General features: G+C 39.5%; 2 protein-coding genes across 5 annotated transcripts; one reads left to right on the top strand and one right to left on the bottom strand.

The window, feature by feature from the left end:
• Window positions 1-44,686: 44,686 nt before the first annotated feature.
• ENO4 (enolase 4) lies at window positions 44,687-66,001 on the top strand. Its single transcript, XM_050899094.1, has 14 exons — window positions 44,687-44,854; window positions 47,283-47,411; window positions 48,627-48,817; window positions 50,337-50,473; window positions 52,365-52,534; window positions 52,764-52,895; window positions 54,371-54,436; window positions 55,154-55,216; window positions 57,331-57,498; window positions 59,310-59,435; window positions 61,753-61,948; window positions 62,925-62,992; window positions 63,557-63,674; window positions 65,785-66,001. The coding sequence occupies exons 1-14, from the start codon at window positions 44,687-44,689 to the stop codon at window positions 65,955-65,957; spliced, it is 1,905 nt and encodes a 634-aa protein (XP_050755051.1). The 3' UTR covers window positions 65,958-66,001.
• Window positions 66,002-66,914: 913 nt separating this feature from the next.
• Window positions 66,915-134,367, bottom strand: SHTN1 (shootin 1). 4 transcript variants are annotated; one of them, XM_050899388.1, is made up of 17 exons: window positions 134,301-134,367; window positions 124,344-124,396; window positions 116,863-116,923; window positions 112,211-112,305; window positions 109,879-110,047; window positions 106,422-106,519; window positions 105,380-105,461; window positions 103,158-103,252; window positions 91,351-91,497; window positions 89,899-90,052; window positions 87,529-87,634; window positions 85,719-85,801; window positions 81,837-81,946; window positions 81,125-81,178; window positions 78,083-78,203; window positions 76,972-77,155; window positions 66,915-68,486 (listed from the first exon to the last, which is right to left on the bottom strand). In XM_050899388.1, the coding sequence occupies exons 1-17, from the start codon at window positions 134,356-134,358 to the stop codon at window positions 68,276-68,278; spliced, it is 1,881 nt and encodes a 626-aa protein (XP_050755345.1). In that variant the 5' UTR covers window positions 134,359-134,367; the 3' UTR covers window positions 66,915-68,275. The 4 variants fall into 4 exon arrangements, with proteins under 4 accessions (XP_050755345.1, XP_050755346.1, XP_050755349.1 ...); XM_050899389.1 differs by having other exon boundaries at window positions 76,972-77,104; XM_050899390.1 differs by lacking the exon at window positions 66,915-68,486 and adding an exon at window positions 76,813-76,877.
• Window positions 134,368-144,179: the final 9,812 nt, after the last annotated feature.

Here is a 144,179-nt window from a genome sequence, read left to right as displayed (position 1 = left end):
AAGATTCAATTTTAGTGTGGGTCTGGAAAGAATTTTTTTCCTTCTCACTGAACTAACATCAGCTGGCTTAGTACATTGCAGGGGAGTAGTAGCAGAAAGGAAGAACCTTTTTTTGACTCTGAAACATCAAAGTGTTATTCTGTCAGACAACCAAGGCACCCATCAGTGTTAAATTCAAGCACCAAACCCAGTACTTGTTATGGCATTACCCTGACTACGGGGAGAAGCATGATTTCTGCAGTAGCTTGGGGCAGATGTCTACTTTAAGTTCCCTCTCCAGCATCTCCTTGGAACTGAACACCTCTCAAGCACAATCATCAAGAACAGTGATTTAATATACTGTATTTTGCATCTGCAGAGCACTTCTTATCCTAGGTGATCCCCAGAAAGCTGCAGCCTCAAATCATTCAATTCATCACACAAGAGGTTCAGATACACTGGCATAAACTGACAGTACAAGAATAATAGCTGTCTAACCTAGCTCTGATTTTAGCAGAGCTACTACATATACGTTATCCATTAGCATCAATCAAAATTTCATGAGAAAACTGAAGATCACCACAGTGCCCTTTCAGGGCCACATTCACACGTTGTGAGAGCTACACAAAACTGTGGCTAGTCAGTGAAAAGAGCTATGTGCTTCTCACACATAATTACGAGGCACTGACATCTAAGTGAGGCACTGATGGGGTAGCACTGAGAATCAGTGAGCTGTAAACACTAGGCACAGAGATCTGGAAGGAATATAGGCATTTGAATATTGCTTTCAATGCACCTGACAGCAAGATGTACAGACATTATTACAGACACAGAGATCAATGTGCCACTGAAGCCCAAGAACCAGCCCACTACTGGTACCAGGGACAGCTGTACCTTTAAAAACCACAACACATTTAAAACAAAAGAAGAGAAAGCAGGTAAGCATGCCTTGTATCTTGGCAGCTCAGGAATCCCTCATCAAGCACTATGGCCATCTGCTCAATTAAAATTCCTAGGGTAATGGTTTTATACTTCAAAGTTCCCTTTTATGTACTTTCTGGAGCATCATTAAACATAAAATACCTGATTTTTGTTTGTCACCTGCATAATTGTTATTGCAGTCTCCTCCTTCATTCCAGCTGTATAGTTTTCTGGCTTATAGCACTTTAACCTCTCCAGTTCTGCTTATTGGTTCATGTACTAAAAACTTAGAAATTATTTTTAATACAGAGTCAACTGGCAATCTGTTTCCCTAGATGCAGTTGCTATCTTCCCCTTTCCTAAAAACAGCCTTTTATATTAATACTCAAGAAATCTCTGTAAAGACAAGAAGAACGAAAAACTATTCATCGCTGTCACAGCCTCTCAATAAAGCAGGTTACTGAGCACATAAGAATATAAAGGGTTTCTTCAAAAGGAACAGATTATACAGTTTTCACCTGTCTTTTAGACATTTCTCATTCCCAGTATCCCGGCATCTGTTGGAAGTGTATCACTCTGGGAACAGAGCCTGCATAGAATTCTCCATCATTCCACAGCAGGATGTTTTTTCAGCAAACTGCTAGGCTGTGGACACTGAAAGTGTGGTTCTGGTGCTCACAAATCTCTGGCAACACACTTACTCATTTGGAGAGTACTTTCAAGTGGAGAAGTGGCAGCCCAGTGCTCACCACTGCTTATACCATTTGGGTTTTTTCACTTCTTTTACAAACTATACTATGTAGATGTGTTGAACACTGAACAGTGTGTCCAACGGTCCCATCATAGGAATGCTCAAGAGTATTCTCGTGGATCCCAATGGACTGTGCTAGGTGCTGTGTGCACAAAACCAAAAGATGGGTTCAGTCCCAAAAAGTTTCCACTTGTACTGTATGTCCTGAACTCTTTTTTTCCTTAAATTCACTGCCCTTCCTCTACCCTGGATGTATTCAAAACAAAACAAAACAAAACCAAAAAAACCCTCAAACCCAAAACAAACAAAAAAACCCCCAGAAGACACAGATTTATTATATAACTTAATGTGATCATACCGTCATCTGAGTATTACTCTCGAAATATGCACCCATCTATATAGAGTAAAAAAAGCTATTCTCTCAAGGCATTTTTAAAATATCAACCAGATTGTGCATCCATAGTGGCTTGTTTTACCACACATTTCTTAGCGCACCAAAAGAAACAAAGCTGCATATGCACCAAACAATAAACTTAGTTTTGCTACATGGTTCCTGTGAACGTATACACTGCTTAAGTAAGTGATGAGCATGTTGGCTCCCACTGAAGTCAATACAAGTGGCAGATGGCTCAGCCACCTCTAAAACCAAGGAACTACAGTTGGGCAGGACAAAATTCTGCCTACCTTATTTCTCATGGCCTCTGTTGCAGAGAATACATTGTACCCTGCAGGTGGCATGTTTAGGTATTATTGTACATACCCTTGCTTTGCAGACTGCTTCACTGAATTAAATAGCATTACCTAAATTGTCAAGTTATATGCAGTGCAAGTAATAATTCTGTCCCTTAAAAATATCCTGTACCAGCCTGCATATACTGAATTTGACAATGTAAAGGGGAAAGGACTCAGAAAATTATCAGATTCAACAAGTGACATAGGAGTACATTCTCTCATTGTGCATACATAGAACATATGACAGTTACCAGGTGCCTACCTAACTTCTTTCTGAAGCTTCCTGTGGTCCGATTAAATACTAGAAAGAAAAGGCAGCATGCTGAAAGATAAGCAAGACATGATTGACGTGATACTCAAAACAAATTGCATCCAAGGGGAAAATCTGAAACTAGAATTATATGCAGTTTCCACAGATTGATTACTCATAGGAAACAGACATTTAGGTTCCATGTAGGTACATGTCAGCTTAAGGATTTGGGTTTTTTTCCTAAGACATTTGAGAAACTGTGCGGAGAATATACACATATAATAAAAATGTCAATCCAGATCAGTACGGAATGAATTGGAAGAGTGTGCACTATAATGCACATTAGATTTCATCCGCCTCACTCTGTATTTAGGAGGTAGAAGAGGCCACACTGAGACACACACATGTACAGAGGTAAAAAAGAAGCTTAAAGGCCAACTGAAGAAATGCAGGCTAGCAAAGTCATAGAGTAAACGAGAAATAACATGATCAGTTTTACAAGAAACTACTTGCAGTATACAGAGGAATCTATACCTCCACCTAAGGCTGAACAAACTGATTACGTACTGGAGTAAATCTTAATGAATTCCACTGACCTCCAACTTCCATCCGACATTTAACAATGCAGCACAACTGGGACATTTTAGATTTTGAAGGGAAATGAAAAATAACCAAAAGCCTTCTAACACTCTGAAGAAGTGCCTGGTGAATATTGAAAATGTTTTTAACATTATAAACATATTTTGATAGGTTTTACAACCTTTAACATTTCATGTATATGAACATTATATGGTTTGATTTTTACTTCTAAGAATATTACCCAAAAAGAAAAGGCTAAACTGTTGTAAAAGATTTTTTACAAAGATATGCCTTAGAAATGCTCTTGAAACATAATCTGCAAATATAAGTGATGTTGGATTTTTTTTCAGAGCATCTTTTTTAAAAAAGAATATTTGATAGAAAATTATATTTAGAACATCAAATGGTACCATTTATTCAATCATGGGTAGATAAAGCATAGTAAATCACACAGATGAAGAAAAAAATAGAAATACTCCTAGACATAGTGGAAGTGGATATTTTAGCATGAATCCACTGGTTGAAATATGTTCTTATGAAACATTTAAGAAAATTCCAATAACTAACACTTTTGTAAAAATTAAAAGGCCAAATCATCAGTCAATCACTACGGGTCATTTATTTACTTTTGGTTAAAATGTCTGAAATGAATGGTGTCTTGAGCATCACCAACATTTTCTCAAAATCTTGATGTGCCTCTCCTCTCTGTACGTTCTTTGTTAACTACCACATACTTCTATTTTTGGAATCTTTAATGAGGGCACACACATATAAATTAAAGTACATAATATCCCAAATGAATGGAGTGAGGTTTTCCACTCAATATCTAATTTATCTCACCACAGGCTACATGAGACCTCTGATCAGTTTTTTCTCCCTAATCACTAAAGGGATGCCAATTCCATAAGATTATACCACTCTATCACTTGCTGTAAAACCTTTCTGAAGAAAGACATCAATACCAGTTTTTGACGATTTCTAAACATGGAGTCTAGTATGCTAAAATAAGGACTATGAATCAGTAAATCATACCATTCCTGCAAAGGTGAGGAATTACCACGAGCAATAGCAAGTAATTAAAAAGTCAAACTATATAATAAGTAACAATCCAACAGTCATCTAACAAAGACATGACTATTTTTAAGAAAAGTAGTTCACCTTATACAAGATTATCATCACTGAAATATGTAATATATTTAGCTTCTATAAATGAAAACTGAATTAATTACAACAGCTACATAAAAAATAGAAGCAAAAATAAGCTATTTCCTGTATTTACACAAATGTAAATGAGAATACAGTTTGTCCCTGACTTCAGATTTCAATAATAGATAAAGAAAAAAAATAAAAACCAGATTGCAGAGCTCTACTGACTTAAAATGTAATTGAAATCAGACACCATAATTCAAATCTTGGAGAAGTCCGTTATTTGTCCATTCTCATTTAAATACAACAAACTGCACCAAAATCTTTAAACTGGCACATACAATGCAAGAAACATCCTTCCTCTTATTAAATCTGTTGGTTTTGCCTGTGGTATTTTCAATAATGATTTATTTTTTTAGTCGTCTTTGCCAGCAAAAAAGAATGTTGTTGACATTCCTTTAAGTGTTTAGCCTAAATTATTACTAAACTGCTGAAGTCTGGTAATTCAATAAACCAAGAATTTGTTCAGGAGAAAAACTAATACTCCTTTAAATGTTGCCACTTTCTTAAACTTAACTGTGATAAAGATGATGCTTTAATCCCTTGAAGAAACATAATGAAATCGTATTAATTTGCTTTTCATTGACAAAAGAAGAATCACACAACGTTGACCGCATTAGTTGCAATAAAAGATCTGGTTTTTATTTCTTGGTGAGATTACCATTTAGAAAAAGATACAGCTGATTATTTTAGTATACTATGTATGCATGTGTATCTTATAAAACCAGGATTTTCACTGACCACAAAAATATTCCATGCCTTTTTGTACTTAAGACATGATGACAAACTCTGGTTGCAGATTCTTTCAGCTGGATTCAAAGTCTATTCAAACCAATGGAAAATCTCCCATTGCTTTCAATAATTTTAAATCAGGCCCTGAAACGCTGAGATTAGGTGATAGCTGCCTTGGTATCTGGGAACTGTATAATAGAGGATGTATCGTATGCCAGTGTTTCTACTACAGATACTCTTTAGCTAGCACTTCATTAATCTGTGCTGTTACACAGAAACTGTGAATGTCTACATCACCAGAATGACTGTCACAGAATTTGGATTCAGATGTTTGAAGAAGGCTGCTACACAATAGGAGTTTGAGGGTTGTGTTGGCGTTTTTTTTTAAAAGGAGGACAGAACAAGCTGAAAAGGAGACTGGATTGCTTTCAGGATCTTGCACCACCAGCAGATCTCAGCAAGGACGTTTGGAAACCCAAATAGAGCAAATACACTGAGATTAATGTGCCACACTTCAGATGATCTTTGTTCATCCAAGGTCTCCTGGCTTTGAAACATAAGGCAGTGAAAGTAAATGTAGGTGCTTCTTTAAAATCAGTTCTGCAGAAAACAGGTGTGATATGGGCAGGGTGTAAGCGCAATAAAAAAAGCCATCACCACAGGAAACTGCATTTGGTTTGTTTAGAATGGCAGCATAACATTTCATATGAAAAGAAGTGCTTGACACCGTTTATAAATAGTGAAATATGTGTAAAAATACTGTTCAAATCCATTTGACATCTCTCTTCCAAAGGACTGTATTTTTGGCTGAGTCTGTATTTTCAATCCTTTGCCTTAAGCTTGCATATGACTGCTCTGTTATTTAGAAAGTAGTGACCTTCTTTTACTAATATAAAGAATGGGCAATTTTAAATTTGAATGTACAAAACCACTGCCATTAAAGTGTAATTTAATATAGTGCTCAATGCAGGAGCAGTCCTCCTCCTGGAAAAGCCTTCTTCCAAAGAAATGGAAAAGAAACAGTCAGAGACAACAAGCCCATATCAAATCAAATGGTTCACTAACATAATTCTGGTGCTAGCATAAAGTAGGTCTTCAGATTGCATGACTTAAATAAAAATGGGTAGTAAACAAAAAATAAATATGAAGGTACTACTCAAGAAACAGAAGGAGCACACGGTGAGGAATGTACAGCAAGGAGTGACTGCTGAGAGAAGAATAAGCACGAGGAGATAAGAATAGTATTTTCTAAAACAAGGTCATTGCAGAAAAGGTTTCAGATTCCAGTCTATGTTTATAGCCTTTGGTGTCAAGCTGTCCAAGAACAGACCCAGAAAGATTGACTTTGTAAAAGCAAATTTTGTCTGTCATCCTTTTTCTCACCCGAGGTGCTATCTGTCAAGGCCTATAAACTTCACTGTAGATAGATTATGTTAATAAGACATGAAATACTGTATATAGCTACAGGGAAAAAAGGGTGCTTGTATCAAATACATCTTCCTGTTCAACAATGCAAGATCTGAGGGGCACTTTCTGCAGATAAATGGGTTTGGAATGACATTAATTTAAAATTGTATTCCCAGTCATAAACGGACCATGCAGACAATGGACATGTAAGCAATCCAAATGTTGCCATGAATAACTATTTATAGTCAGCCTTCCTTCTTCAAACTTTTCAATGCTGGATATTTAATCAATACAAAAGCAGCACACTTAACTCTCATCATCTCGATTTTGCACTTGAGGTAACTCAAACTAGAGGTTTTAAGTCAGTTTTTCACAGGCATCCATAACTCATTTTCCATAGCACTCCATGGGTATTCTGAGGACTCAGCATCTCTCAAGACTTAAGGCAGGGAAAACAGTAGTTCAGAAGCGCTCACTGATTCTGAATGGTTAATTTTAGATTTTCAGAGTCTAACTTACTGCTGCTTTCTCTGAGATGCAGCTGCTCAACATCAGAAAGAGCAAATGTCCAGCATTTAGAGCACTCAGAGATAGCTAGATGCCTATCTTGATTTTCAAATTCACAGAGGCACCTAATCCTCAGTGAAAATCACAGGAGATAATTGTAAAATTGCTTTTCAAAGCCAGCTGGAAAGCTATCTTCATTTCTAGGTCCTTTGACAACCTCACTGGCACAAGTATTTTCCCCTGTAATAGATGTTTCTGTGTATCCATGTGTTTGCAAGATTTCATACTGTTTGCAATTACGAGGATTTTTGCTGGAAAGAAAATTAAGTTTGCCTTGGGGTAGTTCTCTTAAAACTGTGTGTTCCTACAGATATTTGAAATTTCAAGGACTTTGAATGACTGGATACATACAGTTATCACAGACAAAGAAGGGAAGCAGTTGTACTTGTATGTGAAATCTTCTTGTGTGTTATGTATGAACAAGTTTTATGTGGATACATACCATAATTTCCTCTTGATGTGGTACAGTTTATAGACAAAACCACAATTTTAGATGAGTAATTACAATCATAATTCCTTTCAATTCACTGCTAAATCTCCTTGTTATAGGCTCTTCTGTTTGTAATGCTTCTGTATTTGCCTGGCCCTTCTCAACGGGTACAGCTGAGCAGGGGCACTAGAGAAGAGTTATGGACTGGCCTCTTTCCAGGCCCTTGTTCACCAGTTAGGGACCACTGCTTTCTCAAAGTCCTACTGTAGCGTATTTCTAAGCCTGTAGGTACCTGAATTACTGCCAACTGGCAGATGCAGATATTCTTTCACAGCTAGTAAGCTGCCTGCAGCTTCAGCTCCAGCTGATGCCTTGGGATCTGAAGCAGGATTTTTAAAGTATGACTTTCCGTGTTTTCACTGCTAGTGCTTTCTGATCCTTCCAGATGCTTTGAGCATACCTAAGCCAAAAGGTGACTAACTGTCCAGATGTATATAGTGGAAAAGAGAGGTGCCTGTCCTTCCCTGCTTTCAAACAAACAGGTGTTCTGGTGTTCTAACAAGGAGACTTGAACTTTCTCTTGCAATCAAGATATGGAGGTTCAGGATCTTTCCAAATCATACTCAGGAGATATCAGCATTCTGCAGGCTTATCTACCACTTTCTTCATGTCTCGTGTTCACACAGTCATGGTCATGATTTAGACATGCCTCCAACTCCAGAAGAAATTTCATGTTTAGGAATCCCAAAGGAAGTGCCTGCTTACTCAAGACCATCTTAGTCCCATCACAGTTCTTGACATTCCTGTCTTGGCTGGTAAGATTTTCTCTCCACACAGCTGACATCTGTGGGGCCGCTCTGGGTTACCCAGCTCTTCCCTATAAATTGCTTGAGGGAATCCTGGAGCTGAGGACTCCATGTAGCTACAAGGTTCATTGGAGACCCGCAGTGCCAGGCACTGAAGTGTTCAAATACCTTCAAAGGTCTAGGCTTTAGCCAGCTGGATTTCTTTTTATCAATCACAGCAAGAGGTCTTTTAAATACCTTAATGTGAGTAATATGTCATTTGTCACAAAAGAGCAAAACCATACGCCTGGAAAGCATTTAAAATTTTAAATCTTTAAGGGAAAGATCTCCTAAACTCTCTCTAAAATGCAAAATCTATTGAGAAGTCAGAAAAGTTTGTTAGTGGCCATGTGAGACACCCACCTTGAATCTGGAAAGAGAGGGATGTAATAGTATGAAGCCATTGAGGGATGCATATCTGCCTACTCTTTTTGTTTTGAGGTAAACTGTTAGCCAGGCAGTCTTCACTGCTTGGTTCTGCAGTGTAACATAATCTGAAATATACACCACAGTACTGCACAGATGTTAGATTTAATTTATATGCCTAAATTAAATAGACTTACGATGCAAAGCTGAAGCCCAATGTGGATTTATGTTTAAAAGTAACCAAGGGGGACCTAAGGCATGTACTTTTGCAGTACAAGACAAAAAGGTTGACCACAACTTTATGCTTGTTTGCCTGACAGCCATCCCCACAAACCAGCAGGCACGCCACCCCCACAAACCTACAAACCCACAAAACCCTGCTGAAAAGGCCCAAATTAAATTCTTTGCAAAATTTCCCCAGTAGAGGTTCCTTGCTTCTTCCTACTGAAATCAATCATTTCTGCAGGAAAATCTATGAGAACAGAAAAATATTACTCTCTAATCAAAAGCTCAAAAGATGCAAAAGATGCAAATTAAACACATGTCCATTGGGTCAAGGTTCCCTAACTCCTTGTATCCAACTCCCTCAAGGTTTAAAGTAGGGAAGGGAGGAACGTGAGGCTATTAGCCTATACTCTTGCTGTTACATCAACTTCTGCAGTTAGAAGTCATCCAGACAGATGATTTCAAAATCGTGCTGGATCCAAACAGTTCAGGACTTTGAACACTTGAATCATTCCCTTTAAATAAGGCAGCAGCCACTTTCCACAGCAGCCAAAGTTTCCAGTGATTGCAGTGTATTACTCAAGATACCATGTACCACACTAATCTACTCAAGAGGTGACGGAGGCACAGTAAACTGTGTAAGGCCAGCATCTGAAAGGAAAGGTTGCAGACTCTTGGGCAAACACAGATGATAAAAGCATTCCTGGCGGCTGTTGCTATCTAAGCATTCTGGAACAGCCAAGGACACCTTCAGAATGGCACAATATCATCTTCTGAAACTCCACTCTCATTATCTATTTTGTTTGTGCAGTGCTTGTTTTGTCCCTCAACAACCTTGCATGACCCTCTTTAAAGCCAACGGAAGTTAAATATACTCAGGCAAGAACAAAATGGAAATCAACTCCTTACAAAACAACCATACATAGGCTTCAAGTTGACAGACAAACCCAAACCCAGTAACATTTTTAGATAAAGACCACTTTGATTTGCCCCTTCAGGCCCAAACACGTAACATAGATCCAATTAGGAACCAAAACCACAATCGCCAACATGTTGGTGATGAACTGAACTCATCTTAAAAACAGAAACAAAACCACACACAAAATCCAAATGCAAGAACAATCAACAAAAACCTAAAATAAAAGCTAAACCTATCCGAGAAAACGTAAGTCTGTGATCATGCCCCTACATTTCACAAAAGCAACAAGAGATGCCGCTCTGCTCAGATCAAACCCTGTTTGTTCCAAGGCCTGAATTTTACAACAAATTTGTATCTTTAGCTTACCTTTTCTTCTTAGGCATAAATGAAGGAGCCTGGAGGCTTCATTCGGTGCTCCCTACAAAACCTATAAGCACTCAATCACTGACAAAATATTCATACCTTTTCAGTGTTATTCTCACTGTACCTGCTTTTTGAGCATCCCCATGCATGGCATACAACGTACAAAAAAAATGTTATGACAGGATCTCCAGAAACACACAGCCAGTGCTTACTGCATAGCTAATGACACTGTCCCAGCTGATTAATTTGTGCCCTTCGATGTGACCTTTTTCTTCAGCCAAGTTAATATGCAAGCTTAACTTTGCGGAGGAAATCAATCAATTTCTGCTTACAATTCCAATAGTGTAAATCTGAAGCAAGCTTATTGTTCTATTCCCAATATTACAGAAACACAAAGACAGTATTTGAGACCAACAGCACCGTGAAATGTGATGCATATCTAAAATCAGACACTAGTAGTGCAGAAAGATCACATTTTAGATTAGCAACAATATCCCAACATCACACAAGGAAAACAAATGCAAGGCAGCTTCAGGAGGAATAATCTGAATATCCTGTAAACACCACTAAATTCTAAATTAATCCCAACAAAAAAGCTTGCTGTCATTGGTGAATACACCATTCAGCAGCTATCAAGAAGTGAGCAAAAGTTCAAGAAGTACAGAGGAATAGAATTGAAAAATTATATCTCAGATACAAAGCTATGTTAAACATGATGCTCTTACCTGGAATACTGTATTCGGTTCATACTGTCATGTAAGGTGTATAAGAACCAAGTAGGGTTCAAAGTGCATTATAAGAGTAATTTAGAGATGTTTTTCCATATAAAAAGAAATTGTTAAGATTGGGATTGGACACAGAGGACTGACAACTGTAGAACAAAGCTCTGTTGACACACAAGTTGACACACTGCCTGATTAGATTCACCAAGTAGTGTTCAAAGGCAGAAGAGAGAACCTTAATTTCAACATGTACCAAACGTCTTTAATCAGAAAGAATCCTGAATAGTTATGAACATGCTATGTAAGCCAAGAAACGAGAAGAAAAGATATGCTGCAAGAATATCAAACGGTGAGACAGAACATTCCCAAAGAGAAGATGGCTAGTAAACTGCTAAAATAATCATCTGCCCTACAATGCTAGCATACATACCAGAATCACACTTTGCAGCCACTAACAAGTTAGCATGAGAAGAGGCTCAGGTGTGTAAACAAAATCAGGGATGATACTAGTAATGTCCTTGTTTCTTGAGGATGTCCTAGGTATTTCTGGAAGTACTTTTGTGCAGGCAGGAGATACCTTTACTTAGGCCCAAGCAAACAACAGTGAGTTCCCACACTCCAACTAACAGGCCCATTGCAGCAGCTGAACAACTCTTGCAGAAAGCTTTGCGAACAAAAAGCAGCCTGGCATGTGAACCAAAAATGTCTGGGATTCAAGGGTAGCAATCTCACAGACAGGTATCTGCCCTGACATCTTCATTTCTGTATTTTATTGACTAGCTTAAAGTTTTCATTTTAAATTATATAGCTTTTACTATAATTTTTCTTATTTTCAACATTGGGATGTACAACAGCTATGTGTGGCAACTGTATCAGGAGACTGGAATTAGGGTTAGCAGTACAAACATGTCAAAGAAGACAGACATGGAAGATGTGTCATAGAAGGCATAATATGGTTGAAACTTAAGTTGAAGTGCTACCACAAAATACAGAATTGCTACCTTGTGACATACTTTTATTACAGTTTATATTTAATCTTGTATATTCTTTTTTGTGCTAAATCTTGATTGTTTCCTTTGCTTCTGATAATAATCCAAATCTGATGTCCTAATTACACGCTCCAGTAGTTTCTAGGACCTTGGGGAGTAAAAAAAAGGACACAGCTGCATCATGTCACTGACACTATTCACCTTCCCACTCAAAACACTAGTGTCAGCTCAGAAATGCACCAGAAAGGTGTCCACAGCTTTTGCCACCTGCAAACTCTTGCCAGTCAGAGACAGTGAACGGAGCGTTCTCAAATAACGGTAGTGAATGAATAGTCTCCAGCTGCATGTCAGTGGGAAAAATCTGACCTTTCCTAAACTGACCCAGAAGATCCCCTGTGTCTAATATATAAATATGTGGATAAACAAACATCAGTTAAAACCTACATCACCAGCTCCTTTTTGCCTTTTCATATAAAAAAGATTTTCAGAAGCATAGGGACAGATAAGCCCCAAATTCTCACCTTCTTTTGGAAAATCTCTGTTGAAATATCATCGCTGGAATCCACAGTTAAATATACCTTGTCCTTACTTTTATCACATATATGTTTTGCATTTCTTATTAACTATCCCATAGATTTAGTTTGTTGAAAACTCTTAATGTCATTTTTCTGCTATGAAACACATTAGCACTGTTTTTTACTCTGTATGGCTCTTTTAATGGTTTCTTAGCTGCCCTTCTGGTTTATTTTTTTTTAAAATTTACAGCTTATTCAGAATCATGCTACTCTTTTAATCTCTTGCTGGACCTGCTGTTCTCTTTGTGTTACTATGTTATGTCTTGAGCTACATTAAGATAACTTGGAAGTTGAGCAACAGGATTAAATCCTTGTTATTAATCCTTATGACTGTAACAAAGCCTAATGGGAAATTGGAGGGAATTCAGAGAAGAGTGAAAATGATTAAGGTGCTTGAGTAGTACATATTTAATTACTTTCAGAAGGCAGTGGCTAACTAACATGGGTGTAACCAGTGTTACCTAACCTTTGACAAGAATCTGAGGAATATGGGGTCAGACTCACAGTAGTGGGAGATAATTTTTTACTGTTAAAAAAACTGTAACGGGATGAAAGGATGAAAAGGAATGTTTATACTAAATACGAGAAAGTATTTTAAAATTGTAAATCTGAAATTCTGAACACATCAGATGGGAAAATTTAGGGCAAAAGAGAATGTTGGCAGAGGGAAGGAAATTACCTCATGAACTATTGCTTTTGTGTGTTTTTCTAGAATTTTATCAGACTGTTCTCTTTTTTTGTGTCAGTGTAAGCCAATTCTCATGAATCTGTGAGTCATTCTTACAAAAAGGAGAAAGTGGTCAAGAAGTCAGGAGCTGTTTACATATAGTCCTAAATCTATTTATCTATAAGGTTCTAAATGAAATCCTGTTTTTCAGAACACAAAAGGATCATACTTTGATTTTTATGGAAGTTACCTAGTCATGTCCCATGTCCTAAGCTAGTTTTTGCTGAGAAAATAGGAAACAGTGTCCAGAGGGTTCTACAGCTGGAACGTTAATCTTTTTACAAAATTTGGTCAGCTGTTGTGGTGCGCAGACAGGGAACTGAGTCCTTTGGAGAAGACGACCTTATGGGCATCAGACATGCTGGAAACATGAAAAAAAGTCCTTTGGGAGTGATATCAGGGAAGCCAGGAATTTAGTATTTTTATTACTAGATGAAAGAAGGGGCCCCAGCCTCATTGCTACTGAATGCAATCACATTACAGATTTTTGATGCTTAACTCCACCAACCAAAACCACTTCTTGGCAGATAACTCCTAAAGGTTGAGGCCAAATGACAATGTTTGGAAAACCAAAGGAAATTTACCGTTAAATTTTAAGGATAAATCTCTGCTTGATATAATATGTTTATAAAAGGTCCTAAAATAATGGGCAAGCATCAAGAGACATAACACATAGGCAGGAAATAACCTTCTGGGCTTAGAGAAGAGCTTCATGACAACCTCTTCTGATGGCTTCAAGTGTCCAGTCTTTCCAGCTGAATAGACCACATACCTTCTGCCTGTATCACAAGGCAGGAGAATGCCATGTGCCGTGACCTTTCTCCTGGCACATTGTAGCTAATCATAAAGCATGTCCATGCTTCTAGGAAGTTCTGGTTTCGTTGCACCTGCATAGATCTATAATTGTCCATGGGAACTGAGCCTGCCTGAAGCTGCTCTATGTCTGTATTGCAGAGTTTGGGACAGACGGCAGCAGGGCACTGGTGATATTCCCTGAGCACTTCACACAACCTATTTCTGGCTGTTAGGTTTCTTAAATATCCCTCAGGCTCCAGCACAGAATTGTGGCACACATGAATCATTCCAGTGTGGCAGCTTGCTCCTGAAACCATTTTTTCTGGAAGACCCTGAGCTTGCCTGTCATGCATCTTATGAAATAGTGGGGTGTCACCTAGGAAATAACAGCAGATAGAAGGGGGCTGCTGCTGTCAACTATTCAGCCAGCCTGCAGCCTGTCCCTAAGGTACTCTCAGGAAAAGGCACGGCTCAAGCAGCTCACCAACTGTATGAACTGCTCTGCTGCACAGCTGGTATCCCACTGGCTGGAAATCAGCAGTCGGTGTTCACCGTAAGATACTGCACACACAGCTAATATTAACTGCACCTATGCAAGTTCTTCGATTAATGTCTCTGTGTACATAATTGTCTGTAAAACCACAAAGCTACGATTTTTCTACAGCTCCTAAAGAAAGCTAGGCTCCAAAACCCAACAGGGTATAAAGCTCAAACATTTTACCCACCTTTGAAAATCTCAGCCAAAATGACCAGTTTGGTTTCCTCAGAAACAGCCCCTCTCACCTAGCTGTGTAACAGCTAAGACTCAGCAGGCCTTAAGCTAACAGCTCTCCATTCAGAAGGGGGAAGGGAAGGAGTCCTAATTCTGGACTTTGTTTTGCCCCTAATCTACCAGAACTCAACCGACTGTCAAACCACCCTGTGACACTCCTCTCTTACACATTGGAAGAAAGTCAAATTTCAACAAATGTGAGCTGGGAGGGATGGGCTGTCTCCCATTTAAAACCCTGTTACACTCTTTGCTCCCTTCATTTTGCAATTGTTTTAAAACTATGCTGTGGATTATGGATAGGAATATTTTACAACAAATAAATAAATAAATAGGACAGAGCAATTTTGTGGCATCGTTCTCCCCCCCCTCCCCCCCCTTTCTTTCGCTTTATAGGAACAGCCAGGACCAATGCAGAGGGTGCTTGACTTGCCAGTTAATGACCAAGGCAAAAGGTCATGTACAAAAACTTAGCTTCCAAGAAACACTCAGTTTAGCAGTTATCACTAATTGACACTGAGGAAAAATCAGACTCCAAGCACTCAGACACTCCATTTCTCCTTATCTGTCAGTGAGTTAATTGCTGCCTCTTTCTCCACCTCAAGAGAGGCACTGGCCACTGATGAAACCAGAGTGCCCAACTTTTGAAAGAGTCACACACATTGACCCAGACTTTTCCAAGTGACCTTTCAAAGGCCATTCTGTGGTGCTTCTTACAAAACACATTAGAATTGTGATCTTTCTTTGCTGTCCCTAATTATAAGACTAATGCAATTCTCACTAAATACAAAAATGGTTTTAATATTGGCTTCAGCAGGAGCAGAAACATGGAGTTATATTTGGCATCCAAAGATGATCTACTGTTCACAAGGTCATGGAGTCTGGAATCGAGAAGATGCTGTAACATTCTCATGCTCTAGGGTTTATTGGAAAGAAGCTTGTTTTGTTTTTCAAAGAGCTTCTTTGTAGATATATTTAACCAGATCCTGGAGAAAATCCTACTTGTGCTAAAACTAGGATTCGATGACCCTAAAAGACAAAAGTTTCTGTAACGCTAAGTAAAAGTATAATCTGTGAAGTTGGTTTTCAGACTAGTTTAGCAGACTCCTTGTCTTTATCCAAGAATACACTGCCATCGTGTGGTTCAGTATATCAACGACAATATTTAAGACGCACTGATGCAATACTCCTAGAATGTTTTCACAGATATTTCATAACTTTAATTTATATTATGCTAATAATGTACCAACTTTATGCTTTCAGGGTATGTATTGAAGGTTTCAAAAAAAAGGAAACAATGTGATTCCCTCTTCAAATTAGAGGAGTCAAAAAATGTTCAATAATGTTATTCGAATTGAACTGTATTTTGTTTGCTTTACTTTAATAGTGGACTGTTTCTAATGCAGACCACTGCCATCCTTCCATTTTCTTTAATTTATCCAACAGGGGTGAGTTCTTGGAATAACTCTATTATTTTATATATGTGTGTGTGTGTGTGTGCTTATGCAGATAACTTTGTTGATCTCATGTTCAGTTGCTTCTCTGACTTCAGAAAGAGCAAATGGCTTTCTAGTCATTCCCTCAATTCTTTATCTTCTAATAATAACTTGCTGTCTTAACCCTAAGTATTCAGCTATGGATCCCAATGGGCCAACCCACTAAAAGCCTCTCATGAACTTTAGTTGCTTTGCTCAGAGCTCTGGTCTTAGACAGAGCTGCACCAGAAAATGTAAGCTCTTCAGAATCTTAAATTTAGGGGAAAGTAGTGCAAAGGAAACACCTCTTAGTGCGCCTACTGATTGATCTTCCAACATACAGAACAATGAGACCATGCCTCGTCTTCTCTACTCTACTACAGAAAAAAAAAAGCATTATGATTGCCATGAGCGTAACATTCACATGGGGCCAGTCATTTCCTCTCTTTGAAACACAAGGGAGGTGCTTCACATTAGCAAGGTCCTGGCTAATCCAATGATAAGCAGTTGGCAGAAGAAACTATTTCTTTTTCTTCCCTGGAATCTTGTTTTTTTATAGCTAATCCTACTTTCAAAAAAATCCATCTGGCTTCATAGTGCTAGGAAGTCAGTGCTGTCCAGGAAAGTCAAGAGTTGTAGGTAGCACTTTATCTAGGATGGTAGAATAGAACAGAATAGACTATTTCAGTTGGAAGGAACCTACAATGATCATCTAGTCCAACTGCCTGACCAATTCAGGGCTGACCAAAAGTTAAAGCATGTTATTAAGGGCATTGTCTAAATGCCTCTTAAACACTGACAGGCTTGGGGCATCAACCACCTCTCTGGGAAGCCTGTTCCAGTGTTTGACCACTCTCTCTGTAAATAAATGCTTCCTAATGTCCAGTCTAAACCTCCCCTGGTGCAGCTTTGAACCATTCCCATGTGTCCTATCGCTGGATACCAGTGAGAAGAGATCAGCACCCACCTCTCCACTTCCCCTCCTCAGGAAGCTGTAAAGAGCAATGAGGTTGCCCTTCAGCCTCCCTTTCTCCAAACTAGACAAGCCCAAAGTTCTTAGCCACTCCTCAGGACATTCCTTCCAGCCCTTTCAGCAGCTTTGTTGCCGTCCTCCGGATGCATTCAAGGACCTTAACATCCTTCTTAAATTGCGAGGCCCAGAATGGCACACAGTATTCAAGGTAAGGCCACACCAGTGCTGAATACAGCGGGATAATCACCTCTTTTGACTGGCTGGTTACGCTGTGTTTGATGCACCCCAGGATGCAGTTTGCCCTCTTGGCTGCCAGGGCACACTGCTGACTCATATTGAGCCTGCTGTCGACCAGTACCCCCAGATCCCTTTCTGCAGGGCTGCTCTCCAGCCGCTCTTCTCCCAATTTATACTTGTGCCCAGTGTTACTCTGTCCTAGGTGCACAATTCAGCATTTGGACCTCTTAAATTTCATCCCATTAATCATTGCCCAATGCTCCAATCTATCTAGATCCCTTTGCAAGGCATCTTGTCCCTCAAGAGAGTCAACAGCACCTCCCAGTTTGGTATCATCAGCAAACTTGCTAATGGTGCATTCCACTCCTGCATCCAGATCGTTGACAAATATATTGAAAAGAACTGGCCCTAGAACTGAGCCTCGCGGAACACCGCTGGTGTTCTGTATCATGCTGGTGTGGTACTTTTTAAGAATCTGACTCTGACACAGTAGGCTGTCACAGGTACAGACTCATAGCTGTTACTGCACAGTGAACAAGCAACAGCTTGCTTTAAAAGGCTGTCTTTATTTTTATTCACAAGGATTGCAGCAGCATCTCTAAGGGACACTCAGTTGTTATTTTCAAATAAGCAACCTGCCTGGAGAAGACAGCATTCAAAGCTCATACCAGGTATTTGTTATCACACGTCCATGGAAAAAGGTCTTTCTGACTCAATCATTAGTGCAATTACATTATGTCCTGGAATGTAGTAATAAATATTTTTCTGATCTAAAGTTAACAAAAAATCAAATCTGCTTTCCTTCTGGCACATACATATACCTATATATAAACTTGTTAAACTCATATATGTGCATAAATTTATATATACACAAACATATAAATTTACATTACCTTTATATATTCAGTTCCCTTTTTTTATAGTGTAGCCCTTAGCTGTCATACTGGGAGGATAGATACACTGGAATACCCCACAGGTTGTTCAATACGTTATGCCATATACTGTATTACATCACTTTCTATTATGTTCCATAAAATACAAATTACAAAGAAGTCTTTCAAAGAAGACCCTCATCCTTCCCATCTCCCTTATTTTGATGTTTCTCTTTCTGTATCACTTTTGGTATGCAGTATGTGCAGCTGGACACAGCAATCCAGAGGAGGGCGTCCTATTGCTTTGTATAATGACTCCTGGAGCCGAGTCCAGACAGCCGTGGGGAGGGGATGGCAAAGAACCAGGGCACTGTACAACAGCGTAAAATCAGCAGCGGATGCACTACATACATGTAACAGGAGACAGGTGAGTACACTAAGCTAAGACACCCTGCATCCACCACCTCCTGGGTAAATCTGAGTGCTCACTGTATACCTTAAGTCTGGGAGGTGGCTGTCCGCCTGGGCCCTTGCACTCCCTGGAATCTGGGTGCTCTCTAACCCTGCCTGCAGCCTGCTCCTAAGCCCTCCAGCACACTGCAGCCTGCTCCTACGCCCTGCCTCCCAGCACACCACAGACTGCACTCGGCAGTCTTTCACTCGGTCTTCCCCTGAATTCTCCAAGAAAATCATCCCACAGCTCTTCTAAGATTTCGGGAGTTTTTTGCAGCATGAAAAGTCTGGAGTGAAAGGTGCAGATTTTGACCCTAGTCAATTGTCTGAGCTGCTAAACACCAATAGCTTCCGAGAATTTTAGGCCGAACTCACTGCAAACCTGTATTTAATATTGAACCTGAGCCAGACATTTTCCTACCAGAAAAGAGCTCCCATATCCCTTATGAAAAAAGTTGTTCAAAATTGGACACCCAGCAGGTCATGCCATCATTAAAAATAGCTGTTTTGTAAACAGATACCAAAATGAGCAAGAAGAGGCATCCTAAAATATTATGAAACTTTTGGGGCAGCAACCAACATAAAAAGCTTACCAGAGAATTTGGATCTCTGAGTTCCAAAGGAAACGCCTGCAAACTCTGCCCCTTCTCAACAATTTATGAGACATACTTTACCGATCCTGTGCCTCGGGAAACCCTTAATAAATCGTGAATGAAAGAAATCCTGCCTCTGAATAAAAGTTCTTTTTTAATCAGTACCTTTATAACAAGAAATTGTTCTATTAAGTTTAACATCTTTCCTACAGTCAAAGAATATTTTTAAAGGGGAAAAGCTAGACTTGAAAAAAATGCTAACTGCTGGGAGGAGCATGTTTGCTCAAAACGGAGCAAAAATATTTCAAATCACTCAGTGATGAAAATAAAAAAATACTATAGGAATGGTATATTTAAAGAAAATTATAATGTATATGAATGTCACACTATTTTAAGTATAAACTATTTATAATATTATTAATGCCATATAACCATATTACACAGAAATAACTACTAGAGGTATTTTTAACATTTAAATTCTATTACATTTCAATGACTTCATTTGGTAAGGAATTTTATTGAGTGAAAGCTGGGATAGCTTTCATGTCTTCTACTGCATTCTGCTGCTGTAGTACTGAAGTCAAAGGGAGCTTTTTCATTGACTTGAGTAAGAATTGAACTTTACAGCTGTAGTCAAAGGGAGGGATCTTAGATCATTTTGATGAACGGTAGGCATTTTGAATTGCTAAACACAGTTTTTGACAACTTCTGGTCAAATGAATATCTCGAGGCAGTTATCAAAGAGTAGACAATATCATACTCTGCTGCCCTGAAAATACACAATTCTACATTTTCAAGGTTTTTTAAAGCTGCATTTCCTGTCTTGATCTGTGAACTGTTACTATACATAGTTAAACAGTTATGACGTTTCATTCCTGTGACGTTCCATTCCAGAAGACCTGCATTTCAACACCAGAGATGCTGGTGCTGTATCTGCAACATAGCTTGCAAAGTGCTTTGAGTTCCTTTCAAATGAAATATAGCATAGATTTAAGATTATCAAGTTGACCAATGTAACAGATGATAGAGCCGGCATAGTCAGTTATATTTGGCCAATGAAAAATCCTCATTCTTTCCACAATATTCAGCAGGTTCTGCAATTTTTCTCTCAACGGGAGACAAAATGTTAGGTTACAGAACCCTTAAAATTCCCTGCTGGATCTCACAGAATCTGCAAGTCCCACCCCGCGGGGAATGCCACTTTCCAGCAGTCTCTACACATTCCCTGAAAGAGTTCAAATTCTTTACACCAATTGAACGCATTTCTCGTCTCGTTTGAATGGCAGACTGAATGGAGACACTTGAGAGTTCTTGGTCGCAGACATTCTAATTGATCTCTTGGCTGCAGTATACTGTAATTTGTATGGAAATATGCATTGCTCTGTGTAGGCTGTCCTGCAGTGGACTAAGCATAGTCATGTCACCTAACAAGAGCACTTTATGAACCATAATTTTCTCTGTTCAATTTATATCTCTCAACTTAGGAGGTACATGAAGAACCTTTCCATATACACACACACAGGAGAGAACCTGTCAAAACACGTAGCTTTGATAACATTGACTCAAACCCTGAACGCTTAACAAGAGCTCTCTATGAAATAAATGGGGAAGAGGCTAAAAATCATGTTTTCTGAGGCTAAAGTGCTTTCCACACTATCTGTAAGACAAATTCAGCTGTGGCGTTTGCAGTGCAAATCTCATTAGGTAGGCTGGTAAGTTATGCGTGCAGAAACAGACTTCTAAGGATTTTTCTGCAAAGAAGGGGAATTGGCAGCACACAGAGCACTTCCCTTCCCACTCCCTATGCTGTGGGATCTGGTGAATCCCCAGCTGTGCTCTAAAGCAGACCTGTCAAGTCTCATGCACTGACTCATTCTTTTGTATCATACTCTGTCACTGCCGGCATTGCACATTTTTATACGGCAGTACCATGGCTTCTCTCCCACTTTTGGATCCCACCCATCAGATGCAGGTGGTCAGTCTGCTCTGTGATTATCTGACCAGCTGCATCTGATGTGTGGGTCAAGGAGCAAAAGAAAGGTCATGGTACTGGCATTGCAGCTGGGGAACGTGCTGTTTAGCAGGACCCAGTGCTGACAGGAGCCCTGCTAGAAGGCATGCTCCCCTCTTAAGGCTATGTGCTGCAGGATTCAGCTCTTTAATGACTGGACATATGCTTATCACCTAACCTTGCACAGAAATATGTGCCCCAGCATATGGAATCTCACATGTCTGAAGACCAGAGACTTAAGACATCTGTATTTATAGGCTTAGCTTTCTCATGAAATTTCTGCAAGAGAGAGAGAGATACGATGAGAACTCAGAGATCTGGCTGATATTTCCTCAAGAAACCTTTTGTTGACCCTACCTTTTCCCTTATGCTATTATTGGTCAGCTCTTGAAGACATAGAAACAACAACATGAATTCTAATTTTTTTTTTCTCTTTGATTTACAGAATATAAAGGCAATAAGGAAGTACTTATGGTGAAGGTAACACTTGTGAACTGATTTATGCCTACTTATGAGTCTCTTTGTGGCAATCAAAAATTACATTTCATAAATACATGTTTGTATGCAGTTACTTAAAATGAAAAAGGCAAGTATTTCATTGCTGAGGTTTTAAATGTCATCCATCCAAAAAAGCACTGTAAACATTTTAGCTGCTCTCAGTAGAGAAGGCCAATGACTGACATATTAAAAGCCTCAAGGCTGCAGTTATTTACAAACTCTGATTTTCTAGATTCTTCCACATGTTTAATTCCCTTCCTCATTGTCAACCTTCCCGCTGTATTTCATTGACAGGGCTGTTAACAACAATTTTGGTTATTCCTAACATTTCTTTCTCTGGCCTGATTTTTCATCACCTTTAGAACTATACCAAGGCAGATCAAGAACTGAGAAATACCTCTATGCAGAGAGCTTCCATATGGTCTTGTGTACCATTTATTCCACACTGACGGACACAGCAGGCTTCAACCGATGCAAATGATCCTCTGTGAGATTCCCATAAAACCAGGAATAGCACTGCATAAACAGAGGCATAATAAATTAGCACATTTTAACAATTTTCCTCACAAATATAGCCAAAAAAATCCAGTAAAATAAGGCTGAGGAAAAAATTAGATAGGCTGTGTCTTTACAATAATTAGGATCTTATGGTTTATTTGACAGAACAACTCCCTTTGGCAGAATCTCCATTGACAACCATAATTTGTTTAGAGTATCATATTTGTTGGAGCACAGACATCTGTTCTTCAAGGCATTAAATCTTTCACTACACATGAAAACCACAGCCCTTACACGTACGGAGGACTTCTGATCTTAAAGATCGGTCATTCCTATTACATTGCTTAGCTCTCTATTAGTAATGTGCAATTGCATTTATTCTTTATGTACTGAACCCTAAACATCTGCTAGGCTGGAAAATCTTCTTCGTGCATTTTTTTTTGTTTCATTACATCTAGAGGTGCAAACACAAAAAACGTAAGAAGCAATATACAGTCCACCCTATCCCAAGTAATCAAATACAATTAAAATAATAATGTTATTTTTTATGTGACAGTGGATAAATCCCAAGCAGACATTCTGTTTAAAATTTAAAGTACTAATTCATGCTGAAACCTTTTAAATGGAATGTGTAAGTTTTGCTACCCATCGTATAAGGTAGTAAGCAGTGGCAATGTGTCGTAGAAAAGATATGAAAATTAAGAGAGTTAAATACTTCAAGAATTCAAAATATGTTTCAAAGACAGGTAGGTGTATCAATAACCCCCCCTCCCCCCAGTGTGTGAGAAAACTGTATCAGTATTCAGAGAAGTCATGAATTAACCCCATGCTTAACCTTCTATAGCAGTCTATTGGCAATACATTTCCACAGAACATAACACGTATCTGCTTTCTCTAAGTATTTTCCTCTCCAGTTACAGCATTTTCAGCTACAGTTGTTGACTGCTATTTCTGATTGAAGTGAAATAAAAATTATCCCCTGCAGATATTGTTCACCCTTTCTTTTTTCCCATGGTCAAATGGACCCAGGCATTCATGAGTAAAAACAGCTGTCAAAATTCCACACGAGGTCTGAATCCCTAGTTACCAGTTTCCACCCGAGAACTTGAGCTTTCCTGTTCCCATAACTCCTTGATTTTATTTGCCACATTTCACCCATAATATTCCATTCACTGCCTTTGGAACAATGCAAACACTTTCACGTGCTACCATCAGCTACAAGCGGCTTTTGCTACAGTTACTTCACTAACCCTAAAGGAACTGAACTTGGTCTTCAAAGTGATTGTACTAGTGGAGTCTTAGGCTGTACCTACCTCCCACAACGTGGCTTCACCAAAACAAAACAAATGGGAACTAGCTTGGCATTTTGGCTGTATGTAAAGTTGTACCCTGCATACAAGAAGGGCTTAGGAAACCTTAAGGAGTTCTCCAGAACAAAACTCCCCTCCTAAAAACATTCCTACCAGTTCACTTCTCCTTTCTTAGGTTTTGCTGACAGCTCTACCAATAGTTGATCTTACACATCTACTTTAACATCAGTGGAAGAAGGAATGGGGTCTACATTTCCAGTCCACCTTTGAGCAATGCATCCTCATGCTTCCACTTAGAAGGGAAAATGTTATTGGAAACATTTGGCAGATAAGCCATCTTGTGCAAAAACCAATGTTTTATATATCAGGTTGCCTTTGTGTCCCCTGCTCTGCATACATTGGAACTATGACAAAGGAACACCCTCAATTCCCAGTCCTCAACAATATTCTCTCCTCTTCCTCCCCTCTCCCCCCAGTATTTCTAGTAGATTAAGCAGTCTCCCACACCAGCACAGAAGGCAGCCCTAAGAAAATCTCATTATTACACTGGGCAGTACATTACAATGGTGATAAAAGGGGTAACTTTATTTAGCCTTACCTGGCTTCTAGATTTGCTGTCAAAAACCAGCTTAATTTTAAGGATCAGATTATGATTCTTATTACCTTCCCATCATAACAAAGGATTCAGATATTACATTTCTGTCTTTATTAGCTGATAATCTATGTTATTTTGGATGTCCAGTACTTTATTTACTTAGTTTCTCCGAGAAAGAATGAAAAATTTCATTCTTGAAAGCTTTCTGATTTTTTTCCTCTCCAAAATTTATTTGGTTTCATTTTGCTATTGAAGGTAAAACAGCTGGATAAGAGGAAAAAAAGGAGGGAGAGGGTGCTCTAATGGCCAGGATTAATTAATCAAAGAAAGAGGATATCCATGCCTCCTACTGGCAGGTTTGCAACTCTGTATTTTGCTTCAATGGATCCTTAGCAAAATCTAGAAATAGACCCAAGACAGGGAAATTAAAAACAAGAATGCAGAGGCTGCTCTTTGTTTGGGTTTGATTCTAGCTTCCTCCTATTCTTTTCCTCCACTCTTTCAAAATAAGGAAAGAAAAGATACATACCACATGACCAAAATTTATACTTATTTCCATTTTAAAAGAAGATTCACTACTATTTTTTTCTGAATACTGTAAAGGCTGAACACTCAACTAACCCACTGCGTTTAGGTTTCCCTAAGTGCTTCACAGAGATTTGTTAAAGATATAAAATAGCATACCAAACAATGAAAGAGCTTGTTTCCCCAACCATTTTTGTTGAAAGCTACTTTGTATATGTTCCTATGCAACAAAAATTAAGTTTATGTGTAGGTGTTCCATGTTTTTACAAACTCTACACTCCTTAGTTGTTATAAGATTAAAACAATTTTCTCCCTCAGTAAATGCTTCCCTTGAAAACCACTGGAAGCACATAATTCATCTGTCCATTTATAGCTTCTATTTTCTTCTAGGCACTGAGAAACTGCTGATTGTGATTGTTGTTTTCCCTTTTAAGAAGCCAATGTTGAACAAGTGACAGATAAGACAATTTAATGTTTCAGTGACCATACAGATCAATTTTTCATTTATTCTGAAGTTTAAAAGAAAAAAAAGATAGGCAACCAAGGTACGATTGCAGGGATTTTGTTTAGCAAATTATTCTTCTATACCCAGAAAATTTAACAGGCACTCTCATTAAACCTGCAGGGAGTTTTAAGGTAGCTTTAGTCCTAATATTTTTCAAAAAAATGCATTCAAAGATTTTTCCCCTGAATCATTTTCTTCTCTATGGAATCTATCAGAAAGGTTTGGAGATACAGTACAAGTCTTTAACTGTGAATAATAGAAAAAGAAGAAAGAAAAGAAATGTATTACCACAAGCTGCAGAAGATCTCAATAAAAAGACAGATAAGTGAAAAGGGAACATTGTGCAGTTTCTGTATTGGACAGAGAAATGGAAAAATCACACATATTTGGGAAAGTGTTTGTACGGAAAAGGTACAGGATTGGTATCACCTATTAACACTTACCCATTCCATACAAGCCATTGTAGGGTGACGGACACCTGATTTGCTCTTTCCACCCACTTCATTTCTTCCTGTTTTTTCTCCCTGTAGACCTCTGCCTTCTGTCCCTGCAGGACCCAAGTGTGCCATCTGATGTGCAACCCTATTAAGCAAGCTAGCATTATAGCATCATACGTGGGCTGGCAAAGAGTGTGTACTCAGCCCATTCACGATTGGGTCCTAGCAACATGATGGCTGCACACTTCATACAGGCTCCAACACGAAGACACTAAACACTGGTGCAATCTCTTGTTCTACGTGCAAGACACCCTTCTGGAGAGAGGAGGGGGCCTTAGGGATCTGACCTGGCTGTCCTCAGGAAGATTAAGGATGAAGAATACCTAAGTCAGAATCTCCCTCTTTCCATTTATTCATAAGGAGAACTTAGATGCCAGGAGTGTTTACCTGTACCCAATCCTGCTGTCAAAAAAGATGGCACTCGCAGGAAGTTACGCAGTCCTCATGCTATCATCCCACAAAAATAAAAACTGAAAGACAGCTAATCAACAGTGAACAGTCAACGGTGACATCTAAATTGCTATATGTAATATTCAGTGTTCTCAGCTTACTGAAATACATGCAAGAAATTTAAAACTTATGTCAAGGATTTTACACTGATATCCCAAGCAATCCTACAAAAGTCCTGGAGATACTATGTTGGTTTATATTCACAAGTCTTATTGCCTTTGCAATTTTAAACATTAGGGACTCACTAAAAAAACCCAGAATTTTAGATTCAGAAATGTAAGAAGCAATCCTAGAGAGAAGCCTGTTCACTTGTTTTTATTATTATTCTCATGTATATGATGAAAGCTACTAAAAATACCAGAAAATTCTCATCTTTGTTCCTTATGAGGCAAAAGTTTTTCTGCCTCTGGGCTAAGTCCTGCTCATTTTACCAATGGGAAGTAGAATTTTAAATCCCAAGGATAGATATCTGTGAGAGTAACTCAGAACATGGGTCTATAGAGAGTAATTTTGCCCAAGTATTCACTACAAGATTTTTCCATGGGCTTAACTGTTATTCTCATGTTTAAAAACGTTACAAATCTTAAACGTATTAATGAACATGTTTCTATGCAAGTTTTGCAGTATAATAGAATTACATCACTATCAGAACTCTATAAATAACCTTTGGCTCTGCTAAATGCTAGAAGCAGACTTTATTGCCTCATATACTACTCTTAACTACTTAATTAACTACCACAAAAGCTAATTAATTAGACATCACAGTCTTTAATCATTCTGGAATTTGCTCTATTATGTTCAGCTGGAATATCCTCTTTCCTCAACAGACCCCCTAAAGTTTAGATGAAGACAACAAAGCATTCTCATCTTTCCAGATACTCAAGATCATGGTAGGAATATTTAGACTGATTTTATTACAGATTTTCCCTATTTAACTGTGTCTTTACTACAATAAATGTTTTTGTGATCTTGGAAGGCTTCAGCCTGTTTCAGTGTTAGTGTGCTAACATTTTAACCTAATGTTGCCAAAAAATCATTCTTAAGAAGTCAAGAAGAATTCCAGTAGCTTAACTCAGTGACTGCCTACTGCTGATGTATCACAACATGCATGTCACATGCATAGGTATTTTATGAAGCAACTTATCAATTAAACTCAAAAGCTGTACCTCCAAAATTTTAAACTGTTTTGTCAACAAGATGCAGCCAGTCTGTAAAGTCAACCTATGTATCGTGGTGGAATGAAAGTACCAATGAGAAACAAGCTGATAAATTGGTTTGACTAATCATTAAAACCCATCTAGTATAATCATTTTAGCTGATCTTGTTTAAGTCATTCCGTGAAGCTGTCAAGAGAGTTCAGGGACAGGTCGATCTTCTATTCGCATCATGCAAGGATCAGGCAGATAAAATCCGATCAGTTACCTGAGCATTCTTGCATTTATATGTAATTATTGCCTGTTGTTTTAAAGCTTCCATCTGGAGGAAAGAAATCTGTTCTGCTCCTGACCTTTTCAGACCTCATGTCACTGTATTTAGCTTTAACAGATGGATTCTACTGATCTGATATGAAGATAGAAATAAAAGATTGAAAACATGAAAAGAGTGGAAAAATATAGAATCATTAAAGCCTTGAATCATCGCTAACTGCAGGTCAGTGGGTGAATCTTCACTGGATTCATGGGTCATTGATCAGGCCTCACAGTTTGTTCCTGCTCTAAGCTGCAAAAGAATTAAAAAGACTTTATTAAGAAGGTGACTGGCACTACCTTCCTCTAAAGTGCAAGTCGGTGAGAGCAGGAAGGACTCCTAACACACACTCTATCTCCAAGGTCATGACTACTCCTAACAGACAGCTATAGTCTAGAATAAGTACCAGTTCTGAGCAACACTCAGATCTACCTTGTGGGAGCAAGAGCAATTGCTCTGAGCAGTGCAGATTTCTACAGAAGAGCAGAATTATTCCTATCTGTGCATGTCTTTTCTTCCTGTTGTTGGTCAGACTGAGTAAATCAACCATAACTTTCTTGCAGATTCATATACAAAACACTTCAATAAAGGGGTTAATTCTTCCTCCATCAAAAAAAACCCCAAAACCTGGAAAAATTGCAACAATCAATAAGAAATAATGAAAGAACTTCTCAGAACAATACACAAGTGAACTAGCTAGTCACAAAGAAAGGAAGCGACTAAACTTTTGCAACGGGAATATTCAGCTTGGGCATGCATTTTATGCTTAAGGAGTAAACTGGTGAAGAAACATTTCTGAATCTTAGAAATGGAGAGGAAATTCAGAGCAAAACCTGATTCTCTGTCCTTGGTTCAATTCACTTTGTCTACTTCATGAAGATAAACTGCAAGGCAGGATGCTTGGACTGATGTATGCTGCAGGTTAATATAACCCTACATAGTTTGGAGTAGGCTACAGCAGCATGAGTTTCTGGGCATATTCCCAGAACAGTACAGAGCAGAGAAAATGTGCTTGTAGAGCAGCCTTGTCCTCCCCACGTACCTATCCTAGGATTCATGAATTATACATTTCAGGCTATTTGATGTGTTGCAATATGTGGATACAATAAAATAGGGAGACAAAGACAGATTTCAGTAACTGTCTTTAAAAAAAAAACAGCATTACCTTCACGGTGTTCTGCATTTTATTACTGTTTTCATCATTTGAATAACTTCTCATCGCAGCTTCACCTTTCCAGAAACTGCACTTTAAGATGTTAAAAATGTATGTTTCATGTGTACATTTTTTCAATAACTGATTTGTATGTTATCACATGAACAGCAAATAAAATTTTTCAGCATGCAACAGAAACCAATTACCTACTCTTTCAGACATACACGTATTTCTGAAACCTGCTGAGGATCTGCATATTTTATGACAGTAGACACCAAGTCAAACTACATAAGAAGACAGAGGACAGAATGCAGAAAGTTATGATTTGATGTTATAAAATTGGTAATTGGTATTTTTGGTATTACCAGTGCATATTTGCATAATCACAACGCTCCCACTGGACCTACCTGGCAAAAAGTCCGTGTACTGTCATTGTCACCAACTTCCCAAAAACAGTCAACGTTACTAAAAGAAGGCTAAAATTCTTTTAGACTGCAGGAAATTAGTAATACAGAAACAGCAAGCATTCTGCTTCATGCTCTTTGACTCCAAGTATCAAGAAAATAGCTCTACATTTAAAATACAAGGAAAACTACTTTTTCAAAAAAATCATATCAAAAGAAAAAAACATCCCCTTTTGAAATTACCCTGTGGGCTTGCCACCTGGCCAGCAACTGTCCTGCATGCCAAGTTCTTTTCATGGTAATATAATGAAAATCAGATGTACACTACAGAGCCAGAAATGAGATCAGGCAAGATATTGACTAATGTGATTCATTGTATTTTCTATAAATTTTCTCCTGAAAGAAATGCATGTCCCACCATTACCTTCTTATTTCAACATTAATCTCTTTTGAAAGATAGGAATATTGTCTTAATAAACTATGTAACACAACTTTTAGGTCTCCCTATTTGGAATGTCTTGCTGTTATAATAGTTGTCCTCACTGAAAATTAATTTTTATTAAAATATTGGAATGGAATTACACTTCAATTGTTCTTGCTCTCATAAAGTATAACTGCTTATCAGCTGTCAGTTCCAATTTTCTACTGTTTCATAGCTACAATTTTGCTGAATACAACAGAAGGTATTTGTTTTCTCCAGAGCTGAATTCTTTTGAGTTGTCCTGGTTTTGGCTGGGATAGAGTAAATTTTCTTCTTAGTAGCTGGTACAGTGCTGTGTTTTGGATTTAGTGTGAGAATACTGTTGATAACATGCTGATGTTCTAGTTGTTGCTAAGTAGCGCTTATCCTAAGTTAAGGACTTTTCAGTTTCCCATGCTCTGCCAGCAAGCAGGTGTGCAAGGAGCTGGGAGGGAGCACAGCCGGGATAGCTGAGCCGAACTAGCCAAAGGGGTATTCCATACCATAGAACGTCATGCTCAGTATATAAACTGGGGGGAGTTTGCCAGGAGGGGTGGATCACTGCTCGGGCATCGGTCAGCGGGTGTGTACTTTCTTGGGGTTTATTTCTCTCTTTTTGTTATATTCCTTTTCATTACTATTATTATTATTACTATATTTTTATTATTATTAGTTACTATTATATTTTATTTTACTTTAGTTATTAAACTGCTCTTATCTCAACCCACGAGTTTTACTTTTTTTTCCCGATCCTCCTCCCCACCCCACTGGGAGGGGGGAGGGGGGAGCGGCTGTGTGGTGCTGAGTTGCTGGCTGGGGTTAAACCATGCCGGTTGCCTTTTGGATCAGAGATAAGGGCAAATTAAAAAAAAAAAAAAGTGTTTAGCATTATTAATAAGAAAGGATGCAACTGTTTCCTATTATAGTCTTCCTGTTTAAAAAAAAAAACCAACACACCCTATCATTACATTATGACTACAGCTATCAAGTGATATAATTTCCTTTATTGTTTCCTGTCCTTAATATTATTGAGCATTATTAACCTGTTGTCTGTTATTACCCAGCTGCTACCTTTTACTTCAGCAGTGGTTTCATTCCATAGAGGCCAAAGCAATTCCTGCATGTAGTGACTTTTATGTAAATAGGGAACAGTTAAATTCATCAGCTTAAACTGAGAAGTCTGAAATCTACTTGTAAGATCTGAAAACCAGAACATCTCCTGAAAATTAGATTCACCTCAGATGATTAAAGAAATCTAGTAAATTATTTCAACCTCGATCAGTCTAATGCTTTGTGCCATTTCTTGGTAAAGCATTTTGAAATCCTGAGTTATTTATACAATGGTCAGCAATGTGTTTATGTTTTAAGGGCTGTTTTCTCAGTTAACATAAACTAGCATAACTCAGCTGAAGTCAAAGTGCTATTAATCATCCAAGTGAAGACACCCATTTAAAAAAGCCAGTTCCCCAATGAGTTGATGATCCGATTTTACAGTCATCAGCTGTCAAGACACCTAAAACTGGCCAGCTATCAAAAGCATGTGGCCACATATGAATATGGTCAGTGTGCTACCAAGAAACAGGTGAGGACAAAGGAAAACTTTATTTATTCTGTTTTTCTTGTTGTTTTTAACAAAATACTTTTACTACAGTAGTGATGAAATAAAATTTTAAACATGTTCTAGGCTTTTTTTTGTGATTGTGGAAGCATTTTATGTTTTTGAGGGTTACTCAGGGTGTTTTGATGGAGATGTTTAATATACAATAATAATAAGGAACAGGTTTGCAACAGAGCAGTAGAAAAGATTTTATTTATGGAAGGATCTGCATTTATTCCTTCTCCTTTTCATATCTGGACTGCCCAGTGCCTGGTTTCTGGAACCAGTGCTGTTTCTGCACCAGTGCCTAAGGTTTATTTGGGGAGGGAGGGAGAAGGACTGCTAATGATCTCCCAGAGATAAATGAAATTGCTGATTTAGTCAAGCTCATTCTTGACCTTGACACAAGACAGGACAGGCAAAGGGAAGAGCTCAAAATAGAGCAAGTGAAAGAAAGGAAGATCAAACGAATGCTCAGGTCTGGCCAAGACCCCCCCTACATTCAGCTAACACCTGGCTGAGTTAGAAAACATGACCAGCCCAACCTTCCTGTTGGAGCCGATTGAAGCTGTCAGCTCCCGGCTTGTCACCCACTGCATCAGGAGGCCCCTGGGCTGCCACAAGAGCCCTAATTAGGCAGAAATGGCACTTCGGCAACTGACCCGCCAGGACCTTTGGCAAAGCATTTAACATCATTAGTTAACATTTTTATTAAAAAAAGTGTGAATGTAAATGAACAGCCAATGCATTTCAATAGGGTTTGTCGGTGGCATTGCACGCCCCCCCACTCTCCCAACCACACACGCACTTTTTTGCATGAATAGTTCACTTGTTTTCTCTAAAGGGGGATGGGGATGTAGAGAATGTTTTTCCAAGGGAACTAGACATGTTCAAAGCAGAAGCAAGGTCTTAAACAATCAGACACAAACTCTTGCCTTTTGGGGAGTGTGTTGGGGAGTGAACAAACAACTAAATGCAATCTTACCTGCAACATACCTAAGGGGACATCTGAAAGGGAAAGCATGCATAACCCGCAGTGGAACAGAGAGATACACAATCACATATTCATCTGATTGTTCTAAGTGTATTCATTGTATTTTTGTTCTTTTCTGCTATATCCAAGAATAGGTACCTAATCCAGTAAGCCTGCAACCCTTTGCCGGAGCTATCAAATGCTACAGCAATGTAAAAGGATGAATGTCTAAGAAGATACTGTCCTCCTCTTTCTTTATAATTTCTTGAATCATTGCACATTACCTTTGACAGAAGATTATCAAAAAATACCACTCAGGCATACTAACAACCTACCCTAATTAAGTCTCCACTGGCAGCAATTTATATGTGAAAAGTTATTTATTCATACAGAAGAGTATGCAGCCTTGAGACAGTTTATTAGTACTCAATTTTTTCTGCAGGTTCTTTAACTGAAGAGTTTCCATAATTTATCAATACTTGACCAAATCCTGGCACAGCTTTTTGGAGATAAGAGACACAAGAAAATGAAATAATTACAAACATACTTTTTAATAAAGAACTGGACAGGACTTGGAAGGGTGTCCAGTCCTCAGATATTTTATGTCTACTTCCCATGAACATGCCCCAATCCATGCTCCTTTTATTTCCTTTGAACCCATTAGCTCCTTCTTCCTCCAATGGAAGCTACAAAATATAGCACTGGGGCTGTTTCCTTAGGCCAGATAAAGACTATATTACCTACATTCTATAAAGACTATATTACAGATATTTACTATATTATTGTTTTGGAATTTGCTCCCCCAGTCTACAACAGCCATATGTTACCAGCAATACTTCTGGTCCACCAAAGAAAAGCTTTTTTCATTTGTTAGGAAATCATTCCATTACATTGTAGCTGCACGGACTATCACTTATGCCTTCTAAAATAAAGTACAAAAGGAATAAGAGATTAAAATAGATCTTCCACAAAAGGTACTTGGGATGAAGGTGCTGAAGATGTTGGTTCAAAATCCAACTCATCAGACTTGCTCTGCAGCCAATGGAAGGTTATCTTCTTTCTCAGATCCACATATTAGAAACTGAAATAACAGTATTGTAATTTTCTCACACATTGGCATACCCAGAGGTTCTGGTCCCTGCCTGTTTCCAAGTCACGTAAACACCATATCAGGGGAAAAAAAAACAACTGGCTACACACCTTATCCCTGTTTGTTCAGTTTGTTAAATAAGCCAACCTTCCCGCTCAACCCTGACCTCAGTACAAAAGGAGAAGCACTGCACTTCTATATGTCACCTGACAGGGAAAACCAGAAGACCATACCTTCAGACTACATCAGATGCCTCACAAATGTCCCGTTCTGTGACTGAGATGCAGCAAATTTTGTATTCAAAAAGCCAGAATAAGGCTACACCAGGACACACCTATACCCCACAGTGCAGATGCAATCACTGTTAACCTGTTTAGTTTCTTTCCAGGAAACTTCTCTCTTGTGTTTGTGCTATGCCTAGTATAATAAGGTCTGATTGGGACTCCAGGACCTCTGCACTAATAATAATATGCATACACAATAGCAAGATTTGTACACGCAGAGAAAACAAAAAGAATGTTACACACGTACATGATACACATGAATATGCTCACACACACAAGGACTGTCTGTTCACAGGATAGGTAAAACCCTCTCCTTTGTAAATGCTTTGGGATCTATAGACTACTAAGTCATTTAAGTTCTTACTCTCTTCGTGTGTGTGTGTGTGTATGTATACACAAACAAGTGCTTTCATTCTCTTTTTAAACAAGTATGTGTAGCATTCGAGGACACTCCAGAAACGTTAAAACAACATGGACTTCTAAATATAGATTTTTAAAGCACAGTACGCAGCCTAGATCCATGTAGGAAGCCTGGCTTGATCTTTTGACTCACCTGTGAGAGCAAGTGAGCAGCTAATTTTGGCAGTATTCAAATCATTGTTTACCAGTGAATTAACGAAAATAAAATCCATATCTTTCTTTCTAGAGCAGGAACAGGAAGAGATAAATATTAAAAAAATGTATTTGCTGACAATAATCATATGGTGACTTGCATATCCCAATGATGCAGTTTTTTAGAGTTCATTAGCTTAAAAGCAGTATTAGCAAAAAGAGTAAATGCTCTTTAGGAATTGCCCAAAAAGCTGAATCATACACGGCTCAGAAAGTTGGTAACAGTAAGGTGTCTATATCTGACCCCTTTTCCCATCACATGACTATTTTCCAGTCTAGTTCTTCAGTATGGCTTCTCTTCTCCTGCTGGGAACTAGAGGGGTGGGTGAAGGGAGAGAGAGGCGACAGCTTATTGAAAAGCTTGTGCTCCCTGCCTAGTTTTGGCACATTTTCTGCAGGTGCCTCACACTATAGCCACAATAGGCTCTGGAAGAGAGGATTCAGACCTGTCAACAGCTACAGGAGGCAACTCCACAGCTTTGTCTTACAGGCTAACTTCATTGTCTGCTGTTCTGAACCCTGCAGCACAGGCACCCGTTAATGAGATGAGCCTCTTTTTCCTCTATTTATTCCTCCCTCTGTTTCTCTTGCCTTTCTGTAATGATTTAACTTGATCGTATTGGTTCCTTTCTAGTGGGGATTGCTCCAACGATCAGATAAGATAACTGCCTGTAGAATACTGCTCAGCAACAACTATTACTTCCTTGGCTGAAAATGTCAGAGCAATTGAAAGCTCTTAGTGACGTTCAAGAACAAGGAGGAAAAAAGAAGCAGCTCCTATATATAGATGTATCTGTGTATATATAGCAAGTTTGCAGTGGCCAGCTCTCCTGGATGATCTTGCTTTATAAGCACTACATTCAGCATATTTTATATTTTCATGACTTTTTTAAGAAGCTAAACAACATAAACATACACACACCAATTCACATAAGGAAGTATTTCTCTCATTTACTTTGGATTTGTATATCATTCACTTCAGATTTGGAAAACAATATTATATAATTGCCTGTTTTGCATTTTCCCCACTTCTTATTCCATTTCTTAGAAACCAAACTAATGCAATTTCTTTTTAATCTTAAAATATTGTCCATATACAGAAGATGCTGAGTGAAAGCCTGGAATGGCTTGAAGAAGTGGGTGGAGTTATTGAATAGTGCTGTGAGTTTAATGCTCTTCTGATTTAGTCACTTGCTAGCAACAGTGACTTGCCAAATATTCAAACAAGACCATGTTTTGTTTAGCTCTGCTCTGTAGCTTTATGAAGTGACAGCTGACAGAAAAATGCTATACCAAGAAAAGGTCATGTAAATATCACACTCTGAATCTTAAGTACAACTAAAATAACAGAAATAGTTCGGGCCAGTATTTAATTAATTTGTTCATCTGAAACACATGCTGTCACTTCTAACAAACACATGATGTTACGCACTGATGAACAATTCAAGAGTGCACCCAAAGACATCGTGCTTTTTATCACTAAAGTACGTAGACTCTAGAGATTTTGTATGAAATCAAGATCTCCATTTATTTGACAGTACAAATAAGCAAGAAAAATTCCACACTTGTAAAAATTTACTCAGAGCAAAATCAGAAAAACTGCACAAAACCTCATCCTTTATCATTTTCCAAATCACATTTTTGCTATACTACATAAGCATTGCCACCAATAATACACCATCACAAAGTCATAACCATCAAATCTTTTTACCATAAATTCCATAAAGAATAAATAGCTTTTGGAAGCTTCTTAGAATTTTGCGACAAGTATGGAGAGCTGGATCACTACAGGCTATTCATATGCTGAGTTGCTGAGGAACCACCATAGGGAACCTCCTTACTCTTTGGTAAGGAACTCCAACATAGACAACTACATGATGGTTGTTTTATGTAGTATCACAAGATTACAAGCACCCAAATCAGTGTGACTGATATCTGGAGAGATCCAGGCTCCCATCTTGCAATATAATTGAACGAGACTTACACTAGTTTAACTACATGAAGCAGAGAACCAGATGCAAAACTCGTTTACACATTGAATATTTCAGAAACTGAACTACTATTTTAGAACTAATTTCATGGTTATGTTTTGTTATATAGAGCTACATGCAATAGGGCTTGCTCCCTGATAATCTGAATGAATTATAGCATAGCTATCAAATTAAACTAAGCAGTGATTTCTAAAGTCCATTACATAACTTACTCAGAGTTACTTTAAAGCTTTTGCTGAATGATATCATGTTGTACAGCCGTGAAGTAAAAGGATTCAGCAGACGTGAAATATTGTTTCCTCTTACTCTTTTCACAAGTATAGTTTGAAAACTCGATAATTGCAATAGGCTCAATTTTTTCAAATAGACTTGTTTGTCACAACTTGTTTGTCAAAAAAAGAGTGGAAATTCTATCTAAAACTTCAACATCAGGAACTGTGACACAGGAAACTGAGAACAACTGATCTCTCTTTGTGTCTGAAGCTTAGGCTAGCAGTCTGACTCTGGAGCCCTTGACACAAACTCACACTTCTAGAGAAAAGCTGGAAGTGGTAATTGCTACTGATGCTTGTCCTGAAACAACATGGCCTTTGAATGAACTCCCGTTACAGGGCAGACTAGTGCAGTAGCTTCACAAACACTTCATGTCAGTCCTGAAAAAATGACCATTTATAAGTAGGAAATACAAAAGAAAAGCTCTACTATCTTCTGACAAGTAGCCAGGGAATTTAAAATGTTCCTGTTCTCTTCTTCTTGTTACAGACAATGCTCACAAAATATGGGTAGAATTAAAACACAAAATTGCTAATTAAGAACTATGCTGTTTATTAAGATATTTTGCTGCAAGCAGGCAGCAATTCATCTCAAATTAAAGCCTAAAATCCTTTCAACTTGTAGTTCATATGTAAAAAACAATGCAGTGCTTGGTATACACAGGAAGTCAAGAGTAGATGATCCGATAGTCCTTTGTGGATTTAAGCTTCTAAGTGCTAGGATACCATTTAACTTTAAAATAGAGCAATAGTAAGCACTTCTCAAAATAATTTCATTGTGTTATTGCATCCAGAGGGACCTTGACAGGCTTGAGAGGCAGGCCCGTGCGAACCTCATAAAGTTCAACAAGGCCAAGTGCAAGGTCCTGCACATGGGTCGGGGCAATCCCAAGCACAAATACAGGCTGGGCACAGAATGGATTGAGAGCAGCCCTGAGGAGAAGGACCTGGGGGCGTTGGTTGACAAGAAGCTCAACATGACCCAGCAATGTGCACTTGTAGCCCAGAAAGCCAACCGTATCCTGGGCTGCATCAAAAGAAGCATGGCCAGCAGGTCGAGGGAGGTGATTCTCCCCCTCTACTCTGCTTTCATGAGACCCCACCTGGAGTACTGCGTTCAGCTCTGAGGGCCCCAACATAAGGACATGGACCTGTTGGAGCAAGTCCAGAGGAGGGCCACAAAGACGATCAGAGGGCTGGAGCACCTCCGCTATGAGGACAAGCTGAGAGAGTTGGGGTTGTTCAGCCTGGAGAAGAGAAGACTCTGGGGAGACCTTCTAGCAGCCTTCCAGTACCTAAAGGGGGCCTACAGGAAAGATGGGGAGGGACTTTTCACAAGGGCATGTAGTGATAGGAGAAGGGGTAATGGCTTTAAACTGAAAGAGGGTAGATTTAGATTAGATGTAAGGAAGAAGTTCTTCCCTGTGAGGGTGGTGAGGCACTGGAACAGGTTGCCCAGAGAAACTGTGGATGCCCCATCCCTGGAAGTGTTCAAGGTCAGGCTGGATGGGGCTTTGAGCAACCTGATCTAGTGGAAGGTGTCCCTGCCCATGGCAGGGGGGTTGGAACAAGATGATCTTTAAGGTCCCTTCCAACTCAAACCATTCTATGATTCTATGATTACTAGAGTGAGTCCTGCAAAGGGCACAGAGATGATTGAGGGACTGGAGTGTCTTTCATAATAGGAGAAGCTGAGACAGCTGGAACTCTTCAGCCTGGAGAAGAGAAGGCTCAGGGGGCTGTCATCAATGTGTATAAATACCTGATGGGAGGGAATGAGGAGGAGGAAGCCAGACTCCTCTCAGTAGTGCCCACTGGCAAAACAAGAGGCAATGGGCACAAATTAAAAAAAAGCATATTCAGTGTAAGACAAGAATATAATTTTTGCTGTGAATGTGGTCAAACACTGGAGCAGGTGGCCCAGAGAGATTATGGAGTCTCCCTCTGGGGAGATATTCAAAACCTGACTGGACATGATCCTGGGCAACCTGCTCAAGCTGACCCTGCCTGAGCAGGGGAGATGGAGTAGATATCTCAGGAGGTCCCTTCCAACCTAAATGATTGTGATTCTGTAATTTACATCATAGTATAGCTTCAAGAAAGAAAGAACAAGTTTTGTGAAAACTCGTTTGAGAGCTGTACCCTTGTGCTCCAGGAATCTGAAATATTGGGTTAATATCAAACAGCATTTTCTTCTAAACGTCATCATGTTAATTACCTTACCTATTTGGTATAGTTCTCAATCATTCTGTAGAACCAAAAATATTTTCCAAAAACACGTCACATTCAGAAGTAGAATATTTCTACATTTGCCCATAAGTATTTGATTCTTGAAACATATTTATCAATGTTTAAAGAAGAAAATGAAGGGAGGTTTTGTATTAGAAACAGCCACTATCTCTATGTCTGTATCAGCCACTGCTTAATTTTAGAAAATAGGGATATTTGAAATCTGAACTAATCCCCTCTGTGCAAATGCATCATGCCTGACTATTTCTCCAATAGTCACATCTTTTGCAAAACACTGCAAATCCACCAGACTGACCTCATGTTCATAGAGCTCTTTAATTTCAAGCCATTCTGTAAGAAATGCTATGGATTTACAAGTCTCATCAACTTTCAATGGAAGTCAAAGATGTTCAAGCTCACTCAAAATCTGCTGCTTTGAGACAAGCCACACAACTAGCTTTTAATAAAATTCTATCAGTATACAGAATTTATAAAAACAGTATTTTGTGGATGAATACACCCCCAAGCAGTAATGCCAGTCGATAGATTCTTTTCCTTCAAAATAAGGTATATTTCATTGCATCATCTGGATGTTATTCAAATGTATGGCTGAGTATCTTATACGGAACTGTGAATATTATGTATTCTTCAGAAGTCATACTCTGAAAAGCTTTTCAGTTTACAATCACATCTATCTTCATTTCCTTTTCCTTTTTTTTTTTTGAACAATGGAAATAGGGGAAAACAGAGAATTTTATCTTCACAATTCACGCAGCATTTCCCTAGCCTCAGGGGAACTATCTAAATCTTGTTTATAGCAAAAAGTAGGATCAAAATGGTTATAAATGTAATACAACTTTCATAAAGATCTGAAAATTTTGGGGGGTTGTGCAAAAAATACCGGCAACAGGAGGCAAGTTTTTTGAAAAAAATAACATATTTTTGAATTAAAGAAACCTGAATTAGTGCAATGGAAAAAAATTAAGTCAGTTATAAATTCATATGATCTTATGGGCTAATCCCGAAATGATAGTCAAGCTTTTGCTCCAGATGGTGCAATAGTGTTTGTGACATCCACTTTGAACTGCAATCTAGTTATGTGTCAAGCAGGAGAGTCCATTATTCACAGCATCAGTGCTGGAGAAAGAAGGTTAAAAGTTCAAGACATGCCCCAAGTGATTAAGGTTGTAAAAATCAGGAGATATACCATGGGGGGGGGGGGAAAGCCATTCTTCCTTTTCTTCCATACTCAGTTTGCCCTAAAAAATGTGTTTAAGCAAAAAAATCACAGTATGCAGGAAAGTCCCAGTTCTCAATAGTAATGCAAAAATTACCTTTGTATTTGAACTCCTTAAACCCCTCTGCTACCAGCTTTACTTTTCCTGGAAAGAAACAGAAAGGCTTCTCTTAAAATCTGTCAGCAAGTTACAGGAGTTGAGAACTCAGTTAACACTATTTCTCACTCGTTGAGATATTCACTTCAACTATTACATACTGGTAACTCTGATTTCAAACTTTATTTTTCATGTATCCCACAGATCACCAGTTCATCTACACTAGTTAAGTTTCACTTCTCAGTCATGTAAGCCTTCGATCTGCTAACCAGTAACAGATAACCTACAGATTGCTTCCAACCACCCCAAAAGTTTCTGTATTTGGAACTGCAAGTACTGCTTCTCAAATAGTTGAGCAAATTTAGGGGGCTTCTAATCCAATATAAACGAAAAGAGGAAGATGCAAAGCCTGGAGGGTGAACCTAAAAAAATTTAGATTAAAAAAAAAATCTTCTGCAAAATTCTTTATAGTGAGAGTAATGAATGGAAAGATTTACCAAAAAAAAAAGAAGGTGCTTTAGTGCTCAGAGCCATTAAAAAGATATCAAATCATTCTTTTCAGAAAGGTATCTCATTTCAACAAACAGGTCAGAAAAGCAGAAAAAAGTAATTCCCTTCTAACTAATACATTACTTTTTCTGTCTGCTGTTTAAACTGCAGGTTCAAACTAGAACATCAAGAAAACCATTCTGACCATAAAAAAAGAGATGATGAACAAGAATACATTCCGCTGATTTATGTAAAAGTAAGTTTTTCTTTAGCAGTAATTACCCAGCCTCAGAACTAGAAAACTTAAGTACATGTTCCCGCTTTTCTAACTCTCTGTTCATCTCTTAGTTTGATTGCTGGTTTGTATAAATTGCAAATGTATTATGGCCACATTGCCACATCATCTTTGAAATTATATCAATACCTCATATACAGTAACTGATGTATGAGCACACATTTTTACTTTCATGTCATAGAAAATATTTAATATGAATTTCACAAAGCCTGATAGCATTCAGACTCTGTATATATTTGTAAGTGTATTAATATTTCAGAGTAAGATATTGGCAATATACTGACAAAAATCCCTCTAATCCATCGTGTCAGGGTCCCTGAACTAGGTAGGCTTCAATAATGCCTTAAAGCTCGTAACAGTTACTTCAAAACGGACGCACAAAGAAATCATGCAGTAAACTCCTGAGATCCGAGATTAAACCTAGCATTCATCAATAACCTGTGCATTACATTAAAAAACTCTACACACTACAAAAACCAGTTATATGACAGAAATTTGAGGACAATCTTCTGTAAACTCAAAAATCAGCTCAAAAACTTGTCTTTAAATACTGTGTGTTCCAAATCACCTTTAGAGTTAGAATGATAAATCAAAGCCTATCAGCTCTCACATTTTAGTTCAGCAGGCTCTTTTGGAGAAGGCTAGGCTCACCCTCGCACAGCAGGAGCTGAACAGACCCACAGGAAGAATCCTCAAACTTTAGAAAGAAATTAGTACTAAAACCCACTCAACTTGAAGTAACCGTTGGAGCGAAGAATGATTACTCAAGGCAAATGAACTCTTATATGAGTACTCTGGAAATTAAAATAATAATGCTAGAGGGAAAAAAAAAAAGACCTAATTAATTATTAGAAATTTCCAAATATCCAGTATATATACTACTCAAGTTCTTGGAAGTTTTTTATCTAGACTCAAAGCCCAATCTAAATGTTATGTTTGGCCACGTCCTAGGACCAAAGCTTTTGTTTACTCTTGTACATAAAGTTATATTTAGCTTTGTTATTGGAGTTTATCCTTTATAGAATACAGAATAATAAGAATTAAAAGAAACACTACGGAAGCATTTTAGGTGTAAAAAGAAAAAAATTTAAAAGCCTTTTTTATTTAAGAAATTAAAATGCCTCAAAAACAGTAACGTAGTTGTACAAGAGTATTGTATCACCAAGCTAGCTAAAAAGGCAATCTTGATTTTATTGGAAATGTCATGCAGTTTTTATGTACTCAGACTTGACTTCAAAGAAGACTCTGTCAGTGGAATGAGCACACATTACTCTTCTGTGAAATCCTACAAGAACACAGATGGCAGTGAGACCATGATCTTAATTGATTTAAGGGGCAAGTTTATATCTTTAAAGCAACATTTTAGAACAGCAAAAAGCAAATCCTTTATGCAACACTGAAGTATGCCGTATTATATTTGGTTTTAGAGTGCCCCAGATTAGCACCACATATAAATACTCAAGTGAGATACAAAGCATCTTGCAGAAAAAGGAATGCACACAATACAATATCATAAATGAGGAATAGCTGATCATAGTTTATTTCCCGGCACAAGAGTTATAGTAAAGGCAAGAGGTGATAAAAAATTATGTACAGCTGCTCTCGAAAGAAACACTTCTCTATCCACCCAAAATACTACAAGATCTAAAAGATTTTGGGAGAAAATCTGTTGAGAAGACATCAAAATATGGTGCTACTGGACACCCCTAGGAAAGTGATGATTGCAAGCTTATACATGCATTTTGCACGTTTTAAATGTACACATTGATATAACTGAAGCATCTTCATTGTTTAAAAACAAAAAAGAACTGCTATAGGGTGTCATTTGTACCTGGTCATTTCTCAAAGGCCAGAGTCACACCTATCACAGGCTTCTCACTGGGTTTGTTCCTTGGGGCTTGCTACATATACTTTGATTAGAGAGTTTTTAATTACACTTTAGCCTGTTAGCACCATGGGGCCAATAAAACTAAGAGAAATAGAACTAAATTCTTTTCATTCAACACAACTGTTAACTAAACACCAATTAATTACACCCACACAAGCCTAATGAAGATAATGGGGTTGCAGAGAGTTCACTGATGGTATGAAGTGGCTTGCAGTATCCTAACCTTAATCAGTTAACTACTTCATAATAGGCAGGATCATAGGATAAGCCATCCTCTTTCTACATGCTTACAATTACTATTACTGTTAATGGAAATTACATGGCCATACAGATAATTCATGTAACATTCACTTGATCGTGAACCAAAAATGATCAATACTTGAGGGGAATCCTTACTAGTATTTCAAACAGTTTATCAAGAAAAGAGTGCAAGGTTATTAAATAAACTGAGTATCAATCTGCTTCAGCTCATCGCTTTCCTAAAGGCAAAGCTGACAAGTTTCTTTTCCCAGACGGTTGATCAATACCCACAGAGCAATACACAAAGCTGTTTCTCCACGATGCATTTTATTTAGAGCCCTTTAAAAGGCAGAAGGTGGGAAACTGATCTAGAGGCACTTGAAATGTATCAGAAGGTACAGCTCTCGCATTGGGTTCTATTATCTAGTGTATGATGGTGCTCTCAGGGCACCACACCAGCACTGTTCCAGAAGTCTATTCTTCCAGGAATATTTAATTAAACCAGCGCTTTCTGGGCCAAGCATGTGCATGCCACACAGATCGGGGACTACTCCACTACTGCCACCCAGCCCACAGACTGCACAAGCCCCTCCTGAGCAGTAACGTACCCAAAGGAGCAGCTGCCCATCACGCTAACCTGCTCAGAACGAGGAAAATCTAACGAGGTATTCACTGCCTGCTCTCCTCAAGGAATGGGTAGTGTCAGTTTAGAAACTTCTTCCGAAGAAACAGCTTAAAAAAAGAGGGTTTAACTCTCTGGAGAGGCACCATACTATTTCTGAAGGATGTGAAAGGAAAAGAAAATGATTCAGTAGGGATTTTTCTTCATTATCACCCAACCTGGAGAAGTGAACACACAATGAGCAAAGGTCTACACATATCGATTTTAGAGCTGAGGAAGTGTGCAGCTAACAGCTTTTTAAGTATCTCCATTTTCAGTTACTTCAACAAAATTACCAATGAACAGTGTAACAAAGTGAAAGTTTTTGTAGGAAATTGCAGACTAAAAATGATCATTTAGGTTGTGAAACGTTTCTTTTCATTGAAAGTAAAGGGCTTTTAAACGCAGAAGTGGAGTTACTGGGGCATTTTGCAGCGTTATCCTCACTAGACATTTCACAAACCATAATCTGTCTCTCTTTCAGGACGATAATCTTACACAATTTTGTTGTTCAGAGACTTTTAAAACTAAAGAGCACCTGCTCGAGGCATTCTGACTTGGAAGACCGTAACCAGCCTCTGAGGGAAGCGCGAACACCGCACGGCGTTAAGAAAACCAAACCAAACCATCCCCCGGCTCTCCAACCACGCCCGGCCCAGCAACGCAGCAGGGGCAGGATGTTCATTAGCGGCTCCGTGGGAGCAAAGCCCCGTTTACCGAGGGGCCCACACACCGGGCCGAGGCGGCGGCACCCTGAGGGGACAGCTCTCCCGCCCAGGGGTACCGGCGGGGCGGGGAGGGGGGGAGAGCGCCGCGCCCCGGCGGGAGCGCGGCTCTCGCGAGAGCGCGCGCGGCCGCCGCCGTCGCCTAGCAGCCAGCCCGGCCTGCAGCCTCCACAGCCCCGCGATGGAGCCCGGCGGGCGGCGGTGGCAGCAGCAGCAGCAGCAGCGGAGGCTCCAGGGGCCGCGGCAGGAGGCGGCGGAGTACTACCGAGGCCACCGAGTGCCGCAGCGGATGGAGGAAGCGCTCAACACCCTCTTCCCCCTGCGCCCCGCGGATCTCTACGGGGAGCTGGTAGCGCGGGGAGGGGAAGCAGCGTGCAGGCGTCTGCCCCGGCTCCTCCTGAGGGAGACCCCGCAGCACAGTGCCGCGCCTCGGGTGGCAGGGCGGGCCGGGCGGCCGCGCCGGGCTGAGGGGTTTTCCTCGGCGAGCGGGGTCCGTCCTGGCCGTGTGGCGCTCCCCGAGGTACCCGTGGATGCCCGCCGTACTGGGCCTTCCCGTAGCTCCCTCCCAGCTATCCGGCGTAGGCGCCGGGTTTCGTAGTTGCCCTCAGGCAAGGGGGGTGCTGTCCGCCCTTGTGCTGGCTGCCTGCCTGCCCCAAGGGCTTAATAAACCACCAGGTTGATGCGAGGAGCTCGACGTCTCTGTGATTACAATTAAGCTTAAAGAATTTCCTGCTGACTCGGGCAAGGTCTGTGAAGGTTTTGTGTTTGTGACCAGTGGCACATTGACACTGGGCCAAATACATTTTTGCAGCAGTGGGGCTTTTTGTCCTGTGCTGGTTGCTCATCTCAACACAAAAATAAAGTGTGTTGCCTTGGGAGGGCACAGATGGATGTCCCTAATAAAACTGCTGCTCAGCATGGTGATGTCTCAGGCCAGTGGCAACAAGAGACTGGGTGATATTCACACTGCAGCTGTTCCTGAAAAGCAAATGGGCCTCTGGAAGTGTCAAGAATCAGACCAATTTTATCTTCCCAGTTGGTAAAATATTGTAGACAGTAGTCCTAATGAAACATGTATTAGTGGTGATACTGGAATTGCCAACACTACAATAGTGATCAACTCTTGAAAAAAAAAATTTCTAGTATGTTCTTTGATGTGAAACTGTCTGTGGAAATGAAATGTTTCATTACATCTTATACCGTTTCCCATCTCCAAGTGTTTCGCTATCACCGGTGGAAGGGATTAGAACTGCTAACACCAGTTCTTGCTTTGCTTGGTGTTTGGTGTATTCCTCTTCTGTGTAGCTATAAGTGTTTCCTAGTTTTCCCATTTGGTAAGTCATGGTTTGGTGACCGTCTCTGATACCAGACTAAAGAATGAAACTAGTAAGGAAGTATGTAATAAACCTCAGGTAGCAACTTAATCCTTTTTTTTAAAGCAACATCGGTTCTCATAGTTGGATGATGACAGTTCAACAGGCCCAGTAAAGACCATGTTGGAAGAAGTAAGAGAACTCTGCCTGCCAGAGGTCTAGGTTTTCACCTTTCTCACAGGGCTTAAAGCTTGCTAACCTAAAATCCCAGATTTCACATGGAGTAGTGACCCCTAGTAACAGGACACAGTTGTCTTGTGTCCTGTTACTAGGTGCGGCATACCTGCAACTCCTTAAAATTGCGCTAGCCTTGTTAGCTCAAGTTCTCTCCAACCAAAACACCACTTCTAATTAGGAGAGTTTGGTCATTGTGTTAAATAACCATACACCAGGTATGTTCCGTGAGAGAGGAGTCTACAAAAGGAGTGGTTATCATTGTTATTGAGGAGCTTGCTGACAAGCTTCTCTTGCTTCCAGATTAAATTTTACACTATGAAGATCTTTAATATTGCATCAGTTGAGTGTTGAGACATATGAGCCACTGTACATGTGTCTTTGATGAAGCAACCTTGAAACATTATTAGTTATCTAGGACATTAAGTACTTTCTATGAGCAAGAAGTATATTCTGAAAATACTTCTCGTTTTTCCCTGTCTGCAGCACATACAAAATTTTATGTGTAGCATTTCACATGAGAACTTTTTCTGAGCAGGAGGATTTTGGTTAAAGATTGTTTCTAGTATTTTTGTTAGGGAAAAAAAATTGCAATATTATTTTAAAGCTTAATAACTACTTGTTAATAGATAAATAAATGAAAGCATGCTACAGGAATTTTAATACAACCTTAGGATCTAGTAGAGTACTGTATGGATTTCTAAGAGTTTCTCTTGTCCGGGATCTTTCTTCACTCCTTATGAGGGAGAAGAGATGTATTCTTTCAAGATCTTACCCACAGACAAAATCATTATTTTATAGCAGCTCACCACACAGGCGAGGTGGAGGCTATGTGAATTCTGATAGAAATGAGTTTCATGAGTAGCATGAGTAGCACAATGACTATTTTTGTTATTCAGTGTAAAGCCTAGTAAGCTTTGGACAAATGCCTATTTTCTAGGAGGGTTAAGGAGATTTTGATACCCATCACTAGCTTTGCCAAATAAAACACATGTTCATCTAACCTGGATGTGGCTTCCATGCTTAGATATGAGTTCGATCTGTTGCCTGGAATCTCATTCTTAAGCAGATAATATAGAAGTAAATGTGCAGTGTAAAACAGAAGTATTTTGAATACTGGAACATGTAAATGGATTTGCTCAATGGTGGATTTGATTGAAATGTATTTAATGGAATAAAAACCTCTTTGCATAGAAATTGACTTTTAATGAAGTTTCTCTTTCGTTTAAGGCTAACTACATTTGTAAATTTTCAAAAGCTCCAGTAATATGCAAATTAGTTGGAAGAAAAGTTCTTGATGGAGTTGGTCAGCCAACATTGGAAGTGGAAATATACTGTACAGTTAAAAACTATGAGAAGGTATGAGCTGCTTCTTCCTCTTTTATTTATTTTAATAAGACAGTGTCAGGGAAAGGTACCATTCTACTCACATCCTAAGGAACATTTTATTTTCCATCTTTAATGAAAGGATAGGAATCCCTGTGACTCAACAGTTGAGTGTTGTAACTTATAAAAAAAACTGTCATGAAAAGTTAGACAGTGGCAGCAACTGTAAAACCTTCATTTTCCATGAATTAGACAATACTTTATTTTATGAGTGGGATGTGACAGTGCATCTTTGTATATTAAATTTTTGACTGTCTTAATGATCATGTAGCTTTTCCTTACATTCCATATCTAGCCCTGTAAGTTCGTTTTCCTTTTACATTTTTCTTTTTTTTATTTTCAGATCCTTATATTTCAATTTGTATGACTGTTTCAGAAAAATATAGTACAGGTGAAAAACACAGTATAGGTGAAGGCACTTTTTTACACTGAGCTAACAGGCTGATGTGGGTGATAGTTAAGTCAAACATATCCATCTAGCACCTGCAATGCAAAATTGATGGTGCATTTCCATCTCTCTCCCAACCTGAAATATTCAAGATCCTGCCTTTGCAACTCTAGCTATTGTGGAGTAATTACTTCTACTTTTCCCCAGTTAAACTATGGCTCACTTCATTCTTGAATTAAATATAATTTCATAGATATTCACAGTATGTGAAGTTAATACCATTAATGCAGGCAACTCTGTGATATTTGTAAATGATGTCTTCATTAAGTGAATTTTCTTAAGTATTGTATTCTTCAGCCGTACAGAAAGATAAGTTTAAATTACCTAAGACAAAATGTAACTGATCATGAGGGACGGCATTAAGCATGAATGCTGGTGAGTCATGGTACCACAGGCTACCAACAGCTGCAATAAAAGATGTCCTAATGACTGTACGGTCTTTAAAATAACTCCATTCTATTCTCATAACAAAATATATGTGTAAAGCAGATCTGTCAGGAGGTTTTTGCCTAAGTACTTATAATTTAGGTCAAGAAACTTGAATAACGTCTGTGATTACCAAAGTATAAGAGACTAGGAAGAAGGTGCTGGATGAAAAAAGATGAGTAAAAGTAGAGCAAACAGTAGATTTGGAGATAGGTAGTTGTAGAGTTGGTAAGGACATATACTTAGTCTTTCAAATGACATTTCCAAGTTAGAAATTAAATCATGTTTTAAGGTTTTTTTACATTTTTTTGCAGAGGATTTGTTCCACTGTAATGTCTTCTCATTCTCAAATACCTGAAAATGCTTCACCTGACACAACTGAAGCTGACGAGAAAGAAAGAAATGACTCTGTTAACACTGCTGTGGAATGGGTCAATGAATCACTGAACACAATGTTAAGAGACTTGGAGCCTACTGACCAGTGTAAAGTTGATGAGATGCTTGGGTAGGTCTTGCATATTATGCAAATTATTGCATTTGAAATAGACACCGTTAATTTATATTGTAAATGAAAAACACATAGAATATTCAGTGTTTTCTACTGTTATTTTTTTTATCTTTTTAGGATGTGATATATTGCACTATATTATTTCCTGCTTTTTTCATAATTATGATATGAAAATCATGCTGTTTTTTACAAGGTTTTTACCTGCGATACAAAAATAAGGGTCTCTCAGAAAAAAAGTGCCTGAACACATTCATGAGTCAAAGGCTCCATTTAAGAAACTCGTTCAGTGCCAGTTTAATTCAGTGAGGATGTTTTTTCAGACTGTGACTCCACTTCTGTTCATTGCACTGCAGAACGAAAGTGGTACAAAAGGCCTGCGTATGTGTGTGTCTTCTGCATTGAGCTAATCCACAGAAAACACGTATAGATACAGTTTTCAGGTTCTGGTGGAGCCTTCTTTCTGAGCAAGCTACTCCAAAAGGCTTCTTACTTGGGGCAATTAGTTTCTTTGGAAACATAGTTTCTTTAGTAAACATCCATGTTTATTTTTTCATACAAATATTTCTTCTTGGGAGCATCGCAAAGTAAAATAGAATGGCCATATTTTTCCATTCAAAGAAATATGTCTGGTTTTTATAAGAAAAAAAGACATAAGGTAAAGTATCACAGATGTATCTGAATGTATTTTTACGGTAACATTAGAGGAGCTACCTGGCAATGTTATGGCTTTCTTCACCCTGGAAGCAGTAATATGGCCTGTCATCCTCTTCTGTAGTTGGAAGTGTTTCTTCCAGCTACATCACTGAGGGGAATGACACTTCGCTGTAGGGGTAGCGGTTGGGCTGCCACACTTAACACAGACTGTAGCAAACAGACCTAATTGTCTTCCACGTGGATTAGCTTTGGGGAGACCTTGATGAAGGGAATAAGGACTCAATTGGAAAGAAATTCTTCCCACTGAAGTGAGTCTAAATAAGATTTTAATGCAGTTTACACTACTTTATCTATCTTACATACTCAGTTTGCCTGAATTGGGTGACTGTGACGCATGTATGCAGTTTCCACTTTGTGCATGTAATTGAAATTCAGCTGCTTCTGAGCTTGCAGCCACTTAGATAACCAGTGTACAATTGACCTATTGGATTAGCAACCTAGGCCAAGCTGTTGTATGTCATGAAGTTATGACAGAACCCGTTACTACCCATGCAAAGCAAATACATCCTTCACGCTAAGATTGTCTGCACAGAGCTGACTTTCAAACCAGTGTGATTTGAAAAGCATGTGTTAAGGTTTATAATACTTGCTTGTGGTTCTTTCTGTTTAACCAACGCTGCAGATGACTACCAAAAAATGTCATTTATTGACTTCTCCAGCTTCACACAATGAGTCTATGGCAGAAGCTCAAATAGATGCCCTTAATCCACCTCTTAGCATGTTCTTTAGCCTGTATCCTGTGTCTGCTTGTCACATGTCTAACAATATTTTGAGCCAGTAATCTTTATGCCTCTTCCCTCAGTGAATACTTTACAAAAAAGGTAGAAGAAAAAAAAGAAGTTCAAAAGCAAGAAGAAGAAGCAGAAGCCACTCTTGCCCTTACTTCATGCACTCCATCAGCAACAGAACTAACTGGGAAAAAAAAAGCAGCAAAACCAGGTTTTAGTTTATTTGATTTTAATATTTTCTGCAATACAGATATTGATAAAGGTGCTAAAATACTTTCTGCAGTATTCCGGGGACACAGAATACTTCAGAACACATGACACAGTGTCTCATGTTCAAAGGGTTTGGTTACTCTCTCCTAAATCTTTCTGATCACAGCAGTTTCTACTGCAGAAATGAGAGAGGGGAAAATACAGAGTTTTCTCATAATTCACATGCATTGGTTGAACAGAGTTTCTGCCTTTGTTTTACAGTTGGCTTAGACAGGAGGTTATTACTCTTCAGAGTGAGGAATAAGAATGGAGGAGGATGCAAATGAAGAATAAAAATGAAGATGATAAGGAAAGAAAAGGGAATCGCAAAACTGAACAGGAAAATGGAAATAGAATTAAGATAGAAGTTGAAAAGAATGGAAAGAGGGAGGAAGGGAATTTTCTTGCTAACACTGAGAAAAGGAGGAAATAAGGTGAAAAGCAAACGAGAAAGAAGGAAGGGGACGAGATGGGAATGACAGGCAGTACAGAGTAAAAAGAAGTAAGCAAACAATCCTACTAAAGGAAAAAATGGTGTGAGAGTAGAGTCACCTTTGACCTGAAAAGTAACATCTGCAGTTGTCAGGTCCATCCAGATATCATCATGTTGTATATTATACTTTTAGTCAAGCTTCTGCTGATACATATATTACTTGTTTTCACCAATTGTGTTTTCTTTATACCTGATTGTGACATTGACTGTAATATTATTGTTAGAATCAATATCTGACTATTAGGAGCCAATGATTATAAAGCTACTTCTTATTACAGGACACCACTAACAGATGGTGACTTCCAGTAGCAGGTGCTTTCAGAGATAGCATTTATGTTGTAATTTATGCAGGTTACAAAGTAATGTAGTGTAAAGGATCTCTGCAAAACACTGCAGTTTGTCAGAGTTGCCCAGTACTTGATTACTAGTGTCTATGTGTGTAGCTCTTCATCCTCAATGTAAGAGGTGTAGAATCTGTGTATGGTATGCAAACGATGTATAGCCTAATCTGCATATCCAATGAAGCTCCTATTAAGAACATTTTATCATAAAATATCAGTTGTATCCTGTAGTATTTATATTTTATTGAAATCAAAACTTGTACGGCACTCCTATTAGGAACCAAAGTAGTCAGTCAGATTTACAAGGAAGTCCCCAATGCATATGATTCTTGAGAATCAGACTGCTTATTTCAGTTTCACATAGGTGCTTACTGTACGTGTTCATGTAAGCACTGTAGGCAATAAATACGATAGTGGGAACTGATGGGTTTCAAGCATTTTGGCAAAAGTTTACTGTATCTGAAAGGGAAATAAGTTCTTTTGAAAATTTAACAAGACTATGCCTGTGGAATATTTAAAAGACCTGTTTTCTCATTGGAAAATCCAACTGTAATAGGCCTAAATTTTTTTGACAGTCATTATTAGAAGAAATCAAGTATGGGTACTCCCAATCAGGTTATAATGTAATCTGTCAAGTTGTTTATGCAAAAGCTGAGCATATAAGGAGGACGATAAAGAATACTGAAATCATGCTTACGAAAGGAACCTGAAAAATGATATAACATTACTTGATATAAACATAGATAAATAATAATACAGATTTCAGTGGCTGAAAGATCTCCAAAAGAAAGGGATTTGAAATACATTTGAACCAGAGTGAGGACAGATACTTTGATTACTTGTAAGGTCATTTCATATAAAACAACTGACAAGATTAAGTTTAAAAAAAAGAACTGATTCTTTTGTAATACATGGAGTACATACTGAAATGACAATATCATATTTACTCATATAACTGTGATACATGAGCACATGTTTTACACCAAGAAAATATTTAGCTACTACTCTCTGTCTTGTAGGAAAGAAGGTGGCAGTTGCAGAGAGAACGATCCCACCTGCAGAACCTGTTGAATCAGTGCTTTGTGGCAGCTTAGCCATTGGGGGAACATCACTTGCCGTAGCTAAGGCTGGTGCCAGCGTTAGCCGTATCCCGTTGTACTTACATATTGCACTGCTGAAACATGATCAGGTACATGTGACTTCTGTAATTTTGTTTATTTTATCCCAGTTATCACAATTATTCTAGAATTCTGAAGCCAGTAGTCCCTCATGACAGTGGCATTAAATATACCTCATAGAATACAACCTTAAGACCATTGTCTGTAGCTGTCTTTGAACCCTGTGCCATAATTAAAATATGTAAGAAATTATTCTGATTTTTAACAATTTTTTTTATAAAAATATACTCCCAATTACAGGATTCACCTGAAGAAATGACTCTACCACTCCCAATGGTTACTCTGTTGAGCTGTGAAAAAATGTCACCTGCAAAACTGAAATTAGTGAAAGAAGTTATGCTTATACCACCAGTTCAGTTATCACTCAAACAGGTACTGTTTCATTTTTGGTTTTATAAATGTATTCTATAGACTTCATATAAACCATATATATACGTAAGTATATACATCTTTTCAATATAGTCCTTACAAACTGTATTTTTCATTTTTTGTTTGCTTGCAAGGCCAAAGTTTTAACAAATGTTAGCGCAGAATTCTAACACAAGGAACATTAGAAGAAGTAAACAGATGAAGATTTAAAAGAAGATACATGAAGATTTTGAGTTAAAAATGTATGTGTTTGTTAGTATAGAGGAAAAAATCAGTGCATTGAAGAAGATGTAGGGGAATTGCGTTACACAACAATAAGATTTTAATTTTGTTTAGAGTGTGATTTTACATTAGTAGATTATAAATAGTATCAGTTGATTGATAGAGCATACAAAATAACAAAACTCGTAACAAATTCACATGAAAGCGTAAAATCTTTGGGAATAAATTGCTTTAAAAATGAAATTGTGAAGATAGAAGGGAATACAAAGCAGAACAAAATCTATTCAAGGGGCAAGGATGGATGAGACAGACTGGATCAGCCCTCTCTTTTTGTTTAGCCATGTGTTGCATTAAAGAATGTATCTGCACAAGATGCCTACATTAGGGCTGTGATTTCTACTTTGTATGCTGGTGACCTGAACAAATAGCTGAGCTCGATTCTCTTTCTTTTTCCTTTTCCTTAAACTTTTTAGAATTGTCACCAAGAGCTCTTAATAAGGTTGCTAATTCTGTACCTTTCAAAGACATAATGCCTCCTAGTGCTCATGGGAGAGTAGCAAGCTGTTTGCTGCAGTGCAAAAAACGTAGCCATTCATCCTGTGTTGATGTGTTGTCAGCTGTGACTGACTTCTGCTCCCATCAGTATTCCTTTACTGGCACAGTTTAAGAAAATCTGAAATGTGATTTACAAAGTTAGCATTAAACTTTCACTAACTCAGCTGAAAAGGAAAGAGAGTCTTGCGTTAAAAGCAATGGATTCATTTAATTGGAGTGTTTCTCCATTCCCCAATGTTTAAAATGAAGACAGTGATTTCTTCCCTGCGTCCTGGAAATGTTCTAAAACTAAATACATTAAATTTTGTCAGAGTTTCCAGTTGGGAAGTCGTAGATAGAGTCACAGTTGTGAACAGTGATTATCATCTTCCCACTTCTCAGATATTACACAGACCCAGATATTGCTTACTTGTTAGATTTGGGAAGGGTTCCTTTTGGGGAAGAAGAGACCACTTTTCTTGCCATCCAGCAGCATAATGAAATATTCCTGTTCATTCCACTGCTACTAACCCTTTATCATTGGACACTTGACTGCATTTTGTGGGTGGGGGGATTGTGTTTAGGAAATCTATAGTAGTTTTTCTTAAAAAGACTTTATATTAAGATCTGCATTTAGAATAAGTGTTCTCTCTCTTCTGATTTAAGCTACTAAACTGAAATAATTTCTATTTCTTTTTAAGATTACTGTTGTTTAATTTCAGGGCATAGAAAGAGTTCTGGATATTCAGAAAGAAATGATGAGACTGTTGGAGCCTCCAGGCAAAGTGGTACAATAAAAATGTGTAATAATTATGTTATGATGTACTTAATTTGGTCTTTCTACTACTATTGTCTTTTTAAGCTTAAACATGGAACATTTAGCCTATTATCAGGCTTAGTCTTATGGCACAGAATAGAAGATGTGTTTCTCTGACAGATGAATAAAACATTGGCCATTTGGTGATATTAAATTAACAAAGATAGAATAGAACATTGTTCTAAGCATAGTAAGACTTCCTGTTTACCTGAAGAAGTATACTGGGGGTGAATGGTATCACAGTGAATATACAATACGTGGTTCTGATCTTGCTAAGTCTCACGCACATGCAACGTGTTATTCAAGGTACTGTTACTAGTAGTATGTCAATCTCAATATGTGCATATGCTTTTTGCAAAGCGAGGTCATTGGGTTTCTCCAAGTACAGATTCTCATTTCTGAGATCCCCTGTATTTTTGGTGGGCTAGGTAAGAATCTTTTGAAAAACAAATGATGGTTGGGGCGATGCCCACATCGAAATAAACATTTGAAATGAGTTACCACCACAAAATAAAACTGGATAGTTGCTGACAATGTTCAAGACAAAACAGAAGCTATTTCCTAACTTAAATATTTGCAATCTCTTTAGACCAAAATTGAGTCAACTTCCCCCCCCCCCCCCGAGGTGTTTCTGTCATTTTTTTACTTTTCCATGGAATTGATTTCTTTCTTCTTTCACTCCCAACAGCCCAGTCCTCAACTAGCAGACAGTAAGAAAGGCAGAGCACATAATACAGGGAAGAAAGCTCCGGTAAGAAAAGAGATTTTCATTTTAAGCCTTCAGCAAGGTATTAACAACAGCAGGGAAGCAAAATGTTCTTAAGAAATGAAACATTAATCTACATTACCATTTTGGAAGGGTCAAGGCAAGACTTTTAAATATTGCAAATGCTTATATTTTCAATAATAATTTGGATTCTTCTGACTATACCTTCCCTTCCTGTGGAACAATAACAGAAACGGGGAATTCTTCTGGAATCTGGTCATTTTTCTCATATAGAAATCCTGGTAAATTATCCAAATGAGCATTTTGCAGGCCTGTAGCACCAGCAGAGAACATGCCCTTTTGATCATGTAGGCCATAAAACCATTACCTGTCAGACTTGCATATTGTGCTGTGTCCTAACTCTGGGACCATAACTCCCCTCTTAATCATGCTGCATTAAGTTCTCAGTTCCTGTTTGAGGTTATAGATAATGGCAGATATGAACCAGTAGCTAAAGGGCAGCACTCACAATAGTGCACAGGACATTATTTGATATGACTCAAATGATTTATTTTATCACTTCAAAACCTGTAGTTTATAGATGAGTTTTCCATATAGTGGGATGGAAATGCCATGCCGTTTTTGCTCTCCGTTCTGAGATGATTAAAATATTATCAGGTGAGAATTGTTGCTCTTGTGGAGTATGCAAAAGAGAGGATGAACAAAAGTTCTCCTATTTTTTTGTTGCTTAAACAACACAAAATTCATCATCGTTAAGCAGCTGGCCAATGTTTTTCTGGTGCGTAATTTCCATATTCTTATCACAATATGTACTGCAGTCACAAGTTAAAATAATTCCTTAAAATATGCACAAGGAAACAATGCATTAGATTCTCTGAAAAAAATTCCATTTATTTCAATAGGAGGAAACTAAAGGAGATAGTAGTGAGACTGAATTTTAAACTGATAAAAGCACCATGTTAGTTTGAACTTTTTTTTGGGGGGGGGGGAAGGAAAAATGACAAAGCAGGCAGTGAAGAAGAACTTGTTCAGGTTATAGAAGTAAAGACTAGACAGAAAAAAATGCTTTTATAAAGATAAACAATACTTTTAATAGAATGTAACAAGACACAACATATGAGTGCCTTGAAAATCACATGCAAATGCAGACTTAACCTCTGTCTCACGTTAAATGCAGGAAGACTGCAGCATTTCTTGCTGTCTATTACTGCAGCTTAGTGCTCCAAAAGCAACAAGTCAAATAGGTTGTCTCTCCTTGCAGATTGCTACCAAATAACCTCATAACAATTTGACCTGCATTTTCTTCCTAATTTTTTATGTGAAGGAACATTCATATATCCTCTGTAGCTAGGCCTCTGTTCCGTCTGCTGTAGTTAGTTCTCTAACGCTTGTCAAAACCAATGCCTTCCAATTGACTTCTCCAGTCTAACTCAGGATTATATCCTGCTGCTTTCTGGGCAACTTAGTGTCATTCTTTATAATCCAAAATTCACAGACTTTAAAGTTAAAAACCAGTGTTTGAAAAACCTGCAAAAAACCTGACAACAGAAGGACACGTGAAGTACTTGCTCAATGCAGCTCTGCTTGAGGCTCGTGTCCAGGAACACTGTTCCTGAGGCAGACAACTCCATGCAGCTGTGCTAGAGGTATTTCCCCTCTATGAAATTTATTCCTTCTAGAAGTCATGGAAGATTCTAGTGTTTCTTGAACACTCCATAGAGGCAATATCAAAGTTGTAGTTGAGGATAAATGAGTAAGAGCTGTTTAAAAGTGGAGAATATGTTTTTGTGGCAAAGGGATGGTCCACAGCACCGGAAACTTTTACATAGCATCCATGACAACTCAGTGGTTGTTAACAGTGCCTTTAAAATCTTTTTGTAAACCAGTACGGGCCATATAAGAGCGAGAACTACATGACTAGACATATTTCCAAGGACTATTAGCCCTCTACTCATTAGCACTTGATTACCCCTCATTCATAGAGAATTGTCCTTAAAGTTGCCAATGCGATTTCTGAGAACAGATTTATATTTTGATGACTGAATGCAGACAGAAATGACAGTGAAAATATATATATAAGTATTTTATATATATATGCATGTGTGTAAATAAAGTGGTTGTTTTTGTTTTACTTTCAGCTACAAGCCTTAAAAAGAATATCACACTTAGGTTGCCTAATAACAGGATGTGATAATCTAGAACAACCGCTACTCCTAATGCAAACAGCTTGCAACAATATAGGTCTGGAGCTAGGAACAGACGTGTACTTAGCAATAAATTGTGCTGCTCATGAATTAATGGATTACGTAAGTTATTTTCAATATCTATTTTGTTGGTTTTTAAAAGGAATGTAGCTATTTGTTAACATCATTTATTATTGCATTGCAAACTCACCTAGCTTCTAACTCCATTTTTTAAGGTAGCAATCAAGCAAACCAAAAGAATTGTCTCTGCATTTATAGTTGAATCAATCCTACGAGTGTAGCAGATATATATTATTGGATTGTGAGTGCAAGGGGACGAGACATGCAGACATCCTTCTGGTAACTTGATGCAGTGGGAGTGGTGAGAATGCATGTATTCCTCTTCCCCAGCTGTACCAGCATACTGGTGGTGCACCTGGCATGCGATAAGGCTGACTGGACCAAGGCAGACCCCCATTACAGCTTGTGTCCTGCCTACAGGAATCTCTGTTACTTTCATGATTTAACTTTAATCATTGAAATGGTATAAGCCTGCCTGCATCAGCCAGGTTTATTCCTTTTCTCTGTTTGTTTATTTATTTAATAAGATTTTTCAGATCAGTCTGTGTCAAATATAGCAAACTCTTTTAATGGGCAAACACCTACTACATGCTCTATTTAACAAACCAGCTTCATTTCACATTACATCTCAGACAATTTTGAATTAAAGTATTAAGCAGCAAATACTGTTTTGTTTTTTTTTCATTTCACCACAAGGTATAAATGAAATAATTATCTTCTATCCACCTTGCTTTCAAGGATGAAGAACAAGAAATTATTTACACAAGTATACTTCTGTAATTCCTTCACACCACTAGATGCTTATTTCTCCATTATATTACACTACATCTGTTGTTTTCTTCAAAATACCTTGACCTTTCTGTGTATTTTTGCTATGGTATGTTTATATACCCACTAACATTCATCTCATTGTGTATCAACATTCATTTTTAAATTCTTATTTTTCAATATTTTTATTTGACAAAGTTTATTTATCTCCAGCTGAAGTCTTAAAGTTCTTGCCTCTTGTTCCAAGAGCAATCAGGTTTCTCTCTAAGCAGAAAAAGAAACTTCCTATTCCGTTTAATGTCTCATGAGATTCTGTGTATTTGGGTGTACTATAGTGACAAACCTTCCATTACTAATATCTTGTGTGAAAGCAGTTGCTTTCCTGACAATCTGTGATACCTGTATCCTATACCAGAATGAGCAAAATCTTAACCAATGGATTATCAGTAATTCTGTAACTTTCTGTTATTGAACTGTTAAAGTCACTAAAGCAGTGGGTATTCTGGCACAGTTTGACAGTGTGCCCTTAATAATCCTAGTAACTGCGGTTTGTGCTTCCCATCATGATGAGACTAGTTTTAAACTAGTCTTTTTTTTGAAAGGCAAAAGAGGCAAGCAAAGGCAGTATCTTGTTTTTGAGCACTGAGGATGCACTCCTTTCCCCTAGCAATATTTTCTTTATGAAAATGAGGACAAAAAATTAACTTCTTTTGGAAGTGAAAAGGGAGATTTTTTCATGCAACATTCAATAAAAATGTCAAATATTGCTAACTTTAGTAGTGTAAAACTGGCAGTGTTACCTAGAAAATGCTGAAATAGATCTCCTTTGTTTTGGGAGTGGCATCTTTCAGAGACTTTGGCATGAGCCCACCAGAACGCACTGTTACTTTAGGCAGAGTTTTCTATAACAATGTGCTGACCACTTAGACATAGAGTAAAGTAGACAAGTGAATGTGTGCTTATTGAAGAACATACAATCCACTGCCTTAATAGAGATACTAGTGTCCCAAGATCTGTGTGCTTATGTTAGTACTCTGGTTTTTAAAGTATTACCTTCCTTTGATGCTTTTTACTTTACTTTCTAGGTTAAAGGAAAATATGAAATACTCTCTGGGACATTCAAAAGTCCTGATGAAATGGTTGACATGTATGTGGAACTGATTAATAAATTTCCTTTTATTATTGCATTAATAGATCCCTTAAGAAAAGAGGTAAGATACCACAGTGTAGTCCTTGAAAAAATGATAATACTGTTAAGTGGCACATCACTGAACTTTTCACATTTTTACAAAACATATAAAATACAAAACTTCTGTTTTCGGAGTCTTTAAGCACAAAAATATCACTATAAAAACGTATTTAACAATTCATTTGCAAATCTGTAATTGACAATAACTCTACATTTTTCTATACTTTTGACATAATTCCTGACAGAAAATAATCTTGGCATGAACAGAATATGGTCAGGACGAATATTTTAAAGAATTACAAGAAAATGCTTTTTTTTCTGATTCTGCTTGCTAAACCACTGTCATTTTTATTAGATTTTCCTTCTTATGTAAACAAGTAAATTCAAATTAGAAAATCAAATTATAAAATTCAAGTGATATATAAATGATATTATATTATGTTATGTTATATGGGAGAAGCTAAAATTTGGACATAGTTGCATATTCCTTAGAATCACTCAAAAAAAATTATTGCTGCTATTCTTTATAATTGAGATGATTACCCAAAGCCAGAACAAACCTGTCACTGGCAGCATTGCTCGGCAGAATTTTTAAAGTGGTAATAAAATACCATGTATTTACCACTGTGATCAAAGTTAGAGGAGTTAATTTAGTGTGGCAATAGATTACAACAATAAAGTAGAATACTATTAAGCGTGTTATCAAGTTATAGATGGATGAAAGAAACAGATTGCATAACCTTAAATATTACCATTTATACATAAGATTAAGTTTCCATGTATTACAGAAAAGAGAAAAACTTAATTGTAGCAGAACCTACAGTTGTAGACCTAGATTCTGCAGTTGCACAACTTAATACAAATTTGCTCTTGCTGTCGAATTGCACACTTTATCTTCTTTAAAATAAATATATGGGGTTTGTTTTTATGAACAAAACATGAAGACCGTGATTGAAGGGGGAAGCAAAGTGATGTTGTCTTTGTGAATCTGCCCAGTGCCTGAATCAATAATTCTAAAACAGATAACTGCAAAATCCATCTGATTTTGTTCTTAACTGGAACTTTAGAAGTTCATTTTTCAAATATCTGTGTTTACTGTTACCTCACTCCAGTTAGCCGTGCCTCCCTGCACTGTTTCATTCTGACTGTCTGAATTACCCATGTTCCAAAACACCAGATTATTCTCCACTCCTGCCAGGGCTGCAAACTTCCTTGAGAATTCTTACAAAGAAACATATTTGCAATACGAAAATCTGCAGAGGAATTACAACAGATAGTGAATTACAGTTTGAAATAGAATACCGTTAAGAGAAATGCCTCTCCTCCTCCTCCCTCCTCGCAAATCTACAAAGTTTACCCATGCCACATCTTTGCCACAGATAATTAGGTCCTTGAGGATTAGCCCTGGTACCAATTCAACAATTCATTGCCAGACAGCAGACCACTTCAGTGCTTAAGTTTACACATTTGTTCAGGTGTCAAAAACTTTATTTTCACTTATATGTGGGCTTGAAATCCTTATAGGAATGGACCCTTATACAGATTGCAACTATATAGGTACAAAAGTCTGTCTGATCCGCAGACCAAGAATTATTACTGGCAGAATTATTAACTAGAAAAGTAATGTTTTTAATGTGAGAACTTTGCATTGTGTGGACACAAAGCAAACTAATTAGTAAATTTCTTCTTTCAAATTATTTACATATCCTTGTCCTTTATTTATCCTTAAATCTCAGTACCATGTGGACAGTGCATTAAAATCAAGAAACAAAGGCCCTAAAAAAATGGAGCTTTGCTGGAAAGAGAGCGTTGTATTCTGCTGTTCCCTATGGGTCAGTCTTACAGCTCTGATCATCCTGTCTTGATATGTGTCATTGAGTCTATGACAGCCTCCTGTTTCATTATTTTATATTCAAATAAATATTATGACACTTAAAATATTAACACAAGAAGGAGTCCTCTGAATAAAACAATAGAAAATTATTTTATATTCCATTAAAATTAAATAAATTTCAGGAAGGAAATCAAAATAGCAAACTCCTACACTTAATTTGAAATATTTTAAACTATACTTGTATGCAACTAGCTTTGATTAATTCCAGATTAGAATTTATGTTTTCTAGCAAAATCTTAAAATCCAAGCGAAATTCCGGTGGTATGTTTTTCTTAGATAGACAGATTTTAAATATAGTATAAAATATAATATGTTTATATGACGGGTATCTTTAGGATTAAATCCAAATTTTTTTTTTTTTTTTTTTTTTTTTAACCTCCTCAGTTAGGGTTTTCATTCAGTTTAGCTTTTTAAACTCCAGTTATTTGCTTGATTGTTTATGCAGGACAGACAACAATGGAGTAACATATGTCGTGCTCTTGGTTCCAAATGTTACCTGATTGCTGAAGATGCTGCCACATATATTTCCAAACTTAAAATTGACCAAAACATAAACATACCAATGTGCAGTGGTGTTGTCCTAAAATATATTAACCAAACCAAGGTATCAGACCTCATAGAACTTACTGGACTTCTAGACGGTGAGTAGAGGGGGGAAAAGGCTGACTTCCAAACCCTACAAGTCAATAAATAGTGTTGCTACACCTGTAAATATTACATCTTTTTATTTAATTATTGCCACTTCTAATTTAGAAAGTGCTTGTCAGAAGAAACTAAAATTTATGTTTTGATTCACAAATCTCTGTTCAGGAGCTTAAAACAGCATTCAGGGCTTCAACTATAGTAAATTAATACACTGTGGATGTTTTGAATGTGGGTGTCCTTTGACACTGCAGCTGAGTGTCATACAGTTAGATATCAGCAGTAAACAAAATAAAAAAGATGTAGTTGAGTAATTTGAATTTTGACTAATACTAGTATTAATAATTAAGAAATCCAAACAAGTCCAAAATGTTTAAAATTGCAGTTTATGTAGATTATTGACTACATATTATTGAGCCTTTGTGGTAACAGTACTAGAACTTGTGCAGTTTCCTATGTAAGATTTCTCTTTGTATCAATTCTTCTTTATTCATTTTTATATCCAAGGAATAGATGGACAAATTTAATATATCTAAGTTCCTTCCTTATTGCTTCAAAAAGCCCAGAATCACTGTATCAAAGCGGGTAAATAGTAACCTAAAGATTTCATTCAGTCAGGATGGTAAACTCTTTTTTTATAGTGAAGAAAAATCATCACTATAGTGAGGAGCACATTTAAAATAAATAAAACAGCCTCCTAGCCTGGAGAATACATTACCAGACAGATCAGCGAGAGACAGAAATTAGGATAGGATGTTAGATATTCCCTTATCCATGCTGAAAATAAAACATAACGTTAATGTAGCAAACAAATATAGTTTAGATTTTTATAAGATGGGTTTCATTGGTTTTATTCCTGTTTGTACTTAAGGTTAGATAGCCCAAGGGTAAAAAAGAATGAAAAGTCCAAACAATTTCTGTGTCGAATATATAAAATATACACTAATGAAGGTTTTACACTGCCGTTATATATAGGTCAAAGACATATTACCATATTAGGAAGTCCAGATGGAGAATCTTCTGATGATAGCCTTGTGGATCTGGTAAGTATTGAAAGCTGTTCAATTGCAGAATTGCCAAAACACTGCTTTTAAAATGAACTATTTTTTAAGGAGAAAGCTTGCTTCTGCTTGAGAAAGAAACAACGTTTTACAAAATGGGCTTTTTCTAGAGAGCTGCTTTTTTTCCCCACAGAGAGTTAATCTTTGAGTTTAAAGAGAACACACAGGAAATTTGCCAAAGCAGGGAGTATATTCAAAAGTGTGTATGATCTATTTGGTTGCATTAGTTTATAAAAAAATGTGGGTTACTTAAAACATTTCTGAGTCATAATAATATTTTAGGCAAAAATTCTTAACGCTAATATATTTAGTCTTTTTGTATTAAAGCTACATTTGCAAATAAAATTTCATTTCATACGCCAGCGAAAATTATTGTTTGCATCCCACAAATCTTTCATTAAGAGATTTTATTTCTACTTAGAGGAGGGTTTTTATCTGTAGAAAGATAAGAGTGTTAAATTAGAAGTAGGATACCATGTTTAATAATTGAGAATGACTTCACTTCCCAAACCGTGTAGTTTTAAAATACACACTTTCTCGTTTAAGGCTGTTGGACTGGGTGCCAGGTTTATCAAGTTGGGAGGTCTTTCCCGTGGAGAAAGGGTGACCAAATACAACCGCCTTCTTGCTATAGAGGAAGAACTGGCCAAGAATAGAACGCTACGTATGAGCTTCTTTTTTACTTTGTTTTCAGCTTGCAATGAATACGAGAACAAAGATTGGAGGGAGAATGATTGAAACTGCACCACAGGAGGGAAGCGAAATCAAAAGACTATAAATAAGCGCTGACAAAAAAAACCTAGGACAGCACTTGCCACAATGTATATTGTTGTCCTAATGGATTATCTGTTTACTGAATGTTAAAATAGACCCCTTCTTGAGGAGTAGCCTACATTAAGCTTTTTTCCAGAATTAATTGGTTGGAGTCTTGAAGCCCACAGTGCAAAGGGAACAAAACAAAACCCATGCATATAACACGCCGAAAAGCTGCCAAAACGGAATTTTAGGCCAAATACCCCACCTCCCTCGAGCCCCTAAACATATATTGCTAACAAAACTTCATTTCACAACCCTCTTTTGTGCATTACGTTTCCAGCAAAATGTGTTTGGAAAGCTACAGTTGCATGGGTAAGCACTAAATAAAACCCAAGAAAAACCAAAGTTGACGATGCACATTCAGCCTTAGCCACTTGTATGCATCTGCCTGCATTTCAGGATCTGCATCTTCTTTTTACACTATACGCTACGCTGCTACGCTGCTACACTGTTAAACGCTTACGAGTTCATTAGAGCCACTTCTCACTTGCTCAGGTATCAATCAAGACAGAATAAAGGCATACAGTCTGAAGGGGAGGCAGAGAGACAAGGAGAGCAAGAAAGGAAGGAAAGGGTTTGCAAGAATTTATTATGCCTAAGAAAAAGAAGCATGAAGGAGAATTAAGTCATTTTACCTTCTTGTTTCTAATCATTTTCAATGTTCTATACCTAGGATAGCAGCACTTGACAAGCACACTATAGAACAAAGTTTTTATTTAAAAAAAATTTTTATATTCTGAGTTTTCGAAATCTCCCCTTTGCTCATATATTATCATCGTAAAAAATAGAAACATAGAAATTCTTTTTTCCTAAGAAAGTAGTTTCACAGAACACTTTTCAAAAACAAGACAGATAATTATAGAACTATGAATTTTAACTGCCTCAGCAGTATTAATATATTCCCTGTTCAAATGGTATAGTCTAAACAAAAGAGCTCGAGTTTGACAAATATTTAGACCTGTATCTCATGAAATGAAATAGCAACAATTCCCGAAGCCATTAATCGTTTGGCAGAAATAAAATCCAATAACTAAATCAACAGCAGGGAAATACTGAGATAGGATGTCTGAGCTGCATACCAAACTCTTCATTTGGCTGGGCTGCGAGCTATGGAATACACTGGAGAGCTGAGAAGTAGAGGACTCTGCGAGTGGCTGGTAGATCGGAGGTGACGCTGACCCGTCAGGAGCCTCCCCGGGGGTGACCGAGCGGGGCGCGCAGCTGGGCCCAGGAGCGCCGTAACCACCGGCGCCCTCGGCTCGCCTGCCGCCTTGCCCCCTCTCCCTACGAGTCATTTGGACGGCGCAGAAGTCTCGGCCTAAGTGCAGCCCCAGGGCCGATGCCGTGTTTCAGTCACCGGCTTCACCTGGACGGTGCCTGGGAACTGCTTGCAAGCTGAATCCCAGACTGGCCACCCCTTCACTGAAAAGTAACGTAGAGCTGAGACGTACTCAGCGATGGGGTGGGCATTGTGTATGTGGCAAAACAGGGAGCTAGGCGGTGAGGTCAGGGAGGAAGGGGTGTCACAGGATTGGGAAAAAGAGCAGAAGAGAGGTGAAGCGTTAGTTACAGGAGCAACATCTGGCGTGGGCTTACGTAAAGTTGTCAAAGGCTGGGGTAGAGGAGAGGCGCAGTCAGCTGATGGGAACTTTTGCAAGAGCACCAGTGCAGAGGAAGATGGGCGTTCAAAAACAGGGGCAGCAAGGTGAGATGATGAGTGAAGAAGGGAATGCAATAAATATCCCGGCTCAGGCTGCTGTGCCCCATGCCCTAATCCTGTAATCAAAGTGCAGGACTGTCGCTCCTTTGTTTCTAAGGAGCAGACTTTTAAAGGTGTTTAGAGACTCTTGTAAGCATCATGCGGCATTTTAAAAAAATCTGAGTGCACCAGAGAACATTATGAGAAACCGGATTACAGCAACCGTAAGAATGAGGTTCTTTTTTCTGTTCTATTTCAGGTGAAGGAAATCTTGAATTTATTGCTTTTACTGAAGAATCACAGCCAGAAAAACAACTTTCTGACGTACTTCCTCCCTCAAAGCAGGATTCGTTGCCTCCACAGCTCTCCCAGCCAGCCCTGCAGGTTCCCAGCCTGCCTGCTCAGCTCCCAGAGAACAGCACACTGACCTAGGTTGTCAACATAAACTTTTGGGTAAATTTCTAAAAAAAAAAAAATTCTACTAAGAAACTCATATATTAACTATTCCTTAGTCCATTTATTTTCGAGCACTTTAGCCAAACATTTTAAAAAGCATTCAAATAGCAGCTTCTCTTTTCCCAGGAGACCGTTGCTTTCAGCTGAAACCAAGTTAACTGAGCAGCGGCTGTAGTTTGAAAATACCACAAAATTCTGTGCTGTATTTACAAATTGACAAAACAAATACCTCTGTGTTAAGTCCAAAACTAAATGTTTGTTTTGGGAAAGTCAAAATCTCTCTCCACACAAAGAGCAAGCTATTGACAAACAGTAAAAAAACCATTTTACAAAAAACAAAGGCCTTGACTGTTATGCTGCTCCATCCCCCCACACACCCTCAATGCTGCTCTTAGATCTAGCCTACGAGGGAAATTTTGCTCCAGTTCTAGCTAGCTATCAGTGCAAGAGCATCGGTGCAAACCCCAAATGTAGGGCACAAAGCTGTAATTGGCATCGCTAGGAAGCTGGCTTCAGTCGGAGGCAGGGAATAACAAGTCAATTTCACAAGGTCTGGGAAACTTGTCAGGAGTCTTTTTAATAAGCAACAGTGAAAAGATAAATAAATAATTTATGTCCTCGGTAACAAACAGTTGAAGTAAAAGAAATACTTCTTAAAAAACTTCCGGGTTTTGTATAATTTGAAAATTTGAACATATAATACAGCAGCAATAATTTGACGAAAAATACATATATAAAATGTTGGATTTTAAATTCAGTGTAACAGATACCTAAGTGAAAAATTAACCACCAGAACCAGCCGCCCCCCAGAAATGAAGATACCAATGAGAGACAAATTTCCCCAAGTTTAGGAATTATATGTAGTTCAGTAATTAGATCAAGTCCAAGATTTTCTTAGCAAACATGCAAAAAACACCAAAAGAGATGTGAAACTACCACACTCGTTACTATCGTTTTATTTTTAGGAAAAGCACCAGACAGTTGCATGCAGAGCCAAACCAACAAACTCAGAACATTCATCCTTCAGTACTATCACTGTTTCAAATCATTAAATAAAAAATAATCCAAGTGCACTCAAGTACTTGACCACCCAATTTCAGTTGCACCGATCTTTAGGTAAATCCCTGATTACATTTGTTCGTTCATTATAGAAAATGAGATACTGTGTTGAATTTAGAGAGAGACTACAATGGAATGTGCATTGGCAGTGAAGCAAATCAATTACGTACCTATCTCACTGTCTTCGTAGGAAATAAGGGCTGAGGGAAGCTGGGATTTGTGTCATCAAATACAGACACCTAAAGTGTTACCTAATAAAGAAATTAATGCCACCAGTGTGTACCAGGTTCAAAGCAAAGGCTTATTTGTTAGTGCTGCGAGCCTTCAGCCGGGAGTTCTCAAAACGTTGATTCCAAGTAACTTGCAATCCTAGAATGACCGAATCCCCGATGTAGTCCATACTCACAGGGGCCTAGGATAAGGTATTTTTTTTGCAGCAGTAAAGGCAGACAAAAGCAGTTCCAAACTTTGCTATGTAACATTAAAACAAAAACCAGGAGATAAGTCCTCCTTTGAAAAGCTGTTCATCCAAATGAGAGCACCAATCTCAACCCACAAACTTCTGACTTCGGCTGTCGTTACCAAAAATCTTGGTACCAAAATGACATGCTGCACTGCCTCTGCTTTTCAGTCTTTGGGCTACCTGTCCACTGGGGAATCGGAAACAGAAGTGTGATGCTTGTGCTTTTAATTTCCTCACAAAGGCGTGTGTGGAGACAGCAGTAAGGAGACCTACAAGATCTTGGCTTAAGTAGATATCAAAATATTTTTAAAACCATGTGTCTAAACAGTGATTTTTTAATCATTAGTAATACCCCCCATCCTAAAGCTGATGTGTGTGTAATCACCTTCACAGGGTCTAACCCAAACCTGTCCGATTCAAGAGGGATGCAAGGGGCTTCTGGCAAGCTTTAGAACGGACCTTTAACAAGGCATCTTCTCAATAGAAGAATAAGTAAAAAAGCCTTTTCAAATACAGTTTTAAAGTAAAGGTAACTGACATTATCTAAGAAAATAATAACCATACCTGCAAAATTAAAATGGGAAGGGGATTTTGAGTGATACATAGTTATTTAACACTTTAATGCATGTAACAAAACTGCATACAAAAGACCGTTTCAATCTATATTATTGAAAACTGTTTGGAGTACAGACCGTAGCCCCTAGTAACACACCTAAGCAATTTACATGTCCAGATAATGACTCCCCAAAGTTACAGCCTTTCAGAATAACAATTAACAGTTAGAACTGTCTGTTTCTTTTATTTTCTCAACATTAGTTTCTTTATGCAGCGGCTTGCTTTTTTCTTCTTTCATTTTCTTCTGATTCAGCGTGTTTTCAGACATCTGATCCCCACTGGTGGAAACAGGATCTAAAACTACAACGGATTCTGTCTCTTTTTCACTGCTAGAAGCTTTTCTTGTAAATTCTGTATGACTAGTTGATCTAAAGGAAAAAGAATAAATATATGAATACAGACAACATCTTATATGTTTAGGAGAAAGAATATAAGTATACAGAAAAGCATTTCTATTATTAGTAGCACATACGACCAGGACAGGTCTACTAAACTAGTAAACAGATTGATAGATTTAACAGCTGTTACATACAGATAGTAGCGCACAAAACGCAACAGTCACATTAGCCCTCCTGAATCATTTGTTAAGCTAGCCATGGAAGATACTTAACAGGAAAAAATGAACTCACAAAGCACTGAAAAAATCCTTAGACTATGACAGAATCATAGTCTTAAGTCTAAAGATAGTCTTAAGAATTTATTTTCTCTCTCCTCATCTCCGAGCTGGATTTAGGTTCCCCCATGTCCAACAGAGCAGTTACACTCGGAGAAAACGCTACCAGTTCCTGTTGTCTGTAGGCTAACAGTCCTGCAGCCTGAAAGGAGAACACGGCTGCTTCTCCACACCTCCAACCCGGAGCAGCTTGCGCGGGGCTTTCACTGTACTACGCTCTGCCCCATGGCAGGGAGGCAGAGGCAGTGCAACCAGATTTTCCGCTGTGGCTCGGCCCCACCAGGCTGCTCGTGGTCTCACTGGCAGCAAGTGCAAGTGATTTCTGAAAATTCACCTGCTGGATTTGCTGAAATACAGAGGGCGTTAGCCCTACATTCTGTACTGCGGAATTGGGGTTACGGCTTGATTGCTTGCGGTGCCGAGATTCTTGCAGATAAAAAGCCCTCTGAGCGGGGAGAGAGGAAGGAAAGGTCAGAGACACCAGGGTTATTTGTCAAGGCTGGCATCATGCTATAAACACTAAAAGCACTTGTCTATATTCAAAAGCTTTGTACTAGTGTTGAAAACGTGCAGGCAAATCCTTCGATTAGCTAGAAGGCACCAGCAGAGAACAAGGCAAACACTGGGAAAGCACCACCTGAACAAGTCGCAGATCGGGGTACTTCCTATGCCACCTGAACGCTGCTGTACGGGCAGACAGGCAGCCTGTGCAAGCGTGGGCTTATACCTCCTCCACCGTGCTTTCCAGAGCCTGCTGGCCCCGCGCGCTTGAGGGTGCGTAACCAGGCATGCTTAGAGAGGGCAGTCACACAGGCGTACTCGGCCCGTCGTTAGGCCGGGCCTTACACAACGGTATGAACGCCACAGAGGTGTCCACGCTGATACAGCCCCAACCACCAAACTGGGCAGGTGCAAAAATCCTTAGTGCAGGAAGGTCCTACACGCACCCGTGGGTGGGCGGGCGGGCGGCTCCGCTCTCCCGGGAAGCCTAACTGTACAGCTGCCGAATGCAACTGCGTTTGCTAGTCCAGAGCCTTTTTTTTTTCCCCCTTTTTCTTTTTTTTCTTTTTCTTCTTTTTCTTTTTTTCTCAATTTTTTGTGCTTACTCATAAGGAACGGCCTTCCATACTGCTAAGATAACACCCTTGAAAGGAAAAAGTAGAATCAACTGGAGGCCAGGGAAAGAAATTCAGCTACTGGATCCATCTGCTATGAACTGCCCTTTATTGTGACAGTCTTTGTCCTAGAGAAAATGACAAAGAAAAAAAGAGGTCACCCCACTCAACAATTAGAGCACGGGGCGGAGAATGTACTGGCTCCCACCTGACCGGGAGAGAGTAAATGTACAGGTTAAAACCAAATAAATAATCCCAGAAACAACAGTTGTTGCACTTTCCATTTCAGAAAGAATTTACTCAGCTTGCCACTGAAGCACTGGATATAGCAAATGAAATTCCATGCTCAAGCTTTAATTACAAGAATTGTCTCTAACATTAGAACTTTGCTATAAGTTAATTAATGCAGAAATTGGTGCTAATAGATACAGTTTCAGACTCATTTGATTATCATCAGAAGCTAGTGATTTCAGAAGGAAAATAATGCTTATTTTATGCAAAAGTTGCCAATCATTCCAGAAAATACAAGGTGGGGTATTTTGAATGTTACAGCAAATTAAACTTTTTAAAGCAGTGTAACCAGAAGAGGGTTATTTTAAAAAGTGCTACCTCTGAAAAGCTGATTGCCCAACACTATAAAAATGGTCAAAGCCATAAATGCCAAGTTCATTTTTATTTCACTTTGGAGGTAACTATCTTTCAAATCCCAACAGCTGGACTATTTAATACAATCTGGTGAATCAAAGTATAATTCTTCACTGGGCTCACAGTGGGGAGTCTGCATTAGTGTATGGCAGCATTCCAACAACTGATGCACAGCCAAACGCTCTGAATTCTGTTTCATTTATAACAAAAATGGATAAAATGGCAATCATATTTACCACCTTCAAAGGACAGAAAAATGAAAGATGTCGATATAAAGTAGTTTAATGGAGAAAACCAGTGATTAAATCAGCGTTTCAAGCATAAAAATAAGAATTACTATTCAGACTTCGTTGTACTAGCATTCCCTTCTTCAAATCCTTTACACTGTTGCAGCACCAGCCTGACAGTGCTGCTGTTACAGCTGAGGTATTGTTAAAAATTATTAACCCTATTTATCAGGTATTCGTAGCTCGTTGTCAATAGTTTGTCAAGAGCAGAATGCAGGCATAATAAAGTTTCTGTGCAAGAATGAACATAATTTTGGTGCTCCCCTTCAAAAAACAGTTTTTCCTGCTACAAATAAAGCTGGGAAAAGCAATTAGTGCAGATACAGTTAGCCACAGTTTTGAACAATTACAAATTTGTCCAGCCAAGGTATTTGCATTTAGTTCTATGCAAAGCTCTTCCCTCATTAAGACTGTTAATGTTGTTATCAGTATTCTTGTTATTTGTCCAACTATATATTTAAGCTAGGAATTGAGAACCTAGTTCTATTGTACTCATTCACACAATTGTTCGGAAGTCTGCATATATTTTTATGACTAAACACATAAAATCTGTACTGTGAAATCCAGATTTAGATGATAAATGCATTTTAGATTAATTGTACGGGATATGCAAAGTCCCATGCAGTACTGAGGACCGCTTGTGATATAAGAGTATCAAAAGCAATATATTCTATTTATATAGTTACAGAAGCTACAGAAGGTGTAAAAATAAAGGGTTACGTCTGACGAGCCGTCTGTGAACTAGTACTGCTGTGCCCTTTGTAAATAATTTACAGTAGGAGTACAAAAGGACAAACTAAGGATCAGATTGTCAACTGAGACTTGGATTTTCTTTGTTTCCTCTGGTTAATATTACAATCTTGGTATTATTTAACCTTGCTCCGTGCTCTATTCATGAAATCATTGTAATATGTTTCCATTAGAAACCAGAATTTTATGTAAATATCATGGAAAATTTTATTGGATGAAGTCCCATCCACTTTTCTAACTATATGTAAAAGCAGAAGGCTAAAGGAAACCATTCAAGGAAAACACTGGAGGAAACTCCATGGTTTTACAGCATATTTAGAAAATACTGGCAAGAATCTATGCCAACAGAGACTGGGTTTGTAAGTACATAGTATAAGCGTGGGAGGCTCCATGTAGATACTCTGCCTGGAATCTGAGATGGTATGAATGAAGTCATTTCTGCTACAAAAGCCGACACTAACGTGGCATCAAATGAGTATACTTTGTCTTTCAGTGAGCCCCTCATCTCGGATGCTGAAATAGCTGTCATCCGTCTTCAAAGCAAAATTGCTTTCAAAACCAAAATAAAACTCGACCGGTGCTATTCCTTCCTCCCCAAAAGATGAGATCTGAAGCATTAAGCTAATTTGACAGTTGTTCACCACCAGTTGCTTCTTTAAAACCATGCCTGCATGTCAATTCTAGCTTGCTACTTGCCTAACTCCTGCCCACCCTGACCCCAGCGTTCCCATTTTCCTACATGACGCCCATAACTAAGGACAAACGTCACTCGCGCAATGACGCTCATACTCCGATCTCTGAGTCCTTTCCAAACTACCGTGCTAGGAGGGTTTGCCAAAGAGCAGCAGCTCAGCCGGCCTGCGTCTGACCCGGACTAACCAGCCCATGTACAGCGTCAGGCCGTACAGGAGAGCGGGTCGCAGCTCGGCAGAGTGCCACCGTGGTCTGCCCGTTGCGTGCCAGACCACGAGAGGCGAGTCAATTTTATCCTCAGTCAAAAACTTTTATTGAGAATAAAAGCAAAACTGCAGCTGTGTTTATTAAATATTTCAGAATTCTTAACAAGGCAGGGGAATACAACAGACAGGACCAAAGGCTAATATCGAGCAATAGTAAAAAAACCCACCAATTCGAAGTCTTGAAAGTCTTCAATGAACAAAAAAATTCCATCACACTATAGTATAGGTCAAAAGGAAATTATAGGGAATACAAACAGTGACACTAGTGAATTAGTCTGTTGGCTCCCTCCTCTGACAGTACCAGTACTATCTGTAACACCAGACATCTGTGAAGAAAGTGCAAGAAACCTTCTCCGTTTCAGGAATGCCCCTGCTAAATCTAGCCGAGCAGAAAGGCGGTCAACATAGCAGCGAGCAGAACGGAACTGCAGACAATCTTTAGTATGGAAATTGTCCCCATTTTTAGGTGCTTTTTTGAAAATGCTCAAAAAGATTGGCAAATTCATTTAAATGAATCTTGGAGAGCTTCTATCTGCACTGAGAGAGCACACACAAAAAGTACACTCCAAGAAAAATGTGTGACCGTAGCTTTTAAAACAGTTAAAACTGAGGAGACCTCAAACTTCCAGAACATCCCATTGTTTTCTTCAGTTGTTGTTCAAACTAAATTGCCCGTGTTCAAGCTGCACTGGAAAACCTTTGCGGTTCTGTCTAGCTGAGGCTGAGCTGCTTCCCGCAGAGCCGGTAGATGATTCAGGGGTACTAAGATTACAGCCAGGAGAAGGAGGACAAATCCTTTAATTGTATAAAATCATCAGATTAAGACTAACCCTCTCTGTGGTTCGCTCCGTTAGCGGAGAACTCTGCTGCCCAGAAACAAAATGTTTACAAAGTGCTGGGGGAAAAAAAAAATCCCCAAAAAACCCGGGGGCAGAGCCAGACACACCTTTCCCTTCTGTGTCTACACACCGCAGGGAGCCCCGGGAACTCTCTTTGCTCCCAAGGGAACTAAATTGTCACCTATTCTCTTCTAAGCAATTGTCACAGAATTACACTCATGCTGGGTTAAACATTTGGGAAGAGATTTGCAGAGGAAGTTACCTGAATACTGAGGTAAGGCCTCAATCTCTCTAGAGGACACACATTATTGATGTCTCTCCCCTCAGCACCACCTCAGCGAAACTTCACACATTCCAAATCATCTGCTTAACGGCTTCAGACCCTTCTTCTAACAATCTCCTGTACCGAAATAACACCTCACCTAGTGGTTCAAAACCCAATTTTTTCTTCTGAATTAATTTCTCGGAGCTATCATCACTTAGTTTGATTACAAGAAAATTTCAGAATCAACCTGTATTTGTTGATGTCACTGCCCTTTTCCACAATCCCTCCTTTGGCAACTCACACGAGTGGCCCAGCTGATTCAGCTGGAAGCCAGTGCTTTGGCAACGCTTAACCACAGGAGTAACCATATTACGCGTGGAGTCCTACTTCAACCAAAGACTGAAATTCCTCACCCCACGCATATTTAGGTTAGCTTGTCACTGACTTGGGGGCGGGAGGATGCAGGATTTTACTCCGTGAGCTGACTTCTGTCTATGTATTGTTCACAGATACATTTTCAAGACTGGGTCTTTTTCAAAGGCATGACCTTCTTTCTCCATGAGAACGGGTGTGCTCAACTGTTACTCAACGTGAATAAAGAATGAGGAATAGGGCTGTTCGCATTTAAATGTCTGTAAGTATTACCTCCTCCTTCAGATTACAAGCCTTAGTAAGTGGATGGTGCAGCAAAGAGAAATACCTCATGCACAACTATTCCTAAGGTTTTCTACAGGAAGCTGTACATTAAAATCTAGGTGAAGAAAACAGAATAAACACTGCACTGCAAGAGACACCTGGTAATTATGAGACATGCAATCCTCTACTGTGCTATAAAAGGTTTGCTTGGCTGCTGCAAACAGTTGAAGCGGGTCACACCTTTGTCAGTTTTCAAGGAATTGCAAACGATGAGACAGCTGCAGCCTTTTACCTCAGGTATGAATAAGGAGAAGAGCGACAATAAACCTTTTGTATGCCTTTGTCATTTACGGTATCTAGTCAAAGCAGCGTACTGTTTGTTTAGTTAACACGGTCTACTTTAGGAAATAGCGTGGTGCAACAGGAGCAGACGTGTAGAGGGAAACGGCCTGTGCTTCAGACCGATGGCCTTGTAACACACGTCTCGGGGGGGGGGTTATTCACTGAACTAGCTCTCGTGTGGCCCCCGGGGCCGGCCATTAAAGGCTGGATCGCGTCTTCTGGTTTGGTTTCTCTCACCCCATGAATCCAGCGATCCAGTTTATGCACTAAGAACACTCCAGGATACAAATCAAAGCATAGCAAATGGGGACAATAGGGAGATTTGCTTCCGAAGTGCTCTGCTGATCCAAACTAAACTGCTAGTATAGACGTACCCAGGGAAGCCCAGAAAACTGCCTAATGACAGAGCCAAGTTGTCAGACATGTTAGACAAATGAACTTCCTTCTGATATCCGCTTCAAATGAGCCCTGTTTCAAAACAGCGCTTACACACCTTGGAGCCTGGAGGCTGCTTCCACTAACCTTTGCTGCAAACAGTACCCAGGAGAAAAAAGAAAAGTAATTGCACTTCAACGTGGCATGAAGCATCTAGGTTATTTCTGCTCCTCCCTGCCAGCCCAGCAGCAGAAGAGTATGAAAGCCCCAGGACCTTCTCTCTCGCTGGAAAGCCATCCTCAACGATGAGCCTTTCCAATTAAGCAGGTTTACACCAGTGCAAAGAAGCCCTGCAGCACTAAGGAAGCTGGCCCACATTTGTTTTAATGCTTTAAACAGATAAAGTGAAATGTGTCTTTTAGGATGTCACTGAATAGGCAAGCTGAGAAATAAATTGAGCTTCACATATGCTTTTATAACACATAACAACTGTGACTGTCAACACAAGATCCTTTTCACTGTCAATTCACCACACATTCTGCGAGACCTTGGGGCCTGCAATTATTTCATTTCCTTTCTTGTAAATGCAATTTCCACTTAGTTTGGTGGAATAAAGGTAGACAAAAGGTGGTAAGAGGTGCTGTATTTTCTGATTAAGGTTATCTGTTCAAAATTGTAGAAATCCACAAATTACAAACACAGTATTTTTCAGGAACAACCTCACCTTTCTGCCAGGGTAGCAGTTCAAGAAAATACCATGGCATTATTCATGTCAAATTAACTATTGAACAAATCTTCATCTTTCTGATTAAATTAAAATGAAGATCATCTTTCTTCTAAGGATACTTAAATGAAATAAAACGGGGAAAATACATATGATTGGAAAAGGCATTCTGCTTTTAAAACTCGGTGCAAATTAAATAAAACTGTAGGGCACAAAAGGAAATTGGGCTCTTTATCCATTCAAAAATAAGTGATAAAAGTAACTGCAGGAGAGTGAAGTAAATATCAGTTCGTAAGAATAGATGCAAACTGGATTTCCAGCTCATTTGTTGTGACTTACTCCTTTGAACCAAGCAATGGAGACTTCCTAGAATTGGTACTGGTGGTATTTTTTAACTGACGGAGCAGGAAATCAGAAGTTTAATTAGCCATGATTACAATATTCTGCCGATCTGATTTGTCTCATCTATTTCCTTTTCTTGAAGTGACAAACTGACAAACAACCTGGCAAGGGAACTGAAGCAAGTGCACAGCCTAATTTCAAAAGGAGCTTGGTATTGTTGTAAAACAAACGAATCCTCCACCGGATCTGCCTGAAACAAATATTTCTCAAGCGGGTTTAACTCTTTGATGCTTAACTGGCAGCTTGGGTCTTCAGTCTGTTGTGATGAATGATTCGTCTGCCCATCTGTGCAAATGCAGCACTAACTGGTTGGGATTTTTTTTTAAAGAATCTTAATCTTGAGATTTCAAGGTAATTGAAAATTTTTTACCAACAAACATTTAAGAGTAATAGTCAGGACTTGTTTTGGTCCAACTAAAACTGCCTTGCACGCCTGCATACAGACCAATATGACTTACATGATTCTGTTTTTTAAAATATTGTGCTAGAACTACCTTTTTTAAAATCAAGAGTTAACTATATAACTATCATTCCTCTTCAGGATACGGGAAAAAACCTCAACCTTGCTATTCCTCGAAAACTCATGAGTTCTGTTTTTTGGCAGAGAAGATGAACTTTTTTTTGAAGAATGGTCACACATTTTACAGGAAAAGAACTTTATTACAGAGAATTTGATTTCTACCTCCACGTGAGACTGCAAATTATTTGAGGAGTCAGTGGTAAACAGCTGCAGACTGTACATTTATCCTGTTAACCAAATTTGATATAAAATCACTTTCAAAATGCACCAGCTAAACAGATCTGGTACTAAAATAGATCTAGAAATCCATATTCTACTTACTGTAATGTAGGCTTGGAGCCCGTGACACCCTTAAGCTGGTTAGAGACAGGACCCGAGTCGGGTACTTTGGAACTGAATTCTGTCTCCAGGTCTTTCTTGTTCAACGCTGTTTGTGCGGCACTGGCTCCCGAACCTAGCACAGGCAGAGATTTTGATTCTGATGTGGCCAAGATTCCAGTGGGACCTAAAACCCAAAGAAAGTTTAATGCTTCTGTTATCCGGATGGACTGGCCTAGAAACAACACATAAACACAGCAAAATTCAAGCTAACTGCAGAAATCAAAATGGAATTTTAACAAACAGTGTCCAGTTCATGGAGAGTATCAAAATACCATATTTGCAGCTTCTGCTCTCCCTGCCAAGATTAACCCTTTCTTGTACCACAAGCAGGGCTTGCTATATTGACACAGTCACGCACTCAATCCCCTTGCCTTCTGGGATGGGAAGTCCTGCTGCCCCCACAGCACTACCAAGTCACGACTTGCCAGCGCTCTCCCAGCCTGAAGTGCAGCTGGCGCGAGAGCCAGCCCAATGACAAAAAAGCCTGTGCTCATACTAGTGAGTAGTCGGTGAACTATTGACTAAGTCCAAGCTAAAACCATACAGTGACATTAAAACCAGCCACATCTGCATCGACTATGGCATGGACTTGCACTTGCACAGACAGTGTTTCTAACCAGGCAGAACACCAACAGTTTCTTACAGATGATGATAGTAAAGCATAGCTTAAAAACTACAGACCCTTGCTCTGCAGAAGAGGTTAATTCAAAACATTAGTCCTAAACTCTCATTTCTCCGGTTACCATTACTTTCAAGAGTATTTTCACAGTAGGCTCAGACTATTAACTCCAATAACAATATCTGAGCTGCAGGCAGGACAGAGGAACCTGTGTATATGTGGCTGTGTGCGCAGAAAATCCTGACAGAGGCACCTCTTGGAGAAAATGGGGATGAGAAGCGACAGGGGCGACGGGGAAGTGAGTCACCGGAGAAGTAAGCAGGGCTCTCCGTAATGGCTGAAATGGCAATGGTCTGGAAGAGAAAGTAAAGCTTCAAGAGTCACTTAATGCAGGGAGAGGAAGGAGGACTACGAAGGAGTCCAGGCACTTACTGCCACTGTCCTGGTCAGTGGTTACTTTCCGGCGACGCAGAACCCGTTCCAGCTCTGTTTCACTGCTGTCTGCTTCAAGGGACTTCAAGCTTCGGGAACTAGTGGATTTATTCAGTGTTTCCTACAGCAAGAAACAGGCACGAAAAGCTCTCTGAGGACGTATTACGCCTTGCCAAACATCCCATATGCACAGCATGAGAACCTTTTAAACTGCAGAAAAGCAACTGCAGTTCTAGACCAGCGTGCGAAGCTCTTCCATTAGTACAACAGCGAGCATCTGGGGTTTGGCTCACCACTCTTCCCCTTACTTGGATTTCCTGACATAGGGCTTAACCATACTTACCTACACATTAGAGGGTTGATATCGGGCTTAAGAAAGATGCTCTGGATCACTAATTAACAAATTCTGATGCTGGCAGGGAACTACCAACTTCCTCCATCTTAACATTTAAAAGTTCTTAAAAAACTGCTAGAGCGTTATCATGCCCATAACTAACCTTTATTAGCAAAAAGCCAAAGATCCATATTTTACTGCTCCAGCATGTTTTGTATTTTAGCACGGTCCTGTGTTCCCGCATCCTGGTGTGTACACATATCTGCAGAAGTCAGGATGTACTAGCTGCAACTGCAGCATGTTATTACATCCTATAATCTAGCCGATCTGCCATAAACCTGACCCTATGTCCACATACTTCTTTGTTTCTCTCATGCACAGAGTTAGATCTCAAGTTGAATCAGCTTTTTATACATACAAAATAGAAATGCATGCTATTACTGCCTTCTGCCAAGATTAGTATTTTGTATCAGCAAAGCTGCAAGTCCAGCAGCACTTTTCTTGAGGTGGGGGGGGGGGGGGGAAAGGCTTTAATCAAAGCCTGAAACCTCCCAAACTTGCCCACAGGAATTTTAACATGCACATAGTGCATACTGCATGCATTTCCCAACTGACAAGAGTCAATTACTGGATCAGCACCCACTTGACTGTAAAATTTCCCCAAAATGTTTACGATGCAACTGAAAATTTGGGACCCATGTGCTATTTCATTCTCCCTCTGAGTCTTGCCATCTTTAGGAATGCCCAGGAATCCTGTTTATTCAGCCTTCCAAAACGTGTCAGACTCATATAGCATTTTTCCAGGGCATAAATAACATATTCTTAACATCTTTTGTTGACAAGCACATAACTTCTGAGCAGAAATAGCAAATGACAAAAGGAAATGACACCGCAAGTTGCAAAAGCTTTGCTACTTTCAGGATCCCAGCAAAGTAACACTAATTCTTCACCCCCACCCGAAAATTAAAATATTTTCTTTGGCAACTATTTGAAATTTAACTGAGCAGGTACATTATTAATTAGTAGTATGCTCCAGATCTGTACAAATGTACACGTACGAAAGCAACTTGAGCAACGGAGTCGCTGAAACTCTGCAATTTACAGAACATAAATGTGTTTTGTTTGTAACAATTATATGGAGGTCTACGTGAAATGCATAATTAGCATAGTAACAACAAATGTTTACTCCATCACATCCCACCCCTGTGTTTGTTGTCTGACTGTGCCTAATGATTGGTCTCAAGAATAGACTGGAATTGGATTTTATACAGTTTGTCTTATACTGCAAATATCCTGAAGGGCTCAAAAGCAACAAGCTAGATACAGAAGTACAGCGACTGTAGGTTTCTCTCTGCTCCCTCTGAGCACATAATCAAGTCTCCCCTGATGTCAGTGATACAGTGTCAAAGAAATAAAACAGCTATTAGAAAACGAAAGGACCTTCGGCAGGATCGTTCAGCCCAACCTTCACTAGTCCAAACAGCACACCATATCAAACTATTCCTATAATTACGGAGTTCCATTTAAAACATAATCTCCGTGTTGCATTTTATTCCTTTTCTATTTACCTCCACATTTAATTATGTGTCCCTCTAATTAGAGCTCGGCATTAAGGTCTCGTGGCTCTCTAGATCATTTCTTCCCTTCTTCCCCTGCTTTCATGTGACTGGAGAACAGCAACTTTAACACGTCATTGGTGCCACACTCGTGATTTTAAATCACAGCACAGGCTGTGGCTACCCTCTTTGCTGTACTGTCTTGCATCACCCAACACAATACTGAAGTTATTTTTATAAGGGCTGTTTAGGTGCTATCATGGATGATTAGAATGATTAGCCTTACCTTCTGTAGAGTGGATGTGAAGCATTTTGCTTCAATACAGGCAGAATTTCACCGTATTTCACCTTACAAAGGCAAAATTTCACCTGATGTGCCAAAGCTGCACTTCAACTTTAAAAGCTTCAGGGTCACAGAAGTCAGGGAGCAAGAACTACAGCTCCTTCTGACTGATACAATTTTAGCACTTGTGCAAAAGAAGCAACCAGTTAAATAAGCAACGCAATGTATGAGTAAAGGACAGAACAGGAGCAAACTTAGCACGTTGCTGTGAGCAGGACCAAATACATGCCTAATGTTTTTATTTAGTGATAAATGGGTATGTGGACAGCCATTCAGAATCAATTTTTTCTACATATAAATGCAGACAGACTAGAGAGCTCTTGCTCTATTTAGGCTACGTCTACGCTAACAAGAAATTCAGTGCCTCAGGAGAGAGCAGGAGTTCAGAGCAGCTGATGAGGAGCACCCTACATCTACTATATGTGCAGTCCAGGGGCTTTACTTTGGACTAGACATATTCAGCTGCCTCTCCCTCCCTCAGCATCCCCACTGTGAGCACCTGGAAAGCTTCCAAAGGATCTATGGCAGGTGCAGACCATAACATCCCCTCTGGTGGCAGGAACATACAAATCCGGAGCAGAGTTAACAGGCTGGTTTTCTCCAAAATAAATTCTGTTAGCAAGACCAAATCCAATCTTTCAGTCGGACCAAAGTCAAAAGTGGAATCGGGGGATTCACTCCAAAACTGCTCTACAGCTTCAAACCAAAACACTAATGCAGAAGTTTCGAATACTCAGCTATTTTGCACAGAAGGCCCTGTCAGCTCAATGAGAATAAAAAACTGAAATATGAACTACAAGTCTTCTTACCAGAATCCCTTTTAATTCTTTCATTGCACTTTCAGAGGGCTTTGGTGTTTCTGGCTGTAAACAAACACAACACACGCATGTTAAAAAACACGTGAAATGGACCACAACAGACTTTGTACTTGAAGACAGACATCGCAGGAAGGTCTACAGCACAGGCATGCAGTTGTATTATGTTCCTCTGCTCTCTCCTCTCATGGGCACATGGCTAACATTCAATCTATTTTCTTATACAGATGAAGGGAAGGGTCTTAGCTCTTAACACTGTGAATCACAGCCTATACATTAAGAAAGATTATGCTTTTGTGAAGATGATAAGCAATATTTTATAGTAGCCACATTCAGGTATTAGTGCTAAGTGTTGCATAAAGGAAGAAATACTGCTAAATACAGTCTACTTGTTGATTACCCCCCTTACCCAATTCAGTTATTCTCTCTGTGCTTTTTGCTTCTCAGTAGCTGTTTGTTTACAAGATGTTTGCTTTCAGTTCCTTTCTCTGTCGAAGAAACTGGGCTTCTATTTACTTACCGTTGGCTTCACTTCTTTTTCTGTTCTTCAGATATATGCTGCTCTAATTAATTTTATTCAAAATCAAGGAAAGCAAATGAGGTAAGGCAAATGTATTCTTTTGAATGTTTTACAGAAAGCCTGATTTAATTTCAGTGTAAATTACTGTACTTAGCTAATATTATTGCTCTGCTGTTTATTCCAAACCTTTGTTTTAGGCCTGCTTGACTGGTTGACTGGTCTCAGATGAACTCCCTTTTTAATTCTGTCCATCATTTCTTCAACAGCTTGTCTCTTCAGATCCGTAACTTCTTCACCTGTTCCAAAAATCAAAGAGCATATCACATTCCAGATATGAACTACAGAGAAATAGTACAAAGAAAAACAAACATGTTAAACAGATAGCCTCCTAAACAGCTTGCTTGCCATATACAGCCAGTTACCATAATCATAAATCAGTTTTAATGATGAAACAGCATTTGCATATACAATGTAGTTAGATATATTCCATGCAGTAGGTCTTCCTGCCCATATGTGTGATACATATTGCTCATCCAAATCCATGCTTTTTCTCAGTTTTATTAAAAACATAAATGATAAGCATAAATATATAGGCTTATTTTTCTTCCCCTAAGTGGGCTGTTCATAGGGTCTTTCTTACAGGATTGCTATCTTACTCTTCACTTTCCCCACCAAAGAGGCACTTTACCTTACACTGCATACATATGGTAGCAGAAACCAGCAACCTCATCTCTAATTATCAGGAATTCTAGTTTCTGGATACAGTGCTATTAGCGATCTTTGCTATCAGCTAAACTGTCACAAGCTCTTCAAGGATAAAATGCCAATCTACACACATTGAGGATCCAGCCGTGGACTTTGCAAACACCAAACCGCAGTGCCTGCAGAAGTTTGGACAGAAGCAGGGCCCAGACCCTGAAAAACGCAAAGCTCCTATAACTGTTTGGGAATTGCAACAGCTCAGTGCTATAGGATGAAGCACCAAGGACTGAAGAATACAGCCCCACTTCCATTGTATCTCTTCACTGTGGCTCAGCAGAAATTTCCACAGCTTCATTGACAGAGGACAAGCTGATAATGCCCCATGGCGAGGCCTATATGCAGCCCATCACAAGACTACCAAATGTGTCTCGTGTTTCACACGGGTTTAATACCCTTGCTGGAATGATACACAAATATCTCAGCCTGAAACTCACAACATTTAAAGAACACTGCATTGAGTTAAAGGGCGAAACTTAAATACCATGAAAGGAAACGGTTGCTTTTTCAAGAGGTTCAGTATCAGTTCAATATGCAAAATATTCAGATGAAACGGGAAGCCGTGTGATGAACCTAAACAAAACCTGCTAACTTACCAGTGTTCTGGATAATGTAACAAAAGACACTTAACATGCCATACCAAAAAGGGAAAAAAAGAGTACTTAAAGCAAATACATGGAGAAACATGGTTGACGCTATTCAAAGCTGCAACGTTGTACCTTATATAACAGGAATTTTAAATAGACTTTCGCTCTCTCACTTGTCAGGGTACTATTGATGATTCATAGAAATGCAGTTTCTGTATTGTAAGCTGATTTAATGTCAGGCTTTAATTTCACAAACAGGCTGTTTCAAATATAAAAGCTTAATTGGTGGTGTGGGATAGAAACCACTCATTCTAAGTCCTTAACAAGGGTCAAAACAAGCCTCAAGTTGGATATAATAACTAGATCAAGAAAGAACTTTCCCCCTTTTTTTATTTTTATTTTAAGAACAGCTCAACTACTAAGAGAAGAAGCAGTTTATATGTTATTGAAGAAAGGTCAGAACTGTTAAAGTTTGCTAATAAATAATGAAAGAATGGGGTGTAGAGAACTTATAGTGAATTTCATAGTATTTTCTGCAATCACTGTTTGTAACAGTCTCAGCAAAAAGGTGTAATCAAAACACCCAGGACGCTTCAAGGTAAGGAAACCTGATAAATGAAGGCAACATAACTGAACTTTTACTGAAAGATAAGATTGACTCTTCATCAGAGATCTTGGTACAAGGTCACTTCTCTAATTATTTTACCCAGACCAACCACGTTATTTCTCTCAGACTGGTAACCAGTTCCCAAAGATTCCCGCAGGGACCTGCCCAAGTCACCCCATTCCCCAGTTCCTCACCTGAAAAAATGGGAGGGGTAATACTTCCTTTCTCCCACTTTCTGCCTGTTGGTCCCATCCAACAATCCAGCCATGATTACTACCATTACAGTCTGCTAACCGCGATTTTTTTCTTTAACAGTTATATCCTGTACCTGTAATTTCAGCCAGGTTTCCTTCTGCAGCCCCCTTCTTTGTTTAAGTGGCAGCAAATGAGTTAAGCAATTCACTACAAACAAAATCCTGCTGTTTCAGAAGGAAGAGAGAAACAGCGAGAAAAACCTTGGTTATTTAACTGGCAATGCTTGTCTAACTAGCTCTGACTCTTCAGGCACTCGTGATCATTTGTAAATCTGTACTTAACTCCTGTTCTCAACCTACTAAGTTTCCAGCTTCCATTAACAACAATAAAATTGTTACTTTGCACGCAGAGCCACCTTAGTGCAAGATTCTGTTTTGGTTTAGGTTTTCAGTATTATTGAAGGATTAGCATTACAGTCAACTCTGAGTGGTAATTTCGCAAGATACGAATTGAGGGATGAAAACTGAAGCATTTAACAAACTAGCTCTGCGGAGAGGCTCTGGACAGAAGAAATCACAAACAGGAAGCCATTTGGAAGTTGGAAACTTCCCTGTATTATGCTGTATATAAGCTGCTCTCTGCTTAATGCTTGTTGGGTTTGTTCTTCTGCCTTTTCCAGATAACCTGTGGAAGCGCAAAGCCCTGGACATACTGTAGCTGCAGCTACATGCTGTAGTGTCTCCAGTTTAGAGGCACAGGTTGAGCCTCTCAACGCTGCTATAGTGCAACTACTACAAGCAGTACCAAACTGCCAGGGTGCAACTCAACAAGCTGCACGGAGTCAGTGTCACAGCATGGGGCCTAAACTGAACCCTCCTGTCCTCCCCATCCATCTCACCCAGCACACCCACCATACCCAACTAAGTGCTTATCTTGTCAGGTCCTTCTGTGAGCCTGTAAGAAACAGGACCACCCTCTCCCCCAGGAATAATATCTATCTTTTGATAGATAATTTCTTCTGCCACATCAGTGAATGAAATCAGCTCAGTGACATACCTGATAAGGATTAGAGCCAGAAGTAGGAAGATCAGAACTTTTTTTCAGTTACAGCAAGTGCTAGGTCTTCACTTAAAGTTTTTGATCTGCAGCCTCAAAGATAGTTCATACTAAAATCCATTTGGAAAAAGTAAATTGGATGCTGATCACCAGCTCAGTTGTGGAGGCATAGATGGCTACGAGGGCTACACAAATTTGCTTGGGATCTCGAGCAAGCTTGCAGTAGAATAGAATATTTCAGTTGGAAGGAACCTACAATGATCATCTAGTTCAACTGCCTGACCACTTCAGGGCTGACCAAAAGTTAAAGCACATTATTAAGGGCATTGTCTAAATGCCTCTTAAACACTGACAGGCTTGGGGCATCAACCACCTCTCTGGGAAGCCTGTTCCAGTGTTTGATCACTCTCTCTGTAAAGAAATGCTTCCTAATGTCCAGTCTGAACCTCCCCTGATGCAGCTTTGAACCATTCCCATGCATCCTGTCACTGGATCCCAGGGAGAAGAGATCAGCACCCCCCTCTCCACTTCCCCTCCTCAGGAAGCTGTAGAGAGCAGTGAGGTCGCCCCTCAGCCTCCCTTTCTCCAAACTAGACAAGCCCAAAGTCCTTAGCCGCTCCTCATAGGAGTACCAAAGCTACAGTACCAAAGATACCACTTCCTATCTCAGAGCACGTATACCTGGGCCGCAATCACACTTCTGGACTGCAAGGTAGATGAACATGCTGGGACATGGATAGCAGTAGTTAATGTTGACAATCATAAGCATTTACATCACTGTCTGTACCCACAGTTCATTTTCGCTAGCTTTATCTGCACTACCTAGTGAATAATCTGCGTGACGTGAGAAAGGATGAGTCATACCTGACTCCTGCTGAGGAGGTTTCTCCTTCTTGCTCACGTTTGTGTTGGAGTGAGATCTCTTGCGAATCATTGACATGAGAGACCTTTGGGGAAAATGAAACTGCGGATTGTCATTCTGTCCTGTATTACACACGGTTAGAATGAACTTGAACGTGACACACAAACAGCTTGCTTTTACCTGATTATACAGCTACTTACAAAAGACTCATTTAACAGTTCTTGAATGCAGATGTACGTACTGAATTACCCCCCACAATGCCTCCCATCAAAATGCACCAGAGAAATTTATTTCTTTTTAACAGACATTAGGCACAAATCAAAACACTCCAGATTTGAATATTAAAAGACAGTGTCTCATTGTGACACATGACAAATTGAAGCTGCTCCGGCATAATAAAAGGAAAGAAGAGCTGTAGATATTGAAGTATTATTCTCCAGAAGACACTTAAATATGGTGATCAGAATCTCCTCACCAACTCCAAGTTTGCAATCTTCTTACAGCGTCAAGTAATTATCCCTTCACCATAGTCAAAACCTAAAAGTCCAGGCAAGGAAATGATTAATCTTAAAGCCCAAGTATAAGCTCCCCTGCACATCTGATGTGTCAGTGGGGCCTATTACTCCCTACCAAACATTGCGCCTTACGGAGTAGAGTGACCTCCCTGACATAACGGGTCAAAACTCTGTCCCAGAAAAAAGCAGCTTCCAGTGCCTAGGCTCTGAAACAACCTCTACGCACATAAATGTCACAGTGCATGAAGGAAATATTCTGATTTAGCTACTACAGGTCTTAAAATGAAGTGTTATCTGTTCCAAATAGTAAAGGGCACAAACTTAAAACAAAAAAAAAAAAACCACAACACCCCCACACAGTTAATTCATGCTACGCATTAGTGAGAAAGCAGCAAGTAAGCCAAATGAGTTAACGGATGTAAAAGGAGCAAAAGACCAAACACAGTTGTTCAGAATATGTTTAGTTTAGATTTCTATAAACGAAGCAAGGTGCACAAAGGGATGAATCCTCCCTACTAATCATCTCTATTCATATAGTTAACACGGTAGTTAACAAGATTCCTGTATGTAATTTCTATTACAGAAGGTTAGAAAGTGTCATCGAAGTCCATTTATTTTTAAAATCAAGCAGACAACATGAAGATTAGCCGAGTTCCTAACATTAACTAAGCACACTTTAGGGCTTAGTTAATTAATTTGGGTCTAATGCCTGGTACATCATATATTGGTCAGCCTCTTTTACAGTCCTTTGCAAAAATCAGGCTTAATTTTGATAATTTCACCCAAAACTGCTTGATGATGGGGTGGTGATTTTCTATTTTTTTTTTTTTTCTTTTTAACTTATGAAAGCGACTGTGGGAACTCAATGGAGTCTGCATTTTCATCACCAGTATCCGACAGGAAGGGACACACAATAATCCAACACATCCTTTGGTTCAAAGGGGTTTTCTTAGCAGTAGATTCAGACAAGCATTTCACAAGTCTATAATTACAGCTATTAGGTGAATAGAAAAAAAATAATCTCCTAAATTTAGAGGAGACAGGTATCCCTCCTCCTCCAAAGTCACAGTCTAGACAATTTGTTAGGCTTGGCAACGCAGACACTGTTCGAAATTGGTCAAGGTGTTAGTCTGTTGGCAGGTGGGGCACAGAGCGTGTCCTGCTGGTAAAGAGCCCAGGACAGATGGAGAAAGCCTTTTTTTCTTTAAAGACACTCTTCCTGCTTGGATGCAAGCTCATGTAATGTATTCTGCTTCAGCAAAGCATTAAGACTGTGACCCTTGATTTAAGCACTTACCGTATAGGGTTAGGAGGAGGGGGAGGAGGAAGAGGAGGAGGGGGTGGCGGTGGAGGAGGTGGTGCAGGATTTTCAGACTGCTGTATTCGTTTTTGAAGTTCATCAACTGCGCAAGAGCAATAAAGCAAAACAGAGTGAGTTCTTGGTTTCTCACATCTGCTCTAAAACCCAACTCTGATGGTTTAAGCAAAAAAGCTACTAATCAACTAAAAAACAAACAACAAGACTAAACCACACAACTGCTAGGAAGTCCTATTTTTGGCAACATTTTCTACCAAGAACAATGTCCTAGATGCACAGGATTCTCATTAAACCAGTTACTTCCAACCTGAGTTACTTTTGAAACTAAAACGACACTCTCCCTCATACAGGATTCTTCATATAAAATGATAGAGCAGGGAAAAGTTTATCACATTCCTGAGACGGTCTATTTGAGGTTGCATTTGAGAATGAACTAACAAGAGATGAAAGAAATGAAAAATTTCAGTTTCCAGGCTTATCTCTGTCTTGCTGATGGGGTGGGTTTTCCCCATAAAAATGGTCAAAACTGGGCCGCGGGCAGAACGGATTCTTTCTCGCCTGTTTTTGTGTCAGATCTAAAATGTGGAAATTACTCTTCTGCACTTGAAATGTTGTCAAATGCAATTAACTAGGGAAGGGCAGAAACAGAGGAAAAAAGTCTTAAATTTCTTCTAGTTACAAAAATTTTTAGCAATTGTTCTGAATACAGTAGGAATTATGGCAGAAGTACAGAATATGATTTCCAAAGTGGATATGGTTCTTTGTTCTCATAATGATGGATTCAAATTAAAATTACAATCTTTAACATTTACTTTTAAATTTAAAAAGGGGAAAAAAAAAAAAAAAAAAAAAGAAAAAACCCAACTGAGTGACTTTCAAGTCCAGGTACCATCTTTATGCTGATAAATTCTTTCTGAAGGACAAACATGCCTGGAAGAAAAGAATCTGCTGTGAAGGTTAGATCTTCTCCAAGGCAGCTGAGAAGAACTCATGTGCTGCCTAGGCATATTTTTAAGGCTGGGTAATATAAAACTCTAACACAAAGCAGTTCTTCCAAGCCAGACTGCTAACAAGCTTAAAGATAATCCTGCTCTTAAGGATATGTTTCAGAAAAGCGTGGCTATACGTGGAGTCTTAACTAAGGATAGGGACTTTGGCCTCCTCTGACGGGGGCTCAAATGCTTCTCTGACCAGGTATCACACTTAAAACTAGCACCTGCTTAGGCCTGGAGCTGAACAAGGACTGAAAGCAAAGGCACATGCAAATACTTAACCAGCCATAGCCCCACACTCCCTATAGCGAGGCCACACACACCCGGGGCCCTTTTTAAGAGCAATTTTAAATAAAGAGCATTAGGTCAGAAATTTCCTCGTTCAACAGACAGGATGCTGCAGACAAGCCAGGCACCATCCTGATAGCAACAACAGTATGAACATCTGCACTGCAACAGTTGTTCCCTCCTAAATAGTCTGTGAATCTTTTCTGCCCGTATTCTTTGGGCGTTAGTTTAAATCTTAGAGACAGACACAAACAGTAGCTAGCAAGACTGTTTCTTTCCTTTCAGTCACTTGACATGGAACAAAATATTTGACTACAAGAGAGAGATTTAGATGCATAATTCTCATGGATATGAGCCATAAAAACCCACCGGATTTGTTTGGCTAACTCCCTTTGTAAGGCTCTGAAGGCAGTACTTACCTTTTAAATATCTGTTTCAAAACAAAACAAAAAAACCACCAACCCCCCCCCCCGCCCAGACCCTCTCACATCAGCAGAAATTGTCTTCTCACATGTCAATATGAAGGGCTAAATCATGTCTTTATTTTCACTGGTGTCTTCTATTGCAAGACTATTAAATGGTTGTGTAGCTTGATAATTATGGGATGTTTTTGTACAATTCATACAACGTAGACTCCACAGTCTGACAAATCACTGTGCATCTTTACAAAAAAAAAAAAAAAAAAGAAGAGTGGAGATATCCCATTTTATTTATTTTTAAAACTAGGTAAGAGGATACTTTTTGACTGAATACGAAGGATTGTGTCTTTCACACAGAAACCCATTCACATGTATATATCCATCTGTAAGACTCAGGGCAATCTAACAGCAGTATTTTTATACCTTACAAAAGTTTTAAAAGGTTATTCTTTCACACACATTCTGGACACGATTGTTCTGTGGTTGAAGGCAGTTGCTGTACTTTGTCTTGTGAAGCACAGGTCTGGATCTCGGCTACACAAAAGCCGTTGCTTCTGGGGTCTCAAACGTAACGTATAATTCTATTAGACGTGCACCACTCACACCCCCCCAACCGCACCTCTAAAATGAAAGTTATTACATGATTTTACCTGAATGCTTCAGGTCTCTAGCTTTTTCTTCTGAGTTCTGACACTTAAGCTCTAGTTCCTTTTTATCTTCTTCCAAAAGTTCTAGTTGCTGTTTAAGACGACTAATCTCCTTATGCAGTGCTTGATTCTCTAGCTGCTCTTCCAATTCTTTGATCTGCAGTTGCCAAACAATAGCATTCATTACAATAAAAGTTATTTTCTGTCCTTCCTTTTGATAAATAACCCATTAGGCACAGTTATTCCTGAAAACATGATGTTATAGTATAGGAGTGAACTACAAGTCCCAGAAAGAGCACAATTTTTGAATGACAGCTGGACAAATTTTTCTGAGAGATGTTAGAATTGTCTATTATGATCCTAACTTGTTTTATCTCTTCTTTAGAAGACTTCTTTAGCTCCAAGTACTTAAGCTATAAGATGTTCCCTTTTTCTTTTTATAGAGTTTTTATCACATAATTGGAATTTAATTTCAGAACGTTTCTTCATTTGAAGCACGAGAACATTGACACTTTTGTTCTCTTACTGAGTGCTTCCACTGACAGGCTGGTTATTTAAACTCCTTTGTCTCAACTCATGCAGATGCCAGTGGGTGAATTATGGAACATCAGGTTTAGAGGCAGCATTCAGGTGCAGAGTAGCAATCACTTCCCAACTCCCTAAATATATACATTTTGCTCTAGACTTCAAGGAGCCAAAGATGCAGAGGTTTTCTATAAACTGACAATTATTCTTCCAAAACACTTATTCAGAAGCATGTGAGATTACATATAGTCTTAGTATTGCTGCATTGATGAAAGCACAGGAACTGTCTACCTATTCCCAGCATTACTTTATTACCAGCATTTTAAGAAAAGGCCTCATAGCTAAGGGAAAATTTGTTTTTAGGCTTTCAAGTGAAGCAATGGTGATTTCTCCCAGTTAGAGATTGATTTATTCCCGTTTCAAAGAATATATTTGTTTGGATCCTAGCACTTTAGATCCTATCACACCACTGCATTCACCTAACATTTTCCTGCTCCAGTATGTCTGGCTCTTCCCCATGCATTTCTTTAACAAGTGACCAGACTACTAATGTGAACTGCCTATGTCTCACCTCCTGGTCTTCTTAGCTTATCCCCTCAAAATACCCTTTATATTACTCAGCGTCCAAAATATTCTCCTGTCATCTCTTTTTCACTTAATGGAACCTGACTTAATGCTTGTAATTGCACTTTATTGGCATCCAGAATAAAATACTTACCTAGACCAGAGCCTTATGGTTTTGTACTCATGTTTTAGCAGCGACCCAGAAGAAAGGAATCACAATCTTCTCTGAAGTTTAGTTTTCAGATTGTGAACTCTTATGGGGGACAAGATCTCAAATAATTCTGAACATAACAAATACATGACACTCCTTAAATTCAGGAGGCTTTCAAAGACTTCTGCATGAGATGAAAAGTAATCCTGTTTTACCTTTTGTTGGTGTTGAAGCCTCTCTTCTTCTAATGTGTGGGTTAGCCTAGCATTGTCGTCCAAAGCCTTCAAAAGCTGTTGATCAGGAGCGGAATTTTGCAGAAGCAACTGACTTTGCCTTTTCATCTTGTTTTGTTCAATAAACATCTGCCAAAACAAAACCCACCCCCAACAAAAACAATAGTTAAGCACCAACTAATGCTATCCTGGGAAAAATGGCAATGGGAAAGAAAATGAAGAAATTAACATTGTGTTAATATGGTAGGGATAGCGAGGAAGAAGGTGAGAAGGAAGGGGAAAGGAAGTTTAAGAGTAAAATTTACAAGAGCTAAGCTCACACTGAAAAGAACCAGGTGTTTGCTGAGAGAACCACCCACTGCTACACCTCAATTACCCACACGTTGGCAGCATTCAGAACTTAAACATATCTCTGAATTTTGTTTCCTGGAAATGGGAACAATCTGATCCCTATTCTGGGAGCTCTGGAGAGATTAAAAGAACTCAAGGTGGAGGAAAAAATGTCTATGAATTCACAGGCTACCTCCTCAAACACATCTGCAAGCCGTGGCGTAAAGCCCACTTATTTGAGGGTTACCTGGATACGTGAATGATGGAGAGTCTTTGGGAAATGAATTTCAGTCCATGTTTGTATAATCACTGTATGCACTTGCCCCGGGAAAAGGCATTTCAGGGAAATTTCAGCCTTTTAGTTCTGATCCTTGTGTTCTTTCCTCTTCCCCAGTTATATTTTTGATGTGGGGAATGGATACATTAGGGAGGAAAAAAAATAAATAGTCTAGAGACTTGACACTGGTAAAAATATCACACATTTCTCTAGGCTTCACCTAAGAGGTGCAGAGGCTGTCAGCACATGCAGTTTCCATAAGAGAGATCTGCTCCTTCCAGACTGTTCAGGAGCTCAGAAAAAAAAAGATTGTTTCCTGCCAACAGAAATTCCTAGCAAATTTATTCTGCATCTTGACATCTCTTTCAGGTAGAGGGTTGCCCCCCAGCCAACAGGCGCTTCCACTCTTGACAAACTCAGCTATGCCTATTCTTACAGCAGAAATGGGGACTGGGTCATGCTGAGGTTTCAGATGAGTGTGCACAGGTCAGCAAAGCATGCCACTTATGGCAGGAGAACAGAGAACAGCCTGAGAATGCAGACACTCCCTCAGACTGTAAAAACACTGTTGGATAGCACAGCAAAAGCAAGAAGATATTTTAAGAATAAAGTATGAGAAATACAAGAGTTCCATGAGATCTTTTCAGGTTCCCATACTATTTATTCACAAACCAAAATTACAGATACAACATATGGTTTCTTCCCATCTGGTGCTACTACAATGCTTTGTGATTATTTATTTTTTTAATACAATTGGATTTTAAAGAAATATCAGCTGATGCAGATTCATGGCAAGCATTCCACCCAGTGCTCTGCACGGACACTTCAACTGAGTCTTCTTAGCAAGCAACTCTCTCTCTAGCTGTACATACAGACCGAGAAGCCTGCTGAGAGTGCTGAACTTTTAACTCACAACGCAGCCTGCTTGACCCTGCGTGCCAAGAAGAGTCAATTGATGCGGCCTTAACACTAATAAAACCTACAATGAACACTTCATTGGGCAAAGCTGTGCCATGGGGGTGGGCAATAAAGGACTGGAAATATTCAATGAAGAGGAAATTATGAATACATAACATAGCTCTAGTACTATACTTTGTTATAAAACAAACAAAAACAAATTTATGACAATACACAGGCCACTGTGGCATGGTGTAAATTCTCACTGGACATCAGCTCCCTGTCCCAAAATTCTGCCAGTCAAACCAATTATGCTTGCGTTACCTTACACTAGTAGGGCTGTAGCAAAAACAATTCAAAGGCAAGAGAAGTTCAGAATCAAAGCTACCCACCCCAACCTGTAAAGGTTTGCCTTTGTATTGCAACTCATCAATTTGTTTAACATTTTACCTTCTTAAAAGAAACACCATCTTTGAAACATCATACTTTAGAAAGGCCTCTAAATCACTGCTAAGGAACTCAAGACTGTCTCAAAGCCTCCTGCTTTTCTGTTAAGTCAGTCAAAAGTTATTTAACCCTGACAGAAACAACATTTCTCTAGAAGCCACCTTTAGCAAACATCACAGTTTACCCACTGTGAACTTTCAAAGCAAAATGAAAACTTGGGTTTCATTTTTTTGGAATCTGAAAAACAGTTTGAGGTGATAATTCCAGATTTTTGTTCCCTGAGTTTCTGCCACTAAAACCAACAGAACAGAGTTGTTCCAGCCTGAGGGAGCAGAAAGCTGCCAAAACAAGAAGAAACCAAGTAGAGCAACTTGATTTCTTCAACTTGAGCAGATACTTCACCAAATGGAGAAAATTCATATTCACATTGTTTCATGCTCTTCTGCAACAAAATGAAAAAACTCCTTTTGAAGACCTGGGTGAAAACCTTTTCATTCAGAAGTTTTCACGGGAAGTCCTGCATTTTCAATTAGCTTTATAAATTGCTTTCATGATATTGCAAATACATTCCTGCTTACAATATATGTGAAAGTGTCTTCTCCACCACAAAAAAAAAAAAAAAGTGTTGCTTATAACTTAATGCTGCAATCAGACACATGGGAATCAATTTCTCATGGGGAGTCCCATCCATTTCAGAAGTTACTTACACACATGTCCTTGAAGTACCAGCATATTCTAAATGGAAGGGACAAAACTAGACAAGACAGTTGTGGCAGATAATGCAGAAAGCAAGCTAGTGATAATCTGATTGCAAGTTTTTGAGAGGTTGCTCTATGCGTTTGAAATGGGAATAAAAAAGACCCTTAGAAATTAATTCTAATTTAAAATTTAAAAAATCAATTCCTGCTTCAGCAGGGCAGAAACCTGACTGCCTCCACAACCCTGAATATTAATTAAAGTGACTGCTGAAAGGGCAAAACAGCTACTAACAGGATTATTTGGACTAGGTGGAATTTAACCAATTGATGGATTAGTTCCGACTTTGCCACCTGCTAGACAATTATCTGCAGAGTATCCCAATCAATGCTAGAAACATAAGTCGATGCTGGAGGAATCTACTGAAACCACGACTGCAGCTAAAGGCAGATTACAAAGGACAATAGTTTGCTTACATCTATCATTTTCATTTACAAAATCTCCAAGTGTTGTGCAAACCAGCTACCTGTATTTCCCTCATGAGTTTACAAACAGAAGCTCCGAAGTGCAGGAAATCTTGGACTTGGCCACTTTCCATCAGCAGAGTTTGCACAAGAATTGGGGAGGGGGAAAGAGAAGGGGGTGAAATCCTGAAAATAATAGACCCTTGACCTTAATGGGGCCACACCTCATTCTCAGACCCCTGCTCTAACCATTACCCTACAGAACGTTCGCTGCAGCTGTTTTTTGTTTACACCAGAGCTGAAAAAGGAATTCTTCCTCATTAAAAAAGTTAGAAAGCAACTCTGTTAGTGTCAAGTCCCTGGGAACTTCAATCCTCATTCAAGTAGCGTTCGTTGGATGCTTTCCAACTAACTCCTCTCACAGGAGCAAAATGAGGCCAAAGGAAATGCGTTAATATCCATATGTTGCTACATTTCCATCTATACATCATTTGGGTACTCACTATGTGGAATAACTTTTTTGTCTTTAGCTACAGTTTGAAGGGAGAAGAATGTCTCAGTACAGTAGCACTGTTATAATAAGGTAATCACTGGTTGCATAAAGTAAAATAAAAATCAGTGGCAAACGCTACCCACTATGAATAGAATAACAAAAGGTATGTAGCAAGGCAGAATCCAGCTTCGGAATTCTCAAACAGAAAAGAGAAGATCAATCAACCGAGCAGTTGGTCCCGATTTCAATCCTTGGCAGCACTGCTCTATCCCCTCCACATCCTGGTGAGAAATCAGTAAGTCATCCTTATGGAGTGGTAACCCACTCGTTTACATTTCTCATAGTTTACAGGAGCTGATGTCTTTTGCATTATGTGTACCCTGAAGCCTTATAGTCTTGTGTCCAGACCTGAAATAAGTCCCAAGGGAGGCAGGGTCAAGGTACTTGTATCTCCCCAAAAGAACATGCTGTTTGAAGGATTTTATGTGATAGGGGGGACAGAGTGATCTTGTCTGATTATGCCTAGACAAGGCACTAAGTGGCTCTAAATTCAGGAGGTACTCAGTTTAAAATATAAATCCAGGTGTGGATTTTAGTTCAATGGCTAATCAGGAAAAAAATAAATATATATACTCTAACTTTGTAACTGCTTTACTGTACTGTACTATATTTTATTTATTTCATTTATATTACCTTAACTGTCCTGTATTATTACTGTATACCTGGGCTTATGAGCTTCAGTGCATATAAATATTACAGCAGGAAACAATGGCTAGTGGGTTTTTTTGATAGAAGACTTGAGGAACAGATGTATCCTATTAAAACACATTACGAAACACACCCATAGTTTGGACATTGACCTCAAAATGCTCTCTCTACACTCAGGCTCAATGCTGCACATCAAGCAATGATGATAGCCTCGTACGGGTTACAAATCCCTTGTGGTTTAGTGGGTTCACAGGTGTCTGAAGTGCTACTCAGGAAAAAAGCTACAACAAATAAATGGGTTCTGCAGTTAGGACACAATCCAGAAAACTTACTTCAGTACATGCTTAATTTTAAGTGCATGTGGCATTACTCTGATCTGAAAGTTTTGTATGCGGTGCTTATATTCTTCCCTGCCTGGGAACTGCTTCTATGGAAAGTAACCATCACATGGTGTCAGACAGAAAGAGATTACCCAAACGGCTCATATCAAGGGCATGGAGGGCACAGGACAAGACTCTCTTTAACAGAAAAAAAAAAAAAACAAAAAACAAAAAAAACAACCAACCAACATGAAGTATGGAAAACCAGAGCGATGCATTGCTGGCAATGTGCTGTGATCTTCATAGACTTCCTCCTTCAGAGGAGCCAAAGACTAACCCTAGTTGGATTTTCAAACTGCCACAGAGAACTGAGCAACATGATCATGAAAAAGGACATATGCATAGTAATGGGCAGCCAACAGGCACTCCTCTCTCTCTAGATGATTCATAATATTTTATGGTTAATAGTTTTTGTTAAGACCTGCATCAATTTTAGACTAATAAAGATACAATGCACTTGTTTTAGTTATTTGGCTAATTGCCAGACAACTTCTGAAAGGACTATTTCTAAAGAGCTACAAGATGTAGCATTAATAAGTTTTGTGGCTCAAAAGAGGTCTAATTTACTCAGAATGGGGGAACTGGAGTAGATGAGTTAACCCTATTTCTTGTCCATCATTTGCTTCTCACCACAGAAGTGCTTGGAGCATGTATTTTGAGTGTGAGAAAACTGAATCCCCCTCAGCACTGTGACTTCCTTAAAAACACAGCATTATTTATTTTACCAGCCTGTTCTGTACAAAAGGGTTTGTCAAACTACAGCACTCATTCTTCACTTATGAGGCATAACTGCCCAAGGCCCAAAATAACGGGAAAAAAAATAATCTCTATTGTTACTTATTTCTTCATGTCCTGCAGTTAACTGTTTTCTTTTTGCGATGCTAGAAGTATAGCAATACATTCTATAATGCTCACAGTCTTACAGCATTTAGACACCATCTAATATATTCAGAAATAGATCATATACCACATGAAAAAGGAGGAAACCTCTTCACTTTTTTCCCCCAATAGATTAATTACCTTAACAAAAAAGAGAAGGAGCGGGGGAGAGAGACCAAAGAGGTAGTTTCCTAGAGCATACATCTGTTACCATTTCACAAGCCTGTTCCTGGAAAAAAGCTTGATGAAACATATTAGTGTTACATCATGCTTCAAAAGTCGTAACATTCAAGCTCAGGAGAATTCAAGTACTACCCACTTATCATGTCTCTTTAATTATTATTTCCAGTTCAGTCAGCTGGACTGCAAATTAATTATCTTCAGATACCAGTTGCTGTTGAACTATCCTTGGTAATGCACAGAGCGCGGTACTTGTAAGCACAGAGTTGCTCCATGAGTGCTGGTTTTGCAGCATCCACTCACAGATGTAGCAGGTTAATGCAAAAGTCCTCACAAATTAACCCAAAAGGTCACAAATGCATCTGCAGAAGAGTTCTTTGGGAGCTCATGTCATCGAAATAACTAAATCCATTGCACGCAACCTCATGAGTAGTGCAGACATCTGTTAAGAATGACAGTAATTTTTCCTAAGTCTTATAAAATGATAGCCACCTTTTACCTTTCAATAAGGGAAGATTCAGTCCCAGATTAAGTAATGTCAGCTGTGCACTGGCCCAGGTACAAGATGCAGGCATTTTGAGGTAAACAAGTTAAATGCAAACTTCTTGTTGTGTAATAGTTACTTAGAAACACAGACATAGGTGTAGTATGCTGTTTTAAAGCATCCGTAAGTATTGAGAATTGGAGGGAAAGTCAAAGAAAAAGATGAACGATGCACATTACAGACTCACTTTATTTTTTTTAATCCATCTGGATCACAGTTTCTTTGAACATAGTTTGCGGTTTGAGAGGTTGAAAGGCTATTTTAGAGATAACCATAAACACTTGGGAAACGCTTCATTTTTTTTCCAGTTCTGTGTTTTGAGAAAAAAAGCCTACGCTAGCCTCAAAAGTGAGAGGAACCCCAACAAACCCGCTCAGCAGTTTGACACTTCATTTCTATTTATCCAGGATACAGAGGACAGAAAACAACAGCTCAGTGCTAACTTTGAGAGCACACTGCCTCCTCTCTGGGAGGTTTCCAGAGTAACTTTAGGTGCAGAGGTTGTCTCCATGCCAGCACACACGACAGTAATAAACTGTTCACTTTACAAAATATTGTTGCAAGGCAGGATGTATGCTTAATAAACCATTTATGCCAGATTATTTTGTTAAACTCCTCGGATTTTTACATCGCCAAGACTTTCAATTTACTTCTCTCACTGTGTTCCTCCCCTTTTGGCTTGCTTTGGCTGTATGTATTGTATTTTGCTCATCTTTGTGGAAGAGTGCTTTTCAGGGCTAGCCTCTATATTATTGCGATGGCCTTCAAGATACTCTCTGCCTTCCTTTGTTTTCTTACAAACTGCTCCACAAAGAGCTGAGAGATCTTAAAGTGTCTCTTAAAACATGACACTAGAATTCTGGTTAAGCTTGCAAAGATTACTGTGTTAACAACCCTGTTTTATTCAGGTAGGTACAGATTTTTCCATGCCCCCGCCCCTTACACACTCTATTTATTTTATGCAGATTCCTGTACCTTTCACAATGGATTGTGACTCACTTCAAACCCTCTTTCTTTCTCCTTCCCCCTCTCCACGCCACGGCTGACAATATTTACTCGGTTTCTTTAGAACCTCTAAAGAGCATGAATTCTAATGTTTGAAGTTGGATCATTTTTGATTAATTAAATATATATTATGGTGGTGCCAGCAGCATGACTATAATTAAAGCTGTATTGGATTTTTTTTTTTTTTAAATCAAAAGCTCTGATTTTCAAGTGTTCGCTCACTCCTTTCTGTGCTTGCTCCCTCCCTCCCTCGCTCCTTGTCTCTCCTCTCCCCCCATCTGTGTTCGCTTCTGCACACACACTCACCCGCCCATTATCTCTCACACCTGCACTCCCAATTGCTCACATTCTGTGGCAAATCCTCCTCACTTGTCAGAAGGGCAGAATGCAAAGGGCATCCCTTCGAAAAGCAGCCTGCACCAGCCACTCATCTGGTCTCCTCCCATCGCAGCCGCAATGCAACCCCAGGAGGGCAAAGCTAAAAGATGAAGCCACGCTATGCGGAAAGAGGTTAATCTCAATACATGGGCCAACTCCCGCCATGAAGGCAAGCTTCAGATACCTCAGCCCCTTAGAAAGACAACATACCCACCACCAAACAAGCCCCTCCACAGCCAGTAAGTCTGTATTTCAGTGAGCTAAAAGACGCAACTACGCTGTTTGAGGTGTCACAAACAGTAATACGAAACACTAAGATGTGCCATTCTAAAGTCTACGCTGTGGCGCTGCAGTGACAGCCGCACTACTCAGAGCCTATTTGCTTTCTAGAAGTGCTCCAAACAAGTTGAGCACAAGGCACTGAATGTGCAGTGTTGCCCTTTACTCAAAGGTATTCCTTCTCTCAACACTGCACAGCTTATCACAACCAACCATTGTGGCTTCTGCAAAATCCAACCAAAAATCCAGCAGGTTTTTTGTTTTTTTCAAGAAACATTTTATAGGGACAGAGAAAACATGTGGCTGATGAAAGCAAGCAGAAAATCCCTGCACATCCTTAGCATAATCCAAACAGCTCCTGTAAGCACATCCTAGAAACCTCAGCTCTCAGAACACAGCTGCGACCCCGTGGCATGATCCATGCGAGAGGACGCTCATACAACCTCATCCAAGCATAAAGCTTTGCTGTTGCAGATGCAGTTGTGGGCCAGAGACTGTTTCTCTAATGTCTCAGGTCACTAAAGGGACACCATCAGTGTGAAACCAGGCCAATGATAACAGAATTTTAAAGTAATTTGAAATGCTACTAGTTCCCCAAACACAACTGAGCAATGCCTTTGTTGTCACATGCTCCTGTATTTTAAAAAACTTTCCAAAGATCTTTCTGAATAGCATGACAGAAAAGGAAGAGAGGTAGGTACACAAACGGAGACTAAGGTAGGCCTGAAGCTCACTGTTGTAATGACCCCATTTTGGACTGGAGACCTTAATGGGATGAAAAGTCTCAACTGAAGAGCTACACTGTCTATCTGCAACAACAGGGGCCCATATTTTCAGAAGAGACAACAACTAAATAATGACAAAAACCAAGAAGTTTGCAAATAATCAGCATTTCTTCGGCATTGTGCTTAACAGCTTGCCTGTCAGTTTGTTATTCAAACACAAAAAGTACTTTAAATATCATTTTTCAAAATGTATAGGTGTCTGAATATTACAGTTATGAATCTAAGCAAAAGCAACATTCTGGGCTCAGAGTATCAGGTTATACTCTTATGATCTGAAAACCAGCTTAACTACGCATTTATAAATTACTCATTTCTAAGAGATTTAAGACCTTTACATACAATCTTCTGTTGTCAGTTAATGAACAGAAGCACATAATTGTTCCGTACTTCAGAAGATAAAGCAGAGCAACAGTAGGAGATGCAAGATAGATACTGTAATAACGCATGCTAAATGAACATGCTTAACATTCTTAGAAATTTGTTTTCTGAAAATAACAGTTCTGCAGATATTACAGTCGACAAACACCGCTAATAAAACAATAATGCCTGCACAATCTCAGGAGGTTTAAAAAAAACTGCGTTATAAAAATAGTTATCATAAAAGCATGGGTAATGAACAAATCCAGGTTTTCTAAAATTTAAAAATAGTTGCAAGAAGGTAATATTTTATAACACAGACTGGTAACAGTATTGAAAAAAATCCAAATGAATACTTAATAAACATAGGCAATATTTTGTTCAACAACTTTTGGTCACTAATAAACGCCTCTATCTTTAATAAATTTGAATGGAATTTGCAGATCTCATTTTTATTTCTGAAACATCACAGTGAGCCTTTGAGCAAAACGTAAATGGCCCAACGGCACTGAAGCTATGGCAAAGGCAGGTGTCCAGTTCTGCTCAGCAGAGGAATTTGGGCTGCATCCCACCAAGCTCTGTAAAAGTGAGGTTTGGAGGAGGCTGCATGTGCAGCCTCTTTGATTTCAGAAATCACTCCTCTAGAGTGATTTCTCCCCCACATCTCTTGACTCTAATAGCATCCTGAAAAGTCCATCTCTATACTTAAAATTTGGGAGTTAACAGGACATTTTAATAATTAGTAAATAATTTTCACTTCTATTGTTTCTTATTCCCTTGGGGGGAAAATGTGTCAAGCTGCTTTAGCTTTGCCTGAAGTACATTTTCAACACGTGGCAGACACACTGACAACAATAGGCAGGAGACTGCAGGTATGTGTATATACACAAGTTACATAAATTTAAATTTACTTCAGTTGCAAGTCGACTCATCGAATGATTGACGCTTCAGTAGTGGAACTGATAAGCAGTAGTTTATCTAAAGCTAGGTTATACCATATACCTGTATGAATGAAAGAGAATCTGCCAACACTTAATAAACCTGAATTTGCAAATACCTTCCTCTTTTAGGCTAAGCACCCAACCCTGTTACCCAAATGCAAATTTTCCTATTAACAGAAAGAGAAATTGATCTGTACCTAGAAGTTATTAGGTTTCTGCCAAGTTAGCTCCTTCAATGGGTTTCCCAAAGGGTCAACAGAGTGACCTTGCAAAGGAAAGAACAGGAAAGAGCTGCAAAAGGTGGAATGAGGAGAAAGAGAACCAGTACCCTTGGCCCAAGTGCCCTGAAGTTCTCCAACCTCTGTACACAGCACAGAGAGAGCTCGCTCTCAGGCACGAGAGAGTGAGTGCAAGCAACATCAGCATCGACTTCCTCACCCCTAGCTTCCAGATTTTCAAATTTACTTACAGTTTATCGCAAATCCCCGAAAATTTGTTATGTTTAAAATGCTGCTATATGATTGTGTTCATATCCAAAACACTCAAATACCCAGCAAAACCCACAAGATTAACAGAACACAGTAAGCCTATTCACTGTTTTCTATACAGGTTCCAAATGTATACATGCCCTTGCTTACAATCACTGACTGAATGCAGTTAGCTGTACAGGAGTTATCAAATACATTTTTTCTTTTTTTGAGAGAGAGAAACAGCAGCAGCAAAGACAAAAAGCAAAAGAGCTCTCTATTCAGACAAAGCTGACTTCACGGCTGCCAGCAAGCAGGTATTTAGCCTTCAGGGTTTCAAAGTCTAAAATTCACTTCATATCAGATGTCAGATGTTTCCCTTATTTACACTATTTCAGTACTGATTACTCATGTAATTTTGATATATAACGGGTTTCTTTAAACCTGAGCTCCCCAGAAAGTGATTACTTCGGAAACCCAACTTTTATTAAAGAAAATATTGATGCATGGCTTGGGATAGAAAAGCTTGAAAATATAACACAAGTGCAGAGCTCTCAAAATCCAGAGTGCAAACAGAAGAAACACATGAGAAAAAAAAAAACAAACAAAAACAGACTCATGATTTTATAGGGCTTCAGTCTATCAACAGAATGAAAGAGTTTGTCAGCATTTTCTAAGCCAAACATTGCCAGTCACAAGCCATCAGAGCAACCACCAGCCATTCCATAATGCTACCCAGTAACTCATTTTCCTCTTTGGGAGTTTATACATTTTCTAAAACATGGAAGCAATTTTTTTCAGCTTGAATGCTCCCTGCAATAGGTTATTTGAAAGGTATATGTTAAATAGCAGCCAAACTTGCATAAACCTCAACTAATACTGTATTTTGCAACGCTTTTTTGTGAGTTCACATATTTTTCAGGAAAAACACAGTGCTTCAAATTATATCACTAGAAAGGCAGCTAATCCTTCCCAGATCCAACCACTACATATACCACATTGAAATGTTGCGGCTGACTAAGCCCGTTATAAATTTAAAGCCTCGCTTTAAAAGGGGAAAGAGGTAAGACTGCATGGATAATTCTGAAGTGCTTTATAAATGCTGTTGAAACAGTAAACCCATTTTACAGATGAAGTACAGATGTTAGCTAAGTAGTACGTGGACATTCAAAGACATCTTTTGTACGAGAGCTGGGAATTGAAATCAAGCCATCTAAGCTGGTAGGTTTTGCCCAGCTGCAATGTCTTCATTTTACAAGATCCCTTTTTCTTGACTACTCACCTCTTGTGCAAACGACTCTGCTTTCTTCCGCAGGTTCTTTTCCAGTTCAAAGTTTACATGAAGCTCCTCATACTCCTCTACTGCCAGCACAGACACTGTTTAGAAGAATAAAACAAGATCAGAAGTAAAAGTGGAATGGATCAAAAGAAGAAGAAAGTACTGCTTGATTTACCCAGGTAAGCTGTTATTCCCTAATACCGTGAACCCTTGAATGAAGGTGTAACCTAGTTGTGCATTTCCGTATACAGTCCACTTTGCAATATTTGTCCTGTTTGCTCTAAACCTCACTATATATATGCACAATTACTGATCTTCTGAATAGAGTAATATTCCTCCCGTCTAGACTCAAAATCTCCAGTAACAGGCATCACGTAGCACAGATCGTATTTTGCCTCTTTGGGTGTAAACAACCAAAGCCTCAAGAGAGGCTTGCTGAATCTATCAAAGATTACTATGTTATTTTGGAGGCACCTGTATTTGCCTGCCTGGTTTGAGTGAGGCTTGATGTGTCCCTTTACAACAGAGATTTAAAGGAGTCTCAAGAAGAAAACAGTGCAATTTTTTGTTGCCTGTATTCAAACTGTGCTCACAAAAGCGAGGCTCATATGGGTGGCTAAAGCTAACCATGAGGCATGCTTCTCCAAACCATTCTGAACAGGCCTCAATCCAGGACAGCAAGGATCATCTGTAAGTACTCAAGTACCATTTATTCTTAATATGTCTCAGTGACCACTTGCATTATCTTGATAAGCTTTATCTCTTCCTGGCTGAAGACTAGTTTGCAGGGTGATGACACTGGATTTCTAACACTGTTGTACACAAGTTCCTTGCTTTTTTGGAGACCAGCATAACAGTTTTTAAAGCTACATACAGTAAGTGGTTCTTTAGACAGTGGGATACACATCCCAGCCTACCTGACTCTCAAAATGATGTTAACTTAAAAAAAAAAAAAAAAAAAAATAAAAAATGCAAAAAACCCCAACAAACAGCCCACACACTTAGAAAGATTTAAGAAAAATTCACCAACTCCAACTGAAACGTATTGATTACACAGCTTCAAGACAGTGCCACATAGACAGAGAATACAGTAGGTATTGAACAGATACTTTGGTAGCTCATTTCAAGCATACAAAAAAAATCTTGCTTTATGTTGCCAGTGCATTAGGACCTAGCCTGGTATAACTCCTCCTTCCTGGAACACAGGCAAATGTGAAACAAGGGGTTGTTCTTTTGATCATGCGTAGAAAAAAGAAAACATTTCAGAGACTTTTCATCTGCCACGCTAGCCCATCAAAAGCTTCTTCAAGCTGATCTGTCTAATCAACCTATCTGAAGTTTGGTGTTTTAAGAGTCTTCAAGTACTGCCTGTCATAGGCTTAAGCAATGCAGACACATGGAAGAGGTAAGAGATGAATGCATGGTGGAAGCTGACAGGATACGCCCTACTATATCTTGGCCAGACTCATTGTCTTCCACTTCACAAAAATGTGAAACAGCCAAGGAGACTTTTAACCAAACAATTTTTAATTTTATAAGTCTAAATAAGCAACAAGAGAAAAAGGCACAGTAATCCAAGGCACTAAAATATTTCCCCTCCCCTTTAAACTTCTTTTGGGTCAACTATTTCTTATGTGGAAGCACTCACCTTCATTAAGCAAAAGCTTTCCTCTTCTGAGCCGTATCTCTTTTTAGACTTTCCCTGCCCTGGTTTTACCTCTCATCTCTTTCCAGGAAAGGAAAGTCCCCGCTTTCCCTCCATAACTTGGAAATCTTATTTACCTCATTCCCAGCACTCTTGCGTTTTCCTCATCACCCTCTGAACATACAACAAGTTGCTCCCAAGTCTTTAGACATTCAAAATTATTAGCTGTGTCCCAACTAAAAGGAAGGCTGATGTAATGATTTAGGAAAACAGGAGATTAAGGTTCAAACTCCAACTCTGTGAAGGACTGCCTTCCTGCCCTAGTCTGCTACTTGTGCCACAAGGCAATCAGTTTTCCTATTCTCACATACAACCTGCTATTTACACTGTCACATTTTCCTGGAGTAGAGACAGGCTAGAATAGTCCATGTGTTTACACAGTGCCTGCAGCAATAAGGCCGAGTGTCAGATCTGGACCACAGTCACTGTTCTGTAACCTACTCTTTGTACTACAACATAAAAGCTCTGAAGCTTCTGCAAAGGATGTAGCAGTGTTAGAGAACCTGCTGAGACCACACACCTCTGTTACATTTCTCCAACAGTTTTTGCTGCTTGTTAACTTCTGTTGTCAAAACAGCCTTTTCTTCTTTCACTTTATTCACCTAGAAAAGTATAAAGAACAAATAAGAGTATTTTAGTTAGTGGCATAAGGCATATAGCACATACATAATGCAAGCAGTATTTTGCTTTCAGTAATTCTGTTTCTTAGGTTTGGCTTGATGTTAGGGTTTCCAGTGGGATGGAAAGCATTTTTACCCCAACCTACAGACCTCATAACAGATGTCATAAAAGGGTTATGACCTAATCCTCCCATGGCCATTCGCATGGCACGTACCAGTCACAGCTGCAAACATAACGTCTTTGGAACCTTTCAGGATGAGGTGCCATAGCACCTGGTTGAAAAGTTACTAGCTTGCTCTTGACTGTTTGCGTTTTAATATAGTCATGCTGCTGTTTTGGTTTTTTTCCTGGGCTCTGTTTATTGTCCAAGAGCTGTCAGCTGTGTCTTTCTGAATGCAAGTGTTGCATAGACAGGAAGAGCCACTAAGTCCTGATTTGCATCAGTACATGGCTTATCCAGTTTTCAAGCAGGAATGAAACTCTGCTGGCTCAAAAAGCCAATTTGCTGGTCTAATTACCATGACAGGGCACTGCCAATGGCTAAACTCAAGGATATGCTCAATGAAGTAGCACCAGTGATTAAACTGGACATTCTCCAAAAGTATTTCTTGCACATCCACAGGTTTAAGGAAATCCAAAAAAAAACCCCACAGGCTGTGATGGGTGAGGGGCTGTCAGGAAGGGGAGATGAGAGTTACAGTATGGGCATTAGAACAGATCATGAAAAGTCATGTGCCAGCAACAGCAGCAGACTGGACTCTGACATAGAATGCCCCTCCTAGGCGTATGCCCTATGTGGTCCATCATATGGGAAGGCTGGCAGGACTTGCGATTAGATGGTATTCAATTAACTTCACAACTGAGCATTTTTAGCAAAATTAGATACAAAAAGTACTGAATACACGCTAACATAGTCTCGCCTTCCATGGTACAATACATACTTCTTCAATTACTTCTACAAGTTTGCACCTCAGGTTTTCCAGTTCAATGGCTAAGGTCTTCTTTTCCTCATGAACAGATATGATTTGATCTCGCAGCTCTACAGTTTGAGGAAGGAAATGAAAAATATATTTTATTCTTGGAAGAAAACAACAAAGGAAATGTCATAGCAATGAAAGTACAATCGAGTACGAAACACCTTAACTGCATACAAAGCACCAGTTGTATTCAAGGTACATCCTCAATAATTTAGGAACTTTGCATAAGTGTCAAGTAACAGATCTATAACTGGGCCACAGTTTCAGATTTACTCTATTGAGGTAAGCTGCCTTGTTCAGTACTGCCGTCTTTATTTGCATTCTGAATGATTCATTTCCTGCTATAACTGGGCCAATCCTGCCACCACAGAGTGTCCTCAGTCCTACTCAGGAGACTGTCACATCACAGAGACTCTGCTACGGAGGTAGCAGAAAGCAATTTTTAATAGGCGTCCTTTAAAACAAATTAATGCACTTCAATTCTTTTTGGATCATGAGTTCTTGTCACAAGGGAAATAAACAAAACAACAGGCAGTTAATACTTGGGAGGTTTTCACTGAAGAAATTGTCCTGAACAGCTGCCAATTTATAGTCTTTGTAACATTATGTGAACAGAGTCAGAATATAACCTTTACTGATGGAAGAGCTAATGCTTGTAATTTTCCCCTCAGAATTTTTGTTCCTTAATTATCAAAATATGAAATAAATTAAATTCACAATGGAATAAAACATTTGATTATAATCACTTCTTAACAGGAGATCAGTTTGCATACATAATATATCAAGGTTTAGGGTAACATAAAAACACCACAAAAATATAAATTTATTGATATCTATATTAGCTTTCAGTAAGTGCTCTCATTCCCCACCTGCTTCCAGTATTTCATAGCACTGCTGTTAGTTGAATAACAGCCATGAGTTGAGAAAATTGTTGCTAATCAATTGCAGATGATGATGACATGCTGCCTGTCATTCTGTTTGGTCTCACATCTTGAAAATGTTGATTCTACCCCAGCCCTCCCCCCCCAATTCAGGAGCCTCAGATTTATTTTCCTCCAAATTAAAGGCATACACATTCTAAAGTAAATAAAAAGACTTGTTTTCCCAGAAGATTCTTGAACCAAATCGTCTGGTTTATGGATTTGTGCTTTCCAGTGAAATTAATGGGAAAAAATGTCTCACTGAAATTTACGGTAACTGGATTAAGTCAGGTCTTACAATACACATATCAACCTCATACAGAGAGGAAAGCATATCCATATAACTAAATCTTTATAAATGTGTACAAGGAATGTTTCTTTTCAGATACAGGGTATGCACTAAACTGCTTGACCAACACAGCTGAGTTTTCAGTTCTTGTTATACCTGAAAGGTGAGCGAAAAAGAAAAAGAAAACCCAAAACCTATAAATGAATTTCAGGTACTGCTCTGAGACCACTCTACACTTCCATTAGGAACTACAGCTTTCCCTAATGTATGAGATAGCAAAAAGAGAGGAAGGTATCTGAGGGACAAAATTTTATCCCTTTAATAAATGAGAGGGTTTTAATCAAAGAGCCTCAGACTGTGCACTACCTTATTGTATATCCTTACAGAAAAATGGTGGGAGGGAAGGAATCATTCCAAGAAACATCCAATATTTTATTAAATGGTGAGAAGGCCAAAAGACTTGCAAGGTTCCCAACACAAAAACACAACTGCTTGGAATCATAAACATGCATAGAAAGGCAGATTTCACCTTGGGCAACACCACAAAGCATTAAGGGGAGTTTTGAAAATACATCTGTCAATGCATATGGTCTTTCACTTAGCAGGTAATCCAAGATGTAACTTCAGAGTTTTCCCTGAAGACAAACACCATGCAGCTTGGCTTAGGCTAGGGACACAGCCCTAACACTGCCTTTCGGTACATGTTGTCAGATCACTCTGCTACCATACACACACACGCTTCTCTCCAGGCACTGGGATGGAATATCTTCTCCTATAGCAAATGGGATGCCAATGCTTTTAAAATACTCAGCACTTGTAAAAGTAAAGCCATTAACATTTAATAAGGCCAGAGAGAGGAGCAGAAACCAGGAGTTCTAAATCCTTTACAACATGCCACATTTTGTTCTTTAATGAATTCTTCAGCAAGAGAGAAAGCATATACTTCAGAACCTTTCTTGAAATATCTCTTATTTGACCCTGCTACCCTCCTAACCACATTCTCTGATCTGCAGCCAGAGTCTCTGCTCTCTTTAAATGTATCCTTGACATCTTTCTCCAATAAAAGACAGGAGGAACTCCAGAGCCTTATTTCCGATTCAGATGGGTTGCATGGTGTGGATGACACAGTTCTCTGCCTCTTTTCCTACATCTATAGGATGGAAAACTGCTTATTATAGAAGGGTACTATGACATTCTATTTCTTGGGTGGTTTTTTTCGTGAGTTGGCATTTTTTTTTAAGTATTTTTAAAATAGTCGTTCTTTTTTCTCAGTGATAGTTTGTACCACTTCATTGAGGCTGCTGCATTCAAACAGAAGACAATTAACAAGGTCAGGCTGAAAGTTCAGGACAGCTGTACTTAGACATTATTTGCTATTGTAACTTATGGTCAGAAAAAAGAAAGATTTTTGTGGTTTTTTTTTTTTTAAAAAGTGAACCACTTAATTTCTTTCTCTGTCACCAAATGCAGAATGTGGGCATTCCCCTTTTTGGGATACTATGATATAACAACATACAGAATCATGATGACTTCATCACAGAGTTAGACGAGAAAGGAAGACAGATTTTGGATTATAGAAATACAAATTGCCTTTCCAGGAAGGAACCAGAAATTTCTTAATAAAGAAATTTTTATTTCTTTATTTCCAAAAGGAACCAGAAATGTCTTAATAAAGCACAGATTTCTCTTATCAGTGTATTTCCATGTTGCCAAGCCTTACTGTTCTACCCAGTACAACAGTCCCTTTTTAAGTTGCTTGTTTGATAATAGCTCTGGAATATGAATGAAGTTTGTGCATACAAAGGTACGCAGTGGCAACAGAAGTGGAGAGCCCTGTCTTACAAGCTTTGAAATAGTGACATGGCAGTTGAAGCAATACCAAGGTGACCTTGTGCTTCTGCTTAACTCTTACTTTGTTAAGGATCTGAGGAAATAGTTCTTTTACCAATTCAGTAACGTTGAACTCTTAGCTGTGTAGATCCCATTTGCCTATTGCATTGTAACTTACTTTGCAGGCTGTATATCTACCATATACGTTACACAGTATCACTACAAGCCTATCATGTTCTTACAGCCCTTCCTGGAAATCCTTTGATGACCACTCTCAGAAGCATGACTCAGAGCCAGACAGATCTCTGGTCCAAACCAATACTGCCATTCTTTAGACAACTTTTGCCTTGTTTGATGGTGTAGGCTCAGCAACAACACTCACCTTTTATTTGCTGCTGACAATGCACAGAATTGCATGATCCAGAGTTTGCTTCTGTATCTGTGGATGAATCATCCTCATCAATGTTAATCTCTTCAGTGATAATTTCTGGGCCCAGTTTTGCCATATAAAGCATACTAATTCTTTTCAAGGTCTTATTTTCTTTGTTCAGCTGAAAGTCGAGAAGCACAAACAGTAAGAAGCTAGTTAGTCTGTCTTTAAGCTGCTGTGCAAGAAAAAGTCAACTGTTTTTTTTCTCCCTTATCATTAAAAGATCTATCAAACAAAGAAGACAAAGTAACATTAGATTAAATGCTCCATTCAACATTAAAATGGTCTGAAGATGGGAAGCTTGTCCACTTTCTCCTCTGTGGAGGCTTGAATTCAACATGATGCTTCATCCATGCCCTTCTTTCCTCTCTGGTACTTCTGATTAATAAATACCCTGTGTAGGTTCAAATCAAATCAACTATCAAGCTTACTTAATGCCACGCATTCTTTGTGATAGCTGCTTCAGCTCCTTACCCTTAAGCATGTACCACCATCAACAGGAGCCCTAACTGAATGACCTGAAGAAGGGTTTGTGTTCCTGAAAGCTTGTCTGGTTTTGCCAGCTATATCAATTGGTCAAATAAAAAACTTTCACCTCCTCCTATGCCCTTATTTTGCTTATCAACTACAAACACAACTACTATACTCCCAGTCACGACAGAATTACCTCAAAATTCTTCTGAATTATTTTCAATTGTCAGGAATTATTACTGTAGAGTCAACACACATAAGATGAAAGCCGTATCATAAACCAATTCTTTATGGGTCAAATCACAAGTCAGAAACCACTCTGGGTTGGATGCTTAAACACAGTGGATGATACAGAAGAGGTTCTGTAAGGCATCTCCATCTTGATCAAGGTGCCAGGAAAAACTGAACCACAGGGACTGCTGCAAATGTTTCACTCTCACCATTTCTTTCACTGTCCTGCATCTAGACACCCCATGCCAGCAGCTCTCAGCAAGCTCAGCACAGTCTCAGGGGTGTTCAGGCATATGTTGGGGTGATTGCCCACCCACCAGCCAAGCATTCCTTGTATTCAGGTCTAAGAATGAGACTCGATTTTCTACGAATGACGTACAACATGTCAAAGTCTACATGCACTTCAAAGTCCAATATTCACCTTCAAATAAAACACACACTATACAGTTAGGCTGACCCTGAATTTTTACCTGAGCAATCATCTTTGATCCCCGTTTTCCTCAGCTCCCCAACTACAGGAGATTTACTCACGAACTTCCTCATCTCATTCCCAAGAATGAAACTGAGCAAGTGGGAAGGGTGGAGTGAGGAACCTTATATAGTTTAGTCAGCTCACAGCAACAAACAAATCAGCTTTGGCAAAGCAGCCCCATGGGGTAAAGCTAGTCTTTGAACTGCCCCTGTACGTGCATTACAGGAAAAGTGCAGAGAAGAAGAAAAGTTGCATAAATACGTTCATTTTCTTACTTATATGCTGATTGTCTATCTTAGGAATTCTAATATAGTGTCATTATGCAAACAATTAAGTAAATACCTCCAGAAAGTACATTGCTAATGCATCTAAATTAAAGTGATTTCTTGCTAGTGTGATTTTTACCATATCTAAGGATGTACTTTGGGCAGGGGATGGGGAGGGAGGGGAAAAAAAAAAAAAAAAAAAAGAAAAAAAGGCAGTCAGCATTGCTAATGAAATTTGGTTCAAAATTGCTGTAATCCATTTTCTGATGAAGTGGCTCAGATGCATTTTACACAACCAAAAATATATAAGAGAGATAAAAACATTCTTTAATAATAATGCACTTCTGATGAGATGGAATATAGAAAATTACACACTTGCTAAATTCATCAGACTAGACGCAATCAACAGAGCAGTGGAGGTCACCTTTCCTCTGCCCTCGCTTTGCTTTCATAAACAATCACCTGAAATGTAATGCAGTGGTTGACTTTTTCCATTTGATTTAGACACTGAAATGCTCATTACTGTTTTATATCTCACACAGGACAGTTCTAAAACTTGTTTTCCATTTAACCTAAATGCATATAAAAACTAGATATCAAGATGCTGGTCCATGACTTACTGTTCCAAAATAGAAACTAAATTAAAATGGGTATTTTTTTTTCTTTAAAGGCAGGAATTGTATTTTGTGTCTCGCATACGGCTTATAGTTTTTGCCACTTCAAAACAATTTCACAGATCCGCAAGATTATACAAAAACATATATGGGACATCCATACAATCTCAAGTCAAAAAAAAAAAAAAAAAAGAAATCGGATGAAACAGGATCATCATAATTCTTCTTACCTTAGAAGCCAAAGCCTCAGCACTTTCACGGCACGTCTTCTCAATTTCAAGATGGTTCTGAATACAGTTTACTTCCTCAATAACCATGTGAGAAACTAGGGGAAGAGTTTAAAAATTAGTCAGTATTTTCCTGCATTTGACACATGCATCCCATGATCAGAAATATTACATCTTTTTCTGTTAACTTTCTGTGTAAGCATTTCAAATACAGGGAAGCACATACCTACATAATCTCCATGGATAGGAGCTGTTTTTAACATTGAATATTTGGTTCATTGCTTTAAGCAACTCTTTCAAGCCATATCTGCAGCATTAGAGGGGGAAGTGGGGAATTGAGCATAAACTTATGGAAGTAGAAGGCCAGCAGGAGCCTCCCTGACCATCGTCATTCATCATCTTTATTTCATTAAGACTTGAGGCATCAGAGTGAGACTATTAGGATTGTCCCTTAAGATTGCCATCATAATCCTCTTGAAAATTTGATATGCACATCATTTTCAGAAGATTGGAACCTTGATATTTTTAAACAGCAAGATTAACTCAGGTGTGTTACAAAGATTATTTTCACTTTCCAGTCTTCAGGTTTATATGGTATTTTAAGTATTATTACACTTGCTAAACACACTGTACAAGAAGAGCTGCAGGATGGACATATAGCACAGGCCTGGGGCAAGTTTACTAGGAAATGGAGAAAGGAGTTAAGTAACTGAAGCCTCCATATTCACAGTGCCTCCTACAGCACATGCTCCAATGAAGTCAAATCATTACCATGGCACAGTTCCTTCATCTCGTTCTGCCCCATCAGGTTCGAAGCTGCCTGCAGCAGGTGGGATCCATCAGGATTGCATCCATCAGGGTGTAAACTCAACACTGCTTGCACTGCCCGATTTTTGACAACCTCAGCTGAACAACCCAAGTTCTGTATTACTGTATGGCTGTAGTGTCTGAACTGTTTCTTATTTGAAGTCTCTCTGTGCTTGAGCATGCCCTGAAATAAGCACCATGGTCTCACAACCTACCTTCACAGTCCACAACAAAGATTCAGACAGCAGCATGCACACACACAATCTTCCATGAGACCAGGGCTGAGAGTGAGCTGTCTGACTGCATCTGAAATACATGGCTGTGCTACTACATTTGATGTCACAGCTGGAAGAGCAAGAGACACATCTGTCCTTTGCACTATACAGGATCCCTATTACTGCAGTGGGTACACATCACTATGTTGAAGATACGCAATATTCTTAGAGAGACCAAAAAGTTATGGAACAAATCTTATTTTGTAACATAGGATACCAATGCGAGTTAGAAGAAATTTAAAAGCACAGATACATTTTGGCTTGCAATTCCCCTCAACTTCCAGCAGTACATAGGTACTTCACTGGTGTTGAAAGTCTTCTTCTAAGTGACAAGCTTCAAGTCGCACAGGGGATCTGGAGGAAAGCAGAAAACTCAACAATAGTTTCCCATTTCTCAGGCTAGCACCTTGCTCATTCATGCAACTCCTCCTTGGCTCCTGGCACCCTTATCCATCCTAAGCAGCAGCCTGGACTCTAATTCTGCAAGTCATTTCATGGCACAGATTCCTTCTCAGCCCAGTGTCAGGATTTCAATGTGCAGAAAGGACTATTTGCAGCTGAACAATACTTTGGAGCAGGAACAAGGCTGGAAGAATACAGTTTAAATATGGAGGACTTTTTCTAGTATCTCCTTTCATTTTCATGAAGATAAGCTTTAAAACCTAGTGATTTTTATACCACTGGGTAGAAAGTCCCGCTTGCCCTCTTCCAAGACTTTTGCCTAAACACTGAAGAGGGATAATTAAGTCCTCTTTGATATCCAGAGGTCATCTTAATGACTACAAAACAGGACTTTAGAATAGGAAAAAGCAGCCCTTTAACAAGTGTTAATTATGCAGCTTTACAGATACTTAGTCAATATTAACTAACATTTTCGTTAATAACATAGGAAACCAGCAATACATTGGAGTTTGCTGTCAAATCAGTAGCTGCATGCAAGAAACAAGTTCTACAAAACATAAGCAGACAAAAAAAAAAAGCAGGGCAGAGTATTGGAAAATCTTGGTCCAAAAACTATGTTCACATGAAGTCTTCTAACAGCACAGCAACCACACCTCCTCTTTCTTTGGTTGTCTTTTTATTTCCATTTTTTCCGACTTTGGAGAAGTTATGTGCTCCAAGCGTGCCGCACCAGCTGCTACATTTAATTTGAGAAAGCAAAAGCTTCAGGTAGTACATGTTCATATCTCTTCTGTTTTTATTCTACCTGGCTCTGGGAATTTGGAGCAATGAAATGCTTTGGGCAGGATGAGGGAGCCGTGGAGATACAGAGCTGTTCCCATTTTACAGACAGGAATCTAATGGCCTCAAGCAAGGCTAAAGTTAGGAAACAAGGATTGGGCTCGCATGGCAGAACTAGGGATTACTCTTGGTTCATTTAAACTTAATTAACCTGCAATTATGATTAACTCAGGGGAAAAAATCTTTCCAAATTAAATACAAAAAAATATATTATTTCCTAAGTCTGTCCAAAGTTCTTATTATGTCAATATTAAAATTCATAAAGCAGCACTAAGTGGCCTGAAACATCCCTAACCTTGACAGTTTTTTCAGGGGTAATAATAATCCGCAGCAAATGCAGGCCAACCAAAAACCACTTAACTAATTAGTAGTTGCAGTCACCGAGAAAACATGAATCAACACTGTTATTACAAGTGGCACATTTGAGTGGCATCTAATTATGACTTGATGAGCACGATACTTGCATTATCAACATTACTACTGCATCCCATCAGGGACTAAAAGCCGCTGATGGCATTGACTGCGAGAAACTCCCACTCAATGGTACTGCAGCACCCAACAATCTCCTTGGCAGGGGCACCCTCACTAAATGACATGTTAAGCATAATTACTGGTAGACATTGTAAATAAACAGGATTGGAAGTGAAAATTGTACCAAGTGCATAAGACACAATCTGACACATTGGAAGTGGCAGCCTTAATTGAGAGTTTCTTTGACTGCTCAAGATCATTTCAACTGCATTTCTCGGAGGACAGTGATTATAACTGTGGAGACAGACGGCATAATGGTATCAGCACTGCTGACAGAGCAGTGAATTAAATTGTATCTGCTGTTGTGTGAAAGCCTTGATGAGAGGTACAGATCCTTAGTGGTCTTATCATTATAACACAATGGTCATGTTGTCATCAACCTTGCTGGCTCCAATTGAAAAGAAATGATTGTGTGTTGAAGCTTTCCCCCCCACCACCACCTTCTATCTCTTGTGCTCAATAGAACCAATTTTCAGAGAGCTATGAAATCACGCAATAGGGCCTAAAATGCAGCTGCTTGGCATACAAACGGGGCCCCATTAAACTGGAATCACACACAATATGTGTTTATGCCAGGAGAACAAATAGAAGCTGAGTACAGGCCAAGTTTATTCACAGACACAAAGCCAATGTAGCTCTTCATCAATATAATTGCCTTTTATATTGTCGTTTAAATAATGGGGTCTATTATTGCCTTAAAATCCTAATATTCCTGGCATTTTATCACTATGTTTACAAGGTATGTCCTTTAAAAATGTGAAAGGAAGATAAAAGAAACCTATAAAATTTTACAACATCAAATATTACTTCAAATTTTAAGTCTTAACTACTTGACATTTTCTGCCACACTCTGGTATTCCTCGTATCATAACAAAAACAAAACAGGCTGCTGTTTTTTTCCAGAGGAATTAGACTTCTTAGAGAACATTCTCGCCTCACAGAACAGTTATCTAAGATCATTTAAGGCAGTAGATGATTCCTGTTGATTTTAGATTATTTTCCATAATTGTATCATATGAACAATTATAAAATAGAAGTGAGCAAATTCCTCCATTAACAGTCACACAAAAGTATAGACCATATGATTTCCTTCTCCTGCATTAACTTCATCCACATTTCTGATGCTTCGTGGTGCAGTTCACCGTACTGGCACAAACCAGACATAACAGACTACAATCCTATTGTAATTGTCTCTTTTAAGGAGCTATTCCACTAGGATACTTCCACTCCCATTAGATGTGCTTTGTTGCTTCCAGACACCATACAGTTTCAATAGAACCATTACCATAAAAGTGTAAAACTGAATATTGACATTCTCACAGCCCAGACAAGACATAACTTGCTCTAAAAATTATCAAGAGACAGCAGCTCATCCTAAAAACCTTTATTGATGTGTCTATGCTTAAAGTAATTTTATTCCTTCTTCATGAAAAGATTACCATTGCTGATAATAAATAATAATCATCATCATCTCAGCAATAGGGTCAAATCCCACTCAATCCAAGCATATATCATTCCAAAAGTCACTTGCAGAATCCAGGTGAGATAGAGCCACATTTGTACCGCTGTAATTTCACCACTTTGCACCTTAACAACGGCAACCTGCGTCAGAGCATATAAATGCTGTGACAGCAGTTAGTCTGACAATGGTCAAAGTCTCACCAGATTAGCTCCTTAAAACAAGGCTTTGAAGGAGAAACAGCAAGTGGAACCGAATCTCAGCATTCTTAACACTGCTGTAGAGTATGCAGAGCAATGTTCATAACTCTCTATACCAAAAAAATCCCACTATCAGCTTACTTTTCTGAAACTCCTCCAGTTTTTTGACAGCCTCATCTCGTTCTTGCTTGATTTTGTCACACTGTAGAAGAGAAAATTGAAATGAAACACTGATCCCAGTTATCTAATTAGTAGTCAGTTACAACACGCAAAATCAACAAAGATCAGTTGTCAGCACAATAACATACAGAAGCCTATCAAAGCATTGTTTCTTTTTGCTCTCAGTCATGTAAGATTGATGGAAACTATCCACAAAAAATTCATTACCCAGAGTATTTCCTAATCAAACTGGCAAGCTGTACTTGATTTTAGGTTCCAATTCAGAGCTACTCTGAAAATATTTTAGAAGAGCCATGTTATCCAAAACCGATACAAACAGTCATCCATGTTCCACACAACAGTAAAAGCAATACTTTTCATGTCAAGAATATGCTTTAAGTCTAGTTTCTTTAACACAAATAGACTTGGAAAAGAGGCCTATATTTCTATACCTACCATGTGCAAGGAAAACCTCAAAGCCAATAAACAGGGACATGTTGTTCAGTTTCATAACATCAAGAGCAAAGCTTCGGCCTTGAAGAGGGGAGGACATTCATTTTCATACTTTGAGGATTTCCCATCACCCCAGTTTTATTAATTTTGGGGTTAATGCTAATACTACACAGGGCTGCAATCACTGATCTTATGATGGAAAGGTTTCTTCAAAGAGAAATAATAAAACAGACGTTAAATAGACTTCTCTAAGAAAACCCCTATCTATAAGCAAATGAAAACTCAAAGAAATGAGTAAACTTCACAAGAGACACAGTCAGTGATTAACCACACTGTGAAAAACACATGACCCGGGGGGAAGTATGACTGGCACACAACGTGTCTTACACACATGGCATACCAGACATCCTTCCTCACATGCGGCTGTGTATGTTCACAGTAATAAATCAACGTAAGACCATGAGTAACTTCTGGAAGAGACCTGTATGACTGAGCTCCTCACAGTGTAACTGCAATTATAAGGATACCAGTCATTGGAACAGAACTGGGAAAAAAACCTGAAATGATTTTGCTCGATTTTCAATTTTTCCACATGAGGACCCACTTTGAGTTAGCTGGGAAAGGAGCCTGCTGTTAAGTAACAAGAAGGGGGAGAGCCCAATTCAAAGGCAGCCAAATTCAAGAGAGCCCTTCTATCAGCTCCGGAGGACCTTGGATGAGGCCCAAAGAAGGATCTGCTCTTGGGCAAGGAGAGGATGCCACTGGTGTCGCCTTAGGGGTGGCCTCCACGCAGGCTTTGGAAGCCACCGCTGATGGCTATCTGTGGGAGCAAAAGAAGCTGCACTCAACAAGCAATCTCTCTTCTTGTGGCACTGGGGTGATGAGGCAAGGGACAGTGGCTGAGTAGGGGGAACAGGTCAGTCACCAGCTGCTGTAAAGGTCTGTGAAACAAGGCAGAGCTGCAGAAGGAGCAAGACGTGCTGAGCAAGCGGTGCCGGACGAGGACTCACCATTTCATCTGGCCCTGTTAACAAAGAAGCTGTTTAGAGAATCTTGCACAGGAGAGGTGGGGAAGGGAAATCTGTGCATGAATCTTGCTGCTTGCTGCCCTCCCTCTCAGTTTCCTCAGCAAAAATTTGCCTTACCTTACTGGCAGAAGTGCAGTCTAAGAACAGAAGGCAGTAAAAGACGCAGAAGGAAAGTATTTCTGATTGTTCCTGCAGAGCACAGCTCTGCTGCGAAAGGGAGATCAGCGTGAGCTGCTGCCTCTTCGTATTTTACAAGAGAGACACTGTAACCACACTGGCATACTTCACCCACGGATTTTTCTGCACGCTGTAAGCTTTCAGCCCACTGCACATTAAGCGAGCAAGCGCTTTTACTGCTCAGTTTAAAAACCAGGAAGATCAGCGTTTTAAGGATCGGATCTGTTGCCTGTGGAAGTCAACGGGACACTTTCCTACTGATGGAAACCTTGATGTTGAGGATGCAGTACACCCCCTATCCCAATGGTAGGAAAAACTCCTTTTGAAATCCTCCAGCAACATGCTATAAGGCATAACAGCTTTCCCTGTGCAGCAAAAGGGGAAGTTAAATGACCTATTCCACTTCACCTTGACTGAAATTTGCAGAGCGCACTCCATTTGGACCACGGCAAGCTGACTATTCTCCTGATAGCTACGCATGTTTCTCTGGACAATCAGGGTCTGTAGGTTTGGGTCTCTGCAGAGCAATTCCTGCTCCCAGTTGCAGCTTTCTGAATATTTTCCTTTCGCTGCTACAGTGCTTCAGAATGAAAAAGCAGGAAGAAAAGGAGAACCGGAGATTGTTGCCCTTGCTGAAACGATCAATGGAAAGCACTTTGCCTTTTGTCTTGCAATCAGACCCGTGCAAGCAGAGCTGTTACAAGTCCTACCAAAAAAAACGCTAGTTTATCTCCAATTTAGCTAAGAATTAGAAAAAGTTGAGATTGTCTTTAACTATTTGTACTGTTTCAAACTGGAAAGTTACGCAAACAAAATATTCCTATAAAGTAATTAAGTTTCATAATAAAAAACATTGTCACCCCTTAAAATAAATTGACCTTACCTTTAAAACAGGAAAGTTTAAAAATATCAAAATTTAGAAGTGTTAGCTGCTCTCAAAAAGCTGCACAGAAGCATTCAAAATTCACAACCACCTCACTTTTCAAAAAAGCAACTTGAGGCATATACAGCCTTGTTAATTGACAAGAATATCACTAATCCTAAATGTTAAAAGGCAAATAGCATAACATTACTATAAAATCTACTGTTCACTTTTCACATTCAAGCACACACAACTGTTGAGGAGAAACAGCTTTCAAGTATTTACTAAGTCTCCCCTTGTCAGTATTAACAGATAGCTCCATACTCGAGTACCCTCAAATAAAAAAAAAAAAGTCAATAACTCCTGGATTGTCAGTCAATTTTCTGTTTTTAACTTTATTTTGTTAAGAACTCCAGCTTCTCTGCAGAGGAAAATAAGCATTTATACCATTTTATTTACTATTTTTAATCTAATATTTATAGCATGATTAACCCAATAAAAAAAACAAATGCAGTAGACAATGTTCCCATTCCAGTCCTGAACTAGCTGTAGGAGTCAACGATAATTTCTTGGCAATAAAAAGACATTGCATCTGTATTTTTAGAAACAAATTAACAGTTCGGTTTCCAAAATACATTTTGTGAGTAACTCCTTAGAATTCTTCATCTTTGCAGGAGCAAGTTCAGGAGCTTTGCCGATCCCACTCAATTTCAGATTTTTGCCTTCTAGGTACACAAGATACGAGGCAACACTTTCATTTCTAGCACGGAGAACTGATATGCTGACTACTTACAAGTAAGTCACATACACGTCAAAGATTGGTGTTCAAACCAAATACTGCACATATAGCGAGGTGAATAGCAGTACATGAACTTGGCCTGTACTCGGAACTAGCACAATACCAGGATAGTACCATGCCATCACGGGAACCTGACACTACAATGTCATGTTGGGAATTCGATGCACACAACCACCTGGAAGCCTGTGGATACACAGTCTCTGCACACCCACTCCCACCACCCTAATGACTCTCTGCCACTAATTCCAGGGAGGCCTGGGTTTCTTGCCTATTCTCTTCTAACAGGCTTCTTTTTTGCCAACTATTTTGCACATAAGCTCCTACTGACTTCAGTAAAAGGCCTTCAAAGGGCAAAAACAACAAGGAGATTGTTCAGTCCAAATATTAAGATGCAAGAAGTTCACGTAGTAGCCATATGGTCAATTAAGCCATTGCTAAGCAACACAAGATGCATTATTTCCCATTTACACAGACTGAAATTTATGCAGATTTAATGCTTGTTCTAAAATTTTCAGTTTGGTCTAGTGCTCAAAAGTATCCTATGACATTTGCTATACTCTACTTACAGAAAGAATGAGCATGTCATCAGGGCAGAATCCCTTCTCTGTTCCCATTTGGTGACAAAACATATAATCCACTCTATACATGTGCTTTAACAGAGCAAACACCATGAATGATGTATCAGAGATACAGTGTTACACCTACTGTTTTGGAAAGCTGTCTTGCTTTTTTTTTCCCTACTGGCAGCATGACAAAACACTGTCAAAACCAGTGTTCAGAGTCATTTCTGGCTGATTAGCAAGTAGTCAAATATTTATTCATGATCTGACTCTGAATACGTCAGAACTGCATATTAAGTTATCTACATTTGTGTGCAACTGAACATTAGTTATCTGTTTTTTGGGGACTGGTATGTATGTTTAGTCGGCTACTTCAATTGAAAGGATGACCTAAGAGAAGTAATCTGCCAATGTCATTTTTGCTCCAGTTTTTGAAAGTATTTAAAAATACCAATAAAAAAAACGCCTGCACCAATTTTGTCAGAGACCCCACCGGAGGTCTCCAAATTGGCAGTTTAGCAAGGCAATGAGGAAGAGACACTGCAGATGAAAGATCTTGTATTTTGCTCCTGAATTTTCATGGTTATTAGCATCCTTTTAAGCATCAGTGCTTTGAACAAAGTAACCTACGTAAAAGTCAATTTACTTTCTAATCTTAAGAAAAAATATGGAACAAAGAGCATAAATTTTCAAAAAATTAAAATTACATCTTATTTGAAGTTAGCTGCCCGTTATCCACCAAGTTCCATGTTTCTAATATAAACTAGGATCATTTCCCCATGACACAGCTCATCTTTCAGAGCGATACAAGTGTAGTGGTGACTTAGAAAAAAATTCCACCGAGTGCATCGAAAGCACATACATACAGACCGCTATTTAACTCCTGTGTGGTACTTTCCACAAATAGTCTGCACATCGTCTTCTAAAAAAAATTAATTTTTTCTTGTCTTCCTCCTATCGACACAATTCTGTGACCACAATTGATACAGAGGAAGCCGTATGCTTACACTCATACTGACAGACAGTGGCAGAAACTGGAACAGAAGTCACCCACAACTTCCCAGACCCACAGGCAGATAGCCTGTGCTATACTTCCTCCAATACCAGGTTTGATCCTGCAAAGCATAAATTAAGATAGAAAGCTAGAGAGATGCTAACGAGCTTTCAGGACTACCCAGCCCTGCAATAACAAAAGGAATAGTTTCTTCCAGTATTGGCAGTGTAAGTAAACATAACCATGAACTCTGTATCAGTAGATTCTATTTTTTTGCAGAAGAAATGCACTTAGGGCCTCACACTTAACCACTTGAGTCCAAGCACTTAAACAATTAAGCAGGACTGCTTACACAAGCACAACAGTTTGCAGGATGGAGGTTCTTGGATGGAGAATACTTGCATAACAACTGAAAATCCTCCAACCCTGAGCACGTGCTTAACTAATTTGCCCAACTGGGGATATAATCCCCATGTGCAGAGGGTTGGAGGATTTTCAGTTGTTATGCAAGTATTCTGAAAAACATCATACCAGTCTTCAGAAGAAACACACAGCAGTGGCCAGAGATATGCAGTTATAAGAAAGAAGTCTTGTGAGAGAGAGGAGCAAGGAAGAAAGAAGAGCAGAATGTAAGAAACAACCTCAGAGCATCTCATTTCATCTCAATTTTGGTGACAAAATTTTTCATTGGAATTGCCTTTGAAGAAAAAAATTTTCTAAATGAAAATACAGCTCAAGAAAAGCCGCCTCATTCCCCGCCCCAACTCCTCAACCTAAACAAAGCTTTGTTGAAGAAACACCAAAGCTAGCAGGACTTGGGTTCAGAGCAAAGCTGGGGAGCCCATTTTTCATGCAGTGGGCAGTCCTGGTGTGGAACTCCTCACATGTGATGGAAGCCAACAATCAGCACAGGCTTGGGGGGGACATGACAAGTTCAGGGAAGAGAGCTGTGGAGGGCAGAACGCACTGAAACCACATGCAGCTGAGGAAGTCCCCAGGCTGCAAGTGGTTTGGAGACTAGAAGAGTACTCTCTGGAGGTGTTATACATGCTCCTACACTCCTCCCTCTCTGCTGCTGTCAGAGACAGGATACTGGGCTAGATGGACTCTTGGTCTAACTCAGTTTCATTCTCCTTTTCTTCTGAGCACTAAGAGGTGAACTGCCACAGCCTTCCAAACAGCAAAAACAGAGGACAGATTTCCTGGGATATCTGAGGCTCTGGTGTAGGACAGCAGAACAGGAATGCAGCAACAAGCACAGTAAAAAAGACAAGGAGGTCAGTGGGTAGGAGGGAGTGAAGCACAATATGCTGAGCTCAGTGGAAATACACATAATCATTGCTGAAGTAATTGAAGCGTAATGTGAAGATAAGCTTCAAGTTTTCTTTAATAATGAAAAAATAGTTAAGGACAATGTCTTCCCAACACAGCCTTGAATTGCAACATTTATAACAACTGGACTAAAAGTGACCCTTCGGAAATGACTTCACAAAAAGCTAAATTAAACCTACATGCCTTGGCAGCTAACAGGGTTTTGAAAACTAACATGTTTCTTGCATCTTCAGCTCACCAATACTGGAGAAAGGCGAAGTTTCTGTTTACAATACAGTGTAGCACTGACTCCTCTGCCTTCCTCACTACCTAAAACTGATAAGAGGCTTTTAGTGGCCACAGTTTCTTTTGGCAGATATCTGCTAAAAACCTTTTGCACATTGACATGGATTTATGCAACGCAACACTGCCATCAAATCTCTCTCAGAGTTCTCTGTTCCCATTGGCTTCCTCGCAGAAAGCAGGCGTGCTGAATGAACAAGAGTCCTGAGTGGGAAGAGATACCTTATCAAATGTGCTTAATTTTACTCCTAGAAAGACAGCTCATCGTAATTACAATGAACAATCTAGAAAGCGGTTATTATTGCTTACTCCGGTATCTACGAACATTAAAAAATGAAGCCTGCGGTAATGTATGAAGTTCAGCCCATACATTCAAAGCTTCTTTTCAAGTTGGACAGGCACACAGATTTCACAGAAGGATGTGTGATATGCTGCAAATTCATTTTATGCTGCAGTACCATTCTGCAAGTTCAGATAAGACATCTTGCTCTCCTATTAAAAATTGGGTTAGGTTTTTTTGGGGGGGGAGCGAGACTTTACCTTCAGAAATCATATTCCTACATTCTGAATTTTCAGAAGGGCTGGGTGAGGGGAGTTGTTCTATTTTCTTTTCAGTAAGTCCCACTGTGCAAATCAAGTTGTAATAAAACAAGGTTTAGATCCAAGACAAACAAGTTTTCCTAAGAATATCTAAACACTTGAGTAGGTCTATGCTTACATTGTAATCATAGGCAAACTGGCTATAGCAGCAATAATTTAAAAAAATATAGATATATATATATTTATAGCAACTTTTCTGGAGTGGGACAGCTAGAATAGCTGCTGGGAGTTGCCGTCATTGCTCCTTAATACATATAGGTACAAGTAATGTAAGTGATCAGCTGAGCTCACAAAAGCAGACAACAACCTGCCATAGCCAATAAGGTATCCTGATATTTAGCATTTGGTATTAAAGAAATAATCAATAGATACAAACCTCCTCTTTCGTTTTCTTATTTTCTGCTCTAAGCTCTTCATACTCGCCAATAGCTACACAAGGAAAAAAAAAAGAAAAGTTAATATTGCAGCACGTCCTTTACCCAAATTAGTTCCCCATTTCATTCATTTTAAAGCTCTTCTGGGTACCTACACAGACTTCTTAAATAGCATGGGTCATAAACTTCATTAATAGCCTATGGATGAACTGGAAATCCTTCTAGAATTGAAGTAATTGGAAAGTGTCTGAAAAAGATGGTGGCTCCCAAAACAATCAATTTTTGATCAATGGAGAGTTAAACAATTTCATTGATTGAGTTCAAAAATTACAAGGTGAATGTACTGGCTTGCAGTCACACACTGGCTCAGGTTACAGATCAATGCTAGAAAGCATGGTTAATGCAATGCTGTTACACATATGTACCTCTAGAATAGCTAGACACCTTTATTTATTTATTTATTAACATTTTCTTCCAACAAGAGTCCTATGAGAGATTTTTTTCTTTAAACTCCACAGTGGAGACATGAAAAGATTGTATGATTTACCCAAGATCACACAAGAACTCAGCTGCAGGGATCAGCAGGGAAGGGATCAACCTCCAGGATGCTGGAGGTCCATTGTTTCAAACCAGTAAATAACATACAGAAACAATTGATCCGTTACCAATTAAACTTCCAGTTTACTGTGTATTTTTGTGCACCCTCCTTAAACCTTTTATTTTACTACCTTAGGGATGTGCCATTGTTGCCACAACTTCCCAATTCTATTGTTCTTTCAGTGTGTCCCATGTGGGCTGTTTGGCCTTCGAGACCATAGAAATTTTATTGTCGCTAGAAAGAAGCTGAATACACCTCCAAACCTTAGTCAAACCAACCTTGCTAGAAAGGAACACTATTTAGTCTTCAAGATGCATACTGCAAGAATAAAACAAGAGGGCTGTTGACATCACTATGCATCTTATTCCAGCCTCTTGGTATCTCCTCAAATTTTTTCTTGTACCTAAGAGAAGCTATGCTAGCATACAGGTTTTATTTCAAGCCAACAATTAAAACTGGATAAAGGGTATGAATATATAGTTTTCAGCTGATGATAGCAGAGGTGTTGGAGTTTCATCTTAAACTTAACATGTCTTACCCTACATCTGAAGGCACGAACATGTAGAGGCTGGTAGATTAGCCACCTGAAAACCTACTAGCCCTTTCTAGCTTTAGATAGTTAAACTTTTTCAAACAAGAAGCTCTTACAAATAAAGTTACCCTTTACACTGTTGTGATATCCCTCTTCTCCCCCCTCCCCACCATTTCAAAATCTGTTGAAATAAAACTAATTCAACTCACTCCTGAAAGCTAGGTCCACAGCATCACTGTTCTGCTTGCCTTCAGCATGGTTATTACTCTTAGGAGCAGCACAGAAGTATCTGATGTAAAAAAACTCAAATTATCCTAATTCCTCTTTTCTCCAAGATCACTTCATTTTAGAGATGCAGGACTGAGGTACATGAAGTCTGGGACACGGATAGCAGTATTAGCTCCTGGGCTAGTAACTCAAAACACAGGACTCTGCTCCTTGTGGGCCCTGACCAGCTATGGGGAAATGGCAAGACCTTGCTGACTATATTAACTAGAAAGGGAAATGGAGGAATGCTAGAAATCTCTTAGCCAGAATCTCAGCTCTGCTGTGACCAGCAAGTGTTGAAAAATTTCCAGGGCTCTCAAAGAAAAAAAGTTAAATAAAACCACTGAAAACAAAGTCACAGTCCGCATGCAAACTCACACGAAATCCGATAATGTAAACAGATGGAAAAAATCCTCGCTCCTGCTCATCCAAGTAAAAAGGTATATCTAAAGGGTGGAATGAACAAAACCAGGTTTCTTAAAAACGTGCCCTGCATCCCCCCACCAGTAAAACCAAGGTCTCCCATCCATCCCTTTACTTTGTCCCCACTTCTCCTTACCTACCCCTGAGACCCCTGCCCACCTCCCATACTCAAGAAGCATAAAAAAACAACAGGTAGATGAACAGGGAAGAAACCACGCTTATGTAGTTGCTCTAAGGGAGAGCACCTAAAGTGAAACAACATACTCCTACACAGGAACGCAAAAGCTATGCCTCTTGATCACTGTGCCGTTTCTAAGCCATATCCCTGTTCCCTTTAGGAAAACAAGGGAAGAGATTTCTAGCATCCAGATACAAGAGAAGGAATGAAAACTGTATCAACATATACAATTCAAGCTTCTTCACACTTGAAAAGCACTAGTGTTTGCTCGCCTTTAAGGCAAACTCATACTTGCTATTCAATACTTTATAAATGACTGAAAAATGTAAATATAGATTTGCCCCACCCTTGACAGCTCTCCTCACATGCTCCGTGAATCGAGAACTCTGAATCATCAGCCCTTAAGGCACGGATACAAGAACAAGTTACCAAAAAACAAGGATATGAACTTACACAATGCTCCAGCAATCCCCAGTAAGAGCTCACCTGTGTGAGACTGGGAATTAAACTGCCTGCTCAGGGTAGCCCTTCCCTCTTTTACTGCAAATGGTAATTCATGGCACGTTTGTTGTGGAATGCAAACACAAAATCATCAGCTACTTCATGCTGCACTCACACAGCAACTTTCTTCAGTGCCTTTTTACCATGCCCATCTCCTTACTGTCATTGCAAAACTATTAGTTCTTCCTTGAATACAGCTAATGCATAGTAAGGATCTGATATCTTAAAATAAGATTGTTCTTTGTGGATAGCGACCTCTAGATGATGCTCCCATACAGATCCCATCATTCAGCTTTCCAGGTATGGATTTATTAAACACTAAATCTAACGAAGAAACTGCTGTTTTTATCAGGCCTGGAAACAGAAATAATAACTTAAAAATGACTACACACATTTTCTGCTGTATATCAGATTCTGTGCAAAGGCAGAAGATGAAAGTTGGTGGATTTTTTCTTTTTTTTTTTTTAACATTGGGTGGGGTTATTGGGAAGTTTTTATACAAAGTTTTTCAAGTGTTTTATGTACAATGAAGTTTTGAGGCCATCAAAAAAAAGTGAAGAGTATACATAACCTTCACTGAAGCACTACATGGCATAAAGGTGACAATGATCTCTTTGCTTTAAACTATCCTAGAACAATTAATACCAGCAGCACTAGGCAACACTTTACATGTTCCAAATCTCATATAGATTATTTAGCCTTAAAACCCTCTTTGGTAGATTAGGAGATATCATTATCACTCATTTATAGATTGACAAGCAATAAATCCTGTTGTGCGAGGACTTCCCTAAACCTTCTCTGAGAGACAGGACTATTTTTTCTCCTTAACCTATGAAGGTGCTCACACAATATACATGACAACGGCACCTGGGCATCTCAAAACTTCGTACATCTCACCTTGACTCATTCAGATTATGCTATACACAATCTACCCTGGAAGAAAGATATCTCTTTCCAATAAATTAGTGGTGACTGAAACAAACAAGTGAAGATGCTTTACTAAAGGTGTTGCTAAAATTCCAGAACTATACATCATTTTCTCAAAGAATCAATATTGTAGCATATATTGATAGTAAAATGCCTATGTTGTACTCATTAGCCTCCAGTGAATCCTGAAGAACTATAATAAATACGTATGAGAGACCTCTTGAGACACTGTCGTTGTCTGACGCTAACTTAAGTTTATCCTTAATAGAATTATTCCTGATATACAGCAGTATTATATAAACAATTTATCAGGATACAAATCACATTTCTTTGCTTCAGGCTATCTTCATGCATTATGAGGGCAACACTACAACTTCACTTCAAGACTAAGGAAAGAAAAAAGCTAGAAAAAGGAGAAAAGAACAGAATATTTTCAGCTATAGCTCTTAACCCACCCAAAACATTCCCAGCCAACCCTGCTCTTATTGTAAAACAGTCAAACCACAAAATAGCCAACATGAGTGAACACAGCATGCTCCTTCATAACATGACCATGCTCATTCACCAGCTACTCACTCCACAGCTCAGCTCGCCAGAAGGGACTGTCCTGTCAACATGTATCAATGCACTTTATCCATATTAAATTAAGCAGGTAACTTGTATACAGAAGCTCCTTTAATTATATCTTAGTCTTTTCATTTTCAGTTGTGAACCTGTGTCTCCTGAACCTGGATTTGCTAACAGAAGATACATACTATCTAAATTAGATGGTTTATATATTAGATACTTATTATGGCTAAAAAGCACTTATTAGTAAAACAAGGTCATAAGAGTAAAAGTATATAATGACTATAATTCATAGTGAACAACAGAAAAGACACCTTCATTTACACAGTGTGGTGGTGAGACTCTTCCTACTTTTTTTTATTAAAAAATTCATCAACTCCTTTTCTAAAGCTGTATATTAAAAAATACAAATTAAAAAAACAACCTTAAAAATGCTACATGCATATACATTGTAAACCAGGGTGGCCTTCAAGTAGACTGAGAGCTCTTCCATGCCAAATCAATGAGTAATGCCACTTCAGCATTTCAAACCTACTTATTTAATCAAAAAGTAAGTACAGCTGTCAAAGGAAGCAAGTGTCATTCTGCTATTTATTCTTCTAGACTACGGACCAAGCATGTCTTTGCTGGTACAGGCAAGCAAAAGAGCTTACAGTGCACGAAGTCCTTCGCTCCAGATGAAACAAGCTATCCTAATGAAGAAGTCGTTTTTTGTTGGTAGAAGTAAACCAACACCTGGCTTTTTGCATGTTCAGATATATCATTAGAGATAATTACCCTGACAGCAACACTGCACCAGAAGCTTCAATGGGACTGCTGCCACCACCCTCCTCATCCCAGCATACCTGGAAGGGTCAGGCCAAGTCTGTTGTACAAACCATCTCTCAAACAGCAACAGTCTCCCTACAAGGGCAGCATGTACAAGACCTGTGAATTGTTGTCAAGAGTATAAAGAAAAGTCAAAAGGGCTCAGTTTTTCTCTTGTTCCCAGTTTTAGGCTCAAAGATCCCTTCTGCTAAACCCAGGCTATCTCTATTCCAACAGGACACGCTGTGGCATTGGCAGCACCAGCCACAGGCAAACTACTTCTAACTGATGCCTGGGCAGCATTTTTAACATCTCCTGGGCCTCCATGAAAGACAGATGGAGCTGAGGAACAAGTGCTTATGGGCTTGTGTAAAGGTGAATGTACGTGATGGCATTATACCCGTTACTTTACAATGACTCCAAATCTTGAGTCAAAATATATAAACCTACTATGAGGCTTAAAGCTTACATGGCCAAACCAAGCTTTTGGTCCCATATCAGTTGCACTAGCTGATACCTACAAGGTTCAATTACCAAACAGTTCTTAAAAAAATAAACAAATAAAAGTCATGTGTGTAAGTATAAAAAGGTAAGTGTTAAGTACAAATACTGTAAGTCAGATCCTGTGTCTGCGTTCCCACATGCTTTGATTATACTCACATCTGTAAAAGTGCGTACAAAGAATTTTTTTTAATGAGACCGCAAGTTTGCATCCTGCAATCTTACAGCTTCCTGGAAACTGGACAGGGAAATTAAACATACCATAGCCTGATAAAGCCAAACCACTCAGCTCACACCAAAAGATTTGCCTTCACAAGTTTCTGAAAAACAGATATGGTTCAACAAAAGAAACTGAAGTGGGAAACACTTTTAAACTCTAATAAATGAAGAAAACATTCAAGCAGGATGGGTTCTGCTGGGGAATGATGACTGCTGTGTATGAACACCCGCATACACAGGTACATGGGGGGAAAAAAAATAACCTATAGAGCTACCAATGGGAATGCAGCAGCCAACAAGATATCCTACCCTAAACAAAGGAATTCCTCTGGCCATAAAAATTACCCCTCTGCCACAAAGAAGAATAAATTTGTCAAATCACATTAAGAGCCTGTCAATAGTGCATACTTAAAAAGTACTACTCTGAGATATTTATGCCAGATTGGCAGTCTGCCCTTTAGAAGATACACGGTATTCCCTTACTCAAAGTTTCTGGCACTTTTATTTTTTTAAAGAGATCAAACAGATCTTTTTAAAAAAAAAAAAAAAAATCATACAGAGCCACAGTGCTTGGGACTAGAGACTGGAAGTCATCATACTTCATTAAATCCAGCCAACAAACACAGAGCAAGATAAGACCTTTAAAACTCATGAAGAAAATTCAGGCAATATGAACATGTTTAGTATATATGTAGTTAACAGTAGTTGTTAACCACTGTAATTTAGCAAAGTGACCAGAAATGTGACTATGACAGTGGCCGCTGAAGTGTAATTTTACCCAGTTTGTAATTCCAGACGTTTTGGTCGCTGACTCCTGTTTTCAACTGAACAAAGAAGTGACCACAGTAGAAGATGACTGTGTCTTTAAAAGCAAAGTACCTGCAGTGCCAATAAAACCAAAGACAAACAAGGCAATCTTCCAGGCAGGTAACCAACTGCTGTTATGATGCAGCTGTTAGTCAGTTTGCTACAGTTCCTCAGGTTCTACAACCAACCATTAATAATGCAACATTTTGCCCACTTGATTTTGTTTTGTTTCAATTTTAAGTCTTACCCGTAGGAATTATAAGGGCCAGTTGAACAGAAATTGCATTGCTGGAAACAGCACAGTTAGGTAATACTAATATTCATAGCAGATCCGCTTTATCTAACCAAGGCATCTCAGAAAGCTCTTCACAGGATTAAAACTCAAACAACACTTTTAAGTCCTAAATATCATCAATACAGAGATCATGTTTCTTCATGATGCTCACCTTAAACTTGGTAATGGAGCAAGCTGAAGAATGATCAGGATCAGGTATCTGAGTCTAACACACAGGACTTGGAAAATTCAGCATGGGTGAGAGATAAGCATATCTTGCACACAGACAGCTTCAGCGTCCTTGTCGCCATTCAGAGCTCTGCCAAACAGCCAAGTGAATTTGCCCAGACACCAGTCAGCGTCACAGCTGTCACTGAGAATTGAGCAGGCAGCTACAAAACACCTGCCTCAGGTTCAATCTAGTGACCTTGTTTAGGAAAAGTATAAGCAGTAGTTGAAACGTGACAGCAATCAGCCACGTACGCTGCTATTTGCCCTCCCCTCTACCTTTCACATCACTTCTCAGCCAGTTTAGTTACCTGGTGTCAAGCAAGTTTCTCAAGACTAGAAAAACACATCCTGAAAAAGAAACCAAACAAGGGCTACTGAACGAATGTTCTCTGAAACCCCTCCAAATCAATGGGTGTTTTTCAGAAATCTGACTACAGACCATAATGTTACAGTAATCCGAAGCCATGTGCCACTTTGAATGCAATAAAGATAAGACAAGATAAGTATGTACACCCATTACCCAAATATTGAGAGACAGTAGATCCTTCCACCAACTGCATTCACTTCCAAAGTAATACTGTTATCTACACCTGGAAGCAGTAAAGAGGAAAAATTAAGAGACTTTTTTTTCCTCCTCTTTTCATGCTGCCTCTGTTTAACAGAGTATCCTAAAATTACTGGAGGAAAGTTGTTAGTATCTAAAATAGTCTTGTTTTGCTATCAATAAGAATGGAGGGGAAACTATATATTCAAACTTACAGTATATAAAGAGGAAGCAAATTTGCTTACCTACAGTAACAATATTTAGGTCATTACTGTTAGGATAATTTTATGCATCTCATTACCTCTTCACCACTTGGACTCTTTACTTTGGGCACCTCAGACTTGTCAGTTAACATAATTTAACCACTAATTTAACTACGGTGTGCTACCATAATTTTGCATTGTTTCAGATGCAAAACAGCATATAGAAGAGTACTTGCAAAAGTCTTCCACTGGGTAACTTTTTGCCCATATAAAACAACTTTCTCACCAGCCATACAATTACAAAAACATGTTAGCCTCACAACAATGTACTACAACTCCTACATTTGGGGACAAACATCCACCAAGACCGTGGCCTTACAGGACACGGTCTGCTGAGTACAGTTTCTGTTTCCAGCTTAAGTGAATCTGGGACAACCAGTCCTCAAGTTACAGTAACTTTCCCTTCACTAATTCCTGCAGTCCCGTAAAATTTCATCAGACAGTAAAGAATACTCAGCCTACTGGAGCAGAAGACTTTCAGACATCGGAACAGAAGCCCCAATCTAACCAATTTCAAGAGGCTAGAATTTCTCTAAAGAATAACCCAAACTTGCCTTTTTTGCAACTGATTATTGTCATTTTAGCAACTGTCCTTTTGGCACAGACAACTCCTCTGGAGCCAACAGTACTGGAGGGAAGCAGTCAGTCAGCAAAAAACCAGATTTTTAGCCTCATTTTTTGGTCCCGTATTATCAAAACACACGGCTATAAGATTATCATGAATTTTACACCCATTGAAATCCTTGTAAGTCAGAATCTACCCAGTGCAGCTGGTAATCATGAATTTACAATGCTGAGTATACAGGAACAACCAAAAAAAGAAGTGCCAAAGCAGGTCATAAATAGTTCATAAATATCCAGCTGAAATTTGGCTAAGAAATGCTATACAGCAAAGGTGACCGAGCACACTTCTGGTCAGAATGAATGACAGAAAAGGGGCACTGATCACACCCCTGTAATGTCACTCTTTTACACAACTTTGTCCAACAGGTCCTTTCCAAACAGCTCCTCCCAGGCTTGTGGGAGACCAGTAGAACGCAGCTGTGGGAATTACCAGCTGCGAATTACAGCGTTGGTACTCTGCACCTACTGCGCATGAAGCTGTGAGACAGGAGGTACACCGATCACTTGATGCATGCTGACAAGCAGATGCCTACAATTCAAACAGCTGGTAATGCTGGTTCTTCAAATGTTGCCTACCTACTTAACCAAGGTAGAAACTTTGCTGGACCAACCTGATTTGGGGATAGACTGACAAAGGAAGTTAAAAAATGGGCTACCTTTTGAGCATCCAAGTTCTTTTCCACGCCCCTTCTTGCAGAAGATGAAATTTTAGTTTCCTAGCCAAACCACGCACTCATGAAGTTGAACATGTACAAAGCTCAAGCACTGGACTGTTCTACAAAAGCACCGAGAGTGATTCACACGGGGAACCAAACCAGCCCAGGACAAGCACTTCCTTTCATTTTACTGGAACTACAAAGGCTCTACAGAAAATTACTGCATATCAGGGCGAGCCCCGAGCTATCAGCGGGAAGTTTGCACGCTGATGGAGAGTGGGACAGAGAGTGTTTGATGGGTTGAGTTAGTATTGGATCCTGCAATGCAGAGCGGGACACGACGCCAGGTTAGGCGCAGCCAAGCACTCCACGTGAAACTCTGCTCCACAGAGAGACAGCAAGGAGAATGGACTTTCACCCCCTGGAACCGGCCAGACATCCGGGCTCACCGGTACCACCGACCGGGGGAGCAACACCAGCCGTTAGCCGTGCACCCATTACCAGCATGCGGGCTAGACCGCACGCCGGACAGCAAGGTCCAGGTTGACAGCAGCGACCGCCCATATGCTACGGTGCCTCAGCCTCCTGCCCTCACCCCAACCCGCCATCGGCCACCGCGTCGCCCATGCTCACCCAGCTTCAGCCGAGAGCACCTGCAGGGAGGCGAGGCAGCTGGGACGGGCACCGACAAGGGGAATAGCCAAAACGTTTCACTCCCCCGATTTATTTTTCTTAAGGCTTTTTTTTTTTTCCTCTGCGTGGACAGAGAAAAGGGCCTGGGAACAAGAGGGGACCTGATCGCCGGGCCGGGGGACGCCCAAGGCCGCAGCTGCCCGCCGCCCCCGCCCCGGCGCAGGCCGCGCCCGCCCTGACGCGCCCCGTCCCCCCACGCCGCCAGGCGCGGAGCCCTCGCCTCACGCCGCCTCACTCCGCCCCGCGGCGGCCGCGCTCCCGCCGGCCGAGCTCGGGCCCGCGGCGGCGGCGGGGGAGCCGCTCTCCCCAGCGCCGGAGGAGGCGGCGACGGCGCCGCCCGCCCCTACCTTGGTCCTTCAGGCTGGCGAGGAGCTCCAGCTGCTTCTCCTCGTCGGAGCTGTTCATCCTGCCCCGCCGCCGCCGCCGGCCAGCGGCTGCCCCGCTCCGCCCCGCTTAGCGCGGCTTTACCTGGCAGCCGGCGGGCGGCGGCGGCCGGAGCCCCGGGGCGCGGCGGGCGCGGCGAGCGGCCCGCCCGCTCTGCACATGCCCAGACTCCCGCGGCGCCCCAGTGAGCATGTGCGAGGGTGCGGGCACGGCGGCACCCCAGCCCGCGGGCAGGCACCGGCTGACAGGATTACACGCAGCCCGCACACACGCGGGCTCAGGGCTCCTGTTCCCCCCCCTTCCCGCTCCCCAGGCCGGGGAGGGCCGCGGAGGGCTGCTCTGGTTGTTAACGAGGGCGTAGGAGGGAAAAAAGCCCACCGACAGGCCACCGGTCAGAGGAGACGCGTGTCCTCGTAACCCCGTTTGTGTGGTCGGCCTGCTAGCCGCCCTCATGCAGGCACCAGGCCGTGAATGCCCTTCCCTCCAGACCCCGGGCAGGGGTCTCCCACAGGGTCCCCCGTGAGCCGGGAAGAAGCCCTCCCCACACTGCTGCAGGTGCGTGCATTTTTAGTAAACCCTTTTGCACGATTTGCGTAGGGCAGCTTTCCACTTGGGATCCGTGCACTGCCCAGAGGAGCGGTGGGAGGACATAAAACCGCTGAGTACCGTGGTATGAAGCAAGCTAAAAGGTTTTAAAAAAAAAAAGAATTGGAGGGTTGCATTATTGTTTGTGAGGCTCCAAGGGAAACAACTGCATGCCAGTTACAGTGTCCAGCACTTAATCGCAACTTTGGAACAACATGAGAGCGGAGGGCTTTGACAGGGACCCCGCTGTGTTCATCTCAGAAGAACACAGTTCTTCTCTCTGCTGTTCTCTGATAATCCCTGTGTGAAAAAGGAGGGGATCCAGTGATGATCTCTGTATTAAAATGGTTGCCTTACCCGGCTTATCCCAAGGCTGACACTGAGTGCACTGCAGAATTTGTTTCTGCCTCTGTTTTCTGCTGAGCTTCAGTAGCAGTCAGCTGGGTGGCAACTATCTTCAGATTTGCATGGGCAAAGGTACAATTCGTATACCTCCCGCCCTCCTTCTTTGGCAAACCTTCATTGTTCACCGTGGCAGGAGGGTCAGAAAACACAGCATTTGCCAGAGATGTGGCAACATTAGTTAGAGATATCTGGGAAGGAAAGGAAAAAGACCTCAACACAAAGAGTTGCTCAGTCCTCCTGCCTCCTTCCTCCCAGACTGCATCCTCTAGTCTTCTCGGCTTGACCTAGTAAACCTGTAAAACATGAAGAGACTCCATATTGATGCTTTACAGCATTATCTGTCCTAGAGGTAGTTAATAACACGTGTAGCATCCTGGAAAGAGGCCAGGAGATCCATGTGAGCTATACTGGTGTCTCATAAGCATGATACGCTCATGTAAGGCAAAGGAGGCCACGCAGGGAAGTTCATAAGCTAGTCAGCTTATTTTGAACTAGTCAGCACAAAATGCATTTAACTTTACCAAATGCAAAGTTATAAATTCATGCTCCTAGAGGTGGAGTCATATGCAAAGAATGGGAAATTATCTTGGAAAACGAAGGCTCTGTAGAGGAAGTGGGAGGCAAAGTGCAAGTAATTACATACGTGCTGCCAATAAGGTACTGCGGCAAAAGAATGGGATGTACTCTGACAGCAGGCAAAAAATTTCTTCCATGACATTGACAAGATCAAAATAAAGTTACTGTATCCGGTTCTTCAAAAGATGGTACAGAGACATTTATGGAGAAAGCACAAGAGAAAAAAATTACCTAAGGTTTGAGGAGAGTGCTTTGCAATGGGAGACCTCAAACTCTTGATCTTTTTAATTGAGCAAAAAGGCAACAAATTATTTTATTATGTTGATTTCACGGGAGAAAATCCTCAATACTTGAGGGCTTTTCAGCCTAGTGGAAAAGAGTCAACCAGAATCTGTGTCTGTAACCAGAAGCTGAACATAAAAACTACAAATAAAGTCACACATCAATAAATGCCTCCGTTTGAAGGAACACAGAGGTCCTATTTAGGTCCTTAGAGTTCTGAGCTGACCTCGGTTTTGAATAGCCCCCACTTTAAGTCAGAGCAGTTTTGCCAGTGTTTTACTTTTTAGCGTGCTTTCTTGGGCTGCCTGTTGGCTTCCCTTCAGCCACAGGTCTCATTCCAAGCCCCTCTTCCCATTGCTGATATCACCCCCCTCCGTTTCCAAACCAATTTCTTTTATGCAGCGCAACAGCAGAATTTGCAAAAGAGTCATTGTAGGGTTGCTTATCCCTGCACCGTGCCAAGACACCGGACATCTTCGTCTTGCAACAATGTTCTGTCTGTTGTACGCAGCCAGAACAGGGCATAAAATCTCTTTGATATCTGCAGAGACAGTAAGCCGATTCTTCCATTATTTTATTTATTTATTCAAATTAAAGTATTATGGCTCTGTCAAAAGAATTCCCTTCCATAATTTCTGTATTGCGGCTTCATCATTGTTCTTACTGTTATTATTCATTTAGACCTACATCAAGTTACAATACCTTGAAAAGTAAGCATTTAAAACAAGGATGTCCTTGTTGCAGACCCTTTTGGTTGCAATAGTAGGATGGGTGCCACTACAACATTATTCCTCAAAGATATTAATCAATTGTTAATCAAGTGTTGCTTTTCTTTTTCTAAGTTAGCAGAAAACAGAGAAATTAACTCCATTACTAAATTTGCTAATGGATTCCCCTGTGCTCTAAGGATTTAACATCCCCAGAAATGTTTCCCTGGATCATGAATTCACTTCATTGTTTCAGGGTTATTTTAAATAAGAATTAGTCCGTAATGCCTATTTCTATGTAATATAATGTCTACATTGTGATTCGATAACTGATGCCATAAACCACTAAGATCATAAAAGGCCTGAGCAGGCAATACAAGCATCCAACATGGGATTTCACAATGTTTAAACAGGGACTGGGTAGCAATTGCTTCCTCTGTCAAAGAAAAGCAACTTTGAACGTAGATAACCAGTTTCTAGTGATAGCATTTCAAGAATACTATTTGTTCTTTGTTAAATAGGAAACCTAAGACTAAAGGTGTCTAAAAACTTATCCAGTACAGAGTCAGTACCACTGTTGGGAAAAAAATCAAGGATTGAGCCACTTTCTACTGGACATGACATGTCATGGATAATCCATGTCCTTTTGGAGACTAAAATTCAGATGGGTTCACCATATCTTTAGGTTCCGCCCATATGTGCCTGTTCTTCCAAGACCAGGAATAGCTTTGTCACAGACTGTGCAAAGTTTTGAGAATTACAAATTATACTTGGTAGGAAAATGGAAGAAAGACAAGATGGGGAAGGCTAGAAGCACTGTAGAAAGCAGGATTGGAATTAATCTCTTACCCAAGTGGAGCAGTGATTTAAGCTGGGCATTATTCTACACAATGTTCTGTTATGCTACATAGAAACAGTGACAATCAAATGCGCTAGTAAAATAAGTGCATCATTTCTGGAAGTTTGAGTAAATTAAGGTAATATGTGGCTGTGAAAAAGACAAAATCTGGACTATAAATAAGTACGTAAGACACTGTGGTTTCTTCCTGCTGTGCTTTACTCTGGTGAGAGATCAGGCAGAATAGCATGCCAGCTCCTGCTACCACGCATCAAATAGAAACACAGACCTGTTGGGGAGACAGACCTGCAGAGAGCCTGCAACGAGCACGATCAGTTCTAAATGTAACCTGGGCCTGCGAGAAGAAAAAAGGGTGTGTTTGGGGGGATTGTTTCCTGTAGGGAAAACCCAGGGAAAGAATAATGAAGGTCTTGATATCAGTTAAGGACTATCACAAAGTTGTTATTAAGGACTATCACAAAGTTGTTAATAAGCTGTCCTCACTAACCATTGGGTTGGAGAATTAGTGCAGGGTTTAAACTGTAAGAGGGGAGACAGGTTAGGTATTAATAAAGGTTTTATTAGTGGAAGCACTGGAGTAGGCTACAAAGAAGAGGGAAGGTGGAATCTTCAGAAGTTTCTGACAGGTCTAGGTGACCTATGAGGGTCTGCCCGTCTGATAATCTGTGTAGGTGACAGGACTGAGAGCAAATGTACCACTCCCGCTCCTCTGCCTCCAGTTCCCATCATCCACACCAAAGCTAACTTCACAAGAGGTCTGCCCTGCCACCTTTCCAACTCTTCGCGGGCAATTTCATATCTCCAGGCAGGTCCGCATATACCGAGGAGCTGGTGATGGACTCTGACTAAGCTCTAAGAAGGAGCGGAGAGAAAACTAGAGCTGAATGGCAATATCTCTTCCCTGCTGAATCTCTCAACAGAGTAATGCAAACCAGATACTTGGAAGGGTTTGCAGATCCCTGTGTTTTGAGGGATGATTCAGTCTTCCCATATCTCTGCTCCCACCCCCTGTTGTTCACAGATGATTGTGTTTATAAGCTTTATTAGAAATAACACTCTGGCGCATTTATTCAAACCCCGTTGTTGTTGTTATTCTCCTTGCAGCAGGCCAGATTTATTCTTTGCATCTGCTGCTCCTGAGCTGCGAACAGGCCTGTGTCCTCACCTGTGGAAATGGGGTATGGCCACGGCTCCGCAGTTCCTGGAGTGAATGGAGAGAGGCACCGATAGACGAAGGGTCACAACCTAGGCGCAGCGTCCAGGGCAGCATCCCTAGGCAGCAGTAGTGGAGCGCAGCAGCTCCAGGAGTTATCTTTGAAACAAAAAGTGGCTACTGTCCTTCCATTTGCCTCTTTGGTTCTGTGCACTGCCTCTCACCTGCTGGCAGCTGCCCGCGCGGTGCAGCTCAGCCACGCTGCGCTCCTACGGGCAGTTCTTCCGTAGGATTCCCAGAAGGAGAGTCGGTGCCAATACGCAAGTGAAAGAGCAGGTGATAAGCAAGATAGCCTCAAACTCTTGCAAACAGACTAGTCACAAGCCTGTCCCTGACCCTTGCTGATCTAAGAACAGAGCAGGTCTTATGTTCATATCCAGAGAGAATAGGAGGGGCAGTGACAAAGAGCTGGGTACTTTTGAAACAATGATGCCATTCCCAGAGAGGCAATTTCTTTTGTGCCTGTACATGAACTCTCCTAATCACAAGGTAGTTTGGGACCTTCATTGCTCATCATTTCTTCCTGCTACTCTCAGGTTTTGGTAATTTTTCGGGAGGCATTTGCTCACTATCTTTGGGAATTTTTCCAAATGTTCATTTTGCCAACTGCAGCTTTTTACCAACTTGTTCCTACTGATGATGTATTTAATATATACATGTATATCTTTTCATTAGGCCTGCCCCCCGTTTAAGCTGTGTGCAGAGAAACAATACAAATATTTGTTTACTTGTTAAAACTTATGTTGCTTATATTGCTTGTTACAACTTATATAGCATTCCTGCACTTTTTATCACCAGAGGTTTCCAGTATCCTCACAAACATAATAAAGATGAACAAAAGCTAAAGGGAGGAAAAAGCACATAAAGCATTCAGAATTTGCCTAAGATCAATATTCGGTATTAAGAGTGGCTTCAGTCTTGTGAGAGATCTTTATAAAATCACATCTGTCCACATCTAACCATATCTGCAATCGAATAACCAGTGCACAGGGTGGAACAAGAATAATGTTCATAGTTTTAAGGAGCTACTAAAATAGCCAAAAATTAAAGGAATCATTGTTTTCACTGTATCCTCTGCTCCAGAGACATTCCTTTGTAATACTTACAGGAATAGATGCTGAGGTAAGTAAGAAAAGATATTCATAGCAGACAGCATGAAGGGAACCGTGCAGTTGAGGCCATATCAAACAGTAAGAGACAAACAAGTAACAAAGAACTCAGAGCCGCAATGGATGAGAATCTGGCTGGTATTCTCAATTTCACAGTAGCCCACAACCATATAAAATGGGATAATTATATAGAAAATGGAAGATAAAGAAAAATACTGAGAGGTTTAACTTTCTTTGTCTTCCCTTGGGATAGATCTTAGTGAGATGTTGGACACCTCCTGTTGTTTTCACTAATGCATGAAGCTCATGAAAATGAACAGTTCCCAACAGGTATGTGTAACTCAGACTGTTGTACCTGTGCAGAATCTTACTAATAATTAGCTTGCATATAATTTTTGCAATTTTTTTTCATGGTTAAGAGCATGCTTTATGCCTGTTTTCCTCTTGGATGGGACTTAGATGAGTATTCACACAGATGGACTTTGCAAGTTGGAAATATCACAGAATGACAAACTGAAGCAAATGCTAGTGATTATTCACATAACTCCTAAATTCATAGAATCTAGAGTGAAGAGCTAGGAATTGGAAACAGCTATTGTGTCAATGAATGATTTTGGCCTGGAATCATCTAGATACAGTAAATTGTGAATCTCATCTATTCATCCTTACAGAATATACATTTTTTTCTCATAAATTAGCTATTTAACAGAACATCGCACATAATTGTACATGCAGAAGAGAAGAGTGTGGTACCTTATCAAACAGGTACCACAATCAGAAATTTGATGTAGTTGTTATCCATGCTAGAATGTGCATATTCCTATTCCTCATTTGGGCTAAAAGTTACTCGGACCTTTTAATGGACACAAAGACAATCTTACCTCTCATACGTAAATAAAACCCCAACATCTCCAACAACTAACAGCGAAGAAGGGAGCAGTGGACCTCCTCTGCCTAGGAGAGAAGGGCATTCTCTTCTGAAGCAGTGGCATCCATCAGTCCCTGCAAAGCCTAAATTAACTCTTGAGGATTCATCGTCCTCCTGTTGAGGAGAGCTACCTTGTGGAAACAACTGTGACTACAGGCTGAGGTTACCCTCAGGGCATGACTACAGCCATATGTTTACCACTTTCAGAGCAGACATATTTTGAGGGAGGGGAAGGGGGGGACGAGGAAGAATAAACTACATAATCACTGCACAGATAAACAACTATTAATAAACTCAAAAAAAAAAAGAAATAGCAATAGCTATTTGAGTATATAATTAGCACGATGAATAAGACTAAGCAGCTTATTTGCTGAGGTAATGTATATTTTTCCATCAAACCAATCAGTGCTGAATAATGACTAGCATAGTATATCTGGGTAAATATAAGCACTTCTTGTTTCCCTAAGATGACAACTAACTAATCAACACACATTCAAACTGGAGTATAAGTATGATTAAAAATAAAAAAACTCAGATAACATGGATTCATTTGAAAAACTTAACCATTTGATTAGAGACACTGGCATGTTCTTCGCTAGTTATTCCCATCTAGGATGGCAAACATGTCTATCTGCACAAAAAAAAGGCACAAAGTGATTGGAGGATAAATCAGAAGAAGATTAAGTATTTAGCATGGCATTTTAAAATGCTCTAATTATACCGTAATTAACAACCCTGCATATTAAATTTGCAGCTATAAAATATAACTAGGCAAATTATATCTACCCGCCCTTCATAGCAGTACATCGTACTTTATGGATGCTCACCTCATATAATTTGGTTGAAATAGGTGCTTCCCCTGTCTGCAAGCACAGACAGGTGGTGGGTTTCACCCGCTGGGATGTGAATACCTGCCAACACGTGCAAGGACACGTATTTAGAGATAACAAATAGCTCAGAAGTAATTCACTATGTTCCTACCAGCAAAATATGAGATCTCCTTTGCTTCCAGCCTGGCAGGGATAAATATCATGCTCTTGGAAAGCTAGAAACTGAGTCACTCTCCAGACCTCTTTCCTGAGGTGGGGGACCCCATTTCACCAGTATCAGACTGGGGAGGCTGTGCTTCACCAGTTGTTGCAGTGGCTCATATGTACTCCTCTGGGGTTCTGCTCTGCTTTATTCTGTAGCTCTTTGGATAAAATGGGCTGCCAGAGCAGAGAATAGGGTTTGTACGGGAACGTCCTTGCAAGAAACATTTTCAAGCGTCGTGTTTCTCCTTAGAAAGTACATTACTGTGCTCACTCAGAACATCTGAGACTTGTTTTGCGCAGTTTGAGGGAAGGAATAGGTCCCTGGCCGAGGCACCACATCACTTCTTTAAAGCAGTTGTAACATGTTTTTTTGCGGTGGATGTTACACCGGTGACCTGAGTCATTAAAAACACAAACTCACCAGTAGCTCTGCCGGTAACAGCTCTGCAGCCCGAGAGCTAGTAGTCCCTCTTACAGGTCCCAAATCAGTTCCCTTGGTTTCACATGGAAATTTTTGCACCAAATATTGATTGTTAAATGATAAAGTCTTTTTTCACATGTAAAAGAGAGAGTTCAGCAAAGGGCCTCTAAGATGATTAAGGGACTGGAGCACCTCACACATGAGGGAAGGCTGAGAGAGCTGGGACTGTTCAGCCTGGAGAAGAGAAGGCTCAGGGGGGATCTCAGTGTATATAAATATCTGATGGGGGGGTGCAAAGAGGATGGAGCTAGGCTCTTTCCAGTGGTGCCCAGTGACAGGACGAGACACAAACTGGAACACAAGAGATTTCCTCTGAACATCAGGAAACATGTTTTCAGTGTGAGGGTGACCAAGCACTGGCACAGGTGAGTGCCCAGAGAGGTTGCGGAGTCTCCATGCTTGGAGATACTGAAAAGCCATGGTCATGGGCAACTGGCTCTAGGCAGCCCTGCTTGAGCAGGGAAGTTGGACAAGATGACCCCCAGATGTTCCTTCCAACCTCAATCATCCTGTGAAAGAAACTCTCCCTCCACTGATACCTCTGGTCGGAGGCTCTCTCTTCTATGGTATTCCGCAAAGATGACAGATGAGCTGGTAAGACTGCACATGAACGTATCTGCTTGAAAGAGAATCTGAGGTTCCCCACTACAAAAGAAGTTACTCCACACAGTCTTATCAGCACGCTGGAAATTTCATAAATTGCCTATTAACAGGTATCTGGTCTGCGTATTGCTCATCTGCAAATACTTCAACAACATTTACTCCCAATAGTCTCTATTCTGATATCTTTAAACAGTTACAATGTGTTACCTGATGAGAAATGACAATAACAAAGAAGGGGGTTTTTTTCCCCTAGAAAGAAGGGATGATCTATCAGATTGGGTGGAAAAAAAATAAATCTTAGCCGTGTAGGATCAAGTATCTCTGTGCTCATAATTCTCTTATGAAACATGGACGTAATCAAATTTTGGTGTGGACAGCTGTTTATCATGGGAGAAGTCTTAGGGAAGGAGCACACTGAAATCTAATGAAGTGCCACCGAATACAAAAAGTTAATCCTTGGTAAGTTATTCCTGGAGCTCGCAGTGCTATTTTAGACCTTGTTCTTTGATAAACAACTAACATCATGTCAAACTAAATAATAAACTCAGTTAGTTAGAAACTTAAGTATGTTACTATACAACAGTCAAGGTCTCTTGGTACTGATCATAGGCATGTTAATAGACTATTCATTATGCACAACTTTTGAATTCAATGCCACTGTTATTTTGCCTACATCTTTATTATGCTGCTCTGTAAAGTTGCCTTCATAATTAATTTCTACAGGAAGGGCAATTCATTTCACTTATATTAAGCAATTTTGGAGCTTATGAGAAATAACCCATTGCCCTGCTTCCTCAACACACTTTCCATCAAGTATTTATGTGCAACTGGAGCCACTTTGTCTCTCTCTCTCAGTTGAACTTTCTGTACAGCTCAACAGCAGTTGATGCTTTTGTTCCTGTTGCAGACTTGTCCATTTTCTGGTGCTTGCACTACCTCCATTTTCACTACATAATTAGGGTCAGATGCTAGTTCCTTGAATTAAAGGGCATTTGGGCTCTCCTTCCAACAAGCCCTTCTACTCCCTTCTTGCAAAACAAAGCTGTCACACGCATTCTTT

This window comes from Gymnogyps californianus, chromosome 6 (genome assembly GCF_018139145.2).
Source record: "Gymnogyps californianus isolate 813 chromosome 6, ASM1813914v2, whole genome shotgun sequence".
Taxonomy (NCBI): Eukaryota; Metazoa; Chordata; class Aves; order Accipitriformes; family Cathartidae; genus Gymnogyps; species Gymnogyps californianus.
This window is presented reverse-complemented; position numbering and strand designations above follow the sequence as displayed.

What these genes read in the sequence shown, in the direction of transcription:
- ENO4 (XM_050899094.1), top strand. Translation starts at nt 44,687, where the DNA reads ATGGAGCCCGGCGGGCGGCGGTGGCAGCAGCAGCAGCAGCAGCGGAGG. An exon ending in CTCATGAATTAATGGATTAC is followed by an intron (nt 57,499 to 59,309) that starts GTAAGTTATTTT and finishes TTTACTTTCTAG; the next exon opens with GTTAAAGGAAAATATGAAAT. An exon ending in ATGATAGCCTTGTGGATCTG is followed by an intron (nt 62,993 to 63,556) that starts GTAAGTATTGAA and finishes TTCTCGTTTAAG; the next exon opens with GCTGTTGGACTGGGTGCCAG.
- SHTN1 (XM_050899388.1), bottom strand. Translation starts at nt 134,358, where the DNA reads ATGAACAGCTCCGACGAGGAGAAGCAGCTGGAGCTCCTCGCCAGCCTG. An exon ending in CAAGCAGGCCTAAAACAAAG is followed by an intron (nt 81,179 to 81,836) that starts GTTTGGAATAAA and finishes GTTTGTTTACAG; the next exon opens with CCAGAAACACCAAAGCCCTC. An exon ending in CACTGACCAGGACAGTGGCA is followed by an intron (nt 77,156 to 78,082) that starts GTAAGTGCCTGG and finishes TTTGGGTTTTAG; the next exon opens with GTCCCACTGGAATCTTGGCC.